This window comes from Monodelphis domestica, chromosome 1 (genome assembly GCF_027887165.1).
Source record: "Monodelphis domestica isolate mMonDom1 chromosome 1, mMonDom1.pri, whole genome shotgun sequence".
NCBI classification, from domain to species: domain Eukaryota; kingdom Metazoa; phylum Chordata; class Mammalia; order Didelphimorphia; family Didelphidae; genus Monodelphis; species Monodelphis domestica.
Genome location: NC_077227.1, coordinates 10625990 through 10754723, shown reverse-complemented (window position 1 = coordinate 10754723; position 128734 = coordinate 10625990). Strand labels below are relative to the sequence as shown.

General features: G+C 40.1%; 3 protein-coding genes across 7 annotated transcripts; 1 reads left to right on the top strand and 2 right to left on the bottom strand.

The window, feature by feature from the left end:
- Positions 1 to 28156: 28156 nt before the first annotated feature.
- LOC103100712 (heat shock cognate 71 kDa protein-like) lies at positions 28157 to 30290 on the bottom strand. Its single transcript, XM_056815060.1, is given in 6 exon segments — positions 28157 to 28356; positions 28359 to 28486; positions 28488 to 29142; positions 29145 to 29330; positions 29333 to 29903; positions 30195 to 30290. Coding segments are annotated over 6 exon segments (1836 nt in total).
- A 997-nt stretch (positions 30291 to 31287) lies between these two features.
- LOC103102788 (lipase member K-like) lies at positions 31288 to 61724 on the bottom strand. The gene is made up of 10 exons (XM_056815053.1): positions 61613 to 61724; positions 52663 to 52780; positions 51910 to 52027; positions 49091 to 49292; positions 45303 to 45412; positions 41550 to 41686; positions 39181 to 39327; positions 37104 to 37175; positions 33560 to 33631; positions 31288 to 31527 (listed from the first exon to the last, which is right to left on the bottom strand). The coding sequence occupies exons 2-10, from the start codon at positions 52771 to 52773 to the stop codon at positions 31288 to 31290; spliced, it is 1209 nt and encodes a 402-aa protein (XP_056671031.1). The 5' UTR covers positions 52774 to 52780; positions 61613 to 61724.
- A 10839-nt stretch (positions 61725 to 72563) lies between these two features.
- Positions 72564 to 109299, top strand: LOC100021431 (lipase member K-like). 5 transcript variants are annotated; one of them, XM_007478305.3, is made up of 11 exons: positions 72564 to 72797; positions 72899 to 72992; positions 82254 to 82369; positions 84054 to 84171; positions 85112 to 85310; positions 86601 to 86710; positions 88205 to 88341; positions 98181 to 98327; positions 105523 to 105594; positions 106111 to 106182; positions 109064 to 109299. In XM_007478305.3, exons 2-11 carry the CDS (start codon positions 72974 to 72976, stop codon positions 109292 to 109294), a joined length of 1221 nt encoding a protein of 406 aa, XP_007478367.2. In that variant the 5' UTR covers positions 72564 to 72797; positions 72899 to 72973; the 3' UTR covers positions 109295 to 109299. The 5 variants fall into 5 exon arrangements, with proteins under 5 accessions (XP_007478367.2, XP_056651520.1, XP_016284124.2 ...); XM_056795542.1 differs by having other exon boundaries at positions 72873 to 72992; XM_056795551.1 differs by lacking the exon at positions 72564 to 72797 and adding an exon at positions 81509 to 81633.
- The last annotated feature ends 19435 nt before the right edge of the window (positions 109300 to 128734 follow it).

Genomic DNA, 128734 nt, shown 5'->3' with positions numbered 1-128734 from the left:
AGGAAGTAAGAAAAGGGATATAAGTAGAGGGATTGACCATGATGAGAAAGTTGAATCAAAATGCCAACAACGGCCTTGAGAGGAAATGATGCATTGCATATGAAAGAAAGTGAGCTCTTCAAAAAATGGGCCTTGGGAGAGGAGTGGGTTCATAAAGGAAGTTTAAGGAGAAAAGAAAAAGGTTGATAAGTTGCTACAGGGAGTGTGATAGAAAGACAATCTGGACAGATCTTGGGAGCTTCACCAGTAGTGTCCATTGCCATGGATTAAGAATGGAAAGGCTTGTTTTGGGGCAAATACAAGTCTGGGAGTTGGAAATACATGTACAGAGACCAAGGAAATTACTCAAAGTTTTCAAGGGTAGATGGTGGTCAAAATTAACCAGAGGATCAATGTTTTGAAAGGAGGAAAGAGATCTCAGATTAGAGGTTTGGGGGCTATAAAAGCAAAGAGATTGGTCTTGCTTTCCTTGTGACTGGAAAGTCACAATGAGAATGAAGTGAAAGGTTCAGGAGGGTTGAGGGAGGGAAACAAAAAAGGTAAGGCACTACAATTTAAAGAAGGGACTTAAGAGTTTGATTTTGTTAAATATAAAGGTATAGCTATCCATCCTTTATGAAAAGAAGAGACCTGAACAAAAAATTTGATGTTCAAATTCAAGACTCAAGAGAAGTATAAAAAGGTAAACAGGAAAGAAAAAGCTTAAGAGATTCAATAAGATCATGATATTTTCATTCCTATATGTGAAGATGATTTTATAACTCATAAGAATTTTATCATTATTAGGGTATGTGGAATATAAATAGACAAAGGATGCATGAATAAGTAGAGTATGATGATATGACATCCAAAAAAATGAAAGAGTAAAAAGAGGATTGCACTGAAAGAAGAGGAAAGGGAAAGCTAAAATGAAGTAAATTATCTCACCTGAATAGGTATAAAAAAGATATTACAGTGGAGGGTGATGATAGACAACACTAAAACTGTAATCTCATCTGAATTGACTCAGAGAGGAAATAACATGCATACTCAGTTGGGTACAGAAATGTATCTTATCCTGTAGGGAAGTTGGGGAGGAAGAATTAAAGGGGGTGGTCCTAATAGACGGGTGATTTGGGAGAAATTGTTCATAAGCAAAACACTTGGAAGAAGGAATAGAGTGAAAGGAGAGAGAAAGAATAGGTATAAAGGGGGGAAACAGAGAGGAGAAGAATACACATTTAGTAATTGTAACTGTGAATGTGAATGGGCTAAATCACCCATAAAATAGAAGCGGAAAGAAAAGTGGATTGAAAACAAGAATTCTAAAATATGTTGCTTACAAGAAATACATTTGAAGCAGGGTGACCCATACAAAATAAAAGTAAGGAACAGAATCTATTATGCTTTAGCTGATGAAAAAAGAACAGGGGTAGAAGTCCTCATTTCAAACTAAAGAAAATTACATCCTGATAAAAGGTCCCATAAACAATGAAGTAATATCAATACCAAAGACATGTGCACCAAAAGGTATAGTATCCAGATTTTTAAAGAAAAAATTAAGAGAGAAAAGGAAAGAAATAGAAAACAAAATTATGCTAGATGGAGATCTCAACTTTTCCTTCTCCAACTATGTAAATCTAACTAAAAAATATACAAGAAATTCAGAATGTGAATGGAATTTTAACATTATTAGATTTAATTAATCTCTGGAGAAAATAGAATGGGATTAGAAAAGAATATACCTTCTCGGTAGTAAATGGTATCTACAGAAAAATTGATCATTCAGTCATACCGCTGCTGAGTTTGTACCACAGAGAGATAATAAGGAAAAATATTTACAGCCACACTTTGTGGTGGCAAAAAATTGGAAAATAGGGGGAGGGGTCTATTGATTGGGGAATGGCTAAACAAATTAGGGTAGGTGATGGTGATGGAATACTATTGTGCTGTAAGGAATAATGAACTGGAGGAATTCCATGTGTACTGGAACAACTTCCAGGAATGGATGCAGAGTGCAAGGAGCAGAACCAGGAGAACACTGTACACAGAGACTGATACACTGTGGTACAATCGAATGTAACTGACTTCTCTAGTAGCAGCAATGCAACAATCCAGGACAATTGTGAGGGACTTAGGAGAAAGAATGCTGTCCACAGCCAGAGAAAGAACTGGGGGAGTGGAAATGCAGAAGAAAAACATATGATTAATCACATGGTTCGATAGGGATATGGTTGGGATTTTGGCATTAATAAGATCACTCCATTGCAAATATGAATGTGTAAATGACTTTTGAACAATGATACATGTATAACCCTGTGCAATTGCTTGTCATCTCCAGGAAGGGGGAGGGAAGAGGGGTGAGAAGAATCATGAATCATGTAACCATGGAAAAATACTCTAAATAAACAAATAAATTATTTTTAAGAAAAGAGAAAACTTGATCATGTGTTAGGGCATAAATACCTCACAAATGAATTCAAAAAAGCAGAAATAATAAAAACGTCTTTTCCAAATCATAATTAAATGAAAATTACAATCAATAATGGGCCATGAAAAGACAAATTAACAATTAACTGGAAACGAAATAATTTAATTTTTAAGAATGGATTTATCAATGAACAAATCATTGAAATAATCAGTGTTTTAATTATTTTCTTTAAAACAAATTCTACAAAACTCTTTAAGATATTTTTTGTCAGTTCTACAAACTTTGATTATATGACTTTTGTTTCTATAATTGGAATCCAGTAATGACAGAAAAAAAGTACCTTGCAGGTTTTTTCCTCTTTTCCTATAAGCAAATATCCCACGGAAAACCTAAATGGGGAATAAATCATACTTATTGGGAAAACTACTTCAGTTATGAAATTTCATTCATCTTTCCCATAAAACTAAATCTTTAACTGTAGCATGTTAGCAGTCTTTTTGGCAGGCTGCATTTTTCTTCTTAAAAATCTTTCAAAGTAACAAAATCAACAAAAAATTCACAAAAGGTTTTTCCTACATTTTAAAAAAAGACACAAAAATGCAGGAAAAATAATTAAACAAAAACAAAGAAAAGAAAGATAGAAGAATTCTCTTTCAGATGTTGGGGTGGACAGAAACCATCACTTAAAGGATGGACAATATAACTAAAAAGCTAAAAGTTGTTTTCAATGACTAGTCTTAATTTCTTTTTTTAATTTGCAATAATGATAATCAGATTAACCAAAAGGAATAATCACATACGTACTATCCTTAACTTTTAAAATTTGCAATAATGAGGGGGCAGCTGGGTGGCTCAGTAGATTGAGTCAGGCCTAGAGATAGGATGTCCTGGATTCCAATCTGGCCTCAGACACTTCCTAGCTGTGTGACCCTGGGCAAGTCATTTGACCCCCATTGCTTAGCCCTTACCACTCTTCTGCCTTGGAGCCAATACACAGTATTGACTCCAAGACAGAAGGTAAGGGCTTTTTAAAAAATTGTAATAATTTGAAAGAGATGAATTATCCAAAACAAATTATCAGCTGAATTAATTACAGATTTATGATAGATATCACATAATTCAATAGCATGTTATTTAGTCATCTTCATAACCATTGGGAGCATCCCTTGGTCCCATGTTACTAAAAATCAATCCAAGAGAGAAGCTGAAGTGATCTTACTCGTGTAGGAACCCATATTTTTGTCATAACCTTGAAAATAACCCTTCAAATTAACCTAAACCTAAAATCCCCCAAATCTGCTTCTTAAATATGAAACATCCCAAATCCAGGCATCACCTCTCCAAAGGCAAACCTAAATCCAGGAGCAGTCTTCCCAGGGGCACTTTTCAATCCTGAATGGGAAGAAAGGGGGTACAAAGCTAAACCTTATCTTAACTCAGAAGAAAAGGCATCCAGAGAAGATGTCCAACTCCCCGGAGCAGTCTGCCTTGAAAAACACCTCTCCGATGAACGACGAGCTCTAAGGAGCTTTTCTAGAAGGCTGTTCGTCAAGTGCGGTTTCTGTCTTTGTGTATGAAGATCAGTAGGACCTCAGTCTATTTAAGGGATCAATCAAAGACAAAAGTCTTTGAGAGGATTCACAGAAGGATCGAGATATTTATTTATAGCTTCTTAGAAAGTTCTGACTTGAACCACGTTGCTTAACCAGAAACAGATGAAATGACTGAGGAAACAAAGGCTTGATTTCTCTGACGTCGATATCGACCCATTAAATAGTGCACGTCACTGGACTAAAGTACTGAGACCAAGTTTCTTTCTGAGTTAAGGGCTGGACCCCCAAAATAAGGGGAAACAGACTCTTACATGGTAAAAAAACAATCAAATAAGGTCAATTAATTTAAAGGAAGTAACACAACATTAGGTAATGTGATTTCTAAAGATTAGGAACTTTCCAAGGTGGAAGGGAAAAGAATAATTAACCTAGTGAAGAAGGGTCACCTCACCTCTCTGTGTGAGACTAGGGGAAGCGGGAAAGAGTGGGTGCAGTGACATGAACAGGAGAAGAGAAGCTGGGAGTCCTAGTCAATGACTCCAAGGAGATGGGAGGCCAGTTGAAAAGAGCCACCACAGCAACACGTTTGTTTCAGGTCCTAGAAGTAAGCAGAGAAGTGAAGTAAATCATTCCCAAACTAAGGCAGTCTGGAGACCATGCCAAGGGGGTTGAGAAGCTCTGCCCTGCCTGAAGTCAGAAAAGTCTGCCTCTAATTGGCTAGAAAAATGCTAAAAGAATATATTACAATTGCTTCAGGCTAAGCTCACAAATAAGAACTCAGACAGGTTGGCAAATAAAGGGATTGGAAGCAGACATTGGCCAAAACTTGCTTCCTGGAGCCTTCTGTATTCCGCTCTCGTCTTCCTCATCCAATGCTTCAAGAGTACCTAGAATTCTTTTCAGAAGACACAAATCGGTTCCTTCAACAATTAAGAAGCAGATTTAAAATATAAATGTTTCTGGTAAAGAACCTGTGAGATGCTGCACCGACAAACTCATTCCCACCATCTTACTAAGATAACATCATTCATTCTAACTACAGTACCAAAAGATGGATTCACTCTAATGTACAAGGGACAGATTCATACACACTTTCCTGCGGTCAGGTTTCCATAGCAAGACTAGGAAGACAACGTAAGGGGACTGAGGAGTTTTTAGGGGGAATGGGGAGTCAGGGCAGAGCTGAACTGTCAAATTCAGAGACAAATGTCTCCTCCTTGGCAATTTTATCTTGGGAGAGAACTTGAGATGGCTGAAAGTTTGAGGTGATGACGGTCTCTGTGGGCAGTTCATAATTCCAGGGATGATCCTCCAATTTAAAAATTGATCTTCCACTACTCCTTGTCCTCTTTCAATTCTCTATTTTTTCTCATATTTTAATAGGATAATCTAAACTTACCACAAAAAATTAAGCAACTGCAAATAAATCTCCACATTCTCCTTTCTCATTTCAAAGACTTGCATACTAAAATAATAGGCAAAGGCTACTTTCTAGTCTTCTGTATCCTGTGATGATGTTGCTTGTGCCTTCTCTACTGAGTAAATCTTCCTCAATTATTGCAATCTATTTAATCACACAGTAGGACTTCATGTGACTCACAACTTGAATTTAGCACACACACACACACACACACACACACACACACACACAATCTCTACAGAAAAAATCAACAAAATACAAGAACTTTCAAGTGCGTTTTTGAACAGAAAATGAATTTACTCAAAGAAATTGGTCAACCTATTTTTTCATGATTGTCTTTGGCATGAACTGTAGGAGAGACTCTTTACTTCATTTGATCCATCTGGTCCCTGACTACATCTGTATAAATCAGCAAGAGAGCTATCCGATATTTATTTGACATTGCATATCTTCTAGCCAATCATTAAACATCACCAATGAAAGAATGTTATTCTGAACATGCCAGCTGTTGACCAAAGCTCCAGGGTTCATTGAGGTACTTCTCCTGGCAGCTTCTTACCAAACCATCTCATTAACCAAACAGGAGACCAAGTTGTCTTGGCAACAACGCAGTTATCAGAACCACAGTAAGCATTTAATAGAAATTTGCTGTTTCAGTGACTGATGGATGCCTTGATCTAAGATGCTTCAATGAAAAATATACTCTCTTTAGATTTTCAGGCATACTTTTTATTAATTTATTTAGTCAATTTAGAACATTATTCCTTGGTTACAAGAATCACATTATTTCCCTCCCCCGACCCCCTCCCCTTCCCATAGCCAACATGCAATTTCAATGGGTATTACATGTGTCCTTGATCAGAACCTATTTCCATGTTGTTGGTGTTTGCATCAGCATGTTCATTTAGAGTCTCCATCCCCAACCACATCCCTTCCATCCATGTATTCAAGCAGTTGTTTTTCTTTGGTGTTTTTACTCCCACAGTTTTTCCTCTGAATGCAGATAGTGTTCTTTCTCATAGATCCCTCCAGGTTGTTCAGGATCACTGCATTGCTACTAATGGAGAAGTCCATTATGTTCAATTGTACCATAGTTTGTTGATCTCTGCGTACAATGTTCTCCTGGTTCTGCTCCTCTCACTCTGCATCACTTCCTGGAGGTCGTTCCAGTCTCCATGGAATTCCTCCACTTTATTATTCCTTTAAGCACAATAGTATTCCATCACCAACATATACCACAATTTGTTCAGCCATTCCCCAATTGATGGGCATCCCCTCATTTTCCAATTTTTGGCCACCACAAAGAGCACAGCTATGAATATTTTTGTACATGTCTCTTTCCTTATTATCTCTTTGGGGTACAAGCCCAGCAGTGCTATGGCTGGATCAAAGGACAGACAGTCTTTTATCGCCCTTTGGGCATAGTTCCAAATTCAGGCAAACTGTTTTTTTTTTCCCAATCTTGTCATGAATCAGGAAATTGGTCAAACTGATAGAGTTGAACTAACTCCACTCTTTCCCATCAGTAACCTGGGCTATTGCAATCTAAGGCTGTAGAATGATTATGAGGCAGTTTGGGTTAACTTTGCCCCTTAGTATATTGACTTGGGGCCCTATTGAGCAACAATATTAAATAAAATCAGTTCTAGAAACCTAAGAACCTGAGAACTCTTGAGATACTGGGAGATTTCTTTGTGGGCTGCTTCCATTGGCTTTTCTTTTTCAGGGAACTAATTTTATATGGTGATTATTGAATATATTTTTCTTTTTCTTTATGTTTGACTTCCTTTTATCTTAGAATCAACACTGTATTGAATTCAAGGCAGAAGAGCAGTAAGGACTAGGCAATGGGAAATTAAATGATTTGCCTATGGCCACATAGCTAGGAAGTGTTTGAGGAGAAATTTGAACCCAGGACCCCCCATTTTTGAGCCTGGCTCTCAATCCACCAAGTCAACTAGCTACCCTCTGAATTCATTTTTATTATTATTCATTTTTATTTTATTTATTATTATTATTAAAGAGATTGTTTATCATTTCTGTTGTTCAGGCTTGGAGGGCTATCTCATGCTCCAGTATAACCATGGCCTGACAATTCTGAACATTAATTTTACTTGTAAAGCAAATTCTCTGGTAGATGCCTTCTCTAATAAGGCAGCTCAACACTGATGCACCAGGTACAGTCTTGAAGAGTTGTCTGGGTGGCCAAGGGTTAAGTGACACGCAAAGGCATATAGCTCCTGGCTTTCCTGACTCCCGGACCAGCTCTGTAGTCACTCTTGTTTACTCTCTCAAATATTCAATATTCAGTAAAAGATTCACACGAGAATTGCAATCTGAGGATTATAATCAGCTGTTACACCGAAGGATGAGAGGGAAATGCTGGGGAAAGTGCAAGAGTAGAACCATTTCCATTAATAGCCAGTTAGAAAAAAATTGATGTTGATCTCTGTACCCAACATGTAGGATCAGTAGATACTGCAGCAAAGATAAAAAAAAAGATGAGAATAATCCACATCTTTCTTTGTCTTGCTTTTTTTTCTTCTTGCGAAATGGCTACTATGGAAACAGACTTCACATAATTTCACACGGAAGGTTGAGATCACATTTCTTGCTTTGCCAGTGGGTAAGGTATTTGAAGGAGAAAAGGACAGAATTTAGAACTCAAATCTTTTCAAAAGAAGAACATTAAAAAGAAATAATTTAGAGAAAAGCAGATTGTGTGGAAGAAAACGATGTGCAATAAGCCTGAGAAAGTAGACTGGCGCCATGTTGTGCATGACTTTGAATGCTGAACAGAGGAGTTTGTTTTTCATCCTATGGACAACATAGAGATACTAGAGCTTTAAAAGTCCATATAGTCTGAGGCTAAAATCTCCCATTGGAATACATGAATAGTTTATTTCTCTGTTGTAACAACAGGTAAGATTTTCTCATACACTAAATTGTAACCACTTTCGAAGAAAAAGAGATTTACTCAAGTAGGAATAGGTGGAATTCTGCAAAAATGGGAATGTGGTAAAACCAATGATTGTGGGAGGAGGACAATGAAAGGAACATGCAATCTGGTTCATTCTGCAGTTTACATTTTCTTCTACTATTTCTGAGCAGTAAAAGTCAGTCCTAATGTCCCCTCTGCCTTCCCCTGTTGTCTTATCTTTCTTCTTCCTTCTTTTTTCTCCTTTTTCCTACTCATCAGGTCCCAAAGATAAACACAGCCACCAAATGGATGGCTTTAATACAAGACACACTCTAAGTTTGTTTTCAAATGAAATAAAAATGTAATGGCAATCCCTTCCTCTACCTTCTCTTGATTTTCAGGCATATTTACTTGATCAATAAAAAGAGAGTTTTTCAGAATAAGGTTTTCTAAGTGCTTGTTCTTTATTAACCCTTCCAAGAGCTTGATTTCCATAGCTTTGATCCTTTATTTAAAGAAAGAAAATATTTCTTTCCATTTAAAAATCTAAAAGAAAAAGACAAATTAATTTGTGCATGAACTTGAAATCTCAGAATTCTTTGGCATTCAGTGGCAAGAATGCAAGCTTCCTCAATCAAATTGTCCCTGCTCTGTTCCCATCTATATGTAACAGCCTGTCTTGGCCAGAAGGAAGTCCAATCTGTTGTTGGGAAGTTTGAAAAATCCTGTACATGGCAGATAATAGCACTCCATGCTCTAAGCATGTCATAGGCTTATGAACCAAAAGTAAAATGGGAGGGAAGATGAGCTCTGGAATTCCTTCCAACTTGACTATTTTAAATGTGTTTGGGGGGGAAGAATCTGTTTCCAAAGATTTGAATAATTTCATGTTGTTCCAATCAATTCAAAGCATTCTGATTTTTTAAGTTCTGAGGGCTGCTTCCACATGGCGCTTTCTGAAAAATTAAAATGATGGGTTGCCCACGGACATTGGAGATAAGTATAGAGTGGATGAATAGGTGGCAGATAACTAGTGGAGACGGGTTTCCTAAGAGAGGCAGCAGGGATATAATTGTAGTAGATATACCAATGTAAAGGGAGGTGGGTCAGACATGTAACAAAAATGACAAAGAAGGCATCATGTGCTTTTCTGGTATCCAAGCAACGTAGAGGAAGGTTTCCAGCAGAGCCTTTTGTTCCATTTTATATCCCTTCTTAATGTCTCAGGAAAACTCCCAGAGAAAGTCGGACACTATCATTTTCTACACTGTTTCTCTTTTCACTCAATCCTCAACCCATTGACTTCACTCAGTAGAAATTGTTTTCTCCAGAGTAATCAGCAATTTCTCCTTTGTCACATCTGATGGTCTTTCCTTCATGCTCATTTTTCTCAATCTCCCTGCAGCATTGAACACAGCCCATCACCTCCTCCTGAATATTTTCTCCATTTGGGGTGGTCACCAGGCTATTTTCTCTTGCTTCTACTAACACCTGATGGATGACTCCTCAGGGTCCTTTGCCAGACCATCATCCAAGCCCTGTTTCACAACTCTAGGTGTACCCCAAGGCTCTATCCTGGGCTCTTTTGGTTTCTCCCTCTCCACACTCCCTCTCAGTAAGCTCATCTGCTCCCATGGCTTTAATTCTTTTAGTGATTACTCTCTTGTCTATGTATCTGTCAAACATATTTCTGACCAACGCCCATATCACCACCAGGATATTGGACCTTTTAAACTGGGTATCCTGGTGTCACCATAAACTCTTCATGTCCAAAAAGAACATATTATCTATCTATCTATCTCCATCAAGATGATCTATATACGTAACGAAGAAAAGGTGGTGAAGAAAAGGTGGTCTGGAGACTCGGCACCAGAGTTATATGCATTTACTAGTAAAGAGAGAGAGAGAGAGAGTTTGATAGAGGTAGAGAGAGGTCTCGGTCTTTCTAACTTAAGTCAGAGGAGCCCCAGATTTCAGCCCAGCAATGCCCCCTCCATGTTTCACTGCCACTTGCCAAGTGCCAGGGAGTCAGGCTGCTCAAGAGTAGAAGTAAAAGGAAGTAAAAGTTCTTCTGGAACTTGCTTTTTAAACTTCACTAGCTCCTTCCTCCATGGAGCTATTGTGCACTGATATGGCTCTCGCCGACACCAAGGGATGCTAAGACTAGACTGTCCTGGTGATCGATGTCCCCTAAACAATTTACTTCACACATATGTACCTAATTTTTTAAACTATTGGCAGAAATCTATAACCTTCTTTATGTGACATATCTAGACCATATGCATATATATCATACACAAATATAATCTATATATTTAGATATAATATAATTATCCATCATATAAATAAAAGTAGATGTAAAAATATAATAAAAAATTAAGTTAAAAGGAAAGGCAAAAACACAGCCCACAAATATCCTGTATCTACCAAGTGGAAGCTACTAAAAGAGAAGCTTTCATGGATGAAGTACTGCAGCTGTTGTTCATCCATCATTTTGTGAGGACCCCTGACAGCACAGAATGATGTCTTGACTTGTTTGTGAATTGGATTTAAGTGAGGTGGAGTTGCTCAAAGCCTTCAGTCTCACTTTCTTTTCCAGAGGCTTTGAGGTCCAGGATGCCTAGTGATGGCTCAGGATGCAATAGATGACCTCAGCATTAAGCTCTAAGCACTCCATTGCTCAGGCTGCAGCCATGATTGTTCTCATTCATCTCTTCCACTGGGGTAGTCTTCACCTGCTTGGGGTAGACATACCCCTAAGTCACTGACAGATTGGAGGATTGTCAAGGGCTCAGATATTTAGATCAAACTAGTTTAGCCCATCTGCCAAGACAGTTTTACCAAGGCATGGCTGCTAAGCATGCTTTACCTTCTTGGAGTCACAGATGAGAGAGAGTTGAGTGAAAGCTGAACAACAAAGGTGGGATAAGCAGCGCTGAAAAGGACTGGTCCATCCCTCATAGGAGAGGAGCTAGTCCTGCTAGAATACCTCATATTCCCCAACAGCCAACAGGTACAGCTTACTAACTGTGCAGCCTTTGGTGAATCACTTAAGCTTTTTTTGCCTCAGTTGCCTCTTCTGTAAAATGATCTAGGGAAGGAAATGGGAAATTACTCAGTAATTTTGCCAGGAAAACCCCAAAAGGCATCATGAAGAATCTAGCAAAACAAATCGATTTAACACAAATTGCCCTCACTTTGTCTGATAACCAAGGGATAAAGAAGAGTCATCATTTAGTTTAATGGAGACATATTTAAAAGGGGAGACAATGGCTTCAGATTGAATATCCCCAAATTCAAAAGGAAGATTGATTAATATGCTGAACCAGAGCTCTTAAATGGCAAAAGTAAATCTGAACCTGGAGCAATGATGGAGCCTTGGTGGGAGCATGCCCAAGTCTTCAATAAGACCAAAAGGAAAGACTGTATTCCAAGAAAGTATCATAGATCATGATCAAGAGATGGAGGCACAGTGTTGGTTTAGTCTTTGTGCCCAGGCCTTGGGCACTAAGGAGAGGCAGAAGCTACAAGGTGTTAATGATTTAAAGCACATCTAGCCCCCAGCAGCTCTGAGACCTTAGAGAGATCACTTAACCAATCCTAGCTTCAGCATTCTGCTGTCCCGTGCAAAATGAATTGAGGGTTTGAAGTCCCCAAGAACTGTAGGATAAGGTCACTGCCTGATGCCTTTGGGAAAATCTTATGTCAACTGGAGTTAAAGGAGAATGTAGCCTGTTAGGGTTCCTGGCCTGATTTGGGCTCAATGGGTTGGAGGCCTGGAGAGGCCCAGAGACCTGTAACTGAATGTCTATGCAGAAAGTTCACTTGTATTTTATGTCTTTACTAAGTGTTTGTCAGTATTCAGTAAAAATGTCTTGTATTCTTCTTAGCCTCACTCATCCAGTCTCTTTTCTATGGTACTATTAAGGTAATACGACTTATTCTCACTAGGGGAAGGGAAGAAAAAGGCCATAGTAAGATAATGAATGTGTAGGTAGGTGGTACAGTGGACAGAGTGCTGGACTTGGAATCAGGAAGGCTCATCTTCATAAATCAAATCTGATCTCAAATATATTCTAACCGTGTCACCCTGGACAAGTCACTGAACCTTGTTTACTTCCATTCCTCATCTATAAAATGAGCTTCAATGAGCAGGAAATGCCGAAGCACTCCAGTATCTGGGCCAAGAAAACCTCAAAATGGAGTCCCAAGGAGTAGGACACAATTGAAAGGGCTCAACAACAACAAAGAGGAGGTATGCTTGGTTTAGGCCAGGTAGAGGCTGCCCCCAAGTGACAGTTCCAGATCTGAAGCGATTCAATGTATGAGCTTAATCAGAACAATGTGGAAATCAATGCATATGAACCCGAAACAGCTAATCAAGCTACTTTTCTTGAGTTCCCATTCGGTTCAGGGCTTGATAGGGAGGAATGAACAAAGACATGCTGCCCTCTTGCTCCTATTTACCGGCTGAGAAGAAATCTCTAATCACTTCTCCTGCTTGGACATTCTACCCTCCTTCACAAACTGATTGAGAGCCTGCCATCGCCTTCCTGCTGATTATCTGAAATGTTAAAAAGCCCTGCTGACAGCATCCTCTGTAAGTGGTTTCCCTGCTAGTGGAAGAGCACGGCCCCAATCTGCATGTCCAACCTTTCTCTCGCAAAAAATTCCTTTGATTTTTAGACCGATTTTTCTTCTCAGTTAACCATTTGGTGTCCGGAGTGGGATCAGAGAGCTGAGGATGGAAGAGCATGATTCCCTCCAAGGACCTGTGGTACCCAACAGGCATTTGGCCCCATACTCATTTTGGCCATCTAGTGGTTGAGTGCTGTTTTCCCCTTCCAATTCTTGAACTCTGAATGATGGGTATTTTTTCATGTTTCTCTCCCAGGGCTTGGAGAATCCCTCAATTCCTCTGTCCATGCTTTTTTGGATGGCATAGCCCCAGGCTTCAATCTGGCCCCTGCTCTCTCTTGATCCTTCAGCAGGAGCTACTTTTTTAGCCTCTGTGATGCTCCAAAAAGGCCAAGTTCTGGATGCTCTCATGGAAGCTCAGGGAGGCGCATGTGCCTATACCAGAGAACTGTGGTATTTTTATGTTAATGGATGCAGCCTTGTTGAACAATCTGTTAAAGGTCCACAGTACACAGTAGCGTTTTTGGATACACTGGGGGCTTGGAACCTTGACCTTCTCAATTGACTGCCTGCAGGCTGCCCTGAGTTTTTGTAGTTACTTTGTGTTTCTATTCCCCCTTCTCTTTGTTCCCTTATGTTGCTTTCTCCAGTGCTGCTGCGTGTCTCTGTTAGACCAATGCTCAACTTCCACTATGGACTAGAGAGTCACTCAGGCTCTTCTTTGTCCTTGATCATTGGAGGGGGAGGGCTTGAAAACAGCCTTGCCAAAAGGGGAGAACATGGAAATGTGCATGATCCTGATCATAGCAAGTGATCGTTCTTGAGTTACCAAACTCTTCAGAGACCGTAATGGAGAAATGAACAAGGACATGCTTCCCTCTTCTTCCTGTTCACCAGCTAATAATATCTTCTCTTGTTTGGGCATCCCTCCCTCTTCACAAACTAATCACAAGCCCATCATCCCCTTCCTGGTTGTGATTTATTTTATTTTTTAAACCCTCACCTTCCATCTTGGAGTCAATACTGTGTATTGGCTCCAAAGCAGAAGAATGGTAAGGGCTAGGCAATGGGGGTCAAGTGACTTGCCCAGGGTCACACAGCTAGGAAGTGGCTGAGGCCAGATTTGAACCTAGGACCTCCTGTCTCTAGGCCTGGCCCTCAATCCACTGAGCTACCCAGCTGCCCCTCTCCCCCCCGTTGTGGTTTTAACCTTTAAAAAGTCCTGCTTTCGGGTTGATTTCAGAAAAACCTGGAAATGCTTACATGAATTGATGCAAAGTGAGGTAATCAAAACCAGAAAGACACTGTACACAGTAATAGCAATATTTCTGATGAACAGCTATGAATGGCCTAATTATTCTCAGAAATACGGTGATCTAAGACAATCTCAGAGACTCATGAGGAAAAATGACGTCTGCCGCCAGAGAAAGAACGGGTGGAGTCTGATTGCATACCAAAACATACTTCATTTCACTTTCTTTCTTCTTGTGATCATTTTATTATTTTTAAAACCCTCCTACAATATGACCAACATGGAAAAATGTTTTACATCTTTGCACATGTATATATCAGACTGTTTACCTTTTGAGGAAGGGGGAGAGGTTAGAGCAATTGAGGGAGAGAAGAGGAGAGACTTAGCAATGAAATTTTTTAAATGTTGAAAATTGTTTTTACATGTAATAGGAAAAATGAAATAATTTTAAATGAAATCTTAAATCCTAAAAAAATGAAATGAAATAAAAACAAAAATCTCTGCTCACAGCCTATTCACCATGCAGTTCCCTTGCTGCTAAGAGGACTTATCACCAACAGGCATGTCTAATTTTTGACTCCTAATAAATCTCTCTGATTTTAAGACAGATTTGTCTTCAAAATTACTTTCCAAGTTAATAATAATAAAATATCTTGTTTACTAAATATAAAGAAAGACGCCTCTCTTCTTTCCTGCTCCCTCCATCATGTCAAAATGCAGATCCAGGTCCTGACCACTGAGAGCACTGAAATTCCATGGGAGAATATATGGGAGCTCTTCAGTGTGTATCCAGATCACCAGCTACTCTTTTACTGTGACAAGCAGTTGGAATATGGACAGACTTTATTTGACTATAGTGTTGGAGAAACTGTTATAATTTGGCAGCTGATACATTTAGAAGATGCCAGGCATCTTTGTTTTGGTTTGTAGAAGCCAAGAATATGAAGAAGAAAAGAATCTTAGCACAGAAAACACGGAGAATGGAAAAGGAGATAAGCGTCCAGAAAGTACCCACTGTGTGCAAAAACCCTTGTGAAGCACTTTGCAATTATTATCTCATTTGATCCTCACAAGCAGCCTGTAAATATGTGCAATTATTACTCCCATTTTACTGATACATTGAATAGATCGAGATTAAGTGACTTCTGAACAGTCACATGGCTGTTATGTGTCTTAGTCTGGTTTGGAAATGAGGTCTTTCCGAGAATCCTTCGGACAGCAAGGAGAGCAAATCAGTCAATATTTAAAGAAATTAACTTGGACTCTTCATCAGAAGATCAAATACTAAAGCCGAAGTTTAAATACTTTCATCACCTAATGAGGTGACAGGACTCATTGGAAAGGGCCCTGATGTTGGGAAAGAAAGAAAGAAAGAAAGAAAGAAAGAAAGAAAGAAAGAAAGAAAGAAAGAAAGAAAGAAAGAAAGAAAGAAAGAAAGAAAGAAAGAAAGAAAGAAAGAAAGAAAGAAAGAAAGAAAGAAAGAAAGAAAGAAAGAAAGAAAGAAAGAAAGAAAGAAAGAAAGAAAGAAAGAAAGAAAGAAAGAAAGAAAGAAAGAAAGAAAGGAAGGAAGGAAGGAAGGAAGGAAGGAAGGAAGGAAGGAAGGAAGGAAGGAAGGAAGGAAGGAAGGAAGGAAGAAAGAAAGAAAGAAAGAAAGAAAGAAAGAAAGAAAGAAAGAAAGAAAGAAAGAAAGAAAGAAAGAAAGAAAGAAAGAAAGAAAGAAAGAAAGGAAGGAAGGAAGGAAGGAAGGAAGGAAGGAAGGAAGGAAGGAAGGAAGGAAGGAAGGAAGGAAGGAAGGAAGGAAGGAAGGAAGGAAGGAAGGAAGGAAGGAAGGAAGGAAGGAAGGAAGAAAGAAAGGAAGAAAGGAAGAAGAATGTAAGAGGATGGTGATAGAGGTTGTCATCGGCATAACAAATATGAACTTGAAAACATTTTGAGACATAGAGGATGATTGGTATTCTGTGGTCCATGAGTCATGAAGAGTTGAATACACCGGAATCACTGAACAACAAGCATTCTCCAATTCTAGGGCCAGCTCTCTAACCACTGTACCACCCAGTTGCCACCTGGAAGGAAGCTGAGTAAATGCACAAACAATAATCATACTGGAGAAGAGATGATAAAGTATCCCTCCTTCCTCTCACCAGAAAGGTTGGAGACAAGCAAGAGTAGAGGGTTATATACATGTATCAGGAATAGACACTGTTACTAATAGTTCTGCTAAGAGGGGAACAATATTCTGGAACTGGGCTGTAGGATAGAAAATATCAATTAAATTTATTTTTCAAGAATTATTTTACAAAGAAATCGGAGAGACTTCTTGCTGTGTAACATAGGAATATTGAGGAATTTGAGTTCCCAGGGAATATGAACACCACATCATTGATATAAAACAGAATAAAACAAATGATGTGGGTGAAGATGAAGATTATTTATTTTTTGTCAGTGCAGTTAAATCAAGTAGACAGTTCCATTATCCAGCCAAGAACCACATCAAAGACGAGAAAACAATCCAAACCCCCTAGAAAAGAGTGGTTTCACTGGCAATACCATCTGCATGAGGTTTCCTTATTTATCTTGATTACTTCATAGTACATTTCTTGAGGTGGATAAAGGCCAAAAATAAAATCCAAATGATTATATGTAGGCACAGACTTGTGGCAAATCATGTTGCAGATTTGGGGGACTAAAGTTGGAGATATCTTTGGGTCAGCCAATAAGATCCTTTGACCACTCCACAGTGCATGGCCAAAAGGTTGTACCTTGGAGGAGTAGATTGTATGGACAAAAAAGAGAGCAAGAGTCTTCACAGAGAGCCAAAATTCAGTCAGATCACACCTATGGGTAAGTCAGTTCTTTCTATGATTCATTAAAAGTGCTTTATGTACTTCTTCCTTTCTGCTAAATGAGATTATTAGATTCCTGAAACTCTGCTAGATGGTTTGATTTTGCTATTGTTTAAGGAAGAGTAGTCCGGTTATGATGGGGGCAGAGAAACACATTATTTCTTAATAATTAATCAATAATTCAAATAAAACATAGAAATAGATTTGAAATACATGCATTCATACTTCATATAGTCACATATGGGATATACTTTTATATAGGTGCCATTCATATATATTCATTCATTTCTATGTATGAATTCCCTCTATCTACATAGCTCTATAAAATCCATTCTCTCACATATTTTCATTCAAGTAAGACTAGGATTTGGCCCACTTTCCTGAAGAATGACTCATCTTTTTCTTCTTCTTCTTCTTCTTTTTTTTTTTTAATGGTCACTATATTGGTAGGAAGAGGGAAACTCTAGGCTCAGGGTATTTGGATTTTTGGCCAAGTTTTCATGCATCAAGATGATGAACTCTTAAAGAATACTAATAACTAGGTGGTTGAGTAGGTATTTTAATGATCCTCACCAAAGAATTCTTTAGTCCACTGTGATGAGTTAAGAAGTAGGCTGAATTTGGAGTCATAAGACTTGGATTTGAATCCTTGTTTGCTGTTGACTATTCGTATGCCCGAAAGAAAATCACTTATCCTCTCCCGGGCTCAGTTTCACCATCTACAAAATGAAGCAATAGGCATAGATGAACTCTAAGTTTTCCTAAGGCTCTCCGTCCAGGATCTGTCCTTGAATGTGGCCCAGAAACCATCTTTATTCATGACTTGAATAGAGACTAAGTGTTTGCTAAGTGTCTACTGAGTCTAAATATTTACTAAGTAGCAATCAAGTTCACGTTAATATATTAGGTTTACAATATGCCAGGTACTGTAACGCCTTTCCTGAGTATCTCTCCTTAAAATACCAAATCATAGAACTTTATGGCCAGAAGAACCTTTGGAGGCTACATTCAGGGATTCTTAAACTGGCTTTCGGTGAATATTTTAACAAAAATATTTTGATGACCATATTTTAATATAATTAGTCTCCTTTGTAAACGGATGTGTCTTATTTTCTGCATTTGTCAGTCAATAGTGAAAAAGGATATACTAAGTACCAAATGCTATGCTACATTCTGGGATTTAAAGAAAGGTAAAAATCCAGCCTTCAAGGTACTCAATCCCAATGGGAGAGACATAGAAGAAAGGACTGTGTGCAGACAAGATATAGACAAGCTATATAGAGATAATGGGATTGAGAGGGAGGGATTCAGATTTAGGCAGACAACATTTCTGGGAGAAAGAAGAACTTTTGAGAAGGAGCCTATCAGCTTCCCTGAACTGCTGAAGGAGTCCAGGAAACAAAACATGCCTAAGAAGCCTTGATCGGAACTCATTCTATCATAGATAAGAAAACTGAGGCTGTGAGATGCCAAATGACTTGTTCCCCATCATAGTGCTCAGAGGCAGAGTGTCTCCTGATTGTCTTCATTGGTTTACTCTATTAAAAAACAAACAAGCAAACAAACAAACCTCACCATTTGTTTCAAAAAACTTACCTGATTGTAATGGGCCATGTTGTCCTTGGGACTCCCCTAGTCACAAGTTCATGCTATTCCTGGAATTTCATGAATAACCTGAAATGGAAACAACAAAAAGAACAAAGAGGAATTGGAAACAAAGAGGCAGCTATGTGGTCCAGTGAATAGAGAGCTGGCTCTGAAATCAGGAGAATCTAAGTTCAACTGGGCCTCAGACACTTATTTGCTGTGTGACCCTGGGCAAGTCATTTAACTCTGTTTATTTCAATTTCCCCACACATAACATGAGCTGTAGAAGGAAATGATGAACCAGTCTAGTATTTTTTCTTAGAAAACCCCCTATTGAGTCATGAAGAGTTGGACTCTTATGATTTTTTGTAAATCATGTCTTAATTTATATTTATTATTATTTATATTATATATTTTTATTGTTTTTTATTTTTATTTTATTCATTTATTTTTTAATTTTTATAATAGATTGATTTATTTACTATAAATTTAATAAAATGTAATAAATTATATTTATTTATTAAATTTAAAATAAATTTTATTAATTTATTAAATAGCAAAAAGTGGACCAGAGAAAGAGAGAAAAGCACAAGACACATGTGGCTGGCTAGTTCCCTTCCTGATGAGTAGATACTGTCAGTCTGACTCAGACTTAAGTTCATGGTTCCAAGGGAAGAGAGAGGGAGATGGACTTCCTTGCCCCTCCACAAATAATTTCTCTTCATGACATCACTGTTCCAAGCCTTTCTGATCATCAAACTCACATCTCAATCTGGATGAGGGATAGGTCTCAAGATGCCAGGAGAAAACATAAGTTTTCTAGCATGGTAGATAAAAGGAGAAAGGATTTCACCCTTGACCTCTGGGAGATATAGTTCAGGGCTTCAAACTTAATTTTTTTTTGCTTTAAAATTTTCTTTCCTGCAATTTGGAACTATGCACAAAGGGTGATAAAAGACTGTCTGCCCTTTGATCCAGCCTTAGCACTGCTGGGTCTGTACCCCAAAGAGATAATGGACAAAAAGACTTGTACAAAAATATTCATAGCTGTACTCTTTGTGGTGGCCCAAAACTGGAAAACGAGGGGATGCCCATCAATTGGGGAATGGCTGAACAAACTGTGGTATATGTTGGTGATGGAATACTATTGTGCTGAAAGGAATAATAAAGTGGAGGAATTCCATGTGAACTGGGATGACCTCCAGGAAGTGATGCAGAGCGAGAGGAGCAGAACCAGCAGAACATTGTACACAGAGACGGATACACTGTGGTATAATCGAACGTAATGGACTTCTCCATTAGTGGCAGTGTAATGTCCCTGAACAATCTGCAGGGATCCAGCAGAAAAAACACCATTCATAAGCAGAGGATAAACTGTGGCAGTAGAAACACCGAGGAAAAGCAACTGCCTGACTACAGCAGTTGAGGGGACATGACAGAGGAGAGACTCTAAACGAACACTCTAATGCAAATATTAACAACATGGCAATGTGTTCGAATCAAGGACACATGTGATACCCAGTGGAATCATGCATCAGCTACGGGGGGTGGGGGGGAGGAAAAGAAAAAGAAATTTCTTTCCTGAAATTTAGATTCTTGGAAAGACATTTAAAACATGGATAAAGTGACTTGTGCAGAGTCACACAGATCATAAATATCAGCAGAAATAGTCCATTCTAAGACAAGATATATTAACTAAGTTGTTATTTAGAAAAACATAGTCCATTGGCCATTTGTAAGAAATGGGAGGGGAGAAGGGGAGCAAATAGAAAGGGAAAGAAGGGAGAAGCATGGAAGATTCCCCTAAGTCCAGAGTTCATTAGCTTCTTTCTCTTGAAGAGGTAGTGCACAGTAGGAGAAAACTCATTGGATTTGTCATTGTAGACCTGAAATCAGAATTTCATCTGGCTAACTTTCAAATATTGGGGAGATATGAATCATTCTTCCTTCAGAATTTTTCTCCATTTAGAGAAACACCTACCTTCTCCTCTACATTTGCAATAAATATTGGAGTGGAAGGTCAGCTCTTAGCAAAAACATCCACTATAGGTCATTTGTATTTTCAAGATTTCTTCCAAAGTGTAGGGAAGTTTGTTTATTTGTCAAAAGACAGCATCAAAACTAGGTTTGGGTTTAGGTTTATGCTACTGCTTCATACACATAACGCTTGGAGTCAGACCAGTGGGACCAAAGACATTGCCTTTGCCTTGGTTTTACTTTGCTTCGCTCCTCACTCAGATTCGCTTGCATCTCGTGGCAGAAGGGATACTAGATATTCGGTGTCCCTTGGAGCCTATCCTTCACAATGATCTGTGGAGTTTTTCCATAGAGATCTATGAAATGGGTTTGGGGAGTTGAGGATGCCCATAAGGGAGCTAAGATTAACGACCCACAACAGCAGACTTCAATTCAGACGCAGACATTGGGGGGTTAAAAATCCCAACTTGAGGTCTCAGTGCATGGCTTTCCCAGTTTGAATGTGGTTGCTTACAGTTTTGAAAATGGCTATTGCACCATAGAAGATGATGAAGAGAGAAGAGAGACATCAGAAAAGACAGTGATTAGCCAAGAGCCCATAAAGGCCAAAGGACGGGTAAAGAGAAAAACTCATTGACTTAGACGTGAAACTTGAAAAACAGCTCAGAAGAGAACATAATCTTCTACAACGAGTTGACATGGCCAGCCTAGCCGGAAAGAAATACAAACAGAAGGATGGCAACAAGCTGGGGGGGGAAAACTTTATAGTAAGTCTTTCTGATAAAAATTGTATTCCTCAAAAGAGAGAACTGAATCAAATGTATAAGAATACAACACATTCCTCAACTGACAAATGATCAAAGGATATGAGCAGATAAAGATGAAGAAAATAAAACTATCTTTAGTTATTTGAAGAAAATCCTCAGAATCGCTATTAATTAAAGAATTGCAAATTCAAATAATTATGAAGTACCCCCTCACACCCACCAGGCTGATTAAAAAGATAAAAAAGGATAATGACACATTTGGGAACGGATGTGGGAAAATGGAAACATAAATACACTATTGGTTGAGCTGTGAACGGATACAATGATTCTGAAGAACAATCTGGAACCATGCCCAAATTGTGCGTGCCCAATGACCCGGAAGTGCCACTACTATATCTCAATCCCAAAGAGATCCAGAGATGGCGGAAAGATCATACTTATCCAAAAAACATTTGTAGCAGCCCTTGTTGTGGTCACAAAGAATTGGAAACTGAAGGAATGTCTATCAACTGGATAATGGCTGAAGATGTTCTGGTGTATGATTCTAATTGAATACTCCTGAGCCATAAGAAAAAATTCCTGACCCCAAACCTGGAAAGACTTCTATGAAATGATACAAAGTGAGGTGAACAGAACAAAAACATTGTACACAGTAACAACAATGATGTATGCTGATCAACTGTGAATGACAGCTAATGTCAACAGTGCAAGGATCCAGATCACCTCCAAGGGACTCATGATGAAAAAGGATACCTACCCCCATAGAAGGAACAGAGGGGGACTGAACGCAGATCGAAACATATGATTCTTCATTTTATTTCCTCCATAAATTTTTCTCTACAGAAAGTATTGTGATTTGTTGACAACATAACAAACATGGAAATATATAGTATGTTTTATATATGTGTGTGTATATTTGTATAACCTATATCAAATTATCTACCTTTTGGGGAGGAAGTAGAGATGGGAGAGAACATGCATTGAAAAATGCTAGAAAATGAATATTAAAAATTGTATCCTCATGTAATCTGGAAAAAAATTAAAAATAGAATGGAAAAATGGCTATGGTAGAAAACATCAGTGATCTTATAGTTTCAGAGATATGAGTTCTTCTCAACTTATGTTTCCTAGCCACATAAGCTCTCTAAATGTGTTCTCTAAGCCCCTTTCCTTTGGCATATGAATATGTATTCATGGCATATACTTTTTCACATGTAATCATTACCTGGTCATGCTTTCCATGTATGTGTATTTTCTATGTGGCTCACAGGTTACATATTTTCTCTGACAATGTGCCCTTCTTTCTGGTGGTATGATAAATTATAAAAGAATACATCAGGAGAATCTTATCTGGTCATTATATTTACTGTATTATTTAATTAAATGCCTTTTTTAAACAAATAGATCCTATGGAGGGCTAATATCAGTACATCTTTTTTTGGTTTTGATTTAATTTAATTAAGAAAATACTTTTCCATGTTTCCATGAATCATTTTCTTTCCTTCCTCTCTTCCTTCCCCCCTCCCCAAAGCAACAAGCAATTCCATTGGGTTGTATAAATGTTATCATTTGATACTATGTACACATTATTCATTTTTAGCATAGAACAAACCCCAGATCATATATCCACATAAACAAGTGATAAGTGATGTCATAAGTTTTCATTTGTGTTTCTACTCCCATAGTTCTTTCTCTGGATGGGGATAGCATATTTTCTCAGAAGTCCCTCAGGAACATTCTGCATTATTGTGTTGGTACTAGGAGTAAAGTCCATTACACTGGATAGTTCCACAATGTTTCACTTTCAGTGTACACTGTTCTCTTGGTTCTGCTCATTTCACTCTGCATCAGTTCTTGGAAGTCTTTCTAGTTCATGTAGAAAACCTCCAGCTTAATATACTTAATAAACTCCTTACAGCATAATAGTATTCCATCACCATCATATACCACGATTTGTTCAGCTGTTCCTCGATTGGTGGACACTCCCTCATTTTCTCATTTTTTGCCCTCACAAAAGTGCAGCTATAAATATTTTTGTATGGACACTTTTCGTTATTATCTCTTTGGGATACAAACCCAGTAGTGGTATTGCTGGATCAAAGGGTATGCATTCTTTTAAAGCCCTTTTTTGCATAATTTCAAAATGCCTTCCAGAATGGTTGGATTAATTCACAAATCCACCCCTTCCAGCCTTCAGAGATCTGGGATTCAATCAATGGGACTGCTCTCCCCACCCAAAGGGACTTCAAGGGGGTTCACATAAAGACAGAGAAAAGTTTTGAAAAACCAAAGTACCCAACTCTCCTCAATCAATGTGTAATAGAATTGTGTGAAGTATTACCCATAGGGAAGGAGAGTTCAGGCCAGTGGCCAGGGGTTAGACAGAAATTTGGAAGAATGCCTGAGTTTGAATCCTTTGGAATGGGCTACCCATTGGATCCTGGGCAAGTCTGTAGGATTCAATATCCACCTGGGTAAAATACTCACTTTACAATGTTGGTTTAAGGTTCAAAAAAGGCATTGCCTATAAAAGAACAGGCCAAACAAAGTGATCAGCACCAACGCCAGTACATAGCAGGCACTTACTAAATATTTATTGACTCACTCACTACATAAACATCAGTCACTATTATCCACTGTTTGCAGACATGAATGATGGGGATAATTAATTCTCCTGGCAGTTATTTGTTTTCTAGAAGCTCATGTGCCAAACAACAGTTAGAGCAAGGGTTCTTAACTTGAAGTTCATGAGTTTTCTTCCTTTTATTTAATTGTCTTGATCATTGTTATTTCAATGTATTTGATTTTCTTGGTCATCCAACATATTTTATTTTATGTGCTTAAAGGCATGATTCTGAGGAGTGAGTCGATTTCATCAACCTTTCTGGGAGGTCTAGAACCCAAAGTAAAGAACCCTGCAAGACATCCCCATTTCCCTTCCTCGGGGAAGTAGATTTCCCAATTACTTCAGATAGTTGGAAGCTGGAAAGACAGTACAAAAGATTTAGATTTCAGTTTTCCAATTAATTTGGTTATTGTTCATTCCTGAATGGAATTGAGAATTTCGGCACTGAAGACTGGTTTTAGGTAGGAGTGGCATAGCTAGAGACTTGAATTATCTGTTTCTTTTATAGAGGAATAACAAAAATATGCTTTGACATATTTAAGTGAATTAATATGATTTTTTGAAAATGCCATAAAATAGTTTTAGATGCTCTCATATGGAGTATGACTCTGAATCCATAATAAAGGCCCACTGAAAGATGGGATGGGATTATTATTTCTATGGATTGCCTACAGCACTAGCATATTGCTTTGCTCGTGACTGATAGTAAACATTTCTTGGCTTGATCTGATATAATGAACAAAAGCAAAAATGACTATCTATTACCATGGCTTCATTGATCAGATATACATATACCTATGTACATATATAATATAGTTAAATATTTCCCAGTTACATGTAAAACCTTTTTAACATTCATTTAAAACATTTTGAGTTTCAAATTCTCTTATTCTCTCCGCCCTCTTGAGAAGGCAAGCAATAGGAAATTGATCATATATGTGAAATTATGCAACACATATTTCCATATTAGCCTTGTTGAAAAAGAAAACACATACATACAAACAAGAAAAATCAAGAAAAAAAATAATATTCAGTCTGCACTCAGAGTTCATCAGGTCTCTCTGAAGGCAGATAGCATTTTTCATCATGGGTCCTTTGTAATTGTCTTGGTTCATTATCTTGAGCAGGGTCACTAAGCCTTTTATCACTGATCATCATTGTAATATGCTTCTACAATTCTATTTCTCCTCATTTCCCTTTTTATTAATTCCTGCAAGTCTTCCCATTTTTTTTAAACCATCCTGTTCATCATTTCTCAGAGCCCAATAATATGCCACACTTTTATCACCTTTTGTTGATGTTGATATCTCCTCAGCTTTTATCTACATCTTTGATCTCTAACCTGACCTCTAGGATTCTAGTTTTGGAGATCGCCAAAGTGGCATCCTTTGTATTTTATGCCTTCACCTGTCGGTCCTAAACTGAAATTATTGTCCTACCTCCCAAAACATCTCTCTTCTTATCCTTAACTCCCCAGCATCTATCAAGGGCTTAGAAAAGTTGACAACTTTACCTGAACTTCCTCTATTCACCTATCAACAAATCCTTTTGGTTCTTCATTTAAAATGCTTCTTGAAAGAATCACTACCCTTTGACCTAGCCATACCACTGTTGGGTTTGTACCCCAAAGAAATAATAAGGAAAAAGACTTGTACAAAAATATTCATATCCTCACTCTTTGTAGTGGCAAAAATTTGGAAAATGAGGGGTGCCCTTCAGGGGAATGGCACACATTATGGTATCTAATGGGGATGGTATATTATTGTGCTGAAAGGAATGATGAACTGTAGGAATTCCATATGAACTGAAAAAACCTTCAGGAACTGATGCAGAGTGAGAGGAGCAGACCCAGGAGAACACTGTACACAGAGACTGATACATTGTGGCACAATCGAATGTAACTGACTTTGCTACTAGCAGCAATGCAATGACCCAGGACAATCTTGAGGAACTTAGGAGAAAGAATGTATCCACATCCAGAGAAAGAACTGTGGGAGCAGAAATACAGAAGAAAAATATAGGATTGATCATGTAATTCAATAGGGATATCATTAGGGTTTTGATGTTAGAAAGATCACTCTACTGCAAATATGAATATCATGGAAATGGGTTTTGAACAATGATACTTGTAAAACCCAGTGGAACTGCTTGTCAGCTTTGGGAGTGGGGAGGAAAGGATTGGGGGGGGGGGATCATGTAATCATAGGAAAATATTCTTTAAGAAAACAAAGAATAAGAATGTTAGCATAAACTGTAACCACCAAAACATGGTTGCCAAAACTGTGAATGTTAAAAACTGAAAATGCCAAACTCTGTAAAGGTTTTGGCCAAATTGATAAAGATAATTTTTAGTGTTTTGACATAAAATCTAAACATAAGTGGTCACCATAGGAAATTCCCAAATATTCAAAAATACCCAAGTCAGCTGGAATTTATGGAGTTTTTAATTAATATAAATGAAGAAATTAAGGGAAGGAGAGAGAGAGAGAGAGAGAGAGAGAGAGAGAGAGAGAGAGAGAGAGAGAGAGAGAGAGAGAGAGAGAGAGAGAGAGAGATAATAGCCAAGCAGTAGAAAGGGACTAGGCCAAAATGGCCTAGGCCTGAGCCTAAGGGAGAGCAAGTCAGTCTTTATCACTCACCACAAGATCGTCTCCAATCTGGCTCCAGTCCTCACTTCAACTCCGAACTCCAACCAACTCCAACTCCAACTGACTTCCAATCCAAAACCCCCATTACCTGAACTGACTTCTTTTAAAGAAATTTTCTCTTATGTCACCTCCCCTAAATTTTCACATCTACCAATCACAGTAGACTTTTTTTTTTCCCCAGGACTGCCCATTCTTAGTTCTCATCTTCTTTTGTTCTCACCTTCTCTGGTTAGATTAAATCCTCTGAGAACTTCATACCTCTTTTGTTAAGCTTGCCTTTTGTAAATTGCTTGACCTTTTAGGTACTAATTTAACCTTTATAGATACTTAGCCTCCTTTTGTATTAGATCTAAAAATAGAACTAGCTTAAGGTTCTAGCTTTACTATAAGATATGAGGTAGGGACTTTTCATTGTTCAGTCAGGAGTTTGCAACTTTATCTTCCCCTAAGGCACTGTCTGAGTAGGGTGGAGTAATTTTAAAAGTTCTCAATACATTCCTGATCAAGTACCTCCATTGTTACAATAAGGGAATTTGCTTATCCAAATCGTCTAAGGTACAGTCTGAGTAGTTTTAAGATTCACAATACCACAGACAGTTATTGTGAGGATCAAATAAATTAATGTATATAAAATAAAATAAAATGCTTATTGAACTCATTCCCAACTCTTCAATATCATGGACTCCCTGCCCAGCCTTACCCTCTTCTACTTGGATTATTATAGTAGCCATCTACTTCAGTCTCTCTCCTCTCTCCTACTCTTTAAGTTTCCACAAGATGAAATTGAAAATACTTATCAGGTTACTTCTCTGATTTAAAAACCTAAAGACTCTCTAACACAATGATGGCATCTTTTTTATGACAAAAGAGACTGAGGGCCCAAAGTGCAACCCTTATGCCACATGTAAGTCCCCAACATTACCCCAGACAGGGTAGGGAGGAAGTGCTCCCATTGGGCCCCCTCCAGCAGGCTCTGGCACAAGTGCCATATGTTTACCAATATGGCCCTAACACCTTTTGGATCAAGGTTGCTGGTGAAGATTTCCCTTAATCCAGCACAACTATACCTGGGAGAATAATAACAGACAGACATGTAGTATCTAAAGGATATCATTCAGTATATACAGACCCAGTCAAGTGAAGACTTCTTTCCTTTCTCAGCTCAGTGAGTGCTTTGCCCAAGAGGTCTAAGAAGATTATAAAGCTATCTCCTTGAGTAATGCCCTTAGCTAAAAAGAGATCTTCTATTTCCAGGGAGAAGGTCCTTCTGCTAACAAATTTGGGGGGGGGGCAAATTTATGAGCCCTCTCTTCCCAGTAACAATGGAGTTCACATGAAAGTTTCCCTCCTGTCAGTAGCCCATCTTCGATGCTCAGGAAGTGCTTTGTCTATGAACAACTCCTAACTGATGAGAGCCTTTCCTCCCTGTATGCATAGGTCTTGCTGTTCTGAAATCTCTTCCCACTTTGTCCTGTGCCACCCAGTCCCCCAGACAGTTCTCTCTATCATGTGAAGCTATGTAGAGATGATCAACCCTTTTTGTTTTAAGTAGAAAAATACATAGTTACACATCTTAATGCAAGAGGTGCTATAGAGACAAAGAAGATGAAACTTGGAAATCTGCTTCTTATCCAACCAGTAGATTATTTCATTGCATTTGTCAAGGATTTTCTGTTTGTCTTCATCACCAACTTGCAGTTTCTCATCCTCAACAGTTTCATGTTGAAAGCATAAGACTCGAGAGGATTCTTGGAAGACCTCTTGTCTCTCTGCTTCTCCTCTTCGGTCTTGTACTTCTCCGCCCCCTGGAGGATGTGCTCAATGTCTTCTTTGCTCAGATGACCAGTCTTTGGTGATGATGATCTTGTTCTCCTTGCTTGTGCTCTTATCCACAGCAGAGACATTGAGGATGCCATTAGCATCGATGACACCCGGGGGCATAGAGGGCATTCCTGTGAGCTCAAACTTGCCAAGCAGGTGTCTATCCTTTGTCACTGCTCTCTTACCTTCATAAATATGAATAAGCATACCAGGCTGATTGTCAAAGTAGGCCGTAAATGTCCAAGTCTGCTTGGTGTGAATGGTGGTATTGCGTTTGATCATGACTCCACCAGCAGTTCCAATTCCAAGGGAAAGAGGAGTAACATCCAGCAGCAGCAAGTCCTGCACATTCTCAGATTTATCTACAGGCAAGATGGCAGCCTGGACAGCTGCACCATAGGCAGCAGCCTCATCAGGATTGATACTCTTGTTGAGCTCCTTGCCATTGATGAAGTCCTGAAGAAGCTTCTGGATTTGGGGAATTTGAGTGACACCATCCACCAAGACAATGTCATGAATCTGTGATGTATCTAGCTTGGCATCTCTGAGGGCCTTTTCCATGGGTTCCAAAATGCTACAGAAGAGGTCAGTGTTCAGCTCTTCAAAATGAGCCCAGGTGATAGAGGTATAGAAGTCGATACCCTCATAGAGGAAATCAATCTCAATGCTGGCCTGTGTCTGGAAGAGAGGATGGACTTTGCATGTTCACAAGTAGTGTACAGATGGTGGACAGCCCTCTTGTTCTCATTGATGTCCTTCTTGTGCTTTTTCTTGAACTCTGCAATGAAATGGTCAACCATGCAGTTGTCACAGTCCTCACCACCCAAGTGGATGTCCCCAGCTGTGGACCTGACTTCAAAGATGCCTCCTCAATGATAAGGATGGAGACACCTCCAAGGTCAAAGATCACATTTCTCTGGGCACCAACTTTTTTGTCCAAACCATAAGCAATAGCAGCAGCTTTTGGCTTGATGATTCGGAGCACATTGAGACCAGTAATGGCTCTGGCATCTTTGGTGGCCTGATGCTGGGAATCATTGAAGTAGGCTGGTACTGTAACAACAGCATTTGTGACAGTCTTCCCAAGGTAAGCTTCGGCAATTTCTTTCATCTTGGTCAAGACCATAGATGATAGTTCTAGATAGAAACTTTTGGTCTCCTCTTTGTACTCCACTTGGACCTTAGATCTGCCTGCATCATTCACTACCATGAAAGGCCAATGATTCATGTCTGACTGTACGACTAGGTCTTCAAATCTGTGACCAATCAGATGTTTGGCATCAAAGACTGCATTGGTAGGGTTCATTGCAACTTGATTCTTTGCAGTCTCACAAATTAAACATTTTATGGGGGCAAAGGCAACATAGCTGGGGGTGGTGCTGTTGCCTTGGTTATTAGCAATGATCTCCACTTTCCCATTGAATAATTGAAAATCTGTTACCTAAAAAAGAACTACATTTCCCAGGAGCCCACTGGCTTCCTGTCATTACATACTTCCTATAGACAGGGGATAAATATTGAGTCAGCAGTTCTGCCCCAACTCTCTTTGGCATGATGACAGTGAGCTTGGTGGTGGTGGTAAGCTAAGCACAGGGAGTTCAAATGGGTTGATCAGCCATGGGCACGTGGTCTTTATTTTGTATCCCCTTTATTCCTTGATTTCTGATGATCATTAATAAATCTCCTAAAATAAATATATATTTTTATTTTTGAGACTAATTTTAATTTTTACACCATGTTGAAAGACTCTTGCACAGGAGTAAGTGGTCCCAAGATCAGTGTTAACTGTGGGTTCCTTCAACATGTTTGCTGGGGCATCAGAGGCCATAGATGACCATTGTGGAGAGGAAGGGCTACTGCTGTGCTAAGTAGCTAAAGGGATTCTTAAGGCAATACAAATGAGGGGCAGTTTAATTTAGTTTCCTTCTTCCAGTTCTTAAGTAGACTGCCTTTCATCCACGCTGCGATCCATGCACACAGGTGTAGACTTATCCATCTCTCTCTATGTGTGAGTATGTGTGTGTGCATGCACACATGTGCACATGTATCTCTACCTATATAGATCAGTCCTCTGGCTACTAGAGGAGCCTACTGGGCACCATCTCTTTGTTTCTGTTTCTAAATATTAATTCCATAGTATTAATTTCGTCAGCCCTTGGGAGAAGTCCTTGGTCCCCAAAACTCAACCACATTTGATCAAAATCTCAATGCCGCAACGGTCTAACTTTCTAACCTCTAGTTAGTCTCAAGGCTGATCTTTCCTTCTTTTCAGAAGAGCTTGCGATCCTCTCTTCCTAATGAGAGGTAGAGAGAGAGTTCCCTGGGGAGACCTTCCGACACTACTATGATTATTGGTCCGTGAATGAGCCTGAAACTCTACCCAGGACTTTGAATCTTTGACTTAACTTGGCAACTTTTCTTTTCTTTTCTTCTGGATTTCTATAAATATGTGGGAAGACCTACACAGGGAAAGGAGGATTCAATTAGCTAAGGAAAGTGCTCTGTGAATATTCCTCTAAGCAGCAGTGTTTGTAATATGCATATATGTACATGTATGTATATTGATGCATGGTAGAGACATATGAACCCAGAGACATGTCATTTTGGTAACAGATGGCACCAACAAGGGCAGAATCCCAAGCTTTTCTCCCACACTAATTAGCAATGTTGCTCAATAACATATTGAAAGCAGTCATTGCCTTTTCCCTGTGGCCCTCTCAAAGCAGAAGGACTGGAGAGTAAGGCTTCCCATCTCTCCCCACATCTTCCGGCCCAGCGATGGCCCAGTCTCCTAGAGAGAGAGGAAAAAGAACTCTACAAAGTATTTAAGTTTCCATGTTTTTCTTTATCATGTCAAGTATTTCATAGAAAATAAGCAGATGTGAGTCCACTCCAAAGCAAAAGTCCAAGTGAGTGTAGTGGGGAATCCTCTTGTGGTAAACGAGGTTTGGTAAGATGGAGAGCAAACTGTCCACATCTGTAGGGTCGGCCACCACATCGGTTCCCCCACTCCACAAGGCAGTCGGTGTCCTCATCAGTGTCACGTTGTACAGAGGAGGAGTCACCTGAATGCAATATAAGGGAGGTGAGTGTTTTCTCAGAAGAAACCTCTCCTGAAATGGTAAATCAATTTAGGGTAAAGCAAATGAGTGCAATGGTCCAAGATGGCGCAGTCTCTTCAGGAAAGCCCATGGCCTTGGGAGAGCACGTTACTGCATAGATCACACATATAGAAAGTGCTGGCCAAAGCTGAAGAGCAGCAGCTGCCTCTGGTTAGCACCAAAGGGCTATCAGAAATGAGAGTCAGCTCAAGTTTGTAAACTGACCCACTTGTGGTAGTCAGTTGCTGAGATGGAGACTGGTTTACCATCAGAGTTTCAGAAGTGGAGCTGAACCGTGTCTTGGTGTCAGAAAACAGCAGTCCAGAATTTCTAGAAATGCAAGTTCCCAATTTCTGGCATGTGGCCCTCCAGGGATGGCTGGACTTTCTAGTTACTTGAGGATGCCATGCCTCTGTCCTACGTCGGGCAGGGAAACAACCTCCCTTTCACAGATTTCCCCCAGAGCTGTTTCCTAGCTAGGGGTAAGAAGCAGGCTCCCAGGGGAGGATGGGTCCCCAGGAGCCTTTTCATCCAACTCTCCTGGAACATGAAGCTCCAGGGCCATATCCCCAGTATGGAATTACCCAGCCTCTGCTTGAAGGCCTCCAGGGAGAGAGACCTCACCATCGACTGAGGTGGACCACTGGATTTAGCATCTTCTTCATTGGTAGGAAGTTTTCCCTTACATGAAACAGAGATTCCCCCTCCCCACCCCAGGCCTTCTATCCACTTTTCCAACCCAATTTTCTGGTGCCAAACAAAGAACCAAATCTCTCTTTCAAGTAACGGCTCCATGAGTACATCATATCATCATGTCTCCGCTCTCCCTCTCCCTCTTTTCTCCAATCTAAACACCCCAAATTCCTTCAACGGATCATCGTATGACCTAGTTCTAAGGTGCCCTACTTGCTGGCTTGTTCCCTAGCTTCTATTTGTTGTGGCTCCCCCCTCACATGGGGTCTGGTTTTAGGCCTCAAATCAAAGGGGATCCCTGAAGGGCAAGTCTTCCTTGGACCGGAAATGCTGCACAACTCAGAGTTGTTCATGAAGTGCTTTAAGGTCCACCAAATACTCTTAGAAATAAATCAAAAAAAGGCAGGATGTGCCAGAAACATTAGATCCCTTTTTGAGAGGAGAAAACTGTGGGGGCAGCTGGGTAGCTCAGTGGATTGAGAGCCAGGCCTAGATCTGGAGGTCCTAAGTTCAAATCTGGCCTTAGACACTTCCCAGCTGTGTGATCCTGGGCAAGTCACTTGACCCCCATTGCCTCACCCTTACCACTCTTCTGACTTGGAACCACACCGTATTGATTCCAAGATAGAAGGTGAGCATTTAAAAATAATAAAAAATAAATAAAGAGGAGAAAATGGAGCTTCAGAGAGAGTCATTTTCTCACATGGTCCCTTAGGAAGTGGAGGAGCTGAAACCTGACCTTGGATCTGCTGATTTCTAGAGATCATGGCTCCACCCACCATTTGACTGTACTCTCCTCATGTGGATCTGGGAGAGAAATATCTGAGGACTAGAGGAAGTCTGGCTGACTTTAATGGGGCTTTAAATGAGTTCATCTAGCTAATGTGCGTGACTGGTTCAATCCACTGTATCCCAGGGAGACCTCATGGCTTATGGGAAATAACATGACCTTTGGATTCTCAAGATGTGCTCTCCTTTCAGTTTAGTGGCTATAGGGATGGTGTGCAAATCACGTTCATTCTCCGACCCTCTTCCATGAAAGCAGGGAATTCAATTGGCTCAGCTCCAGGGTCCCTTTCAGTTCTAAATCCTTTGATTACACACACACACACACACACACACACACACACACACACACACACACACACACACACACACACATATGGGGGACCACAATCAAATTGCAAATGGTTTCTTTCTGCTGAATGGCATTCGTCTGAAATGGATTCTGTGCTTCAGAAAAGCCTGCGGTTTGATATAGAATCGGCTGTCACGCCGACTGTGCGTGTCTGACGGTACATACCTGATTATAGTGCGCCATGTTCAGGGCTGGCTTTTTCCAATCAAATGCTTGCAAGTGCCCAGAAGTGACAATCTAGAATTAAGAGAAAAAGAATCACCTGCCTGATACAGGAAGACGAGAAAGAACGCGCTATCTATGGCGGGGAGAGCGGCGGCGGCGGCTTACAGCCGTGCCTCTCAGACACTCTGTCCAAAGCTCTGGAGGACTCTACAGTAGTTGGCCGGACGGTGCTAAACGGGGATCAAGAGAAGGTGTTTCTTTGCTAAGCTCCTTTACCAGGAAGATCACAGGCTCCTGTTGCTACGCAAGCGCGAAAAGTCTTTCTTTACAATCCATAAAGAAGCCTAGACCAGGACATCCAACCTGAGAGAATCTGAGCATCAAGAAAAGTGTGTGAGGTGACCAGTCCCGGAGCCTTGTTCATAGGTGAGAGACCACTAGACCGAGGAGAGCAAAGGGAGCTCCCAGTGCAAACAGTCCAACTGTTTACCCAGAATCAGAACCTGTGGCTAATGTATGGATGGAGGCTTGTACATCGACACGTATAGATGTATGTTTGCATGTGTTTGTATGAGTGTGTGAGTGTGTGAATGTGAGTGCGTGTGAGTGCGTGTGAGTGTGAGTGTATGAGTGTCTGTGAGTATGAGTGTATGTGAGTGAGTGTATGAGTGTGTATGTAGATGAGTATATGAGTGTGTGTGTAGGTGAGTATATGAGTGTGTGTGTGAGTGTGTGTGAGTGTGAGTGTATGAGTGTCTGTGAGTATGAGTGTGTGAGTGAGTGTATGAGTGTGTGTGTAGATGAGTATATGAGTGTGTATGTATATGAGTGTGTGTGAGTGTGAGTGTATGAGTATGTGTGAGTGTGAGTGTATGAGTATGTGTGAGTGTGAAAGTGAGTGTGAGTGTGTATGTGTGAGTGTGAGTGTGTGTGTGTGTGTGTGTGCTCTTACTCTCTCATTCCATTCTCTGCCTCTGTGTCTTTGTACAAATGGTCCTCTTGCCCTCTCGAAGGCCTCTTTGTCAGATCTAGCGTCCTTTTCTCAAACTTGCCCTTCCTTTACCCTCACGGACGACATCTGTCCAGCGCATCCCTTCTCTCCACGGACACAGTCACCACGCTGGTTTGTTCAGGCTGTCCTCACCTCTTGCCTGCCCCACTGCATTAGCTTTCTGACTTGTCCCTCTAACTCAAGTCTTCCCCAGTCTCAGTCCTTCTGCTTCCGATAAACAAGGAGCTCGGATTCTGGCGCTCGTGTGCCCCATGGGGTTCAGTGGCTCACTGATCACGTATGAAATGCAGCATTTAGCATTCCGATTCCTTTATTAACTTGGTCCCCACCTACCATGCCAGGCTCCTTACACCTTCATCCTTTCTAAAAGCTCCAGCTGCCTGGCCCCCGGCTCTTCCTCACACATGACCCACCATCTCCTCTCTCCCTGCCTTTCTGCTGGCTGCCCCCATCCCGTCTCTGAAGCACTCCCCCTCTTTACCTTCACCTCTGGGCTTCTCTGAGATTCAAAGCAAAAACGCCCTTCTGTAGGAGGCCTTTCCTGGTCTGCCCAAAGGCTAATTGACTTCCTCTGTCAGCTCCATGGCATCTACTCTGTCTCTCTTGTATAGACTTAAACATTGGCAGGTTGTCTCCTCCACTAGGCTGTGGGCTCTTTTGAGAGAAGGAATGGCTTGTTTCCTTTATCTGTATCCCCTGGTGCTTAGCACAGTGCTTGGCACATTTTAGGTGCAGCTGAATAAATAGTTGTTGCTAGGCTGACTATGTCTTCTGGCCTGCCTTCCATTCTTGCTCTGCCACTGCCTTGAAGGAACTCTTGTCCCCATGGAAACGCAGCTCTGGTGCCTCCTCAAACGTGAAACGTTTTCTGATTGCCCAATTGTTCATGCTCATTTTCTCTTGAAATTCCTTTCTATTGATATATACTTTCTAGTTGCTCATTTATGTGTAAAGTGGACTGCAAACTACCTGAGAGCAGCATCTATTGAACTTCTGCCTTGGTGTCCCTAATACCTAGCACCTGCCTGATGATTACTACTAAATACTTTGTATCCCTAATGCCTAGTACCTGCCTGATGATTGCTAATAAATATTTTGTGTCCCTAATACCTAGCACAGTGATGGCAAACCTTTTAGAGACCACATGTTGTGCCCCACCCCCATCAACCATAAACTGTGCCCTGCCCCCCACCCAGTGCTGGGTGCACCCCATCCCTCACCTTACCCCACACAGGGGAGGGAAGAATCTCTCCATTGGGATATTGGGCAGGGGAGTGGGTGAAGTGAGGAATGTCCTCAGCTAGTGTAGAGAAAGGAAGGGGTGTGACCTGAGTACTCCTCTCCCCTCCAGTTCTGCTGCCAAGAGCTGACCACCTTACCTACTGTGAATTCCCTTTGAGCTACTGGACAGAGGAGTGAGTGGTGTGAAAAAATGTTGTCAGGAACAACAGAGAGAGGGAGGGGAGCAGTTCTGTCTGAGTCCCTCTGCCTTTCTAGTAATGAATTCTAGGGGGGAGGGGATGAGGAGGGAGGGCAGCATGTATGCCCATACTCTGGGTGCCATCTTTAGCACATGTGCCATAGGTTTGCCATCACTGACCTAGCACCTGTCTAATGATTACTTTTAAGTACTTTGTATCCTTAATGCCTAGCATCTGCCTAAAGATTACTACTAAATACTTTGTATTCCTAATGCTTTTCACAGTGCTTGGGACACTTAAGAAATGTCTTTTGAATTGAATTAAATCAAGTAGAACTACCTCACTTTGAAAAAAAGTTCTGATATCATCTGACATCTGACATCATATTTCTTAACATAGCCTCTGATATTCCATCCCCTATAGCCAAAAGAAAAACGGGTCAGCAGGACCATATGGTCAAATGTTCCCCAGGCTGTCACACTAGGCAATAACTGGCACTATTGTCTCCTTGAAAAGAGAGAAGTGTTTTCATATGTTGTCTGAAACCTAAACTCCCCCAAACCTTCCTTTGTACAGAGGAAACCTCTATATAACCCATTGTCCAGAGGAGAAAATTGAGGCATAGAGAGAGAACAATCACATGGCTATTAAAGTAAAAAAAAAATGAGATTGGATGATAATAATAGGTCACAATTAGATGGCATTTTCTTTTGCTTTTTAAAGCTTTCTGTGAGGTAGGTAATGTAATTATAAACCCCCTTCATAGAGCTGAAGAAACAGTCTCAGAGAGGTTTGCTAAAATGTTCCCAGACACATACTCATTAAAGGCAATTCTGAGTTAGCCAGAATATTCTGATTATCCCATTTTATGGATGAATAAACTGAGCTTAAATCATTATTCAGGGTCACTTTCATTAATAGCAAGAATGGGAGCTGAGGTTTCAACTCAGATCTCAGTAAAGTCTCCCCAAGTTCAGGCCCCTCTCAAGGATCGTGGGTGGAGCTGGGAACCTTCCTACAGAAATATCAACTCTTCTTCATAAAGGCTCTTTGAATACTCTAGGGCAGGAGAAGGGGCTTAAGGTGGGAATAAGGGCTTCAGGATCAGTACCTGTCCCCAGTGGACAATGTTCTGGATAGATGTTCCTCCAGGTAAATTGGAAAGGAAGACATCCAAGCGACTCTGGAAGAGAAAGATGCATCTTTAGCTCATTTGATTACAAGTTTCCAATATGCTTCATTTATTTGAAGAATAAGCCGTAATATCTGGGTCCAAGCAGTCATCTTAGCCAGCCTCCTCATTCTACAAAGAGGTAAAGAGAAGCACAGCAGTGGGAGATGATTTTTTCAAGAACATACAGTGACTAAGTGACAGCTGAGATTCATAGGATTGTGATTTGGACGTGATTTGGGCTTCAGAGATCATCAAAATCAGGGATTCCCAAGCCTTTCTTATGTCATGGACTCTGGGCAATCTGGTGAATTCTATAGATTTTTCAGAATAATGTCTTTAAATTTCCAAAATAAAATATAAAAGATTACAAAGGAAATCAATCAAATTCCATTTCAGTTATTTTTTTTTATCTCAGGTCAAAAACCTTAGATATAATCCAATGTCTTCATCTTACAGATGAGGAAATTGAGTCTTCCTGAGACAAAATGACTCGTGTCACACCACAGAGATAATAAATATGACAGAGCTGGGATCCATAAAGTCATAGATTTTGAGTTGAGAATGAAAAGTGGTAGCGTTAAGAGGCCAGTAGGGGGTACCATTAAACCAAACTCTAAGAAGAGAGAAAAGGAGAAAAATATGGAGTGACATTGAATCGAACTGGTGCTACATCTATTCCATTCCCCATGGGTCCTGAGCACCCTAGGTCTTACTCTCCATCTTCCTCCCCCCGCCCACAGAGTTTAGTCTGCTAATCTTAGAAGGCGTGTGGTACCCATTAATATCCAGGTGACTGTGAACTCCCAGAAGTACTCCTTCCAAAAGAATAAAGTAGAATTTCACTGGAAAAGGAGGGGATTTGTGATGGGACTTTCTGAATACAGCAGAGGATTGGACTTTCTCTCAAATCATCTCTCCATTATTTATCCAACTTAACAGTAGCAAAACTTCTCTGAAATCATTTCCAAGAATTCATCCTAGTTTCTTAGAGACACTGGGCTCTTGAGGCCCATGCCAGGAGCACTGGACAACTGGTAGCTTATACTAGAAATTGCAGAGAAACAAGCTGGAGTTGTATGGGGGCAAATAGACCAGAAGAACAGCCATTTCTAAGTGAGCTGGACCATCAGAGTGGTCCTCCCCTTGCTAGAGGTCTCTGAGTAGTGGCCAGATGGCCATTCCTTGGGCAAAGTCTAGGGCAGTGGTGGTGAGCCTTTTAGAGGCTGAGGGCCCAAACTGCAACCCTCAGGCCATCCTATCCCAGAAAGGGAAGGAAGGAAGCACTCCCACTGGGATGCTGGGCAGAGAGGCTAGTGAAATGAGAAATGTCCTCAGGAGCATGTGGAGAGGGGAGAAGAACAGTTCCCTCCAGCATGTGTGCCATAGGTTTGCCAACAGAGGTCTAGGGAATACTTATTTAAGTAAGCACTAATCCCAAAGGCTCTGAGGTCACTTCCAAACTGGGCTGGGGGTTCTGTGAGTCCATGATCATGGGTGGGGAAGGTGCAAAGGCTATGGCAATCTGGGGAGAGATAGAATGTCAATTGAGGATCATCTCTATTCAGTGGGCAGGGTCTCATCACCAAGAACTTGGCCGCCAAGTTTATGAAGGGCTTGGCCACCTGAGGACAGATACACAAGTGAGTTAATCTCTCTGGGCCTCAGCTTTCTCATCTGTAAAATGAGCACAGTAGACGAGACGACCTCACGGGTTCCTTTCGCCTCTAAATCAATGATCCTATGTGTGATGTTAGACAAGTCACTTCAATGAAGGGGTTGCACTAAATTACCTGCAAGGGTCCTTCTACCTTTAAATGAGCCAATAATCTAGCAAAGCCTGTTGGATAGGTTGGGAGCTGCCCCTACACCTATGAAAATGGGCTTTGTCATTGTTACTATGTTCAGAAATATTGAATTAAGAAGCCCTGACTAGTGTTTCCAGATAATTCTGGCATCGGTCAGGAGAAGAGCTTGTTCCTCACCCCACCCCCAAGGGGAAGGTGATTCCATGTACCATATTTAAGTTGCGATAGTCATCGCTAATGAAGTCCAGGAATATTTTTTCACATAGCCAGCGAAAAATTTGGAGGCTGCATATTTTGGTTCCCAGGAATCGATTGAACTTGGTATGTGGCAAAATTCTTTTTTCACATAACACAGCCTGAAAAAGAAAGGATAAACATAAGCAAGGTGCAATTCAGATCAAGAAGCATTTCCTATGTACCTAAGAATGTCAGGCTTTCAGAGAGAGCATCACAGATTCTGAGCTAGAAGCAATCTCAGGGGGTAGCTGGGTAGCTCAATGGATTGAAAGCTAGTCACAGAGATGGGAGGTCCTGGGTTCAAATCTGGCCTTTGACACTTCCAAGCTGTGTGACCCTGGGCAAGTCACTTGACCCCCATTGCCTAGCCCTTACCTCTCTTCTGCCTTGGAGCCAATACACAGTATTGATTCTAAGACAGAAGGTAAGGGTTTAAAAAAATTAAATTAAAATTAAAAGAAGCAATCTTAGTGGCTATTCAGTCCAGTCCTCTTCATTTACAGATGAAGAAACTGAGGCCCAAAGAAATTGACTAGCCCTACCACAATCTACACCCTCAAGGAATTTACATTCCAGTGGAAGTGGGGTAGGAAAATATGTATGCAGAAGTTAATGCAAAATATATGCTAAATGATTTGGGATGGGGGAAGTGCTAATAACTGGGGCATCAGGCAAGCTGATCTTGGAAGGGCAGAGGCAGAACCACCCTGGAGTGCCAACTGTTAGTTTGATTTTAGTATGATCATTTGCTCCCAGGAAATCAGCCGACTCTCCAAACCGGGGCCCCATTTATTGTTTTGTTGATTGTGAGCCTGGAAAAAGTGGTGGAGAAAATGATCATTGAGAGTAAACTTAAAAAGGTGTCATGAGTTATACCACCACCCTACCCTACCCTCCCCCACAATGGTTGTGAAACATTTCTCAGCACACCTCTGGGTGGAGGTGAGGAGGAAGTGCATTCCAACCATGGGGACAGACCGTGTAAAGTCACACAGGTAGAAGACAAAAGTTGTCTACAAGGAACAGCAAGTAGACCAACTTGTCAGAAAAATACAGTCTATAAAACGTAAGAGAAGAAAGAAGGAAGGAGCACTTAAGTGCATGCTGTGTTCTAGGCACTCTGGAAAGTGCTTTATAGATATTATTGTTGCCCATCTTCATGACTCTGCAAGATAGGGGCTCTTCTTCTCATTTAACGTTGAGGAAACTGAGGCAGACAAAGGTTAAGTGTCTTTTAAGACTAGCTAGTAAGTGCCTGGGGCTGGTTTTGAATTTGGGTCTTCCTGATTCCAAGGACAGTGCTCTTTCCACTGCACCTTCTAGCTACTGAGGAAGAGATCTGGGGAAATAGGCAGGAGTCAGATTGTGAAAGCCTTTACATACTAAATAGAGAAGTTTTCATTGGATCTTAGAGCCAATGAAGTTTCTGGAGGAGAGACGGAGCATGCTTATCTCTCTGTACTAGGAATCTCAATTTAGGGATGAAACTGGCATCACAGTTTGGTCTTTCAGGTTCCTTGGGAAGGGGCTGATTGGATGTTAATAACAGTTAGGTGGGGATGGGAGAGATGAACTCAGCAAAATGATGAAGTAAAGTGAAGATTGCCTCAGTCAGCCCACTCCCCCTTTCATTGTCCATCCCTCCCTGCTTGGCAACTTCTCCCCTTCTTTATTAGTGAATAGCAAGGATTTAGAAGTTCATCCCTTCTTGATTATGTGTGTCTTAACAAAATATTCTCACTGGTTCTCGATCCAAATGCCTTTTGAGATTATTTAGTCCGACTCATTTTACAAAAGAGACAACTGAGGCTAAGGGTGGGAAAATGGCTTGTCTTGGGGCACCTAGAGAACAAGCATCACTGTCACCTCAGACCACATACTCATCTCTGAGCCAGAACCAGCAGGGCAGATGCTGGGGAGTTTGGGATGTGATGCCAAAGGATGAAACACCCTGAGTTTGGGCAACACAAGCCAACGGTCAGGTTGTATGATGGAATCCATAGTGTCTGTGTTCTAGAAGAACTTTGGGGGTTCCTGGGTCCAACCCCTTGCCTCAGAGATAAAAAACAAATCCTTGAGGTTCAGAAAGAGAAAGTGACTTGTCTAAGGTCCCACAGAAAGTCAAAGACCACAGCGAAGGTGGCCTTAGTGAGCAGCTGGTCCACATGACTCGTTTTTTCAGGGGAGAAAATGGAAACTCCACAGAAAAGAGTGCTGTTTGTCAGCGACAGAAGAGACAGGACTTGGGTCCCAAAGAGTCAACAGTTCCTTATATACTACTTTATCTCCAAGCTACCTCACTTCTTGAGCCCTCCTGATTTCACCCTCAGGGATCACATACCTTCACTACTGCCTCCAAGAAGGGGTAGATTTTGGTGGGAGGGTTTTTACTCCCCTTCAGGAACACGACTGGAGCCAAGCCAAAAAACATCTTGATTCTTTGAGCCAGCTTTGGATCGATGGAGAATAATATGAAACCTGGAAGAGAAGCAGAGATTCACTGTTGGGCTGCTCTTGGTTAAGGTCAAAGTCCTCCTTTACCACTCGAAGGCAAACTCAAACATGGCAAGGATGGGAATCCCAAAGAGAGGAGGAGAGCCTAGTTGGGGGGGAGGGTGTCAGGGGCCTCTTTGGCCACCCAGTGAGGTCTCCCCATTTTTGAATTTAAAAAATTGAATACATAGGATGGCAAAGGAAAGCAGAAACACTGAAATAAAGCTGTCGTTTTTCCAGCCAAGTTCACAGACCTCTTGCGTTAAACACACAGTGCGCCCCAAGTTAAAAATCCACTGCCTGGAGGAAAATGAGGCTCAGAAAAGGCAACAACCTGCCCAATGGCACACAACTTTTGGTCATCTGATTTGGAACTCCTGATGACAGAAAAGCGGAAAGGAAAGTTGAGCTCAACTTTCTAGTCTGGAGAACTCTCCGTAGGGGAAAGCGGGTTCAAGAAGAGATGGAAGATTTGTCTAGGAGGCTATGGGATAACCTGAACATTTTTTTATAATTCCAAGGGAATGAAAAGGTTTAATCAACTGTCCTTGGAGGCTCTGTAAATGACTGCATGATCTACAGTCAAGGACCATTTCCCAGCCTGCTTTGGGGAAGCTATCTGACTCTTGTCGGCCAGACCATGCTCTAGATTTGCGCACCCATCACTGCTATCTGTGACTTTGGGGCCAACACTTTAGGACCCCACTCTCATCAAGTTAGAGCTTGGTTTTCTGGTTTTCATTAGCTCCATCTCTTAGAATCCAGGTTTAAATTCTATAAGGGAAGTAACCCAAATTCAGCTTAAGGAAAGGGATGAGCCAGGAAAACTGTTAGGTTTGAGGCAAATCAAGAGGCTCTGGGCCTAAAAGAGATGAGGAGGGAGGGCATCATCATGATAAGGAATCGTTAGCCTATATGGCCCTGAAGACACCTCAGAGGATGACAGGACCTCGGAGGTGGAAGGTGTCTCAGGGGCCTCCTTGTCCAATGGGCATGGGAATAAGAATTACTTCAACTTTGTAGCTGACAAGTGGTCCTCGAGCGTTTGTTTGAAGAGCTCCAGTGAGAGGGAAGTCCCTGCAGCCTGATAGGGACCAGTGGATAGTTGATCTTTTTAGGAGTGGCAAGACATGGAAGTGAACTCCTTCTCCAGCTTCTACAATGTCCCTCCTTTGTCACTAGAATGAGGATCCACCCTCAAGGGTGACTCACTCTTTCCATACCCCAATTCCATCTGGCTTATTTCACTCTTGGTCCAACCAAGCTAGTGCCTATGTGATTGACACAAAAAAGGAATATCTTTGAGGCTCTGTGGAATATTCAGGAAAATGTCGCTCATGGCAGAAATGATGTACACCCGATTGCAATAAGCAGCACCACATGCTTTAAAACCAATGAAGGGTTGAAAAGTGACAATTCCTGGCAGCAGAGCACTCAGCCACTCATTGTGAGAGGATGCCTTCCTCTTCTCACTGGGCTTGCAATAGACATTTCTTTGCATCTCAAAAAGAAAAAAAAAGGTTGCCTTATGTCAAATCTGAACGTGTCCTTCGGAAAGTTCCTTCCTTGGCCCTTGGTTATGCTCTAAAGCAAAGCAGAGCAAACCCATTTCCCTTCAAATACTATTTTCTTTGAATCTGCAGCACTTAACACAATGCCCAGCACATCATATGCACTCAGTAAGTGCCAGTTGACTGAATGGCTGACAGACGTATTTGCTAAGTCTGTTCTTCAAACTCAGGACTCCAAATGTCTTCAACAAATCCTCTTTCCCAAGGGGACATTCTGTTTGCAGAAAGGGGAGGAAAAAGGACATTGGTGTGAGAATCCTGGCTTGACGCATTTCTGAGGATGTGAGAGAAAAAAGCTCAGATAAATCTAATGAAGAGACTCTGATGACAGCAGCTCAGAAACAGCAGCTCAGTCCTTGAGGTCAACAATACATTGTTTTGAATCACTTATTTACATATCTGTTTCTGTTCCTCCGGGGTTAAAAGACGTAACTTAGAAACTATAAATCATAAAAATTTTTGAGGCATATCAGGAACTTGTAGACTCTCCGTTTGTATTGTAGTGGGTAGAACTATGGACTTTGAATTTCTCAATCTGATTTAGGGATAAATTTCAACTCAAGAGGAAATTCCAATTCAAGATGTTAGAAGCCAAATGAGATGATGGGATCTGAAAAATGAAAAGCCACAGCAGTCACTAGAAAAGAGAAGCCAATGGAGACCTACACAAGTGGATACTGGTCCCTGCTGCTGGAAAGAAGGCCAGAAGAGGATCAGAAGACAAGAACACTTGTCTCTGGCAGGTACCTGACAAAAGCTAGATAGTCTCTGAAATACTGCTGGAATCTGATTGGAGGAAGCAGAATCCTTGCTGAATAAAGAGCTGGCTGGGTTGTCTGAGCTGCAATTTTTTTTTTTTTTAGCACATATACAGTTTAAGAGCACCAACAAATCCTACAGTGTATCTGGAACTGTCTTGATTGGAGGAGAGCCTTGTGGTTGCTGGGAGCTTATTGGAAAAACTGATCTTCTTGCTGTAGGAAAATTTGACTGTGCTTGACTGGATTTCTATTTAGTGCCATCTATAACCTGAGATGCCAAGCATTTTTGCTGGCTATCCCCCATATCTAGAATGAAGTCCCTCTCCTCATCTAGGCTTCTTGGCTTCATTTAAGTCTCACCCAAAGGCTCACATTCTGCAAGCAGACTTCCCTAATCCCACCTCATTCCAGCACCTTCCTTTTATGAATATTTCCAATTTATCCTGTTGATAGCTTCTCTCAATATAATATTTTGCATGTTGGCTCCTCCATTAGGCTGTGACTTCCTTGAGAGCCAAGACCTTTTAAGCTTTTTTTACATAGCTTAGGCTCAGTAATGCTTGTTTACCAACTGAGAGAGGAGGGTGCCTTCAGAGGCTAGAGACAATCCTCGAGAAGCTTCCCAAGTCTCGGGTTTAAGGGAACTTCTTGTCATTGAAGTTCCTGCTTCAGTGCCCAGGCTTAGGGCTCCTGGTTCACTGAAAGAGTAAACTGTTGTGCTTCATGCAAAAGCTGAACCTGCACAGTCTGAAGCGAACTGAACAGAGACTTCATCCAGCAAGAGATCAGAGAACTCTTCCTAAGAGGAGCAGGTAACAGGAGGAGCTTCGCTCCCTAAACAAGACCGCCATAGCCCTGTTTACCTTCAGTTGCATCGATGCCATGTTACCTAATGTCTAGCTTTCACTTTCTCGGGAAGTGACCATTTCATGTTTGAGAGCTCATGCTATTAACATGATTAATCCATATAGTGTGGAAGCGTGATGTTTCAAGGCACCACGTGAGGATGAGTGGGTGGGTAATTGTCCCACCCACTAGCCTTGATACATTTAGAATGTGGTGCCAGGAAGTGAGAGACCTTGTTTGTTTATTCTACAATCTCCACAGCAAATGCTGGAGCCCATTCCAGCTGGGCCTCTTCAAACAAAGATGGAGTCCAGCATTAGTAAGCCTCCCTTGCCATCCCTCGCCTCCTACAGGAGATTGCCCAGAGAGGAGAGAGGCCGAAGACCCCCCAATGCCCTAGCCCAGCCATCAGCCTCCACATACCAATGGTGGTACCCTGGGAATGGCCCACGTAATACAGTTGCTCCTGCCCAGTTTTCTTCACAATGAAATCAATGGTGGCAGGGAGGTCATACTTAGCCATTTCATCGAAACTGCCAAAGAAAGAGAGACAAGAAGCTGGAGGCAAATCTTGACTGCAACATCTGCTCTTCCACAAATGGATATTGGTAGGTAGACTCCCTTTAAGATCTCTGGGGTGCTTGCTTATGGGTCCTCTCCACTGAGGCAGATCTCATTTTCCCTTCAGTCTCAGGAGCTGGTGCATATAGCTAGTGCCAAACGCCTTTTGGGAACCAAATGTCTAGTGAGGAGCCCTGAAGCCCAGCTAGGCTAGTCCCCAAAGCACATCCTCTCCTGGTCCTGCCTTGGGGAGCTTACGTCGCTTCTGCACAATGAAGAGGCATCCGAGGAGGGAAGTTGGTAACCTTTAGCTTTGGTGAGCCATTGAGATTTTTAAGAACTTGGCCTGGGGGTTCCCTGGTGTCAGGAGCTCCCAGTGAGTAAATCCCCTCTGCCCAGGCAGATCGGACACTGCCCTGTTATCAGGGTCCCCAGAATTTTTACACAGGGCCAGTTCACTGTCCCTCAGACCATGGGAGGGACGGACTATGAAAACCTAACCCTACCAGGCAGCAGTATACACAGTGCGGAACCCCTTCCCCCACATCGCCACTCACCAGGCTGACATCTTCCATTGTGCAGCCACACAATGCTTTGCGGGGCACCTCATTGTAAGGCGCCCCACAAAGGATTATGTCACTGGAAAGAGTGTGGGGCATGCCTCACTTTGTGGTGCCGCCACATACAATGCTCCTCTCACTGACCACCAATGAAAGAGGTGCCCCTTCCAGAAGTGCAGAACGGGCCTGATACATGGCCTCAGGGGACCTCATGTGGCCCGCGGGCCTTAGCTTGGGGACCCCTGATTTATAGGCTTAGGCAAATCTACCTATTTTTAAAAAAAATAATGTTTCACAAAGTAAAAATGTAGCTTCTTCACTCAACTGACAGATTAATGACTTGCCCAAGGTCACCCAGGCAGTTTGCAATTAAGGCAAGACTTGAACACAGGTCTCTCTAACCCTGAGACAAGCTCTCTATCTGCTATGCCAAGTTTCCTCTCATTACCACTAAAGTGTTTTCAAAATGGGCTCTGGCAACTAGTATTTGGAATATTTTGATAACTGGATTTCCATATAATCAGTTGCCTTAGTAACCCTACCTACTTCAGGCATTTTAAAAACATTATTCTGAGGACTCTGTAGGTTTAAAAAAAAAGGAGGGAGCGTCCATGACACCAAAGGCATTAACTTTGGGTTTGCTTTTCTAGATGTCCAGGCTTAAAGACCTCTTAGAGATTCATAAAGCTAAAATTGTCCAATTCTGACTCTCCAGTACTCCCAAATACCCAAGATCCCCAAATGGGACGTTAAGGTCATCTTCCTGATCTGTCTGCCTCCTTAGCCTTGCTCAGAGCTGCGTCCTGAGTAGGCCCTTAATGTTGAGGGAAGTCGATGGAGTGAAACTCAAGAGGCCGTCTTTCTAAACAACAAGAATGGGCCCAACCACAAATTGAGTGGAATCGGGTCGTTTTCAGAGACAGAATCTCCCTGTCTGTGTCATTGAAGTCTTCTGGCAAAGTTGACCCTCGGGTTTGGTGCTTTCCCTTTGGAGATTATTAGTTTGAGAATTGTTCATATTTAAAGCTCAGGTCCAGGGACCTACTACAAAAACTCCATCTCCTACTGGTGCTAAGCCCTCATGGGATATGGGATATGGCCCTCTGGGCTGTGGAAGGAAGCCTTGCTCTCAAATTCCAGTCACATTTACATATGAGAGAGTATTTGGCTGTGTGTCCTCATAGACCAAGCCCAAGCCCAAACTATGTCTTAGAAGATTATTTAAGAATATATATCTAAGGCAGCTAGGTAGCTCAGTGGATAGAGCTCCAGGTCTGTGGTCAGAAGGACCTAGGTTCACATTTGACCTCAGATATTTCATAGCTGTGTGACCCTGGACAAGTCACTTAACCCCAATTGCTTACTCCTTAATGCTCTTTTGCCTTAGAACTGATGCTTGTATTAATTCTAAGGCAGAAGGTAAATGTGACTGGTTCAGGGAATCCCCTGTCTTCTTCCAGGGACCTCTTTAAATAGCTCCCTCTGATGAGCTGAATGAACAGAGCTTTTGAAATCAGATGATTTGAATTTAAATCTGGCCACTATCATACTACCTGTATAGCTGTGGACACGTCACTTTCCCTCACTGAGCCTCACTCTCCTCATCTATTACAAGAGTTTAGAGCAGATGATCTCTAAGTCCCCTTCTCACTCCAGGTCCTATCAAATCTCCTTGTCTGTCCTCTCTCTCTCTCTCTCTCTCTCTCTCTCTCTCTCCAAACCAACAGCCACCTGGATGCCCCATGGACATCGCAAATTCAAAATGGCTAAAGCATGACTTGTTGTATTCATTTCCTTTCCTAAGATGGCTCTCCAGGGTCCCAGAAAGCCTATGCTCACATTCCATGCTAGGCTATTCATCTGTCCTAAATGGGACCTGCCATCTCGTGATAGGCCAGGCCCATCTCATAATGATGTTGTGATGGATGTCAGTCAGCAGGTGGAACCAGGTAAAGGTGGCTCTTCCCTCCTCTGATGATGAGGTACTCCTAATCTGTTTCCAGTGCCTGCAGTATTCAATAGGCCTTCACCATAGAGTCAGAGGATTTCGATTTGGAAGAGAGTCATTATGGTCCTTTGGGTCCCTCCCGTCCAACTTGGTTGTGAAAAGAGAAGCCATCTGCTGTCCCTCTTCTCCCCCATCCCACACTCAGTATCCCATTCTGTCACCACCACCCCCAGCCTCCATTCTCTCCTCCTTCGCTTCAGCTTTTCAGGCTGGCCTTTCTCCTGGCCAAGGCTGCTTCTTGTACGTCTAGTCTGGCTTTTCGCTTCCTGGTATTCTTTCTCTCTCATCTTCAATTTCCCTTTATCCACTGCTTCCTTGTCACTTAAATCCATGCCCTACCACTGGTCTTTCTCTTCCTTACAAATACATTCATTCGCCTGAGCCTACCACATCTTCAAGCTATTGTCTGAAATCTTTTCTCCCTTCTGCAGCCAAACTGCTAGCCAAGGTTGTTTGTACGCCTCGCTGCCATCTCCTTACCCCACCCCACCACTTAATTCTCAGTCCAGGAATCTTGAATTTGTCCTGGAGAAGAGAAGATGTGTGTGTGTGTGTGTGCATGTGTGTGTGTGTACATGTGTGTGTGTGTGTGCGCGCACATGACAGGAAGACAGACAGACAAAGAGAAAGAGAGAGAATCATGGAAGCGGCATTAGGCAACTCCTTAACCAATAAAGCCAACAACATTTGCTAAGTCCTTTTTTGTGACTCCCAGATACTAGTGGGGAGAACCTGGAAGGCAAAAGGAAGAGCAACAATTTGATTTTTTTCTGATTTCAGGCAGGGTGTAGAGCTGACCTAAAGAAAAACTGAAAAGAACTTTAAAAACCGTATCATTCCCTTCTATGTTTTTACAGCAAAGGAAACCAAGGCTCAGAAAAGGAAGTGACTGACCTAAGATCCTCCATGACTAGCAGAGCCCAGGCTCAGACAGGGGTCAGGCCCGAGCTTCAGAACCAGCACTGCTCATCCACGAGGGCCTCGGGTATCTGAAGCATACTCTTTCATGGAGAAGGAATAGGTTTCCATTCGAACCATACTTAGAGGAAACTAAGGGGAAATCCCATTCGACGTCTTTCTACCTGAAAGCCCAGAACTCTTTGGAGTTTGGAGACAAGGTCACGTGTTTCTGAGACCAGGTGTTTCCCCGGCTGTTCCCCAACCACACGTCAAAACCAGCATCTGCCAGGATATAGGCCAGACTGTTGTGGGGCATGTTGGCAATCCAGTTAAAAGCAGTTGCAAGCAAACCATGTTGCAAATACACGACAGGACGACCGGGAGCTGTACAAAGGAAGAGGAGCAAAATCACTTGAAGAAGGTCCAGATCATGTCCAAAGACTCCCCCCAAACTGATTCCCAAGGAGGCAGGAGGGAGAAGGAAGAAAGGAAGGGAGACAGGAACAGAGAGGGAGAGAGGGAGAGAGACAGAGAGGGGAAGGAAGAGAGGGAGAGACAAAGACAGAAAGACGGAGGGCAAATGTACACACAGAGAGGGAGAGTCAGAAAGAGAGAGTGATGGAGGGAGAAAGGCAGAGATACACACAAAAAGAAAGGGTGAGAGGGAAAGGTTCATAGAGAAAGAGACACACAGACAGAGAGAAGGGAAGAGAGAGAGAAAGAGACAGACACAGAGAGAAAGGGGGAGAGACAGACAGACAGACAGACAGAGACAGAGAGGTCATTTCATTTTGTGGAAGATGACATAGAGACCCAGAGACAGAAAGGGATTTGTCCAGGTCTCTCCAGGCAATGAGCAGGAAGAGCAGGATGTATAGCCATGCCCTCTGACTTCAAAGCCAAAATCCTTTTCACTACGTCTACCTATCTCCTACCAGAAGGTGTAGCCCCACATTGTCAGGGGCTTTGGGATTCTTGATTTTCTCTAACATCATTCCTCTTTGTGGTGGTTACTCCCTAGGATGGCAGAGGGAATTTCCTCATCCAGAGCCCACTGTACCGTTTCATAAATGAGGAAGCTGAAGTTCAAGGTTAAAGAGACTTGGCCAAGCTTGACTTTGAACCCTGGTCTCTTGACTCAAGGCCTAATACCTTTCACCCTAACTCTGCACTACTTAAGTCATTTCAGGGCATCTGGTCACTGTAGTGTCAGATCCCATTTTATTTTAAATTTCAAAATAAATTTTAAAACAATTTTGGTAGTAGAAGAGAACTCGGAAGCATTTGACTCCACTTAGCCCTGACCTTCAGAAATACCTGGATCTTCACCTGGCCTAGGAAAATAATTCCTTCATCTTATAACTCTGGCTGTGGGCCTGAGCTATGCTGATTAGTGAGGAAATGACAGCAAATACCCGGCTTCCCCTCCAATGTTTCCACATACCCACCCACCCATCATTCTGTCCATCCACCCACTCCCCATCCATCTCTCCACCTGCCCATCCATCTATCCATCTACCTACCCATCATCCATCCAGTTTCTACATTGGGTATCTTACCATCCATCCTTGTCTCCTTATTCCTTTTTCCAACTCACTCCCCATCTTCTGCTTCTTACTCTTGAAACAGTAATTCAACTAACTCTCTACCATTGCTCCTGGGAAGGGTGTGACAATCAACTGACTATCTCAAGGATCCATTTGCCATCCCTGTGACTCCCCAGCCTCAGACTCCTTACTTTGCCTCCACTGCCATATAGGTTGATCTTCTCAAATGAAATACAAGCTCTTCATGAGTACAGATCAGATTTTTCTTATATCTGGAAGGCAGCCTACTGTCTCCTCAGAGTATATCCTTAATACTTTTGCATTCATTCATTCATTCATTCATTCATTCACTCCAAGGGCTCCATTGGCTTTTGCTTAGAGACCTCCAATGAGAAAGGACTCATTCTCTTCGAAGTCCATTCTACTTTGACAGCTCCTCCAGTTGGGAAATGTATTCTCCTGATCTGACACCCAGTTTTGTCCCTACACATTGCTCTAGTTCTGCCCTTGAGGACCAAGAAGCACAAATCAAATCTCTCCTTCACGTGGCTTCTCTTTCCATATTTGAAAGCAACTCTCATGTCTTGCTGGAGCCTTCTCTTCTCTCAGCCAATCACCCCTAATGCCTTCAATCAATCTGCATTTGAATTAGAGGATTCTTGCTCATTGTGGTTTCCCTTTTCCTGGTTTTCTCCAGCTCCTTAATGTTCTTCCTAAAATAGGGCAGCACCCAGAACTGGAACCAGCAATATAGTGTTACTGGGGCTAAGGACAGCAGATGTAGCTCCTCCCTCTCATGCTCCAGTCAGAGACCAAAATATGCCTGTCTGTCTTGGATGCAGCTGGACATCCTGGAATTTTTTCAGCTGTCATATCCGAGTTGTCATATCAGGTTGTCGTTCAATCTGGTCTACCCACATCTTTCACATCTTAACCTTTGAAATGTATTTTGAAGCCAAACATAGGGCTTCATATTTTATTGTTCAATCATTTCAGTCATGTCTGACTCTGCATGATCCCATTTGGGGTTTTGGGGGCAAAGACACTGCAGTGATTTGTCATTTTCTTCTTTAGCTCATTTCACACACACACACACACACAAAAGACAACTGAGGCAAACAGGATTAAGTAACTTGCCCAGGGTCACACAGCTAGTAACTGAGTCTGGATTTGAACTCTGGTCTTCCTGACTCTAGGTCCAGCACTTGTTATACTCTCTTCTATTAACTATGTTTTATTAGAGTTAGCATCATCTAGAACTTAAAGAACTTTGGGGATCTCTCTTCTTCCTTAACCAACATGTTGGTCCTCTCTCCCCCAGCGTAGTGTTATTTGAAAATATGAAAACACACCATCTATGCCTTCATCCGAGTCATACAGAGCAGCAGGCCTAGCATAGATCCCTAAGGGACTCCGGAAGACCCCTCCTTCCAAATATCTCCTTCCACTCTTACCTGTTCCCTCTGAACCTCCTTTCCCATGAGGAATCCTGTAAAGGTCCAGAATATAACCATCTTTGGTCACGATGTCATATTGTTCATTGGGGTAATTCCAGTAAGAAATCATCTGGCTCTGTAGGAAAGAAGACACGTTTTTATTGGTCTCGTGGCCTGTCAATGGGGCCATCGCCATTCTCTGTCCATCTCTATGGAACATGGGTGCACTCCTATGAACTCTAGATGGCTTTTGTTACTGGAGGTTCAGGAAGCCGGTGGGGGACAGAGGGAGCAACAGCACTGAGAAGGAGAGGGAAAAGCCTAGTCCAGGGTGGCAATGGAAGAGACTCAAAGGGCCTGGGAGAGGAATAAGAGAAGATACAAAGGAGAATGATCTTGGACCTATAGGCAAGAGAATAAGATATACTACCTAAGATAATAAGAATACCTGCCATGGGGGGGTGGGGGGGGCGGGGGCTAGGCAGAATGAATACTATCCCCTCTTTAGAGATGAGGAATCTGCAGTTTGAGAGGTGGCTTGTCTGTGGTCACAAAGTGGCTTAGGAATGTCAGATCTGGGGTGAACCGATGCTATGAGCTCTCATCGTGCCCCTCCCCTGGCTGAGGCTCAACCCATTGAGAGTGAGGTGGTACCAAGGACCTCACTTAGTGATTAGCAAATGGTGGCCCCCACTCTGGGAACAGCTATTGTCTTCCCAGAGGCCCACGTGCTGTGCAGGTGGATGGAAATTCCCCAATAACGTGGCTTACGATATTCATGTAAGCTTCTGGATTCTTGGGAATTTTGCTTTTCAAACTCGAACCATTTGTCACTCCAATAATGAGCATCCAACAGGCAATGACTGGAAGTCTCCGCAGCATTTGGAATCTGCCTGAAACAAAAGCAGAGGATGACCTGCCCTGTGGGGGAAACCAAGAGGAACCTTTGCCACTATGGAGCCTTCTCCAGTTCTCCTTATGGCCACAGCAGCCCCAGTGATGTGGCTCTTAAGGGTCTACACTGCCTCTGGGGCTCAGAGTTTGTTGGATCTGGATTCACAGCTATGTTGTGAATTAAAATGGTATAAACAGAAGCAAGTTTAAAATGTCCATGTTACAAAGTGGAGGCATCTTTCACATATTGGGGGGGGGGGGAATTGGTCTGACTTCCTCATTTAACCCATGGGATATGCATCACACACACACACACACACACACACACACACACACACACACACACCAGAATATTCTGCCTGAAGCAACATCATTAGATTGAAAAGCTCATGGTAGAGCACTGGAGTAGGAATCCGTAAAACTTGGGTTCAAATCCTGCCTCAGATACTGGCTCGCCTAATGGCTCTGGACAATCCACTTAACTTCTTTGCTAGTCTATAAAACAATTTTGGTCCACGTGGCCTCTCAGGTCTTTTGAGGCTCTGGACCAACCAGAATGCCTGAGGGAAGTCTCCATGCTGGCAAGACCCTTTCTGCTGCTTAGTGAGCTCATTGGCTAGAAAGCCTCAGGGGCAAACTCTGGAAAGGGACAGATACATACCTGTGGATCACTGATGAGGTGCACTTATACGGATCAATGACTCCACTGAGGCTCCCAATGGCAATTCGACCAAGTCCAATTTTGTCCCTTATCTATCGAGCAAAGTTCTGATAAGGAAACTCCAGGGAATTCGCCTGCATGAAGCAGGATCCTCCCCTCGAAGCTCCTGGCAATCCCTTGCATGGATGATGCGTGTCCATAGATTTACATGTGGTCTCCTTGTTAGAATGCTTAGCCCTGGGGCCCGGCACATAGTAGATGCTTAGCAAATGTGACTTGACTCACTGACTGACCGACCTCACCTCTGGATCGGTGAAGAGATTTAACTGGCTTATGTCCCGGCCCTTTCTGCTTCCTCTGGTCCTGGACAGATATCCCTGGGAAATCCCTGGGGAGACTTTTGGAATGCAGTCCTACATGTAAAACCCAGTGGAATGGCTCACTGGCTACAGGAGGACGGTGGGAGGAGGGGAGGGAAGGAACATGAATCATGGAACCATGGAAAAATACTCTCAATTAATTAATTAAAGAAATAAACTTAAAAAAAATAGAATGCTGTCCACACCCCAGATTTCTGCCAATTGCCTATGTTGGTGTCTGCACTAACCATCTTTGAAAGACTGACTCCTAGAGGAAGGACTAAACTTGTTCTGCTTGGCCCAGGGCAGTGGGTATTGGGGGGGGGGGTGGCAGCAAGAGGACAACTTAAGCTTAAAGTAAGGGAACACTCACAAGTCATTTGAACTTGGCCCAAGGTGAGAACTTTAAAAATCCTCTTAATTCATTCCCAAGTGGAGCAAACTGCTTGGGAGCAGAGTAGGGTCCCCTCTAGGGCGAGCTCCCAAGGGAGGTTAGATACCCACATATTAATGATGGTGGGCTGGGTCAGGTGTGAGTGGGACTCAGTGACCCCAGAAGGGCTCTGGTTCTGTAGATGTCTCAGGGCAGATCTGCATAATTCAAAGTGAGGGGAGAGGAGAAATCTGTGTCAACATGGAAGGCTGGGTCATGGCAAGAGCCCAAGCCAAGAACTCAGTGTCCAAAGACTTAGTCCAGAACGTTCTTACTAAAATACTTCAGAGAACACTTTCCCAACCAAGACCAGAGATCCATTCATGGATTGAATTTGAGTTAAGAATAGCCTTTATAGAGCATTTAACCTGAATTCTTTACTTCCCAGAAGACTGACTCTATCCTGTGGTGCCTAGAGTCTTGAACTTGGAATACTATTAGTACTAATTATGATAATAATAATAATAACTAATTCCTACATGGGGATAGTATGTTCTGAAGACACTTTACATCTTCTATTTGTTCTCACCACAACTCTGGAATAGATGCTCTTATTATCTCCATTTTACATATGTGGAAACTGAGGCCAAGAACTGTTAAATTACTTGTTCATGGTAATGTAGCTTTTAAGTATCTGGGGTAGGATTTGAATTCAGGTCTTCCTGAGTCAGAGTCTAATATTCTATCCACTGCACCAGGCTGTCTCCTAGAAGACATGTGATCTAGTTTTGCCTTTGCCAATTGGAGGCTTTGTGACCCTGGGTCACTTCTTAAACGAGGATAATAGCTTTCACTCCATCCATCTCATGGGGCTTTGACACTGTTTGGAGTTATTCCTGAATGAAATAATAATACTGAGGCTCAGAGAAGACCACAGTCTTGGCCAAATTCATGGACATGGTGAACGAGTGATACCTGAATAAAACTGTAAAGTTGGTCTACAGGTTTCCAAGGATACGGGTGATCCAGGGAAAAGAGAAGTGCATTTGAAGTTGGAAGACCTGGAATTGATCTCATCTCTGATGTTAAGGATCTAGTTGACTTTGGGCAAGTCTCTATTGTCAAGTTCTGCAGATTCTACCTTCCTAATATTTTTTGCAGTCACCCACTTTTCTTCTCTGACTTTGAACTAGCTAAGGGAGTGAATGGAAGACAACAGGGAGATCTGTCCAAGTCCTTTCACACTCAGTGGAAATAGAACACTTGCCTTGGAGTAAGGAAGACTTGAGTTTAATTCTGGTCTCAAATGCTTGTTAACTGTGTGACCCTGGGTAAGTCCCCTTCATCCCCATTGCCTAGCCCTTACCATTCTTCTGCCTTAGAATCAGTACACAGTATTGATCCAAAGATGGAAGGTAAGGATTTAACAAAACAAATGCTTGATGCTGACTGATTGAATGAGGAAGGAGGTCTAATGAGAATAATAGAATTCAATTAAGAGGGAATTCGTTATTGACCCAGCTATCTTGGCTGGAGAGAGGATAATGTCAGAATGATTTGATTTCCAGTTAGGCATTAAGCACATACACTTGATGTTAGAAAAAGTCCCCTACCTAATTCTACAATGTCTATAAAAGCCCAATGGCCATCTTCACTGGTGGTTGGTTCCCCTCTTTGGGGTCCTAGCCAGAGGCAGAAGATGTTAGAGAAGGGATTCTGCTCCAGCTTTGCCTCACAGCTCCCTTTCTGCTCTTGGTCTTCTAGGCTGTTTGAGCTTTGAGGACCTGCTTAGACATGCCAGGATCAAACAGACCCTTCTGATGACACCCTAAAGAAGAATGAACAGATCAGAGAAATGGAAGATGGAGAGCAGAGAAATCTCATGGCAAAACCAACCTGCACCCTCTGAACACTTAGCTCTCTCTCCGTCCACAACAAGTGGGAATCTGTACTCTGGCTGGAAGCAGCTTCAGAGCATAAAGCCCAGCCCTAAAGTCACAGCAGAGTTCCACTGACTCACTCTGGTCTCTGAAATCCCATGTTCACACTTTGCCTTTCATCTGTATTTCCCCTGTGGAACCCTAAGCAAGATCTCCAATTTGTCTTGGCTTAAGTTTTCCCCATTCTAAAGATACGGCTAGAAGGCAGCATAGCAGGGACATAGAACTCTGGTTTGGAGTCAAAAAACCCAAGTGTAAATCCTAACTCTGCTACGGGTTATATCTGTGAACTGTCCAAGTCTCAGGTCCTCATCTAGAAAAGATGGGGTTGGGCTGGTTGACCTCCGAGGTTCTTTCCAGCTCAAAGTGCATCATCATTAGACCTTTAGGCTCTTTTCCATCTCTAAGTTTAGGGCCTTTGATCTCTATGACCTTGGGAAAATCACTTACCTTACCTCATCCTCAGTTTCCTCATCCATAAAAATAAGAGTTTGGGAGCAAATAGCCTCTGAAGTCTCTTCCAGGTTGAAATGTCTGGTCCAGTGATACGAAAGGGGAGTATCACCCATCTGTCTCTACATTCTTGGCCCATTGTTTAACTCCTACCTGCAATCATCCACTAACAACAGAGAAACCCGTAGGAGAGTAAACAGTAACAGGACCTGAGCAGCTGCATTTCCAAACAACTCCAGCAATCTAAAAGCAAGATTTAACTTGTAGAGGAGGTCTAATTCTGCATGTGGGCCATGGGTGACACCAAGATGGGAGCAGGATAAGGGAGATCCACTTCATATAAAAGAAGAAGAATAGCTCGCATTTCTACAGCATTTCAGGGTCTGCTAAACCCCGTGACAATCCTGTGAGGCAGATGAAATTATTATTCCTATTTTACAGTTGAGGAAACAGGCTGAGAGAGCTTCAGTGATTTGCTCAGGATTAGACAGATACTATTAAGAATCGGTGGCAGGATTTTAAGGCACGCCATCTTGACTCCACTGAGTCACTTATAATTTACCTATCAATTTATCTATGTGTATGTAAGTATATCTAGACATATATAATATGCATGTATATACACATATAATTACATTTAATCTAATATTCTCAAGGGCTAAAGTACATAAGTACATCACACAAACAAAAGAAGTAGCAGGGGGTGGCTCAATGGATGGAAAGCCAGGCCTAGAGATGGAAGGTCTTAGGTTCAAAGCTGACCTCAGACACTTCCTATGATTCTAGGAGAGAAGGTCAGGGTTTAAAAAAATAAAATAAGAGAACTCATTGATTGCCTGGGAGTTGGTCTTGTTCAGTAAGTACATTAAGATCTGCAAATTTTCATAATTCACTGAGGTTGGTAGTGAAAATATTCTTATCCTATTTTGTGGATGAGGAAACTGAGGCTGAAAGGCTAAGAGGCTTGCCCAAGGTTAAAGAGCTAATAAGTCTCAGAGCTTCACCAGATTTCTAGATTCCATGTCCAGTATATCTTCCACTAATAATAACAGTAAAGGGGAGAATAATTGTGGTTGTTTCTATGGCACTTTACAGTCGACAAGCTCATGACCTTCTGAGCCAATCTAATGCTGATTATTCCCATTTTGACATATGAGGAAACTGAGACTCAGCAAAGCAGCATGAGCTGCCTAAGTGTCTGAAGTAGCATTCAAACAATCCTGTACTTCCTGGATCCTTAACCCAAGCTTTGACCAATGTGCCCCATGGCTTCTGGATGGAACCTTTCCTCAGTGATCCGTGTCATCAGAATTCCAACTATTTCCTGAATTCTTCTATATTTCTGCCCCACTCCCATTTGCCATTGGCTCCTTTGCTGCCAGGATGTCAGCATTTACTCATTTGCCCTTCTTTGGCTCCAGAAGGGGTTCTGTTTGTGCCCCACATGCTTAACATTTTAAGCGCTTTAAAACTCTTACTGATGTGACTTTCGGCAGATTTTCTCAACTCTGACTCTTTTCTCATTCAATCCCTTATTTGTAGTATGAAATGGACTTTTAAAAAATCATCAATCCATCTCATTGGAATAACAGGTTAGCCCAGAGTCAAAGCTCTAAAAAGAGCTCTTAGAGTTGCCCCGGAGGTGGAATGTGACTTTTAGCTCACACACTTGGCAAGAACTACTTCTTCTCCCTCCATCCTTTGGTAAGGTTCTGGAGTCTCAATTGGAGGAGCATTATTTGTACTCTCCTTCTGGGAGCCATCGGGCCATGACGTCTTGACAGAGTCACATGTGGTAGCTAAGGGGGCCACAGAGTGGCCCTTGGCAAGATGCGATTGCCCACTCAGTCCCCCTTACATGACATCCCCTTACCTATGAAATTGACATGATTATTATTCCCCCTAGTCTCAAAAGGAATAATGCATGAGCAAAATACCCGTACCCTAATTCTCTAAAACACCCCCAAAAGATCAGACCCTCAAACCTTATCCCAAAAGACTATCATGGGTTAACTTTTACTTAGGTACACAAGCCCCAGTGAAACCTCAGCTACAGGCCAAGTCCAAAACTTTCCCACTCACAGAAACCTATTCTCATGGAGCAAGCCAACACACAAGTCAATCATAAAGGCCCATACAAAACATACAGGTATATCAAGCTTCAATATGCCTCAGTGACTCAATTTCACAAACCAGTAACTCAGAAATTCCCTAGTAAACCCTGAAAAATGATCAGTCTAATTTGAATTGTGTTCCCAGTACCCCTCAACCTCAATGGTACAATTGTTGAATTGTCTTTTAAAAACTGTTGATTAATTATTCCATTTTATTAAAAGCAATAAGTAATTTTCCTTGATTGTTTGTAAGCTTAAAACTCCTCACAGGGTAATGAGAAAATTAAGCCACCTGTGATGAAATCATTTATCTTGTGTGCAACCTTTATTCTGTCTATAATCACAATACAAGAATATAGAACATTAATCAAGTGATTTGTTAAAAGTTAATGTATCACTTTTTCAATTATCTCTCTTTGAACATGTGTGTTGGGTAATGTATCTGTGTGCCAAGAAAATGGGTATAAAAATAAACATCAGACCTGGGGATGGAGGAGGAGCTATCAGATGCAAAGCAGTCCCATGGCTGTAATGATAAAGCTGTCTTCTGTTTATTATTTTTTTGACTGATCGTTTGCCACCTGCCGGGAACCCCTAGAGTCACGAGTGGACCTTGCCCACGGCATTCTCCCTCTTTCCCTTTACGGTGTCATCCTAAAACCAAGGGAAGGATGACTCCCTCCTCCTACAAGGGTTGAAGGTACAATGGGAAACCGTCAGTGCTGTGCCTCAAGCCCAGGAGAGAAAGAGAAGAGAAAATGACAATCAGGGTAGGAGAAAGAGACAAGAATTGAAAAGGGAGGGTTAACCAGCTCTTCTCAGCACCAAAGACGAGACTCTGGGTGGACCTTTATTTCACCTTCTTGCTGCCATGACAACAGCTCCTACTCTTCTCAATTAAAAAAAAAAAGTTATTTCACATCAGATTTTTTTCAAGTATGAAAGAAGAAATGTTAGTCATTTTTTGTGACTCATGTCTGCTCCAAATATGGAAGAAAGACTAGAGGATCCTAAGAATTTAAAGCTGCAAGGACCTTTAGGGACTATCTAATCCAGGGGGTGCTTCCATTTGTTGTGATCTGAACCCATCTGGCAATCTGATGAAGCTCATAGACCCTAACTAATACCTTTAAATGCCTAAAATAAGATACATATGATTCCTGTGATGAATGAAATTCTGAAAGACACAGTTCTACATAGGACAATCTATTTATTGAGTTAAGCAAGCAGTAATCCATAAAATAAAATTAATGGTCAGTGATTATCTTGGCAACCAAGACAATCATGCCGTAAATGCAAAGACATTTCTGGGGGCAACTGGGTGGATCAGTGGATTGAGAGCCAGGTCCAGAGTTGGGAGGTCTTGGGTTCAAATCTGGCCTCAGACACTTCCCAGCTGTGTGACCCTGGGCAAGTCACTTAACCCCCATTGCCCAGCCCTGACCACTCTTCTGCCTTGGAACCAATACACAGGATTGATTCCAAGATAGAAAGTAAGGATTCTTCTATAAAGAAAAAAAAAAGACATTTCTAAGACTGTCAGTGGAGCATCTTTTGAGAGCATTTAGGGAATAGGGAGAGATTTAGGCACAAGAAGCAATGCTACAGATTCATCTTAAAAATAAAATAATACAGCATTCAAATTAGTTTTCCTCATTTCAAAGGAAACCAAAAGTCAGTTTGAAAAAGATGTCGTTTTTGCCCACATGTAAGACTTCACAGACTTGCTAAAATCTGTTGAGAGACCTTGGAAGTCTGTAGACTCCCAGGTAAGAATTCCCTGATTTTGTAGGGTTGGAAACTAAGAGCTCTCCAAGGAAGTGTCTTGTCCAGTAGAAGAACTGGATTTCAAACCAAACTCAGTGCTCGTGTCACAAAAGAGGCCGAATGCTCTAGAGGACACGGGATTCTTCAAAGTTCTCTGTAGTGCAAGGAAGAAAACTCAAGTGAAAAATAGCATTCAAAGAATGGCATCTATTGCATTTCGGAAATTTGTTCTTCCATTGGAAAAACTCAATTTCCTCAAACCACTCTTTCCTTCAAAGAGGTATTTGTGGTTCTTTATGAAGCAAGTATCTTTACCACCGACCCCCTCTTCCTTTCCTTCCTGTCCTTTCCTCCTGCCGCTCCTGCACCCCACATTTTGCATTTCTCTTAAGGAATCTATGAAATTCTAGAATCATGGAACCAAATGTTTCCTTCTAGATCATCTCCTCCATCCTGATCATTTAATTAGGAGTCCTAGAAATGGTAAGGGTCTTCCCCAAGGAAATCAGCCTGGATTTAGGGTTGGAAGCCAGGGATCCTCCCTTGAGATGAAGTTCCCATTCCACTGTGCCATGCTGACCTGTCTGTGAGCACTCCCGTAGACCCTCACACACACATATGTAGAAGAGATGAATAGAATATTGCCAAGTCAGATGGAGGCCTCTTGAGACAAAGCATAAGCAACCCTGCCCTGAGGCAAAGGCTTTATTTCGCCTGTTATTGCTCACTCTGCCACACACTTGCTCTTGTCACACACCATTATTTCTCAACAAGATGGTGAATTTCTAGTGGAAACGGAGTCGTGATCCTTGCACCTGCCCCCCACTTCTAGCAACCGTCCCATTGCATTGCAGAGAATCAGAAGAGAGTAGCATAGAGTGGTCCCTGAGAAGCCACCTCATTGGGTGCCCACGTCACCCCCAGCTCAGCTACTCCCAGGGGATGGGCAGAGGAAGCCGTGGGCTCAACAGGACCCCACCTTCCTCCCTACACACAAGTCAAGTGTTGACTTTGCCTCTAGGTAATCACAAAGGGGATATTTGTGGACCTTTAAAGCTGGGAATCTGCCTTTCTGAAAATGTTAACATCGGCCCAATCTTCCTTAGCATCCCGTTCCCAAATACCCTTCTAAACTTCGACGCAGAAGAATGGCTTCTTACAACTGTGTCCGGGGCAGGTACCACCAATCAGTCTCGCTGAGATTCAGACACTGGGTCCACTCCGCTGGCTCAGAGGCAGCTTTCTGCCAGAGGAGAGGGACTGGATCACATAGGCAATTAGGGGAAGCCCACACTCCATTTCCTCCTACTGGGAGTGGCCAGCTGGATGGTGACTCTCATTCTATTCTGCCCAGCAGGTTGGAATTAAGACATGAATTGCGCAACCACACATATCTGTGGAAGCCTCAGAGCAATGGATCGATAAATGCCCTGTAGTAGCAGCCAACAATTACTTAATGCTCCAAGAGGTGGATAAGTGGGCCCTTGGATGGAGCCCAATGACATCTTGGAAGCAGCCAGCTGTAAGGAGGCAGGTGTCATGGCAGAACCTTCGGCCCATCCCGTCCAAGGTGTAGTCCGCGATGTTTCCCAATCAGCTTTTACTGACTCATGGTTTCAGCAACCCTGAGGATCCTTCACTCTTGGCTTCATCCATTTTAGACCCAAATGAGAAGGGAAGTGGAGCCATGCCCAGTCTCTCCCTGCACCCTTTGGTGGTATCACGGAGATGATGGAGGGGCCAGGGGCTCCCTAGGCTACCAGGGAATCTGTTGTTTCAAAAGAAACCTTTTATTCCTTCTTCTATGGCAAGTTCCAACTTGTTGTGTGTTGTCGGATGCAAGAATTTCTTTTCTGCTCTAGAGAACGCTGCTTTCAGTTTGCTCTGCTTCTTGGCTAGAGAGAGTCTCTTGAGGGTTTCCATTTGGAATGGATTTCTGTGTGGCCAACGGCTAGTAGAAGGAGTAAACTGGTCAGAGAGCGAGCTATCGGCCAGAAAAGGAGCTCTTGTCCCAAACGCCACGGGCCCCCAGCCCAGCAATATTCCGGGGCCAGAGTGAGAGATTTGAGGCCAGGATCCCTGTCAGAGTCTGGAGGAAAGGACAGCGAGGCTGGTGACCCTTTGCCTGCTGCCTTTGAGACAGGGATTGCAATCTCTCCTGGAGAATGGTAGGCAAGATTCCAGAGGTCCTACCAAAGCCTCCTGCAAGCTACCTTTAGACAATCTGCGGGCAAAAGGCATTCCTGATGAATAAACTCCCATGACCAGTGTGTGATGGCATGACCTCTACAAATTACAGTCTCAGTCCTAGAGCAGTAAACAGCAAAATGAATGGCCCAGGGTCACACAATATATGTTCTAGTCAGAACTTGAACCCAGTTCTGACAACTCTGTTGGTCATTCTCTTTTTAAAAAAGAATGAATGATTACTTGAGTGATCTACCCTTAATGAGAGCAGTGGGAAGAAAAAATGAAATCTCTACTGTATCCATTGGGTCAGCATCAGTCAATGAGTAAATATTTCTTAACAATCATTGCCTATTTGCTTCAATCATGTCTGATGCTTGGTGACCATATTTGGGGTTTTCTTGGCAAAGATATTTGAGTGGTTTGCCATTTCCTTCTCCAGCTCATTTTACAAATGAAGAAACTGAGGCCAGAAAAGATTAAGTGACTTGCCCATAGTCACACAATTAGAAAGTATCTAAAGATGGATTTGAATTCAGGTCTTTATGCCTCCAAGCCCAGTCTATCCACTGTGTCAACTAGCTGCCTTTTCTTTTTTCCCCCCTTTTTCCTTTGTTTTAAACCCTTACCTTCCATCTTAGAATCAATACTATGTATTGGTTCCAAGGCAGAAGCGTGGTAAGGTCTAGGCATTGGGGGTAAAGTGACTTGCCCAGGGTCACACAGCTGGGAAGTGTTTGAGGCCAGATTCAATAGCTGCCCTTCCTTAAGAAATGACTGTGCATATGATGTATCACTTGTTTATTTTAGTATATGTTTTGGTGTTGGGGGAGTTAAGATTATTCACTTACAAAAATGAGTAATATGGAAATATGTTTGGCATGGTAATACACCTGGATTGAATTGGTTGTCACCTCCAGGAGGGAGGAGGGAAGAAGGCAGGGAGACAACATTAATCATATATCTTCAGAATACTCATGTGGAAATTTGTTAATAAATATTAAAATAAATAAATAAATTCTTTAAAACTGCCTCTATCGTCCATGGTACTCAGATGTGGGAAAACAATGAAAGGTAAATGGCAGACCCTCCTCTCCCAGGCCTGTTGGGGGAATCAAAGGAGATGTGGTATGTAGAATGCTATTCAAATTTTAGCTATTATCTTTATTTTTACTGCATACAAAAGACTCTCCAGCCACCTTCCCTTATTCTCCACCACAATCCATGAGGCTTAAATTGATGTTGGATTGATGAAAATGGCATCTATGAGCCTTTGAAAAGAAAGAGCTCTATTTATGTATAAGCCATGCTAGGTATTCAGCATAAAGTAAATATGATAATTCATATGGATTCAACATTCTATCTCATAATCAATAAATAAGCATTTATTAAGCACCCACTATATTCCAAGCATAGATTTATGCACTAGGGATATAAAAAGAGTACAAAAGGCAGTTCCTTCTCTCAAGGATCATACAGTTTAATACAGCATTAAAGCAACTGTATACAAACAAGCTATATCTAGATTAAATTGGAAATTATCAACAGAAGGAAGGCTTCTGTTCTACACTTAATGAGGGGGCAGGGCAGGGAAGGAGAGAATTTGGAACTCAATTTTTAATGACTGAATGTTAAAAATATTTTTACATATAATTGGAAAGTATATTTTTTAAAAGGGACTAGGGGAAGCTTTTTACAGAAGGTAGGATTTTATTGGACGTTGAAGAAAGCCAGAGAAGCCAAGAGGCAAAGATACAAAAAGAGCATTACAGAAATGGGGAATATGAACAGTGGAAATACTCAATCAGGAGTGTGCTGTGTGAGGAAGAGTAAAGAAGATGGAGTCTTTGGGTCCCCAAGAACATGGTGATGATGGGAGGAAAGGGAGAGATTAAGCATAACAAGACTGGAAAAATAATTGGGGATCAGGTTAGGAAGGGCTTTGAATGCCAAGCAGATAATTTTGTCTTTGATCCTGGAGATGATAGGAAGCCATAGCAGTTAATTGGTGTGTGCGTGCATGTACGTATGTGTGTATGTGACATCGTTTTGTGTTTTAGGAAAGTTGCTTTGGCCACTGAATGGAGAATGGATTGGACTGGAGAGAGGCTGGAAGCAGACAGGTATCCCCTCCACCCCCCAGCAAGTTATTGCAACAATCCAGAGGTGAGGTGATGAAGGTCTGCCCCAGCATAGGTACGGGCACTGTCAGAGAAGGAAGGAGACGTGTTCTAGAAATACTGCAGGTGTGAAATTGGCAGCTCTTGGGAACAGATTGGAATATGGGGGTGTATGGTAGGACTGTTGAGTGCAGGGTGCCACCTGGCTTGTGAGCCTGGAGGACAAGGAAGATGGTGCCCTCTAGAGTTATAGAGAAGATAGGAGTGGGTGGGTTTAGCAGAGAGATGATGAGTTAGTTCAGTTTGGGACTGGAGATGTTAAATCAGTATCTATAGGAAATCTAGTTCCACGTGCCTGAGAAGTAGCTGGAGGTATGAGCCTGGAAGTCTAGAGAGAAGTTAGGCTGGATTCTTACCATCGTCTGGCATGTATAAGCTGGTTCCTGCACAGAGAAAGAGGAAACAAAGGCAAGGCAGGTGACCTGACCAGAGACAGCTGCAATTCTCCAAAGCAGCCCCTGTGCAGAGAGCTATTTCTCGGCTTCCAGGACGGGGCCAATGTCACATTAAGAACATTATTGCACACTTTCTATCAGAACAACATGCCGTAGAGACAAATCACCTTGTACATCCAATGATCGTCATGGATTCCAGAAGACGATGATGAAACCTGCTCCCCACCCCCTGCCAGTGGTGATGGATTTGGGTTCTGGATGAAACAGAAATACCTTTGTGTACAGCTAATGGGGACGTTTGTTTGGCCTGAGTAGACATATTTGTCCTAAAGAAATATTTTTCTTTTCTTGCCTGTTCAGTGCAGTGCAGTGTGGGAGGGAAAGCCAGGCCATTTCTATCCATTTGTTTAAAACTTGAAAAATACAGAGCTGGGGCAGGGAGCCAGTGGCGTGTGGGGAATGGCGCAGGGGCTTTCCGATGACATCCCCATTGTTAGTTTGGCTGAATTGTGTGATTTTACTACAAGAAAGCTCTCGTGGAATGGGACAATCTGGAAAGTCTGCCATACAAAGGCCAAACAACGATTAAATTTGCCCCATTGGCTCATATTATTCTTGTTCTAGCTGTTGTCTTTGTATTCCCTAAACTGACCCAACAGTGACCCAAAGTCAGCTTTGGGACTTGATACAGCATGGCTCAGGGTCCAGTTGTTCACTTGCATAAAAGCCCAATTTGTGCCAAACAAAGAAGATCCAAAGAAGGCAGGATTTCCAGCCTCTTCAGGAAAACAGATGGCTTCCAGCAGCTGTTATAATGCCCTCAAGTCATAGTCACTCTGGAAAACTTCTGTCTCCAAACTCTTGGCTAGTTAACTTTAGCCAGAAATTCATATTCAACCATTTGACCATTGTTTCCCCATGAGGGACCATGGCTTTATTGCAAAAGTAAAGGTTGAGGGCAGTGGGGTGGCTCAGCAGATCGAGAGCCAGACCTAGAGATGGGAGGTCCTGGGTTCAAGTCTGGCCTCAGACACTTCCCAGCTGTGTGACCCTGGGCAAGTCACTTAACCCCCATTGCCTAGCCCTTGCTGCTCTTCTGCCTTGGAGCCAATACACAGTACTTATTCTAAGACAGAAGGTAAGGGGTTAAAAAAAAAAGTAAAGGTTGAAGCAAGAATAGTTGATGTTTTTTTAACCTCAATAAGATAATAGGGATGTTTGTCAGCTAATATAACTGATAATGTGGTGAGAATAAAAATACTATTCTCTTAAAAAATAACTTATCAAGTTAACATAAGCGATTCCACTTTGGTTTTAAGATTTTGTGGTTGAGTTGTTTTGAGGAAGTTTTTTTTTTTTAATAATTTGTTTCTCACAAATAGGATAAAGCCATTTCTGCTACAACATATTAAGCATCACTTGTATATTCTTGAACAATGGATAAGGATGTATAGGCCCTCCTATAAAACAAATTACCAATGGGAAATACTATTAACTCTGTGCTAACTACCTTTAATTAGATGTACAAACACCTGCCTGAGACCTGATCTATCATCGTGTTCCTACCTCACGATAGGGCATGGCTCCTGCATTCCTTACCCTTTACATTTGAGAAACAAGTTCCTATCGACTGGGAGGTAGTGCTGGGTGGTTGACAAAGATCTTGGAGCAGTGCCAACCACACTGGCTGCACCTGTATAGTCTCCAGCCAGGAGGAGGGGGAAATGGTTAGAAAGAAGCCTACTGGGACATCTAAAACCTGGGTTGTTTTGGAGGGAGATGTTTCCACATTTTGATGAATAAAATGTGATTGTGGGCATCAAAGAGTATAAATCGAATTTGTTTCTATTATGGTAGTTAGCCTCTGTAAGAGTGAATAAGCTTTACATGGATCCTACATTATTGGAGTTGAGGTGGGAGGAAGAGGCAGCTAGAAATCCAATCCGCTAAGGTTTCCTTAAAAATACATGTACAAGAATATTTATAGCCACACTCTGTGGTGGCAAAATATTGGAAAATGAGGGGGTGTCCATCAATTGGGGAATAGCTGAACACATTATAGTATCTGTTGGTGATGGAATACTATTGTGCTCAAAGGAATGATGAACTGGAGGGATTCCATGTGAACTGGAAGAACCTCCAGGAAGTGATGCAGAGTGAAAGGAGCAGAACTAGGAGGTTGTACACAGAGACTGATACACTGTGGCACAATCGACTGTAACTGACTTCCCTACTAGCAGCAATGCAATGATCCAGGACAATCCAGAGGAACTTATGAGAAAGAATGTATCCATGTTCAGAGGAAGAACTGTGGGAGTAGAAGCACAGAAGAAAAACAACTGCTTGATCACATGGGTCCATGGGGATGTGATGGGGAAGGTGGACTCTAATCGATCACTCTAGTGCAAATATCAATAATATGGAAATAGGTCTTGATCAATGACATGTGTAAAACCCAGGGGAATTGCACACCAGCTACAGACGGAGTTGGGGGGAGAGGAGGGAAAGAACATGAATCTTGTAACCATGAAACAATATTCTAAAATCAACTAATTAAATAAAATCTTCAAAAAAAAAAGGTTTCCTTAAAGCTTAATTTTTGATAGACACTGTGATAGGCATTTGGGATATCAAGACAAGAGGGAGCTAATATTTTGTTAGGGGAGATAGATAAGATGTACAGAGAATCCTCAGATCTCAGAGCTAAAAGTGGAAGAGACATCAAAAGTTGCCTAGCAGAACTCCCTCATTTTATAGATGAGGAAATGAGGCAAAAGGAGATTAAATGATTCCATCAAGGTCTCAGTAAAGTCCAAGCAAGAGTCAGAGGCAACATGTGGACCCATTTGTCCTGTGACTTTAGAGCTAGTATTCCTGCTGACACATCTGTCCAGAGGTGTTAGAGGTGTATTTTCAAAGAAGGTGGGCATTTGGTGTGGCAGAGATGAGGAAGGGGTGCACTCTAGGTGTGAGGAGGGAGGGTCAATGCCAAGGCACAAAGGTGTCCCAGCCCTTCCACTTTCTTGCACTCCCTGAGACCTGGCTCCTTGCTAAGGACAGCTCCTGCGGGCCTCTCTTTCCAGCACTGGCTGCCCCATCGTTGAGTCCCTTCCAATGCCGGGTTGTGGCGGGGGAGTTGAGACACACCTTGCTCCCTGGCCTCATCCAGGTTCTGCCTCTAGCTCCACCACTCAGTGACTTACTTCTCTTCCTTTGAGCTTTGGACAACTCGTACCTACCAACCAACCATTCGAGATTCCCGTCTGGTGTCTACAGAAGTCTGGGACAGCCTCCCTTCCTCCTTCCCTCCCTCCCTCCTCCTTCCTTCCTCAAGGCAATGCCTGCCTCACTCCTCCCCAGAGCCTCCCCTAATACAAAGGGATGGGATTAGCATCCATCCGGAAACTTCCTCAAACACCCTCCTGTACTCATTTTCCGTGACCTATTTCTGCACCGACCCCACCTTAACCCCAGAGGGATGGTTAGAGCCTTGACCTTGCCCTCGCCCACCGCCCTGGCGGTCGTGAACACATCTCTTCATAGGAGCACACGCTAGCATCCTTCTCCTTTCCCCTCTGCCCTGGAAGCCCAAAGCACCTTCTCCACTGGCCCCAGGACTTCCGATCTCTCCACCTCTCCATCCTTGAAAGCCAGCCAGCCCATCACCCTCTCACTGGGTGCACTCTCCTCCCTTCCTCTGGGTGAGCCAGTTCCACCCAGCTCCGTCCTCTTCTCTTTAATCCCCTCCCCTCTTGGAAACACTGACCTCGTCCTTCAAAGCCTCCATCCCCGGATTGCCTCCACCACCGGCCGCCTGGACTCCTTCACACCTGCTGCTGAAGGAAGCTGGAGAAAACTCAGAAAACCCCGCTGACAGACAGACACACTGCGGATCTGCGTTGTGTAATCTCTGTGCCAAGGGCAGTCCTCATATGCCTTTGTATTTGACTCATTATCCCATTTATCATATGATTCTTCTCAATCTTTTCTTCATTCCTCAAGCCTGCCATGGCTCCCCAGCCCTCACCCTCCCAGGGAGAGCCTGCCTCAAGGAACTCCCTCTCCTCCCTCGCTCCTCATCTCGCCTCAGGGATGCCCCCCCCTTTAACCTCTATTCCAATGAAGAAGCAGCCCTTCTCTTCTCCTTGCCAACGTAAGCCTCTGCACAGGTCACTTTACCTCGGTATGCCTCAATTTCCCCAACTGTAGTTCGGGAAAAAGAATTGCACCCACCTCAGAGGGTTGTTGAGAGGATCAAAAGAGAGAATCTTGGCAAAAGTGCTTCGTATAATGGCTGGACGTAACAGCTGCTATATAGATTCCCCTCCTCAGATCCTCCGGCAGGCTCATAGAGCCCCCCATAGCGTGGCCCCCTCCCAGCTTTCTCGTTCTTATTCCTCCTCCCCGCTGCCGCTCCTCCGCGTCCCCTGAGGTGACTCTGGCCTCCTTGCTGCTCCCCAGCTCTAGGCATGCGCCGGGCTCTCCCCACACCTAGAAAGCTGCCCTCCCTCATTCTTCCACCTTCTTGGGCTTCCTTCTACCCCGCGGGCTGAAAGAAGCCTTGGACAATGCACCTTCCCTCTGAGACCCCTTCAGGTTAGCCTGTCTGGATGCTGTTGACGTGCTGTGCTGCCTCCCAGGTTACATTTGCAGCTTCTGGAAGGCAGGGACTGTCGTTGGACTCTCTGTATCCCCAGGGCTCAGGGCCACGCTGGCATGTGGCAGGTGCTTAATAAAACCTTTACCTTTTGTCCAGAATAGATGCTAGGTAGTGGCTCCAAGGCAGAAGAGCGGTAAGGGCCAGGCAATGGGGGTCAAGTGACTTGCCCAGGGTCACCCAGCTGGGAAGTGTTGGAGGCCAGACTTGAACCCAGAACCTCCCCCTCCAGGCCTTGCTCTCTATCCACTGAGTCACCCAGCTTCCTCAGAAAAGGTGCTAGTTGACTGACTGTGAAATGGACTGTTGACTCTGTAATAAATAATCAAATCTTCACACCACATAGCTGTCATGGCTCACACAGAATTCTCTTTTCGAAAGCCTTGATGCCGTCCTGACTAATGCGATACAGTCGAGCAGTGTGGATTGTGCTGGAGAGTGACGTTGGCTTTAGAGCCTTTTTTTGGTATTGACGTGTAGTACAAATACAAATGAGTGCTAACATCTACCTCACTTGATCCTCACAGGAAGTCAGGGAGGTAGGTGCTCTCATCCACATGTTACAGATGAGGAAACTGACTCCATAGAGGTTGTTAGGTCCAGACATTGGGCTAGGAAGTATCTGAGGAAGGATTTGAACTCAGGTCTTTTGCCACCCACGGAATCATCTAGCCACCTTCTACCTGTTTCATACCAGTCTCTAGTCATTGGGTCTGGGTTCAGGAAGATAGGAGTTAAAATCTGACGCTTCCTCCCTGTGTGACCCTGGACAAGTCACTTCATCTCTGTTTTCCTCATCAGGAAAATGGAGATAAGATGGTGTGAGGACCAAATGAGGCACATAGTATGGGCTCTCTAAACATTCGCTTTTAGCCAGTAACAGTAGCATCTCTCCCCAGAAAGCCATTCCCCACCCTCGTGACCCCTTCCAGCGCTTCATCAGGTCTCCGTTGGGACCTCATTTTGGGGGTGGAGAGCCCCAGCCTGATTTTCCAGGTCTCGGCCCTCGTGAGCCTCCAACACTGGGTTGTTTCGTGGGACCTCAGGGGTAAAAGGCGCATCAGCTTCGTGTTCCCGACTCCTTGGGTGCCAGAAGCTCCCGCTGCAAGATCTGCCAAGCAATGTACATGTGGTATGTGAGAGCTTGCCAGAAGGACTATGAGCGTATGATGGGGCTCCTCCCTGAGCGCCGAAATCAGTCCAGTCTAGTCTGGAGTCTGCACAAAGGGCTGGATCAAACGTTCCTGAAGGTATCGTCACTTTTCCAGATTTCCTACCAGTATTCCAATTTGACCAGAGAGATGATTATCTCTGTGTGTGGATATATGTAATCATACGTGTGGATTTACATATACATACATGCACATACAAATAGACATGTATGGATATGTGTGACTATGCATGTATGTGCGTGACTATCGCTGCCCCTCTAAATACACACAGCTCTCTATTTTATATATAAATGCGTATGTGTGTGCGCGTGTGTGTGTGCGTGTATTTGGCTGTGCTTCAGTCTGGAATGCTGTCCTCGGGGGACGTCTTGACATGCACGTGAATTGCATTTGAATGAGGTAGAGTTGCAGCAAGTCCTCGGAGCCCAAAGATGAGACACAAATCAGGATGACCAGCCATGGCATGGGATGCGGTGGATGGCCTTGGCTTCTTCAACACCTAGGCAAGCTCCAAGAGCTCCACAGCACCTTCTTGTGTCTCCTTCATGACTTACGTGTCTCCATTCTGCTGGAGGAAGTCTTCCCATGGCTGGTGTAGACATCCCCTAATTCGCCGATGCGTTTGAGACCTCGCAGTTCCCCTCAGCCTTGTTTGGTCCATCTGCCCCGATGGGTTTACCACGATGTAGCTGCTGTACTTGCTAGAGCTTCTCGGAGCTCCATGTGAGAACTAGTCCCCGGCCAAATAAGAGTTAAAGCAACTCACAGAGAAAGAAGTCAAAGGGTCAACTTGGAATAAAATTACACTGGTTTTGCACAAGCCAAAATAATGCAGCAAAAATTAGCCTCTCTGGGCTTCAGGGTTATTATCTATGATCAAACAATCATCAGGCACTTGTTAGGCACCCACTAACGCAGCCATGGGATAGACAAAGAAAGAAGAGAATTACTCCGACATTCCAAAGAAAGACGTGATAGCCACGCACACTTTTTCGTGCCCACATCCCAGCTCATTTCCCAGTGGAGGCCAGAAGGTACTCGTAGTCAGGGGCTGGGAGGGAGCAGGACGTGATAGCCCTTGAGCTGAGTCTTAATGGAAACCAGGGATTCTATGAAGTGTAGATGAGGAGGGAAGACCTCCAAAGGATGGAGAACAGCCAGTTTAAAGACACGAGATGAGAGATGGAGAGTCATGGGGATGCTTGAGCTTCTAAGGCCTCCCTTTGGAGGAACGTCAACATGGCTGGACAATAGTGTGTTGAGGAGAGTAAGGGGGAGTGTGGAAGCACAACAGCAGATCTCAAATGTTTAGATAATTAAAGTTAAGCAACGCTCTGGACCTAGCGAAAGTGTGCTGAGCTCAATATGGACAAGCTGCCAGTTGATAATGAAAACAAAATGGCCTACGTGCCAACTTGAGCGCACGCTCTGAGATATTAACGTTCTCTTCCTGTGATAAGATAGAGGTTAGCTCATTGTTTCTCATAAAACTACTTTCATTTGAATCCTATGATTTACAATGTTATTTTTCATTCTGGACACTGTAGGATCCAGACTGTTCTGATCACACATCCCCCGTTGTCCCTTTGACTCGTTTTCCCTTCCCAGGGATAAGTCCCATGTTCCCAAGTTGTAACTTAACATAGAGCCTGAGAGTGAGGTCATTTCTGTGAGAGTTTGAGACCCCGACATCTTGGTCCAGGGGCTGGTTGACGGAGAAGGATCTCTGCTCGACGACGGTCCTCCTAATAGAGGTTTGAATTTTTTAAATTGGCCTTTTAATAAAATGTTGTTGCCAATAGATCAGATCACTAAAGACAATGCTGAAGGATGCTTTACGTATTTGCTTTGACAGTGTGGTGCCTCGGACTGCCATCAGTTTCCAGTAAAGGTTGGCATTGACACAAGAGCCTTTTCTCCACTGAGCGTCATGGACCCAGTTATCAAAGGTAAGAGAATGTCATCTAAAAGGCCAGCAAGAAATTATCTGCAGCTGTCAGACTGTGCTCAGATCCCTTCCAGACCATGTTGTGCCTATACTTCAATTGCTGGGTACAATGCTTGAAAGGGGAAAGGGGGAATATTTTTTATTTAACTTTTATTTCACCTTGTTTTGTTTCGTAGGATACCAAGTTACCACTTGTGGTTGAAAAAGAAATTTTCACCATATTGGATATTAGTTTAACTTGGTTTTAATATACGTGGAGTCAACAAAAATCCCACTCGGTGATTTCAGTTTTCATTAACTAGCAAGAATGAAATGGAATAAGCATTTAACTGCCTGTTGTCAGGCCCTGTGCTAAACCCTTTAGAAAAATGGTCTTATTTAGTCCTCATAATAACCGAGTTACCCTCTTTTACAGATTGGAAAATAGAAATAGACAGGCTAACTGACTTATTTGGAGTCACAGAGCTTGGCAGTTTCTGAGGTTGGATTTGAACTGGGATCTCATTGACTCAAGGCCAGCACTCTATTTACTACATCCCCTATCCATGTGTCTTGTTTTCAGGATGAAAGGTATCTTCCCATCCCAATTGCCTTATTCATAAGCAATCTTTAATGAATTGAGTTTAGAAATAGGACTTTCTGGGTGTTAAATCCCCCTAGTGAGGTTCATGCTTTCTCTGTGCTAAAAGAGATTATGAATTTTACAGAATTGTGATCAATTCACTCCAGTATGAAAATTAATTTATCCTTGAAAGCTATGTATGATATAGTTTTCTTTATTATATAATAAATCTGTCCACCAGATCGAAGATATCTTTTTTATCAACTCATTTGTTCGTTACATTAAAATTCCCAGACATCTCCCTTGGCCCCTGTCCTCCCTGCACTAAAGTAAAGTAAGCATCACTTGACAAAAAGATACGTGTATATTTAAAACTACATCTTGATTTTTTTCTGTTTATCAAATTCTTTCTCTGGAGGTAGACATCAAGAAGTCATTCTTCAGACGCTGTGTATAATGCTCCCTTTATTCTGCTCATTTTGCTCTTCAAAATTTCATGTAGGTCTCTTTATATTTTTATATCAATTTGCTCCTCATTTCTTACGGTGTGGTAGCATTCCATCGCAATCATATACACATTGTTTCCATCCATTCCTCAATGGAGGGGCATCCCATGAATTTCCAGTTCATAGACATTTTAAAACATAGAAGTTCTCTTCCTTTTTCCCTAATCATCTTGGGATGGTTAGGCACATTATTCTATGTGTATACACACAAGAGGTGTTTTATTATTATAACTCTTTGGGCATAATTCTAGATTACTCTCTAAAGTGACTGGATCAGGTCATGGTTCCAACAATAGTGTATTAGTATCCCTGCTTTTCCACATTATCTCCAACATTTGCCATTTTGCCCTCTTATAATTTTAGCCAATCTGATATGTTTGAGATGATATCTCAGAGTTTCTTTGATTTGCATTTCTTTAATCAATAATGATTTAGAGCATTATTTCATATCCTTCTATATAACTGATTTCTTCATCCAAAAACAGTTTGTTCATATATTTTGACCATTTATCAAATAGGGAAGGTGTCATCTTATTATAAATTTGACAAAATTCTCGATACATTTTAATTATAAGAACTCTAATGAGGAAAATGTTCAATTTCCCCCCCAATTTTCTACTTTCTTTTTTGTTTTAAACACTCATTATCTCTTTTAGGATTAATACTATGCCTTCAAAGCAGATGAGTGGAAATGACTAGGAAATGGAGTTAAGGTGACTAGCCCAGAATCACAAAGCTGAGTAATGTCTGAGGTCAAATTTGAATCCAGGACCTCCTGCTTGAAGACTGGCTCTCAATCCACAAAGCCACCTATCTGCTCTCTCTGCCTTTCTTCAGATCTTGGCTACATTAGTTATATTTCTTTAAAACCTTTTTAATTTAATATATTCAAAATTATTCATTTTGCTTTTCCCAGTGCTTTTTATCCTTTGTTTATTCTTAAATTATTTTCTCATCCTTAAGCCTGACAGGTAATATCTTCCCTGTTCTTCTAATTTCTCTCTGATACCTCTCTTTATGCTTAGCTCACATAACCATTTTGATTTTACCTTGGCAAATGGTGAAAGACACTGGTCTATATACAGTTCCTGCAAGATTGCTTTCTAGCTTGACCAACAATTTTTACCAAATATGGAATTCTGATTATCTATTTATTTCTTTTAACGAGATCTCTTTTTGCTTTTGTTTTGTCTTAAATCATGATTGCTACCTCAGCAGAAGTATAATAGATTCTGCGGTAGCCCCTTATTTTTTCTCTGTTTGTTTCTCTTTCAAGTGTAATTTTTGTAAATGACATAATGTTGGATTCTGTTTTCTGATCCATTCTGGTATCCATTTCCTTCTATGTATGAGTTTAACCCATTCACATTCACAATTATGATTATGAACTGTGTTAATCCCCTTCTCTTACTCCCTTTCCCTTGTACTTCTCTACTGACTATTCCTCTTAGTGTGTATGTTATTCCCTTTGAAATAACTGAAGAATGTGAGGCTCAAACATTGTCTTCCACCAATACTCACTTTTCCTTCCTTTTATGTCTATTTTATGAAACAATTTCTACCATTCTTCCTCTCCCCCTTCTTCCAGTGCATCCTTCTTTCTCTCTTCTTAGTTTTTTGGAGGATCTTTCCATCATAGCCAACTTACACATGTTCCCTCTGTCTAGATACACTCTTTTTAATTGCCCAAATAATGGGAGCTTAGGAGTTATAGATATCAAATCCCCATATTGGAATCTAAACAGTTTAACATTATTCAGTCCCTTATCATTTTTATTTTTTGTTTCCATTTCTATGCATCACTTGAGTATTATATTTTAAACTCATATTTTCTACTCAACTCTGGTCTTTTCATTAGGAATGCTTGAAAATCCTCCATTTTATTAAATATTCATCATTCTCTCAAAAGATTTACACACAATTTGCTTTTCTGTTTATTTTTTTATTTACAAAATATGTTCTTTCCTTCCTATCACCTTAAATTAAAAGGAAAGATGCTTGTGATGTATGCATAGTCAAGCAAAACAAATCTCCACATTATCTCTATGACAAGATAATATTTATCCATAAAATGGAATTCAGCCTTAAAGGTTCTCCAGTAAGAAGCTTCCCATGAATGTATTAAGATTACCCATGATTCTTTTTGTTGTTGTTAATAGAAATTTTTGCTGTTCATTTTTACATTTTGTTCCCATGGTTACATGATTCTTGTTGTCTCCCTTCCCTTTTTTTCCTACTTGCTCCTGGAGTTTACAAGCAATTTCACTGCATTATACATATATTATCACTCAGATCCTATTTCCATATTATTCATTTTTGTAACTGAGTAATCTTTTAAAACCAAAACCTCAAATAATATGCCCATACAAACAAGTGATAAGTCATATGTTTTCTTCTGGATTTCTACTCCCACAGTTTTTTCTCTGGATGTGGATAAGATTTTTTCTCATAAGTTCTTTCAGAGATGTCCTGGATTCTTGCATTGCTTTTAGGCACAAGGTCAATTACATTTGGTCATCCCACAATGTTTCAATTATTGTGTATCATGTTCTCCTGGTTCTGCTTATTTCCCTCTGCATCATTTCATGTAGGTCTCACCAGTTATTATAGAAATCATGCAAGGGTCAGCTGGGTGGCTCAGTGGATTGAAAGCCAGGCCAAGAGACAGGAGGTCCTAGATTCAAATCTGGCCTCAGACACTTCCTGGCTGTGTGGTCCTGGGCAAGTAAGTCACCTAATCTCCATTGTCTAGCCCTTACCATTCTTCTGCTTTGGAACCAATACACAGTATTGATTCTCAAGCAGAAGGTAAGAGTTAAAAAAAAAAATCAAGCAGTTGATCATTCCTTATAGCACAATAGTATTCCATCACCATCAGATGTCAAATTTGTTCAGTCATTCCCCAATCAAGGGACATCCCCTCATTTTCCAATTTATTGACACCACAAAGAATACAACTATAAATATTTTTGTACAAACAGAACCTTTCCAATTTTTTTATCTCTTTGGTACACAAGCCCAGTAGTGGTATTGCTGGATCAAAGGACATGCATTCTTTCAATGCCCTTTGGGCATAATTCCAAATTGCCTTCCAGATGGTAGGATCAATTAACAACTCCACCAGCAAGGGCATTAGTGTCCCAATTTTGTCACATACCCTCCAATATTTATTACTTTCCTTTACTGTCATATTTGTCACTCCACTAGGTACAAGATGGCACCTCAAAGATGTTTTGATTTGCATTTCTTTAATCAGGAGGAATTTAGAACATTTTTCATATGATTATTGATAGTTTTGATTTTTTCATCTGAAAATTGCTTATTCATATCCCTTGACCATTCATTAATTGGGGAATTATATGATTTTTTATAAATGACTAAGTTCTCTGTACAGTTGAGAAATTAGACCTTTGTCAGAGAATTTTGTTATAAAATTTTTCCCAGCTAGTTGCTTCCCTTCTCATTTTTGTTGCATTGGTTTTATTTGTACACAAACTTTTAATCAAAATTATTCATTGTATATCTGGTAACATTCTCTGTTTCTTGCTTGGTCTTAAATTCTTTCCTTCTCCATAGATCTGACAGGTATACTATTACATGTTCACCTAATTAACTTATCATATCACTATGCTTAAATCATGTACCTATTTTGACTTTATCTTGGTTTGGGTTGTGAGATATTGATCTAAACCTAATTTTTACCATATTGTTTTCTAATTTTCCCAGGAGTTTTTGTCAAATAGTGGGTTCTTATCCCAAAAGCTAGGATCTGTGGGTTTATCAAACACAAGATTGCTAGGGTTATTTACCTGTAATTTAGCACATTGATCTACCCTTGTATCTCTTATCCAGTAACAGACTATTTTGATGAATACTGCTTTATACTACAGTTTAAGATCTGGCACTGCTAGATCACCCTACTTCACTTTTTTTCCCCATTAATTCCCTTGATATTCTTGATCTTTTGTTCTTCCAGATGAATTTTATTATTATTTTTCTAATTCTAAAAAAAAGTTTTCTGGTAGTTTCATAGGTATGGCAATGAATAAGTACATTAATTTGGGTAGGATTGTCATTTTTATTATATTAGCTCATCCTACCCAGAAGAAATTAATGTTTTTGCAGTTGTTTAGATCTAGTTTTAATTGTATGAAAAGTGTTTTGTAGTTGTGTTCATATAGTTTTGTAAAAATTAAATTATATCTCTAATAGTAAAAATATTATATTTTTGGAGCTTTATTAAGGATCATTAGAAATCAAGGAATAAAGAGGATACAAAATAAAAACCATGTGCCCATGGCTGATTAGCCCATTTAAAATCCCCGCACTTAGCTTACCACTATCTTTGCTGCATCATTTGCAAAGGAAGAGGGTGGGAGGCATTACTGCTAGTTAAATACCAATAATCATGATCTTGACAACATGGAGACGCAGGAGAGATTATTGGGGATTCTAGGAAATACCAAGGACTTCTGGGAATTGAAGTCTAGGGTTCAAAATCTCCATTTATACAGTTTGTCTTGGCAGATAGATTTACAAATATTTTATATTGTCCAGAGTGGTTTTAAATGGAGTTTCTCTTTCTAATTCTTGCTGCTGATTTTTGTTGGAAATATATAAAAATACTGATGATTTATGTGGGTTTATTTTGTACCCTGCAACATTGCAAAAGTTATTGATTATTTCCATTAGTTTTTTAGTTATTTTCTAGGATTCTCTAAGTATATCGTCATATCATCTACAAAGAGTGATAGTTTAGTTTCCTCATTACCTACTTTAATCCCTTCAATTTCTCTTTATTCTCTAATTTCTAAAGCTAGATTTCTGGTACAATATTATATAATAGTAGTGATAATGGGCATCCTTGATTCACTCCTGATCTTATTGGGAAGGCTTTTAACTTATCTCAGTTGCAAATGATAATTGTTGATGATTTGTAAAAAATACTACTTATTTTGAGGAAAGGCCCTTTTATTCCTATACTTTCTAGTGTTTTCAATAGGAATGGGTGCTGTATTTTGTCAGTTGCATCTATTGAGCTAATCATGTGATTTCTGTTGGTCTGATTATTGATAGGGTCAATTATGTGGATGGTTTTCCTACTATTAAACCGTCCTTGCATTGATGGTATAAATCACACTTGGTCAAAGTGATTAAGTTTTAGGATAACTTGCCATCATCTCGTTGCTAGGGTTTTATTTAAGATTTTTGGTCTGTAGTTTTATTTCTCTGTTTTTCGTCTGCCTGGCTTAGGTATCAGTACCATATTTGTGTCATAAAAAGAATTTGGTAAGACACTTTGCATATTTTAATCAAATAATTTGTGTGGTATTGGAATTAGTTGTTCTTTAAATGTTTGATAGAATTTACTTGTGAATCTATCTGGCCCTGGGGATTTTTTTTTTCCTGGGCAGTTCATTGATGGTTTGTTCAATCTCTTTTTCTGAGAAGGGATTATTTAAGCATTCTATTTCCTCTTTTGTTAATCTAGGCAATTTATATTTTTGTAACTATTCATCCATTTCACCTAGACTGTCATATTAATTGTCATATAATTAGAGAAAATAGCATTGCCCATCACCACCCTCATCCTTCCTCCATAATAATTTTTCACACCTCTTTATGTTATATAATTTACACCATTCCATCTCTCCCTTCCCTTTTCTCTCAATGCAATCCTTTTTTTACCCCTTGATTTTTTTTGTATATTGTATCATCATAATCTGTTTACTTCCCCAATCTCTAACTATATTCTTTCTATATGCTCTACTACTAAGAATAATGTTGAAGAATTGCATATATCAGGGGCAGCTGGGTAGCTCAGTGGATTGAGAGCCAGTCCTAGAGACAGGAGGTCCTAGGTTCAAATCTGGCCTCAGCCACTTCCTAGCTGTGTGACCCTGGGCAAGTCACCTGACCCCCATTGCCTAGCCCTTACCACTCTTCTGCCTTGGAGTCAATACACAGTATTGATTCCAAGATGAAAGGTGAGGGTTTAAAAAAAAATTAGAATTGCATATATCCTCTTTCTATGTTGGAATACATGCAGTTTGACCTTATTAGGCCTTTAATTTTCTCTTTCTTAGTTATGTTTCTAGACTTCTCTTGGATCTCATGTTTAGACTTCAAATTTTTTTGTTTAGATCTGTTTTTTTCCTCAGGAACACTTGGAAACCTTCTATCATATTGAATAACCATATTTTCCCTTGAAAGAATATATTCAGTTTTTCTGGATAGGTGACTCTGGCTTGTAAACCTGAAACTTTTGCCTTCCTGAATATCATATTATATGCCTTCTGATTCTTTAATGTGGAAGCTGCTAAGTCCCGTGTGATCCTAACTATAGATCCATGGTATTTGAGTTGTTTCTTTCTGGTTGGTTGAAGTATTTTCTCCTTGGTTTAGGTGCTCTTGAATTTAGTTATTATATTCCTGGAAGCTGTCATTCAAGGATTTCTTTCTGAAGGTGATCTACAGATTCTTTCAATTTCTCTTTTATTTTCTTGTTCAAGAATATCTGGGCAGTTTTCTTTGATAATTTCCTGTATTATGATGTCCAGGTTTTTTGTTTAATCATGTCTTTCCAGTAGACCAATAATTCTTAAGTTGTCTCTCCTGTATCTAGTTGCTTTGCAGTCTGAAATATCATATCCCAAGCCTTCTGCTCCTTTAAAATGGAAACCTCCAAGTCATGTGTGATTGTAACTGTGACTTCATGGAGTCTAACTGGTTTCTTTCTGTAAGCTTGAAATATTTTCTCTTTAATTGTGGAACTCTAAAATTTGGCCTTAATAGTTCTTGGAGTTTTCATCTGGGGGTCTTTTCTTGGGAGGTGATCAGTAGGTTGTTTTCAGTTTCTATTTTACCTTCCGCTTCTAGGATATCAAGGTATATTTCCTTGATAGTTTCTTAAAATATGATATCTAGCATCCTTTTTTTATTATGACTTTCAGGTACTCCAATAATTTTTAAGTGATCTCTTCCCAATCACTTTTTCTGTTGCAATAGTTCACATTTTCTTTTATTTTCATTCTTTTTATCATTTTATTATTTATCAATGTCTCATGATGTTATTATCTTCTACTTATCCAATACTAATTTTTAAGAAATTATATTTTTCAGTGAGCTTCTGTACCTCCTTTTCTATTTGTCCAATTATACTTTTTAAGAACTTCTCTTTAGTTAAGTAATTTGTCTAAGGTGACATAACTGATAAATATTATAGCCAGGTAATCAGAACCCACTCCTGCAGGAATCTATTCCAGTGTTCTATCATATATCTTTCTACCACCTCATACAGCTGCATTGTCGATGAAAAGTATGGACTCAATTGACTGGAAGGTGCCTTCCTACTCAAAGACTCCATGGATTATTGTACCTATGATTGGTCATATGCTGAAGGGAATCAAGATTCTAGTAATCTTTGTAGTTGTCATTGTTCTCTTACAGAGTGATGTTACATCAAAGGGCCAGATTTGGCATTACTACTCTGAAGGATTATGGGAAACAGTCCTTCCCATGGCAAACTTTCCTTTCTCTGAACAGAACAACAGCCTAACTTTCTATAACCAAATGTTAGTATCTATTTGTTCCCAGATATGTTCCAACTGGATATAAGTGACTCTTCCTGCTAAATCAACTATGAATTATGCTAATGTTTTCACTGTTTTCTCAAAGGAATGTGAAAGTTTATTAAAATAACCAGTAAAGAACTGGTCTATCACACCCTGTAGGGTGTCTATGGTCTGGTTCTTACACTATAGCTGCAATAATAATTATATAAGAAATGCCAAGTACCTCATTCATTCCTGAATATTTGTGGGAGCTTTTCATCAAGTATTTGATTTGGATTAAAATGTAACTTATAAATGTTGGCTATTATTTCTATTAGGGAATATTTCAATTAAATTCAGCTAGATGGTGCTGTGAATAGAATCCAGGGTCTATTCAGTTCAAATTTAGCCATGACAACTGATTAGGTATGTGTCTCTGAGCAAGACACTTAACCTCTGTTGGCCTCAGTCCTCAACTGCAAAATGGGGATAACAGCACCTGCCTCCAAGGGTTGTTGTAAGGATCAAAAGCTCTTAGCGGAGTTCCTGGAACATAATATGCATATTATATATATATATTCTCTTCTCTCCCCTGTCCCTCTAGTGTCATTGATCACAAATCAACCTTTCTTTCTCTTTAGGAAGATGTGAAATCCAGTGGCTTTTAGCAGATGCTTGTTGGATACTTCTTTTGGGAACTGCTTTTGGCAGCACTAACATTACACGTGTGCAAAATCCAGAAGCTGACATGAATATCGTAAGTCCTGTTAATGAAAATGGGAAATGAGTTCAGTGCCTGGCTCATAGTATTTCTCTTCTCCCCAGTTCCTGCCCCCATACTAGGGGACTTTTTTGAGTGTCTGAATGTCTTTTATTATTTTTTTCCATATTTATCCTATTTGTGATTAAACACAACTTCATCTGACAATTTAAAGGCAATTCTCATAAACAAGAAAAAAGAGCAACTCTGGCCAAAATAAAAGGGGCAAGTTATAGAAGAGTAAAAAAAAAAAAAGAATTTAAAATGTCATCCTCAGAAAAGCACATTTTAAACAAGCAAACAGAAGATGGCCCCATTGGAATGATTACAAATTCAATAGGTCAAAAAAAAAAAGGATAAAGCTTCATGATTGGATCCCAGATAAGATAGAAACAGAAACAAAAATACAAAGTGCAGATGTGCCTAGTTGTGCTTCATCCACACAAGCCATTTGGGAAATTGATGTGACCAACAAGTCTTTAAATAAAGTGACACCATCTCTTTGGAAACAAACATCCAGTAATGGGATCTTGCAGGTATTTTATTCTGTTTCAGGTTACACTCTATCTGCTTTACAATGACTTTACCTGGAACAAAATATGTAGGGAAGGGAAGGGAAGGGAAGGGAAGGGAAGGGAAGGGAAGGGAAGGGAAGGGAAGGGAAGGGAAGGGAAGGGAAGGGAAGGGAAGGGAAGGGAAGGGAAGGGAAGGGAAGGGAAGGGAAGGGAAGGGAAGGGAAGGGAAGGGAAGGGAAGGGAAGGGAAGGGAAGGGAAGGGAAGGGAAGGGAAGGGAAGGGAAGGGAAGGGAAGGGAAGGGAAGGGAAGGGAAGGGAAGGGAAGGGAAGGGAAGGGAAGGGAAGGGAAGGGAAGGGAAGGGAAGGGAAGGGAAGGGAAGGGAAGGGAAGGGAAGGGTCATCCACATCTTCTCAGCCTTTGTCACCTCCACAACATTCAATCTAATTCCTAGGTCTATTGATTTGATCTGTTGGTATCTCTTGAATATGCTCCTCCCTCTCCTATAAAACTTGTTGTTTATTAGTTTAGGTATCCAACACCAACAAAATTGTAAGTGATCCAAACCTCTAGAAATGTGGGAATGTGACTTATTCCTACATGTGTGAATTCAAATCTATCCAGCCACTTATTACCTCTGTGACCTTGAGGTAGTTGATTCATTTCTTTAAACTTCACTGCTAAAGTATATAAAGTGGAAATGTTTTCCCTTCTTGTTCATGGTGTTGCTCTGAAGAAAGTACTTTGGAAGTCACAGAAAATCCCTTAAACGTGTTGGTAAACCTATGGCACATGTGCCAGAGGGGGCTGCTCCCTTCTCCCTCTCCACAAGTGCCTGAAGACATTTCTCACATGGTCTACCCCTCTGCCCAGGAACCCAAAGGGAGTTGGGGGTTATGTGGGGCGCTCACATGTGGTATGAGGGTTGCTGTTTGGGCACTGTCTCTAAAATGTTTGCTACCACTGCTCTAGAAAGCCCTCCTTAATATTATCTTTTGATGTTCCTCCCTTAACCCTTACATGATGCCTTCTGTAAGGGTCTCCCTCCTTTCTAAGACTGTCCCAAGATCTTTACCTTTCTCTATATGGCCCAGGAACATCTGAGGCTTTTACCTCAGATGTGTACTATCCAATGGCACCAATTTGAAGACTTTTTCTTTCCATACAGAGCCAGATTATTTCCTACTGGGGGTATCCCAGTGAAAAATATGATGTCAAAACAGAAGATGGCTTCATTCTTGGTGTATTCAGGATCCCTTATGGGAAAAGAAACTCCAACCAAACAGGTAGGAGTCACCATGTTATACATAGTTCAACACAATGAGACCTAAAGCTCATGTGAGTCAATGCCTAGAATTCACTTGGATAGGAGGTAGTTGAGGCATGATGGAAGAAAGAGTTCTGGGCTTGGAGGCAGGAACAGGTGGTTTAAATCCCCGCTTAGATATTTACTAGCTGTGAAAGTATCAATATAGGTTTAGAGGGTTTAGATATCAATAATTCAGTAAAAGCTAAAATAGAGCACACAATACAGTAGAACACATCAGCTTTATTGAGGAGACATTTTTATAGCATGAAAGGACAACTGAGGAGAATGGTAGAAATAGGGTTGGTTCACTTAGCCCTGAGGAGAGGTAGGCATATAAACACAACTAAATCCAGTAGGATTTTATAGGGTTCTTCTTTGGGTCAAGAAAGCCCATGAGGGGAGAATGAGTGAAGAATCCACATCTGGGGACCAGTGCTAATTCACGATAGTTCGGCCTGGCAGTGGGGGGAGGGTAAGATTCTTGGAGAACTGATGGGCTATTTGATATGATTCAAGCTATCCACAGTCAGGAAAGAGGTTTTTCACCCTTACTGGTGGTTTTACCCTAAAAGGGTAACTCAAAGCAGGATTTCTTCAGTGAGTGAAGGGGGAAGGTCTACTGGGGTCATTACAGTGATTTAGAGACAACAAGACCTCTCATTGATAGGGCACAGGATTTGGAGTTATAAGGACCTGGGATCAGATCCTGCCTTAGACTCTAGTTATGTGACTCTGTGACTCAGTTTCCATCTAGATGATGTGGGATGGGAATATAAGACCACTAAAATCTCTTCCAGTGATGTACCTATGATACATAGGGGAGTATTTAGGCATTTAGGCTTGCTTAGGAAGCAGATTCAGGGGGAAATACTTTTGAACTTGGTTATAAGATCTCTCTCTCCTCCTACATTCTGCAGCTCAGCGGCCCGTTGTCTATTTGCAGCATGGTATGTTTGTGTCTGCTAGTATCTGGATCGCAAATCCTCCCGAGAGCAGCCTGGCCTTCGCTTTGGCAGATGCAGGTTGTGATGTGTGGATGGGCAACAGCCGAGGAACTGTCTGGTCCCGGAAACATACGCACTATTCCCCAGAGTCACCCAAATTCTGGGCTTTCAGGTAGAAAAGTGATGATGTGTGAGAATGATATTCCATTGGGTTTCCTAAGGCTCTGTAAAACTCTTATAAAGTTCTTATAATGAGTGGTTGTGGATGATCAGGGAGACTTTCTGAAATAGGGCTCAAAAATGGATAGGAATTCAATAGGAGCAGAGGGGGAAGATGGTAATGGCAGAAATGTAGCATCGGCAATAATCCCTGGCATCTTCTATTTGGGGTTCCTGACTTGTTTTTCCCTATAGGCAGACCGTGTCCCACATAGAGGGGACTTGACATGTATGTTGTAGAAAGGAGCAAAGGGATAGACACATGTGATAGACTCCTCGCCGTCCATTCCTCCATTACTAAGAGGCCCTATCCAGTCTAGGGCTCCCCTCACCAGATGACAGAACCATTATTATGGGTCTACGACCTGAATTCCAAGAGCAAAGACTCCATTGTTGAGAATCTCTGGTGAAGGAATGCCCCAAATAGGGCCATCATTTCTCCAGATATGTCAATGATGAATGGGAAAATCCTTCCTCTGAATGTTCCGTGACTTAGGCAGAATTATGTCCTGCATTCCTGCCCCTCACAAGCACGAGCTCTAATTTGCTTCCATTAATCTCACCCACCTTTCATTAAGATCCATTTGGGCAGGCCTATGCTAGGCACTACAGTGAACTAGACAGATAACCAAGATGAGTGAGGAGACCCTGCCCTCATGGAGTTTGCAGGCTAATGGGGCACAGGAAGACTTCCTGGTGTTCTCATGGTCTGTGAAGGGGTCTACAGACATGGACATTGAGATAATTAAAGTGAGGCTTCTTCCCTGTTATCTAACCTTAATGTCTCTCCACGGTGTGGAAGCCACCTTAGGCTCTTAAAGGCTCTGGGAATATTCTCCAGTCTCTGATGGGCCCCACCAACCACAAAAGGACTTCAGTTGAAGTCTCTTTTTGTCCAAGGAACAGCACCGCCAAGTTCAGCAAGATTCATCCTCAGAAGACGGTTATAAGCAATGATTTGTTTTTATTTTTGGACATGAAACCCATTCAGTAAGACATGAGATGAAGAGAGTGGAGGATTAGGATGTGCCTCAGTTCATGGGGTATCCAACCTGCTAGATTCATGAGCCCATGAGACACTGAAGAGGAGTGTGTCTATCTATAAGTGTCTATTTCTTTAAAAATAGAGGCTACATTGAGTGTCTGACTCTCCCTCTCTCTCTCTCTCTCTCTCTCTCTCTTTCTCTCCCTCCCCCCCCCTCTCTCTCTCTCGCTCTCTCTCGCTCTCTCTCCCCCGCCCCAGTTTTGATGAAATGGCTAAATATGACCTTCCTGCCACTTTGAACTTCATTCTGAATAAAACCAGTCAAGAGCAACTGTATTACCTGGGCCACTCCCAGGGCACCACCACTGGTATGTATAGATCAAGGGGCATCAAAATCAAGTCAGCAAGTATGAATTAACACCTGCTTAATTGTCCAGGCATTGTCCTAGCTGCTGGAGAAGTAGATACCAAAGATATAAGTGAAGGAGATTGAAAAGTCTCTAATGCTAAGTCATAAACTTGGGGATTGCCTGGAAGGATGGTGATGGTGGAGACTTTAATGGAAACTGGAAGGGTTGGTAAAGGGTTTGCCTGGAAAGATCTGAATACACCGTAGACACATGAAGTTGGATATGATACAGAACTGCTGTGTAAAAAGGTACACTAGAGAGCTAGGGATAGGGGGCTAAAGCTCAGGGGGTCACCAGGGCTTTGTTGCAAGTCACCAAAACTTATAAATCATCTATATGGAGGTGGTCATTATATCTGATGAAGTCACACCCACAGAAGATTGAAAGAGAAGAGAAGGGGGCCCAGGACAGTCTTGGAGGTGCTAACTAAGGTAAGACAGGGAAGGTGGCTCAGGAAAGAACATGGAAAAGGAATGGTCAGATGGATCGGAGAACTACAAAGACAGCATCCAGGAACAAAGTGTAGTCAACAGCGTGATGTGGAGCAGGGGTCAAGAAGGATAAGGCTACAGAAAAGGCTCAGACTTGCCAAATAAGAGTCAGTAGCACTTGGGAGAGGAGTTTCATTTGATTTGTAAGGAGATAAGACAGATGGCAAAGGGCAGAAGAGCTATCCATGGTGTCATATAACATGACATTCCTTACCATGAAGACTCCCTACTAATTTTGCATGACAATAGTGCCTCTAAGAATCTTCAGTATAATTCATGGTGTTGTAGGCAATCTAGAACTAGATTTGGCCCATTTTCTCAATATAATTTAGATCTTAATTCTAATAGATGTGGCCAATTAAAAACTGAAGCAGAGAGAAAAGATTCCTCAACATCCCTCTCAGAACTACATTTTACCTTCATATCCACATAGGTAGAGAGGGCTTGTGCCCTCAGCCTGGTCAAACTCTGCAAGGTTCAACAGCTGCCCCAAAACAGGAGAGGTAAAGGTCTACCATTCTAGGTGACTCCGTAGTCAGCAAGAGCTCTGACCACAACTGATTAATCTTCATCACTCCTTTGGAATCCTGTAAAAAGTTTGAATCACCCCACAGGCCTCTAGACAGACACTTCTTCCATCTTCCTTCTCTCCATGGAAATAGCCTAGAAGTAAAATGGCTGATCTTAGCATTCTTTTCCATTCATTCACATCAATTACTATGGATTTTCCATTTGGCAGTTGTGACCCTGGACTAATCATTTGCCCTCTTTGGGCATCAGTTTCCTTACGTGAGTTCCAAAATCACTTCCAGCTCAAAATCTTGTTTTCTTTTTGCCACTTGAGATTCTCATCCTCACTGCCTTTAGTCTCATCCTCTGTGTGTGCAAGATAATTTGTAAAAAATTGTAAAAACAAAACAAAAACAAAAACCTACCATTAATGAATTTCTCTCTCATTCAGCTTTTGCAGCGTTCTCCACTAATCCAACACTGTCTAGCAGAATCAAACTTTTTTTTGCCTTGGCTCCAGTGGTTTCAGTGCAATACAGTAAGGGGCCCCTGAAGGCCCTGATATCCATCCCTACACCCATATTAAAGGTAGGTGATTCCTGAAGATTACCAACAATAAACCACATAATAATAACCTTCATTGACATATAGATTAAGAGTCTCAGGAAGATCTCATACATCCATCAATGTCAGATTTCATTTTTCATAGCATCAGCTGTTTCTTATAAAGGTCCATCAGTTCAGTTTCCCTCACCAGCATCACAGGAACATTCATTTGAAGCTGAATTTAAAATCTTTGAATTCATTTAGTCCAACTAACCTCTGTCTCTTTCTCTCTTTCTGTGCTTCTGTCTCTGTCTCTTTCTGCCTCTCTCTCTGTCTCTCTGTCTCTATCTCTTTCTGCCTCTCTCTCTGTCTCTCTGTCTCTATCTCTTTCTGCCTCTCTCTGTCTCTCTGTCTCTATCTCTTTCTGCCTCTCTCGCTGTCTGTCTCTATCTCTTTCTGCCTCTCTCTGTCTCTCTGTCTCTATCTCTTTCTGCCTCTCTGTCTCTCTGTCTCTATCTCTTTCTGCCTCTCTCTTTGTCTCTCTGTCTCTATCTCTTTCTGCCTCTCTCCCTGTCTGTCTCTATCTCTTTCTGCCTCTCTCTTTGTCTCTCTGTCTCTATCTCTTTCTGCTTCTCTCGCTGTCTGTCTCTATCTCTTTCTGCCTCTCTCTGTCTCTCTGTCTCTATCTCTTTCTGCCTCTCTCTGTCTCTCTGTCTCTATCTCTTTCTGCCTCTCTCTTTGTCTCTCTGTCTCTATCTCTTTCTGCCTCTCTCCCTGTCTGTCTCTATCTCTTTCTGCCTCTCTCTTTGTCTCTCTGTCTCTATCTCTTTCTGCCTCTCTCCCTGTCTGTCTCTATCTCTTTCTGCCTCTCTCTGTCTCTCTGTCTCTATCTCTTTCTGCCTCTCTCTTTGTCTCTCTGTCTCTATCTCTTTCTGCCTCTCTCCCTGTCTGTCTCTATCTCTTTCTGCCTCTCTCTTTGTCTCTCTGTCTCTATCTCTTTCTGCCTCTCTCCCTGTCTGTCTCTATCTCTTTCTGCCTCTCTCTGTCTCTCTGTCTCTATCTCTTTCTGCCTCTCTCTGTCTCTCTGTCTCTATCTCTTTCTGCCTCTCTCTGTCTCTCTGTCTCTATCTCTTTCTGCCTCTCTCTGTCTCTCTGTCTCTATCTCTTTCTGCCTCTCTCTTTGTCTCTCTGTCTCTATCTCTTTCTGCCTCTCTCCCTGTCTGTCTCTATCTCTTTCTGCCTCTCTCTGTCTCTCTGTCTCTATCTCTTTCTGCCTCTCTCTGTCTCTCTGTCTCTATCTCTTTCTGCCTCTCTCTGTCTCTCTGTCTCTATCTCTTTCTGCCTCTCTCCCTGTCTGTCTCTATCTCTTTCTGCCTCTCTCTGTCTCTCTGTCTCTATCTCTTTCTGCCTCTCTCTGTCTCTCTGTCTCTATCTCTTTCTGCCTCTCTCTGTCTCTCTGTCTCTATCTCTCCATCTTCCTACTTCTGATGTCCTCCTTTCTGTCAGTCATAAATATGCATATGCACATACATACAAATATATGTGTGTATATATATACATACGTTTTTATATCAGCTTCATTTCTGAACCTTTCTATCCCTTACTCAAAAGAGAAGTAAACACATTTTCTTATTTCTTCTCCAGGTTTGAACTTGGTGTTTGTAATGATACAATGTTAAGTTTTCCACCATTGATTCCATGCACACTATTGCAATTGTTATGTAAATTGCTTTCCCGGTTCTCTTGGACTCACTTTGTATCAGTTCATACTGATCTTCCCATGCTTATCTGAATTCACCACATTCATCATTTCTCATACTCTAGTTATAATCTATTTATTCTATTCCATTAATATACTCCAGTTTGTTAAGCTATTATAGACATTTTGATCTAATTGAAGAAATTGAAGCCTAAAGAGATTGAGATGGTCAGCCTAGAATCACATATATAGTAAGGAAGACTGCTAGGCCTTGAACCCAGATCCTCCAGCTTCATTCCAATTCTTTCCAAGGTTCCAGGGTTATTGCTGGATCAGAGGGTATGCACACTTTTAGAGCTAATTGTTCTCCAGAAGAGTTGGATTAGATCACAACTCCACCAGCAGTGCACACGTGACCCAATTTTTGCACATGCCTTCCAACATTTAGCATTTTCTTTTTCGGTCATATTGGCCAATCAGATAGATGTGAGGTTGTACGTCAGAGTTCCTTAATTTGTATTTTTCTAGTTAGTAGTTATTTAGAACGTTTTCTCATATGACTATAGATGACGTTCACTTCTTCATCTGAAAACAGTCTGTTCATACCTTTGACCATTTATCAATTGGAGAATGACTTATTTTTTTATCATGAATTTGAATCATTTCTCTATGTATTTGAGAAGTGAAACCTTTAGATGATGTGCACTGTATTAGTGGGGGACTTTGAAGAAGGAACCAAAGTTTGCCAGACACTTGGGGATTGAATATAATGTAACACCTCCTTCCTTCCTCCCCTTCCCCCAAGTTGGCTGTTAACAAATGGAGTCAGTTCTGACTGGACTAAAAGGCTAAGTGAAATTTCCCCTCAGCCTCCTTCTTGAAATGATGTCCTTTGAAGGTCCCCTCCTAACACACTGAGTCTGACTGAAGTCTCTATTAAAAATCAAGATGTCTATTTTATTTAGGTCAGAAGGGTTGAAGAGTAATGAGGGCAGAGGGAAAAGGGAATCCCTAGCTATTTCCTATACAGATCTTGGGGTTTTGAAACAGTGAGTCTTTCTTCAGGATAAGCTCTGAGGTTCCCCTGAGGGACAAAAGTCTTTTTTCTAAAAAGTGTCACCAGTTGACAGATAAGATTTCTGTGGCTCGGGCAAAAGGATTGAGAAATTGGGTGTCTTCACAGCAGAGGTTTAGTTCCTTCTCCTCTTCAGCTCCAGGAGCAAAGAACCCCTTCCCAGCTTCCCAACTGCCCTTTTGAGCTTGGCTGAAAAATTCCATACTATCCCCTGAAATCAGCTGGGGTTCCATTTCCTCTTCTCCTGAGATAGATTTGTCAAATTCAAATTTTCCATTGCTTCTGGGTTTTCCCTCTTATACAGTACCTAATTATCCGTCACTTTATTTCTTATCCAGTAACAGATGCAATACAGTTTGAAATCTGTTATTACTAGGATAACTTCCTTCACATTTTTTTTCATTAATTTCCTTGACTTTCTTGACCTTTGGTTCTTCTGGATTAATTTTGTTATTATTTTTCCAGTTTTATAAAATAATTTTTGGCCAGTTTGATTGGCTAAATACTACTAAATAAATAGATTAACAAGCAAAATTGTCATTTTTATTATGTTTACTTGGCCTACCTATGAGCAATTAATATTTTTTTTCCAATTGTTTAGATCTGACTTTGTGTGAAAAGTGTTTTGTAACTGAGTTCATAAAAGTTCTGAGTTTATTTTGACAAGTAGACTCAAATATTTTATATGATCTATCATTAATTTAAATGGATTGTCTTTTTCTTCTACTTGACCTTATTGGTAATATATAGAAATACCAATGACTTCTGTGGATTTGTTTTATATTATGCAACTTTGCTGAAGTTTTTGATTATTTCATCTATTTTAGTTGATTCTCTAGGATTTTCTAAGTATGTTATCATATCATCTGCGTAGAGTGATAACTTTGTTTCTTCATTGCTTATTCTAATTCTTTCCATTTCTTTTTCTTCTCTTATTACTACAGCTTGCATTTCTAGTACAATTTTGAATAATGTGGTAATAGGCAAACTCGTTTCACCTCTGATCTTATTGGGAAGGCTTTTAGCTGGTTTCCATTACAAATAATGTTTTTGGTTTTAGATAGATACTAAGCTTATTCCTATGCTCTCTGGTTTTTTAATAGGCCTGGATGTTTTATTTTGTCAAAAGCATTTTCTATATTTATTGAGGTAATGTTATGATTTCTATTAATTTTGTTATTGATACCGTCATAATCCTGGAATCTGCTAGCTACTATTTTATTTAAAGTTTTTGTGTCAATATTTATTAGGGAGATTTAGTTTTATCTCTGTTTTGGCTCTTCCTTTTTTAGTAGTCAGAAAAGGAATTTGGTAGAACTCCTTCTTGGAAATCAATCTGGTCCTGCCAATTTTTTTCTTGGGGAATTCATTGGTGATTTCTTCAATTTCCTTTTATAAGATGGGATTGTGTAAGTAGTCTACTTCCTCATCTGTTGACTTGGATAGTTTCTATTTTTGTAAATATTCAATCATTTCACTTAGATTATAAAATTTATTGACATATAATTGAGTAAAATAACTAAATAATTGTTTTAAATTCCTCTTAATTGATGGTGAATTCATCCTTTTCATTTTTGAATTTGGTAATTTGATTTTCTTCTTTCTTTTTTAATTAAATTAACCAATTAGCTTTATTTATTAGTTCAATGATGTTCTTATTGTCAATTTTATTTATCTAACTTTTGATTTTCAAGCTTCCTAATTTGGTGTTGAATTGGGAATTTTTAATTTGCTCTTTTTTTTAGTGCCTAATTATTTGATCTATTCTTTTTTAGTGCCCAATTAATGGATCTATTCTTTCTCTAAATTATTGATCTTTGTATTTAAATGTATAAATTTTACCTTAAGTATTGCTTTAATTGTATCCCAAAAATTCTGGTATATTACCTCACTGTTGTTCTCTTTAATGAAATTATTGTTTCCATAATTTGTACTTTGTCTCACTTATTCCTTAGAATTATATTACTTAGTTTTCAATTACTTTTTTATTTTGGTTATTTTCTCACTATTTATTTATTACTCAATTATATGTAAAAACTATTTAAATTTTTTTCTAAAACATTTTGAGTCTCAAATTCTCTCCCTTTCTCCCCCCCCCCTCCCCAAACCACTGAGATGGTAAGCAATCTAATATAGATTTTGAATGTTCAGTTAAGTAATCTATTGTCCATATTAATCTTTTTGGGTAAGGAAATGTGAACAAAAAATTAAGAAAGTGGAAGAGATATGCTTTGGTCTTGATTCAAACTCCAACAGTTCTTTCTCTGGAAGTAGATGGCATTTCTTAACATGAGTCCTTTGGGATTGTTTTAGATTAATGTATTGCTGAGAATAGCTAAATTGATCACAATTATTCATCACACAATCTTGCTGTTCCTATGTGCAGTGTTCTCTTGGTTCTGCTTGCTTCACTCTGCAGCAGTTTGTGTAAATATTTACAGGTGGAAGAGGGGAAAGGGTGTACCTACTAGGTGTAAGGTGGTGAACATTTTTCACATGACTACAGATAGCTTTAATTACTTTGTCTGAGAATTGCCTGTTCATATCCCTTGACCATTTATCAATGCGGGAATGTATTGTGTCCTTATAAATTTAACTCAGTTCTCTATAGATTTGAGAGATGAGGCCATTGTCAGAAATACTTGGGAGTCTGCACTGCATTTCAACCCTGGTTCAACCCATTTTTTGAGGAGGTGTTCCAAGTTGTTTGGGACTGAAAAAGTGTTTCACCTCTTTCTTTTATGGGTTCTGCTGCTCCAGAATTTATTTTGAGATCGTATATCAGTGTTGTTTGGAGGGTAATTTCATAGAAATCAGGGAGGTCCGTATGTCTTCTCTGACACATTGGCTCCACTCATTACTTTTTAATCTGTCTTTCCATGACTCTTTACTGATTGTAATTTTTATTGCACTGTGATCTGAAAAGGGTGCACTTAATGTTTTTGTCTTTTTGTCTTTGTTTGTGAGGTTTTTATCCCCACTATGGTCAATTTTTGTTTAGGAGCCTGCTGAGAAAAAGGTATATATTTTCTACTCTCACTCAGTTTTCTCCAAAGTTCTATCATATCCAACTTAATTCTATATATAATTCTATTCACCTCTTTAACTTCTTTCTTGGTTTTGTTGTTGTTGTTAGATTTATCCAGTTCTGGGAAATTGAGTTCTTTTACTAGTATAATTTCACTATAAGTCATTTAACAACTCTTTTGAAAATTTGGATGCTATCCCATTTGGTGCATATATGTTTAGTATTGATATTACTTCATGGTCTATGATACCTTTTGGCAAAATATAATTCCCTTCCATATCCTGTTTAATGAGATCTGTTTTTGCTTTATCTTTGTCTAAAATTATGGTTGTTATTCCTGCTTTTTTAAAAAATTCAATTGAACCACAATAGATTTTGCTCCAAACCCTTACCTTTACCCCATGTGTGTCTCCCTGCTTCAGATGTGTTTCTTGTAGGCAGGATATTGTAGAGTTCTGGTTTTTAATATATTCTTCTCTTCACTTCTCTTTTATGAGTGAGTTCACCCTATTTCCTTTTACAATTACAATAATTAACTGTGTATCTCTTTCCATCTTACTTTTACCCTATTTATTTTTCTTTTTTCTCTCCTTTCAATCTGTCTCTGCTAATAATCCCATCTTCCCTTCTCTTGTCCCCCCATCCTCTGCCTTCTCTTATCCCTATTCCTTTATTAGGTAAGATAGATAGCCACATCCATCTGACTGTGTATTTGCTCTTTGAGCCAAATCCAATGAATATAAGGTTCAAGCATTGCCCACCCAGCCCCATGATCCCCTCCATTTTAATAGCTCCTTTGCTCTTCTTTTATTTGAGATAGTTCAATCCACTGTTTCTCCCTTCTTTGTTTTCCCAGTGCATCCCTCTTTCTCATCTTGTAATTATGGGTTTTTTTTGGTAGTTCTCATTGTAGTTAATTCATACCCCCATCTTTTGTCTATGACTATTCCTTTAATTATATTAAATATGAATAAAGTTCCTAAGAGTTACAAGTATTGTCTTCCCATGTAAGAAAATAAACAATTCAACCTTATTGAATCCCTTATGATTTCTCTTTTCTATATACCTTCTTATGTTTCTCCTGAGTCTTCTGTTTGAATGTAAAATTTTTTACACAGTTCTGGTTCTTTCCTTAGGAATGTTTGAAAGTTCTCAGTTTCATTAAATATCCATTTTTCTCCCTGAAGGATTATACTCATTTTTAGGGGATAGTTAATTCTTCATTGTAATCCTATCTCCTTTATTCTCTGGAATACTAGATTCAAAGGCCCTTATATTCTTTAAGGTAGAAGTGGTTAACTTTTATGTTATCCTGACTGTGGCTCTGTGATCTTTGAATAGTTTCATTCTGGTTGATTATAGTAGTTTATGCTTAACCTTGGAGTTCTGAAATTTGGCTACAATATTCCTGCAATTGCTCATTTAGAGGTCTCTTTCTGAAGGTGATTGGTGGAGTGTTTCATTTTCAATTTAATCTTCTAATTCTAGAATATCAGGTTAGTTTTCCTTGAAAAGTTCTTGATATATGACTTCCAGATTCTTTTTTGATGGCTTTCAGCTAGTCCAATAATTTTTTCTTTAAAGTTTTTTTCCAGATTACATATTAGTAGAATTTTTAATAATTTTTTTCTGAAATCTGGAAAAGCATACATGAACTGATGCAAAGTGAAATGAGCAGAACCAGAAGAACATTATACACAATGACAGCAATATTCCTTGATAGACAACTCTGAATGGCTTAGTTATTCATGACAATGCAGTGATCTAAGACAATCCCAGAGACTTGTGATAAAAATGCCATTTGCTGCTTGAAAAAGAACTGATAGAATCTGAATGCAGATTGAAATATATTTCATTTTCTTTCTTCTTTCTTTTCACTTAAAATCTCTACCACAAAATTACTAATATGAAAAAAATGTTTCACACAATTATATATATATAAAATTGAAATCAGATTGTTTTACACCTCAGGGAGGGAAAAGAGGAGGGAAGAATTGAGGGAGTGAGGGTCAGAAGAAGAGAGAATTTTAAAAGAATATTAAAAATTGTTTTAACATGAAATTGGAGGAAATTTAAAAAAACTTTAAAAATTTTTAAATGTTGTGTAATGAAAAAATAAATGAATGCTTGATGAATTGGGGGAAAATTATCATTTTCTGACACTTTGAGATCCGTATTCCCTCCTTTTTCCCACCCCTCCCCCTTCCCCAAGAGAGCAGGTAATAAGATATAGATTGGTCATATATCATTATGTGATATGTATTTCCATGTTCATCATGTTGTGGAAGAAGATACATATTACTCACACTAGAGAAAAGTTCATGGAGGAAATAAAGTGAAGGATGACTACACCCATACCTAAGGATTAAGTATTTAGGAAGATGGCCTATGACAGACATGCTAGCAAATGACAAATCAGAAACAACTGACAGACCCCTGGGCTGTCCTAAGTCAAGCTTAAGCTACCATTGGTACATGTGAGACACAGGAAAGTAATGTAAATCGCGTCACTTCCTTTCTCCAACCTCTTTCGGCAGAGAGGTGGCTCTGGCTGGCAGTGTTTTGGCCTCTTGGCATGGCGGCAGCTATTGTCTGGTTTGGCGGAGAGTTTTCCTTGATACTATTCTGGGAAAAGCTGAGTAGCCTAGTTCAGGTGAAGCATCTTAACTGAGCTCTCTTGGAGTTTAAGCTGATTCTTTCTCCTTTACCTTCCAAACATTTTCCTCTTAGAAAGCCTCTAATCTTCTTCAGAGACCTCATGGCAGAGGTCTTTGAACTTCCCCTGGCACAGATCAGGCGGGATAAATCCTATACCCTCCTTCTCTCTCTTCTCCTTAATTCCTTTCCTCTATATTAATTAAAAATCACCATAAATTTCCAACTGACGGGTATTTTATTTGAGATTTTCTCTGGCAACCAAATTAGTTTAGATTAGTTCACAACCCTAGAATTATCCCTACAGGAGGCAACATAGCCCTTATGCCTTACCTGGAATTATTGACTTATATGATAATTCTTCTTTTCTATGACCTAATATCAAGGGTCCATGCCTGCCAAATGGATGGATTCTTGTAGATTAGACAATATTTATTTCAAGGTCAGATGAGGGAGTCATGATTGACCCTTGGGTCAAAGCATAGAGCTAATTCTATGTAGTTTCTATGCTATGGGAATGGACTGGTGTGGGTGAGGTAGAATGAGGTACCCTCTTCATTCAATCTCTTTAGAGAATGGTAAGGTATTGGAGGGATCCCAGTTTAATTCTTTCCTCCTTAACCCAATGCATTCATGGTCACTGAGCATTGATAACTTTTAGTGGATAGAGCACTAGATAATTGACATAAGAATATGGACAGAGTCAGTTTCCACATATGTAAAATGAAAAGGTTGGACTAGATGATATCTAAGATAATTATTGCCTTAGAAAAGGCATTTTACTTGTCTGAGATTCAGTTCCTTCATCCTCATGTAACCCATTCTTTTAGCCTGATTCTGGGCTGTGACTTTCATCCTTGAGATATTACCTTCAGGATTACCTGCAATCCAATTCTCTAGGTACTAGTGGTCCTGGGATTAATATGTTTCTCATGGCACACAGAAGCAGATGACATTGCTATGTGTTATGTGTGATATGGGACAAAGTGTTTATTCTTTATGGGTCTCAATTTTCTCCTTAGTCAAATAAAGAGCTTGGATCATTAAGGCTCTTTCCAGCTTTAGAACCGTGATCACATGATTCTGTGAGTTTCTACCAGCTCTACGACTAACTACCTCTAGGATGCTTATCTTAACGAGTTTTCAGATTCTTTAGATGTAAAAAGAGGAGGTTGGCCTCAAGTGTCCTCCAGCTCAAAATCTATGTACCTGAGTTGCTGTAATTACTATCCAAAGTGATCAACAGAAGAGAGGACTCTGGGAAATAGGTGCCAAGAAGGAAGAGACAGAGAATGAAAAAGTGAGAGAAGAGGAGGACAAACATGTCCTAGTTAAGCATTTTGCATCCCATCTCATCAGTATGTTTGTAGTAAACTACAATCATAATGAATCTCATTTTGTTGTATTTCATCTTGTTTCTCCAGGTTATCTTTGGTAGAAAGGAGCTGATCCCAATGTCCTCCTTGAATCAGTTCTTGGGAAGCCAAGTGTGTAACCAGAAAATATTCAGTCATCTCTGTGCAGGCTTATTCTTCCATGTATCTGGATATAATCAGAAAAACTTTAACATGGTAGGTGTCCACTCCTCTTGTAAATAGAGGAGAGCTCCCCTGCTTTCCTGCTCATTTTCCTTAATATAGTTGTGTAAGAATTTATATTTATATTTTTATGCTAATATGAAAGTTCTAAAGTAATATTGTGGTTGCCGATTTAAAAATATTACAGCTTAAGTCAAATTACTATTAGCAGCTTTATTTATAAAGAGGTTGAAAGTGGGAAAGTAGAAAAAAGTAGATAAAGAAACAGAAAGTACTGCCTAGCTACAAATACCCTAAGTTTAATCCTAATGTCTCCAGGCTGCAAATGCAAATCTGAAGTGAATCTCACCAGAATCCAAAGTCCTAATTAGGAAGTTGAAATCTGAAGAGCCAGGAGATGCTAGATCTGTCTAGAACCTTCAGTACCAATGGGGCTTATTTAGGCAAGAATCTCACCAGAACTCAAGCTGAAGGGAGTGTTCCACCAAAGCACCAACCAACAGAGAGGGTCTCCTCACTGAAGAACTAAGGAAGGAATCACTCCACTCATCACTTCAAACAGAAGCAGGATCCAGGGAAAGAGTCTCCTCCTCCAATCCAGTTCACCAATGCAGAGAGCATCCCTGAATCCTCGAGCTGGCCTTTTTAAAGTAGTTTTCTCAATGTCACTTCCTGTCACTCCCCCACTTTACGAGAATCAATGGCTCTTGATTTGTTTAGCTAAAAATAGACAAGATACTTTAAGTTATTGTTTTGTTTTACTAAAATAATCTTCACAGTTGTTATTTTTACTTGTTTTTATTTTATTTATAGAACTCTACTAAGATGTAATGCAGTATAATGGAAAGAGTAATCAGAGTCAGGAGATTCTAACTTCAAATCTCATTCCTGATATTTGCTAGCTATGTGAACCTGAGAAAATAATTTAACCATTTAGGTGCTTCCAGAACTATTTAGATCTTAGAAATGGACATTTTCAGGGTAGAGAGAGTTTCTGGCCTGGAAGTACTCCACACTGACAAAATCAGAAATCTTTCTTAGAATTACTGTTTGTTTGTTTTTCACTTTGGTTGTTTGTTTGTTTGTTTTTTTCCTAATTACATCTAGAAACAATTTTCAACAATTGTTTTCTCACATTTTAGGAGGCAGATTCTTTCCTGCCATCCCTCACCCCAGGCAGTAAATAGTCTGATATAGGTTATACCATTGTGTTTATGCAATACATATTTACATATTTCTCATGCCATGACAGGAGACACAGATCTCCCATATAATAAAAAGGAAACGTGTGAAGGAAATAAAGTGAAAGATGGCATGCAATCATACTTAAACAGTTTCTTCTTTGGCTGTGGATTGCATTTTTCATCATCAATCACATGGATATCTTGAAGTTTGTTTTGCTGATAATAGTTTAGTCCTTCACAGTTGATCATCATATAATATTTCTGTTTCAATATACAGTGTTCTCCTGGTTCTGTTCACTTTGCATCAGTTCCTATGTCTTTCCCAGTTTTCCTGAACTCATCCTGTTTGTCATTTCTTATGACACAATAATATACAAACATATCATAATTTGTTCAGCCATTGTCCAATTGATGGACATCCATCAGTTTCTAATTCTTTACCACTAGAAAAAAAAAAGCTAAAATATTTTTGTGCAGGTAGGTCTCTGATCTCTTTGGGATATAGACTCACTAGTCGTATTGCTGGGTCAAATGGTATGTATCATTTGATATCCCTTTGGGTATGGTTCTATATTGCTCTCCAAAAGTGATTGTATCAGTTCATAGTTCAACCAACATTATATTACTATGACATCCCTCATCCCTCAAACATTTTTCACTTTTCTTTTTTGATCATAATGGCCAATCTGATAGGTGTGAGGTGATATCTCAGAATTGTTTTAATTTGTATTTCTCTAAACAATAGATTTGGAACATTTTTTAATATGACTATAGATAGTTTTAATTTCTTTCTCTGAGAACTGCATGTTAATATCTTTTGACCAACTGGGTAATGCTTTGTATTTGTACAAATTTGACTCAGTTCTCTATGTATTTCAAGATTAGCCTTTGTCAGAGATACTTGCTAGAGATTTTCCCCCAATTTGTTGTTTCCTTTATAATATTGTTTGCATTGGTTTTGTTTGAACAGAAAGTTTTTAATTTAACATAATCAAAATTATCCATTTCATTTTTTTGGTAATGTTCTTTATTCTTGTTTGGTAATAAATTCTTCCTTTATCCATAAATCTGACATGTGAACTTTTAATGTTCTCTTAATTTGTTTAAGGTGTCACCTTTCATTTCTAAATCAAGTATCCATTTCGATTTTATCTTTGTGTATGGTGTGAGATGTTGGTATATGCTTAGTTTCTGCCATACTGCTTCCCAGTTTTCCCAGCAGTTTTTGTCAAATAGTGAGTTCTTTCCCCAAAAGGTTGGATCTTTGGAATTATTGGATACCAGTCTACAATGGTTATTAACTCCTATGTGTTGATTAACTAACCTATTTCATTGATTCACGATTCTATTTCTTAGCCACAACTAGATTGTTTTGATGATTACTGCTTAATAGTATAGTTTGAGATCGGGTACAGCTAGGATCCCTTCCTTTATTTTTTTTTTTAATAACGCTCCTTAATGTTCTTGGCCTTTTGGTCTTCTAGATGAATTTTTTATATTATTTTTTCTAGTTCAATGAAATAATTTTTGGATAGTTTAATTGGTATGACACTGAATAGTTAAAATAATTTAGGTAGAATTCTCATTTTATTATATTGGCTCAACCTATATATGAACAATTAATGCTTTTCCAATTGTTTAGGTCTGACTTTATTTGTGTGAAAAGTATTTTGTAATTATGTTCACATAGTTTCTGGGTTGGTTTTGGGAGGAATAGCTCCAGGTATCTTATATTGTCTACAGTTATTTTTCCCATTTCTTATTTTATTAGTAGAATTTATTTCTAGGTATCTAAGTCCCCCCTTCCCTCTATTTCAAGTTATTTTTAATAGGATCTTTCTATCATTTTTTGTTTTTTATTCTAATTTAAATTTTCTATCTCTTCCTATTGGTCTTTGATGGTAGTAAATAAAAGTGCTGATGATTTATGTGGGTTTATTTTGTATTTGGAAGCTTTGCTAAAATTGTTAATTATTTCTATTAGTTTTTTGGTACATTCTGTAGAGTTCTCTATGTATACCAACATATCTTCAGAAAAAAAAAAAGATATCTTTGTTTCCTTATTTCCTACTCTAATTCCTTCAATATCTTTTTCTTCTCTTATTGTTATAGTTAGAATTTCTAGCATAATATTATATAGTAGTGGTGATAATGGACATCCTTGATTCACTCCTTATCTTATTGGAAAGACTTCTAGTCTATCCCATTATAGATAATGCTTACTGTTGGTTCTAGATAGATGCCATTTATTACTTTAAGAAAAACTCCATTTATTCCATTTTTCTAATATTTTTATGAAGAATGATGTTATATTTTTCCAAAAGCTTTTTCTGTATCTACTGACATAGTTATATGATTTTTGATGTTTTTTCACTTACATTGTCAATTATGCTGATAATTTTCCTAACATTGAACCATTCTTGAATTCCTGGTATAAAACCCACCAGATCATATTGTATGATATTTGTGTTATATTGTTGTAATCTCCTTGCTAGTGTTTTATTTAAACATTTTGCATCAAATTTTATTAGGGAGATTGGTCCATAGTTTTTCTCTGTTTTAACTCTTTCTAGTTTAGGTATCAATCCCACATTTGTATCATAAAAGGAATTTTGAAGGATTCCATCTTCACTTATTCTTCTAAATAGTTTATGTAGTATTGGAGTTAATTGTTCTTTGAATGTTTCGTAGAGGTCACTTCAGAATCTATTTGGCCTGGTTCCTTTTTCTTAGGGAATTTTTTAATGGCTTGTTCAATTTCTTTTTATGTGATAGGGTTAAGTGTTCTATTTCCTCTGTTGTTATTCTAGGTATTTTATATTTTTCCACATTCATCTATTTCTCTTAGATTGCCTGATTTAATGGCATACAGTTGGGTCAAGTAACTTCTAATAATTGCTTTAATTTCTTCTTCATTGACTATAATTCTACATTTTTCATTTTTGATACTGGTAATTTGTCTTTCTTCTTTCTTTTTTTAAAAATCATGTTAATCAATGCTTTATCTATTTTACTTATTTTTCCCATAAAACCAGCTCCTCTTAATTATTCGTTCAATATTTTCTTTCAATTTTATTAATCTCTCTGATTTTCAGGATTTCTGATTTACTTTTTAATTAAGGATTTTCAATTAGTTCTTTTTTTTACTTTTTTAGTTGCAGATACAATTCATTGGTCTGCTCTCTCTCTCTCTCTTTTAAATTGTAAGCATATAGATTTGTCCCTATGTACTGCTTTGGCTGAATTCCATAAATTATAGTATGTTGTCTCCTCATTGTCATTTTTTTATTGAAATTATTGATTGTGTCCACGATTGTTTTCCCTTGACCCATTTATTCTTTAGGATAGGATTATTTATTTTCCAATTAATTTTGAATCTTTTCTGCTGCCCTTTATTATATGTCATTTTTATTTCTCTGTGTTTTGGAAAAGGATACTTTTTGTATTTCTCCTTTTCTATATTTGTTTGTGAGATTTCTATGCCATATTATATGGTCAGTTTAATTAAGATGCCATATACTGCTGAGAAAGGGGCATATTCTTTTCTATTCTTATTCATTTTTTCCAGAAGTCTATGATATCAATTTTTTTTCTAAAGTTCTATCCACTTTCCTAACATTTTTTCTTGTAAACTTTTTAGTTGTCTCAGAAGTATGGTTAAGAATGACTAAGAAATCTACAAAGGGTCAAAATAACACAGAGAAGAGAAAATTTACATGACTAAAATTCTGAACAGTGACACATGGATTTCAGAGTTAGCAGGGACTTTGAAGATTAACCAATATGACTTATCTATTCCATAGACAAAGAAATTGAAGCACAGGGAGTCTAAGATTCAATTAGATTGCCATGAAAAGAGAATAAATTAAAAACTTGAAGAGTTGGATTCAAATCCTACTCTGTCATTCACTCAGTTTGTGGCACTGATCATGTTTATACATAGTTTCTATGTTGTCTCACCTGTTCGACTTAGCTTCTTGAGAGCAGGGATGTTTTTTTCCCCTTTATTGGTATTGCCAGAATTAAGTAAAGCATCTGGTACATAATAGATTCTTAGTAAAAGCGGCTTGACTGTTTCAGTTGTGCTGAGCTCTTGGACTACAAATATAAACAAAAAGGACAAAACCAGACCTCAAGAAGCTTACATCCTACTTGAAGAAGGCAAGAGATAATAGGAAGCTGAAAAAGGGGAAAGGGAAGGGAGAAAGTGTGGTTACCCAGAGAATACGGATTATAACCTCAAAGGAATGAAGACTCAAAATGAAGGTTCTGGGATGAAACAGCCAATCATAGGAAAAGGCTTCAGAGACAGAGTATTTCCAGTGTGAGAAGTCTTGGGGTGGAGTCAGTTTCCAGTGTGAAGTGGTTTCTGAGGTATCTCACAGAATGTCTGGAGAGTCAGGTATATAGTCTGGAAAGGAAAGAGCACTTTACCTCCTCTGGTAAAGCAAGTTCAGCCACAATTCCTTCACAAGGGTTTTCTAAGGCTCCTGAGAATTGACTGATGCAGCACTTAAAGAGGACCCACAGAAGACATTTAAGGTGGAAAACACTGCAAATCTAAGATGCTTGTGTGTTTCCAGGAGGTGCTGTCAAACTAGGAATTGGCAGTGCAAGCCTGGAGATCCGAAAAGAGATGGGAAAACTCTTTTTAAACATGAATGGATTTGAGAGTTGACTGAATCCTAGGAATCTGATTAATTCAACCTGAAAGATTATTGAGGAAGAAGCCCAAGACAGAGTCTTAGGAACACACTTGCCTATGGGCCAAAATATGAATGAATGAGGAGAGATGATTAAGAAATAAGGACAAGCTGTGACAGAGTAGAGAGGTTCTCAAGGATAGGGTGTCACCAGAGTCAAGCACTGGGGAGAGACCAAAGAGGATGAAGACCATGAAAAGACCACTGGATTTAGCTATGAGAGATATTTGATGAACATGGAGAGTCATTTCAGTTGAGTGCAAGAATCAGAAGCCACATCACAAGGGCTTGAGAAGTGGAGGTGAGCAAATGGATTCAATGAGAGCAGAAAACTTTTTTCTATAACTATGTTTGTGAATAAGGAAGAGACACAAAATACTCAGCTTGTGGAGATGTTAAAGTCAAGTTAAAGATGGGTTTGTTTGTTTTTAAAGAATGATGAAATTTTAGTCTTTTTTCATATGTAAAATGAAGGGGCTAGACTTGTTATAAGACTCTTACAGCTCTAAAGCTATGATTGTACAGTCATTCCTTCCTTTTTTTAGATAAAACTCTTACCTTTCCTCTTAGAATTGATACTGTGTATTGGTTCCAAGGCAGAAGAGTGGTAAGGGCTAGGCAATGGGGGTGAAGTGACTTGCCCAGGGTCACACAGCTTGGAAGTGTCTGAGGCCAGATTTGAACCAGGACCTCCTGTCTCTAGGTCTGGCTCTCATTCCACTGAACTATGCAGCTGCCCCTATTCCTTCCTTTTGTGAAAGAAATGAACTCTAAATGCTCTCCTTGCTTCTTCTCAGTACCAAGATCATTCTTGAATCTAGGTGTACCCACAGAGATCTATTTGATCTCTTTACACCTGGCAGTGTTGAGTTACATATATGAGGCAAAGTTGAAGAAGGAAGTATATTCCAGGTCTTGGGGACAGCGTGTACAAAAGTGAGAGATTAGAGCTAGGAATGTTGTGTGTGAATAACAGAGGAGTGGTCAGTATCTCAGAAGGACTGGCTGACTTTCAGGTTACCAGCCAACCTACAGGGAGCTGTTTCATATGTGAAAGCTATTTCACATCACTTCCCAACATTGGTTTTACAGGATCAATATTTTTATCCTTACTTGATTGCTTTGGCCATATCAGAAAGGGAGGTAAATATATACAAATATCATGGCTTTGGGCTTCTGGATCTTTCTCTGTCAAGTGAAGAAGTGGGTGAGGTGGTCAGAGAGGCTAAAAGACTCTCTCACCTCTAAGTCCTAGAACTAGAGGTAATAGAAAAGAAAAGAATGAAAATACTATCCATCCTGATTAGAGATATTTGAGACACAACCTTCTTTCTTCTCCAGAGTCGTCTAGATGTTTATCTATCCCAGAATCCAGCTGGAACCTCCGTCCAGAACATAGTCCACTGGAGACAGGTAAAAATCCAAAAAGCTTGCGTAACCCCACGGTCAGCTATTTGGCCCTTAAGGATCCTTTGGAAAAGGGAGACACCATTACTGGGGGAAATATTCATTACCTTCATATTTGGCACTATAGTAAACCAAAACCATATCACCACTGCCTTCTGGCCCAGCAGCCTAGAAAGTCTAGCACCCACTCTATGGATACAGACTAGGTTCATGTCTCACTTTAGATTTTTTCCCCTTATTATTGGATTCTCCTGGTTGCAGAGGTAGAATTGAATGTGCTTTGACTCTAAATCAGAGGACCTGGATTCTGATCTCCCCTGGTGCTAGTTACTACTGGGGTATATGGCAACGAATCACTTGACTCTCTTTGAGCATGGTTTCCCCATCAATAGAATGATAATGTTAAACTAGGAACTTTACTGCTCTAGATTTCTAAAGCCATAGTTGGTCTATATTTCTTGATGTTGACATAAAGGAATTCCGCACCTATGAATAAATTGATTCCATTTCTTTTCCTTCTAGATTCTGTATTCTGCAAAGTTCCAAGCTTATGACTGGGGAAATCCCGCTAAGAATATGGCACATTATAACCAGGTACATTCATTGAAACATGGTTACAATTTGTGAACGAGCCAATCCCTGGGAAGATCATTAATGAGATGACCAAATGGCATGCTGTGCTGGCAGCTGATTCCTTCCTGAGATCCATTTCAAACAAATCTCAATGCCGGGAAGTGCAGTTAAGCTCTCTCCGGTATTCTTTGCTGTTTCTCACATCATGACTGTTAAAGTTGAAAGGAATCTTTGAGGTCCACTAATCCCAACCTCTCACTTATACATGTAAGGAAAAATAAAGCCTAGAGAAAAAAGGGAGTCACCCAAGGTCACCCAGGCAATGAATTTGATCCCAGAATTATTGATTTAGAACAGGAAGGGACCTGGGAGTTCAGCAAATTCCAACCCCTTATTTGACAGATAAGAAAATTGAAACCTAGAGAGAAACTCATTGGTTCACAATCACCTGGTGGTGAATAATAAACTAATATTGAAATTCTGCTTTTTAGATTCCATTATTTTCCTTATATTAGGACACATTTTGATAATAATGACAAAGTTGTAGCCTATATTTCTAGAGTACATTAAAGTTTACTAAATCCTTTACATTTCATTTGATTCTTATAGCTCTCTTTCCAAGTAAGTGCTATAATCATTCCCATTTACAGATGAAGAAACTGAGGGAGGCCAAGCTAAGTGTCTAAGGCAGGATTTGTTCTCCTGTTTCTGAATCCAGGGCTCTATCCACTGTGCCACCTAATGGGCCAAATAGACGATATCACCTCAATCAAAGGTTTTACCAGCCCTATTAGACTTCTGCAGTCTTCAGGTATTTTTAGCAACCAGTCAACAGAGTTTATCATCAAATTACAAGGATAGGCAGAACCTTCAGATAATAAAGAGGAAACTAGACCTCAAGTCAAAAATACCCAAACTCATGTACTAGCTTCTGTAATTCATCATTCATCCATCCACTCATTCATTTCTTCATTCATGTAACTGAAGAGGAAAGGAAGTGGTTCTATGGGTAACTCATTTGGATCTTGGGGCCTCACATGGGGGAAGGGAACAAAAATTAAGCACTTACTTTGTGCTGGGCTCTGTGCCTAGTACTCAACTAGATAGGTACTGTTATTTTCCTCATTTTAAAGTAAAGAAAACCAAGGCAGAGAGAAGTTAAAAGACTTACCTATGTTACAAAGCTAGGGACCATCTCAAGGTAGATTTGAACTCAAAGCTCAATGCATAGTGTCACTTAATTCGCATTTCACCCATAATATGAGGGCAGCAATATTTTAATCATTTACCTTTTAGGCTTGTTTTCAAGACAGCCCTTTGAATATCTTAAAGTATCATGTATGGGTATACTATTATTATCATTAAATGGGAAAAACTTTTCCCACTGGGAATGGCATTTATCCCTAGACACCATGTTTTAGGATGGATATTGACAAGCTGGAGCTCACTTTGAAGAAGATGATGAAGATGGCAAAGATCCATGACTCCATCTCATATTATACTTAGTTACGGGAAATCAATTACTCAGTTAAAAAATATTTATCAAGCACCCACGAGGGACACTAGGCTACATGCAAGGAATACAGAAACAAAGAATGAAACCATCCTGAGAAGTTTACATAGGAATGAAACTAGGACTGTTTAGCCTGGAGAAACACAGACTGGGGATGGGGTGAGAAATGATCCACCCAAACCCAGGGGGAACTGATCGACATACTATTGAAACTTCTGCCCTAAAGCCAAAGTGCAGACATACCTAGCTGACTAGATATAGCTGGGCCCAGAGAGACCAAACTTACTATCCCATCTTTATGCCCAAATAGTCCATCTGGCTATCTGCTATGCCTTCTGGATCCCACTCCTTTCTGTTTCTGTTCTGGGCCCTGTAATCCAATTGATACTACCAGAGCTTCTGAGAAGTCATGCCAATGATCTCCCCTGGACACTACTCCCTTACCTATGGGTGCCTGATTGTATTCCCAGAGTCTAGGACAGTGCCTGTCACCTGGTAAACATTTGATAAATGCATCATTCACCCATACAACCACCCCTTGATTCATTCATTCATTCATTTCTTCCTTCATACAACTGAAGGACCGTCACATAGAAGATCCCAAGAGCAGAAACTATGGTGACAAAGATTTCAGCTCATTATCAAGAAAAATCCTCCAAATAATGAGAGCTCCGCTGAGCTGGATTAGAAAGAGGAGGTTCCCCTTTACTCAATATGTCTGGGCAGAACCTGGATGAGCATATTCTTTGGTTAGATTAGACCTGGGGGGTAAATAGTGCTTAGTGCAGTGCCTTGCACACAACAAGGCTTTAATAAATGATTGTTGATTTGGACTAGATGGCATTTCTAGTCTCTTCCAACTCTCTGACACTGATTCTTAACTCATGCTAGAAAATAGGGAACAAAGGAGATCCAGGAAAGGGGAATAATCTTCTTGGCCAAATGAGGATGCTAGCGAGAAGCCCTCAAGGTCCATATGGAAATCTTTGGTCACTCGCAGATACATTTCAACTAGCACATAGATTGGAGCATCATTTGGTACCCAAGAAAGAGTACAGTAACTTTTCTGCGTCCCGTCAGGAGACCAGCCTCTAACTGATTGCCTGGCTATCAGAAAAGTGCCATTTTAAGAGTCTGATCTAAGATAGAGACTTAAAGACAATTTTCTGGGATGTCTAAAGGGACAATCATAGCACAAGGGCTATTCATTGAATCCTTTTTTATGCACTCAATTCTCAGAATAATCTCTGCTGTAAGCAGTCATTTATAAAGAAGGCTATCTTGCATCTGGCAACAGAGCCCCCACTCCTTTAGCCCTTCCAATGGAATTGCTGTTTTGCTTTGTCATACTCCAAGGTGGTCATTTTTTACCCTTTTAATTGCATTCAGGTGACCCCTCCCTTATATGACTTGGGAGCCATCAAAGTACAAACAGTCATATGGAACGGGGGACAAGACCTGTTTGCTGCCCCTAAAGAAGTGGAGAAATTACTCCCCAAGCTCCCCAAGCTTCTCTATTACAGGAAGATTCCATACTACAACCATATTGACTTTCTTCTGGGAATAGATGCACCTAATGAATTCTTCCCTGAAATTCTTTACCTAATAAATGAATGGTAATACTACAGACCTTGTCCTTTTCTTGTGTCTGGTGGGGAAGGTAGGTCACAGGGTTGGTAGGGAGAGATACATGGGTACTTCTTCTGGGCAGGGACTCTTCCATTCCTTCTCTCACTCTTGTTGGGGCAGTGAGAAGGGGAATAAGCATTTTCAAGAACCCAATATGCGCCAGGGGCTATGTTAAGCACATTCACAAATATTATCTCAGGAAGGGAACCCTGTGTGAGGTTTGTCCTTTAAGGGTCATTATGTTGTGTTGCCTAGGTAATATTGTCTACACACACACACACACACACACACACACAGAGGGAGAAGGAGAAAGAAAGATACAAAGGGGGATGGGGATAAAGAGAGGGAGGAGAAAGAAAGAAATATAACAATTACATTTAGGTTTTATTCAATGTGAGTGTTAAAAAATAATATTATGGTCATCTTTTATAAAACATTAGCCTCAAAGTCAGAATGATTTAGCAGCTTTTATTTACAACAAGGTAGAGATAGTGAAAGTGGGAAATGTAGGAAGGAGACAAAGCCTGCTCTAACCTACCAGCCCTAGGTGCTGCTCTGGTGAAGTCTGGCTCAGCCCCCAGCAGGAGCTTCCCCAAGTCCCAATCTCCACATGGAAATCCAGGTAGTCCTCAGCAAGGGTTCCCCCAATACAGGTCTCTTCCTTCTTCAGCTCCAGTCACTCACCCAGCAAGCCTCTCCAGTACAGAATGCTCCAGCCAAGGATGAGTCTAGGACAATGTGATTGCTTCCAATAGTCTTCCTCCAGTCTGGCTCACCAATGCAGAGAGAGTGAAAATCCTTGGGCTGGCCTTTTTAAAGCAGTTCACTCAAGGTCCCTTCCCATCACTCCCCCACTTCACTGGAACCAATCACAGCCTTTCAATTTGTCTAGCACTACCCAGGGGGGCAATGTCTATGAGATCCACCCCTCATCCTTTGAGGGTGTAAACTCTTATCAGTGGGATTTACAATTTTCTGACTGATTGAATTAAAAGGGTAGAATTCTTTAAGTACTTGATTGAGTTAAGATCAAGAAATTTCCTTTCAGAAGGAGAGGTCAGATGAAGGGAATAGACAGAAAAAAAGAGTACAAGACAGAGATATAGCAAGACAAAGAAAGCATAAAACCAGCACAAAAATGAATAATGCGATGAGTTGTAAGAAAAGCTTTTGGCAAAGATACTGAGGTGTTTTGCCATTTCATTCTCCAGTTCATTTTACAGATAAAGAAACTAAGAAAACAAGGTTAAGTGACTTGCCAAGGGCCACACAGTTAGAAACTGTCTGAGACCAGATTCGAAAGCAGGAAGAAAAGACTTCCTGGCTCTAGACCTGCTGTTCTACCTGCAGCACCCCCAACCTCTATATTAGGGTAGGAGACAATGGTTGCACCAAGGCTAGAGACAAGAAGACTCATCTTCCTGAATTTAAATCTGATGTTAGCACAGCGCCTGGCACAGGGCACCCTCTTAACAAATGCTTGTTGACTGTCTGAGCTAACTTCTTTTCAATGTTTCTTTTTTTATTATTGTGAACTTAGTAATCATAACCAAACACAGGACTTTCAAATACAAAGAACAGAATGAGTTGGAAAATTGCCATTTCCCATTATGTACAAATTTTTTAGAAAGAAATAGATTTACATATATATAATATATTAAATTTCACAAGGCCATTTAAAATATGCTCTGGCCCTGCCTCTGTACTTCCATTGTTTTCTTCTGTGAATTTGCCTAACACTCACCACTAATTCCCCCTGACCCATCCAAGCACAAGCCCTCTATAATAATAGGTAGAGTCAAGTGTTAGAAATCGCTGAACAGCCATAGCTGAGGCTTTGGGACTCATTCTATGGCTCTATTCCATTACCTCTCTAGCAAGAAACTGGAGTTGTGTCTCTACACCAAGCTTTCTCCATCATGATTGGTTGGCTGCTATGTCAGAGGGTATGCTAAGGTCCTTCAGAATGGTTCACCCTCATGTTACTAGCATCTTGGAACAAATTGTGCTTAGTATCCTCGCAGAAAGAGAGTTTTTCCTCCAAATCCATCATATCCATCATTTCTTCTGGTCCATTGATATTCCATTCATCCATAGGCCACGTTGTGGAGGAAAGTTTCAAGATGAAGTGGCAATCGGGGAAATGTAGGCAGGAGATGAATGATAAGCCTTGGGTGTAGCTCTGTGAGAGGAATAGATTGACACTTGAAACTCCTAACCTTTCTATCATTTCTGAGAGAGGGAGAGCATTCCCCTTAAGTGGCCCTCACATTCACGGGATGAAGGTTGTCAGAAGATGAGCATCACTTGAGTCTTGGGCCAAAACAGCAACGATTGGCTGCTTGTTGAAGTGACATCACACTGGCCACCTCCCAGTCTTTTTAATCTCTTGGAATGCATTTTAAAGCAGATAATCATTTCTGAAGAACTGGAATTGCTTCTTGAAGGGAGAAGTGTCAGGTTCAAGGTCGGTGGTTACTACAATTCCTTTTTGATTTCCTGAAGAAATAGTAGTGATGAGACTAAAAAAAATGCTCCTCTGCTGGTTAAGAAGAGGAAACACACTTGAAAGGACAAGAGAAAAAGAAAAGTTGGGTCAAAAGCAGGAAGGAACAGGACAGTGGAATTTAGATAGTGGCAAGCCTGGTGAAAAGGCATAAAGGCAAAACCTTTTTATGCATCCCCATGTATACAACCAGGACACTATACTTAGGAATCAGAAAGTCCCGAGTTCAAATCCTGTAATCAATTGGGGAATGACTGAACAAGTGGCATATGATTGGAATGGAATACTATTGTGCCATAAAACATAACAAAAAATTACCAAAAAACCCAAAAAAAATCATATGATATAAGACAAGGTAAAGAAAGCAGAACTAGAAAAACGTTATACACGGCAACAACTGTAAACTCTAATGATCAACCATGCCTGACTTCATTATCATCAACAAGGCAAAGATCATGATGAAAAAGGACACGTACCACCATCGAAGGACCAGATGGCCTCTGAATGCAGAGCAAAATATATCATTCTTCACTTTATTTCCTCCATGGATTTTTCTCGCAAGTAAGTAATATGTATCTTCTTTGACACCCGATGAACAGAGTAATGTGTATTATTTGATAATATGCATACAAGCCACGTCATGTTACCTGCTTTCTTGGGAAGGCGGGAGAAGTGGGAAAGCAGAGAAGGTGAAAAAAGAATGACATAAACCTCTGGACATAGCTAATGGGTGAATTTGTTTCTCTTAGATAAGCATGTTTGCTGTAATTTATTGGATGTTTACAACAAATCACGTATTATATTATTGTTATATTACATATAATTTTTTTGTTCATGGTGTCACCTTTTATTTCTAGATCAAGTATCCATTTTTTATTTTTTAAATTTTATTTAATTAGATTATTTCCCTCCCCTTCCCCCACCTATTATATATAATCTTATGTGTTTATATATATATAATTAAAATAAAAATAACTCCCCCAAAGTCCTATGGTTTCTGATACTCATATGCAAGTGTGATTGTGGACAAGTCATTTTATCGTTCAGGGTCTCAATTTATTTACTTATAATGTTGAGAGAGATGTTTGTACTCTCTGACAGGCCCATAGAAAACACATAAAGTGCTATAGAAATGAGAGCGGCATGAAGATAGGCTTGAAATAACTATTAAAGTTCAAGTTTTATGAGCAGATGGTGATATGTATTGTGTGTAAATATATGTGTATATATATATATATATATGTATATATATATATATGGAGGTGGCTTGGTATTAAGATGCCAAAAGCTTTATTAAGAGACTTCTAAAAAGTTATTCATGTTTCTCCCTTGCCTTTATTTGCCAATCTATTCCTCTTGTGCCCTCCCAGAAAGCCATTCCTTAAAATAAAGAAGGAAATGAGACGGACAAGCATACCAGGAACAACAACATATCCATCCTCAGCAAAGCTCCCAGCCCGACTGAGGCCTCCGCTTGGCAAAGGGGGGAAGGAGGGATGTCCTTAGATCTCTGCTTCAGGGCCAAGCTTGGTCATTCCAGTTGGAGAGTATTCTATATCTGTCGCTTTGTGGTTGTTTCCTTCTTTTTCCGTCATTGCAATCACAGGTTCATCGTCCTTGGTCCTGATTGCCTCACTTTGCCTCAGCTTATCTAAGCCTTACAGGCTACCAAGATCATTTCTGTTGGCCAAGAAGGAGCCATTGGTGAGCCCGGGTCCCCCTGGGTCCTTAGTCCTAAAGGGAGAGCATTGATTTTTCCCCTGACTAGAGGGAGAAGATCTAGAATGTCAATGTGAGGAAAGAGCAGGGATTGGTGAGTGGTCTGAGAATTGGAACTCTAGAGCCAAGGGCCAGTGGGAGTTATTTACAGAGGCAGAGGTCAGAGATAGTCACATCTCCACCATCCCTGGAGCCATCGCCACCTACCAAGGTCAGGTGCTACAGGCTGAACTGGGACAAAAGGTGCAAGTCTGTTTGTTACTGAATTTTCCCTGAGAGAGAGAGCAGATTTGAGTAAAGGCTAGGGAAGTCATCTGTAATCTTTATGTCCCTCTTTTATTTTCTCCCACTGGGGAAAAAAAAGTATATTAACATCAGAATTTTCCTATTATTTAAAATAAACTTTTATTTTCTGCTTTAAGTAGAATTTGAAAGCTCATTTACTTAAACAAAGGTATGATCTATCCAAAGTGATCAGTTGGGGAGCCATTAGGTGGCTCCATGAATTGAGAGCCAGACCTAGAGAGGGGAAGTCCTGGGTTCAAATATAACCTCAGATATGTTCTAGCTGTGTGACCCTGGGCAAGTCACTTAACCCCCATTGCCTAGCCCTTACCATTCTTCTGTCTTAGAACAATACACAGTATGGATTCTAAGACAAAAGGTGAGGGTTTAAAAAAAGATAGAATAAAACAGATCTGATGTTCATGCTTCTTTATTGTAAATGAGGAGAGCAGCAAAAGAAGGAGGAATAATGGCTAGCATGTTATGCAGGAAAAAAGAAGGGGACCAGTAATACAAATCCTCTCTGAATTTGCTGGAGGCTCTTTAGTTATATGATAGTGAATCCTATTTAGTGTTAGATCCTTTGTTTCCCAGAGTAGAGTAAAGAATATGTGGCTCCAATTGTGTTTCTGACAGGCTAAACATAAGCTTAAAGTGAGAGTATGGCTATAGAAGGCAGGCTGGGTTTTACTGTGGTCATGTGGCCATTTACTCCATTTTGTTCAGCATTGAGAAATTTCTTTAGAAGAGTTAAGTTGAGGTCCGTAAGTAGGAAGTAGATCACACCTGGATGAAGACAAAATTAAGCTGGTGATGCCCACATTGTGAGGGAAAAGGCATAAGAATCCCTCCCCTCTTCTTATAGTTCTCCAGAATCTTTTACATCTAACAAAAACAATCTTCTGACCATAGAAGCCTTTTCCTTCTTCTCCTTGTTCCTCATATTTACCATGTTTTACAGGGTAATAATATTCCCTGACATTCAGGTACCACAATTTATTCATTCACTCCCCAATGAATGAACCTCGACTTTGTTTCCAGTTCTTTGCTACTCTAAAAAATGTCATTCTAAAAAAAAGATTCTATTGTATATTATATATATATATATATTATACATATTCTATGTATATGTATATGGGACCTCGTTTTAAATTGGGCATTTTATAATACACCCCAAGCATTGAGTTCTCTGAATCAAAGAGTAAAGATATTTGAGCCACTCCCGGCATAATTGCTTTCTGAGTTGGTGGGAAAGATTCATAGATCCAACAACAATGTATTGGTGTGCCTGTCTTTCCACAGTCCCTCCAACATGGACTCTGACATCATGTCAGATTTGCTAATTTGCCAGGTGGAAAGTGAAATCTCTCAGTTGTTAATAGGAGATTTTCAAAGCAAATTTAATGTAGAGAAGTGAGGCCATCCCTATCTACACAGGGAAATGTAGAGCTAACAACTCTTCAGTTCATTTTATCATGATGAACAGGCAATGTTTGATTTGAGCCTCAAAGTGAGTTTTTATATATATTATCTGATTTTGCTGTCTACACAGCTGAAGTTAAACAAAGATACTTCCATTTCTTCTTTTCTAGTTGCTACCTTTCACCTAGGCAATGACCTAAATACCACCAATCAAATGGTGGTTGTGATCCCTGCCCCACAGGGAAGGGAAGTTGTGAAGATTGGATGAGATAATATGTCAAGTATTTTGCAAACCTTAATGCATCCTGTAAGTGGCAGCTATGATTACTGGAAAATAATGAAGAAAGAAGGCTATGAACACACAGAAGGCATGGGAAAACTTATGGAGGGTTTTGAAAGTCAAGCAGAGCAGTTAAGGTTTTATAGGTGAGCTATTTGAGTCCCTTGAATGGAGCCCTACATTGTTTGTGTAACCTGATTAAAGTAGGTAATTTATACCCAAACAGAGTGAAGGATGGAAGACAAGAGAGTCATTGGAAGCAGGGCTTTCCTTTTAATGGGGGAAGACAGAAGAGCTTCCTGATCTTCTCTGGCTAAGGAACAGACACCCCTAAAACTACTCTCTAGATTGGCTATCTTGTCTCAAAGTGATCAGCCCTTCAGAGCTAAGCACACTGCTCTGGAAGTGGCCAGGATTGGGGATCAGTCTATCATGGGAAGTACTTTAACTACAGTAAACCAAGATGGAATATGGTAAAATATTGCATATTTTTAAAGCATCTGTTTGATTTCCTAATTCATTCAGATCTACTGCATCAGTTGTAGGGATACACACAGTTTCGATGAGGCACAATCCCTGCCTTTTGTCAAATATGTCATTAATGAGATGAACTTTGGACTCTTCAATATTAGGGATGAGTTTTCCAAGGTCATTTTAGAGAAGGCCAAGCCAAACTGAAACTGCTCCAAGAATAATTGCAGTGATGGCCTCGATGTTTGGTTGAACTGGGAAAGGAATAATTAAAATAAACAGTATAAATGAAAACATGTTAAATTTATGTTTGGACTTAATATGTTATTGACAGTTGCCAGGGATTTCATTCCTAAATCCCCAAATGAATTACTAAAATAAAAATGTAATTCATGGTAGTTTATTTTTACAATAGAGCAGTGGTACCAAATCTCTCAATTTGTAGCAATGAGAATACACAATGCATATCAGGTATTTACATTCTGAATCATAACTGTAGCAAAATGACAGTTTTGAAATATTCACCAAAATAATTTTTTGGTTTGGGGTCACCGCAACATGAGGAACTGTATTGGGGGGTCACGGCATTAGAAAGGTTGAGAACCACTGCAATAGAGGAAGAGAGTAAAGGAGAGAGGGGGAGAGAGAAAGCTCCAGCTTCCTCTGGACCAGTTAGAAATACTGAGGCCCCAGCCAGGGGAAAGGAGTGGACAATGGGGCTTTCTCAGAGGTTCACACCTCCAGAAAGGGCAAGGAACTAAGTCAGCCTTTACACTGTCTAAAAGGAAAGTAGCCTGAGGTCTCCTGCATGAGCTCCTCCAGGGGTCCAGTTCCACAACCGAGTGTCTTCACTCCAAGTCTAAGTGTCTGTCTTCCAGTCTCTCCTCAAGTGTCTCTCTTCACTCCAACTCCGAGTGTCTCTCTTCACTCCATCCAACTCTGAGTGATCTGTCTTCCAGTCCATCTCCAAGTGACTACTCATCCAGTCCAACTCTGAGTGACTGACTGATCCTTGTGTGTCTCTGTTTCCACTATTTAAAGACATTTTTCTCTAGTATCACCTCCTCTAAATTTTACATCTACCAATCACAGCAGACACGCTTCTCCCGGACTGTTCTTTCTTTCACAGACCTCCCACTCAATATATAAAATGGATGTTTACACCTTTTTGTGGTTAATTCTCACCTTTTGTGATTAAAATGGGTAGATCTACTTTAAATACTGGGTTTACACTTTTGGGAATTAAAATCTAAAAATAGACAGGGGATTACAATTTAGTCTTCACAATAAAGGAAGAGCTAAGTACCTTCATTGTTACAATCAGGGGAGAGCTACATCCAATCTTCAAAAACACAAATCCTCTTTAGTCAAAAATCAGTTATAATACAAAGTATAGATTAAAGAAACAGATAGTCTCAACACAGATTAATGCCTTTTCCCCTCTAATCTCAACTATTTTCAATTACAGTTTAACTCAATCTGAAAATGGCTTTCTGTTATGCCAAGAGAACTTCTGCCTCAAACCTCTAGCTGACATTATAAGAGAAAGCCTATGATGGTTACGAATCTATAGCTTCAAATGTGTAAGAAATAAGTTAGAACTCTGGTCCTTATTTTTCATAAAGTTTATTAGTCACTTGGCTAGAAATAGAGAGAAAAAAGTCTATTCTATCTAGCCACATGGATGATCTCAGCCTGGCCACCATAGCAGTTCCCCCAGTGCTATCACCTGAGATGGAGAGCTCATACTTTCTTCTCTCAAATCTTTTAATCTACCCCTTCCTCCCAGGCCATCTCCAGATTAAGCACATAGGTCACAATCCCATGACCTTTACTAGGTGGCACAGACTCACATAGACTCAAGTGACCTCTTGACCCAGAAAGGGGAGAGGGATAGAACTTTCCTCACACATCTTCCCCCCTTGATTCTTTGGGAGACCAGAAAGTTAAAATCTCCTCACTTGGGGTTTTCTAGGAGATTAACATATCAGATCTCCCCAATGAATCATTCCACATTTGTAGTCTATATTTCTAAAGATTCTCTTACTAGAGATGTATAAAATATTGCACTTTACAAAGTGAAAATTGCAACAATTTGGGGATAAGATGGAAAGAAAGAAAAAGGAGAGAAAAAAACAACAACAACAAAAAAAGATTGATAGATGCATTGACAAAAAGACAATTGGGGGCCCTACCCTTTGGCATAAGAATTTACATCCAATATAAGTGATATATTCAACCCCCTTCAGTTCAATTCATCATATCTCAAAGTTCATTCTGGATCTTTTGATGTAGTGTGTGATATCTATAGGTATCTTAATGGTACCTTCTCCAAAAGATCCATTTCCTTGGTTTATAATGTTGGTGATTTTTTCTTCCTAAAATTGCTTTAAAATATCATAAACTGTGGATTTTGTAATAATTATACAATCCCCCTTTGGAGGGTGTTGGCCAACACTAAAATAACCCAAGGATACATGACTAAGTTATGGTATATGAATCAATTCTTAAAAAAACATTCTTGCTATTATGCCAATTGTGTAATCCTGACTGAGAAACAAACAAGAGGTCTTGCTCTCACTTTCCTCATAAAAGAATCTTTATTGTCTCACCTTCTGATGTGAAAATCCTAATCATCTCCTCCTCCTTTCTGTAAAATGGTCTTGTACCTCTCTATCCCATGTGTTCACATGAAATGCTGCTGAAGCTGATACTGTAGGCATTCTGACTTTTCATGCAGGTGAGGCTACATCCTAAGGATAAATAAAATCTACAGGTAGCTATCTCTCCATCACTGATTTGGTTATGATAGCAGTACCTAATCAATGGATCCCTTGGATAGTCACAATTATTGGCACTTCAGGTGGGACAAAATAGGTCAGACAGACTGCAAATTCTGGCCCAATAAGTCTCCAGTGTTCAGAAGGTAGATTTTACCCACAGTGATATGAGATTTTTCAACAGAAAAAAAATGACTGACCAGCAAAGTTGTAGCCAAATTTATAAAGTGCAGAGAGAGGTTAGAGTTTCCTATATTTTTCAGATTGTCTCTAGTTGTAATTGCTCTCCTTGTCTTGACTATTCTTTCTGTCTATTTCTACTCTGACTTAATTCTTGATCATTCTAAAAAATTATCTGTCACTAATGAGATAAATCTGTTATAAATCTTAATTCATAGTCAGTGATCATGATAGAATCCCTCAGGTTTGAGTAACTGATTAAATTCTGATCATTCTATAATTTGTGGCAATTGCCTATCAGTTCAGCAGTAAAATGATTCCTGGGTGAATCTTCTCCCAATATGGGAACTCTGGTTTTGTTAAACTTTGAGAAGAAATATTTATGGACTGTAGTAATGGTCAAACTATAACACCCTTACTTATGAGAAAAATGCTATCCACATACAAAGAACTGTGGGAGTAGAAACACAGAAGAAAAACAACTGCTTGATCCCATGGGTTGATGGGGATAGAATTGGGGATGTAGACTCTAAACAATCACCCTAGTGCAGACATCAATAACATGGAAATGGGTCTTGATCAATGACACATGTAAAACCCAGTGGAATTGCTCATCACCTCCAGGAAGAAAAGGGAAGGGTAGAAGGAGGGGAGGGAAAGAACATGAATCATGTAACCTTGGGAAAATATTCTTAAATAATTAGCTAATTAAAAATAAAAAATAACAAAATGAAAATAATATATATAACACCCTTGACCCCAGGGAGGGTCTTTCAAAATTGAAATGTAGTAAATTAATTGTTGAAACTTTATATCTAAACAAGGTCTCCCCCATGTCAGTACTTCAATTCTGACTCTAAACTCACCTTCTCAATGAACAAGGACTTTCATTTACCTATTGATTAAACTTTCAGTTAGAGATAAGTTTTAAGAACTACTAGATCTATTTGTTCCTAATTCTTCTTTCCACCTTGGAAAGACAGAAGCTTATTTAAATCAAAAAGCTAATTGAAAATAAGAAAATTTTAATTTTGTGAGAATGTTGTCAGAGTATTGTATTTTCTTCTGTGAATGATTTAACAGAACTTTATTGTTCTGGTATATTAGAGGAAAAATCACCTGAAAGAATTGGAATAAGCTATGTATTTATAAGATTTTAAGAATCCAAATAGTAGAAGTTTTGTGATTAATTCGTTTTGTATAAGTTAACCACCTAATTTGCAAGGCAGACTTTCAATTGAGTGAAGAAGAAAGTTAGTTTTATAGATAGTTTGGAATGTAATTGGGAAATAAAAGAGAGGGATTGAGAAAGTAGTAAGGTAACAAGAGGCGAATTAGAATATGAAAAGAGAATTGCAGCTTTGAAGTTTGAAGGGTTTTAAACAAAGTAGAGGTGACTGCTAGGGGGAAAGTCAGTTTAAGGAAGATGATAGAAGAGTCAAATCAGAGGAAAGTTGGAGATTGTTTCTTCAGTTGGTTAAGAGGGTAATACGTGGATTTCCCTAAGAGCAGGAATGGGGAATTGGTGATGTTTTTGAATGGCAAGATGGATAGATGAACAAAATTACTTGTGATGTAACATAATTCAGAATGTCATTTGATTAGCAATAATTGCTATTGTGATTAGTAATAAACCGCTGCCTCACATTTCATGTTTTAAGCTCATGATTTAAGCTCAAAATTTTATGTGATTATTATGCTTCTAATTTCTTCTTCTTTGTAATTTTTGGAAAATCTTATAACAAATGAAATTAATTTGAAAAATTATATCTAGATGGTGATACATTTGAACCATTAGAAAACAGACTCCTCTTAATCTGAATGCTGTGAATTTATGAATTTAAACTAAAACTTATTAGAGATTATTTTTATAATGGTCAAAATATTGTCAAGAATTTAGCTGGATATAGTTTGCTTCAAAATGAGTAATAATCACTCTTTGGGACAAGTCCAAAAGGCCTTGGAAATTCTCATTATCTGTAAAGTTCTTTGTTACCTTTCTGGGTCTTCACTCCCCTGGATCATCCTGGCCTTGGTAAGCTTATAAAATCTTATCAGTTCTATGAAACGAGTTGCTGAAAGATTGATGTAAAATGCTAAAAGGGTAACTTAGTTTATTGAAACCTGAAATCCCTTCCTTTATTGCAAACATTCACAGCCAAAATGGAGAGAGTTGCACATTGCTAATGGCACAGAAGTATTTTATATGATAATTTGTCTGACTACTGACATTGTACCTGGAATAGTATATATTAAAGTTAGATCTTTCAGCAAACTTAGTATTAACAGATTTTAAAGATTTTATTTTTTTGCCATAAAGGTTAATATGCAACCCCTGTTGTGATTAAAACTCCCTGGAAACTCTATATTAATTCAAAATTATTTATTAGTAAAAGTTGGAGTAAGAGAGTCATATAATCACCTGGCCACACCTAACTAATCTGAGTTGCCAAACTTGTCTCCATTTGCCAGCCAGATGCCACTGAGCCAGGAAGAGTCTCCACCCCAAGAGCCTGCCTTGAGCTGATAAGCCAAAAAGCCCTTTCACTTCCTCAGTCTCCTCTCTTATAATGACGTCACCACTTTGAGGTCTCTCTGGTGGGACAAACTTGACCTTAGTCTGGGTGAGAGGGACAAGAGGCAAAGCTTTTCTGGGAAACCAGGGAGCCTCCCATAGTATGCCTGTGTGCCCAAAGGGTGGGATGGATACCGACCAAAATAGATTTTCAAAAGGAAATGGTCTAATTTCTATTAAATTCACACATATCTTAAAATCTTAAGATATGGATTTCTGGGAACCTAGAGCTTATAGTGGCCAATCTTTGTCCAAGTTTCTTTCATGAACACATTGTATTTTGAAGCTCCTGGATATGATTATTTTCTTGATTTTTAATGATTGATTTTTATTTTTACACCAGGATGTATTTAAATTACCAAAATAAAGTGATGACTGAAGGCTTTGGGGGAAAAATGTATATAACATGTATCTAAATTAGATGTTTTTATTTGTTACTTATTGTTAACTATTCTTGCAATTACATGAACAAACAAGTGTATCCTGATCTAAAGTATCAGCAGTAGAACTTACTATAGGAGGTAGATCTCCAATTCATTTTCATCAGGGTTTGTATTAGGGCATAATTGAATTATTGCTAAACCAGTAATCCACAATTTGAAGTCAATGACATGAACTGCTCAGGAGTGCAATCTGTCAACTATCCCTAGTGAATTAAGTGATTAGGAAAGTTGAGAAAAAGGCCTTAGGAAGGACAGGAAGTTGAGAAGATTCTCAATTCCAGTTTCCTCCTCTATTTCCTTTCTGAACTGAATTATTTCCCACATGGACAAGTCTGGTTGTGATGACCTGTGAATACTACAGAACTCTGTTATTTGATTGGCTGTTCCAAAAGTATCCATGACATCTACCTGAAATCAAACAGAGGTGAGGAGACTTTCTTCTTATATACCTATTGTAGGCCATTCTGTGGGTTTTGCCTTATTCCTAAGGAAGCATGACTGATTCGGTTGCATCTGTGATCTTCCTTTCATTGCAAATTTCTCTGACTGTGGCAGAAGCATAAATGGCAAATAATTGATCTTGTTGTTAGAATCATCAAGCACTTCTGAACTAGCATAATGGGGTGCAAGAAAAAAGGATTCTATTGGTTTGGTTTGATTAATCTGAATTTGTAACTGTCAACTTCCTAATTGACGAGGGACAATTAATCCTTAGACTTTGGTCCCTTCTTGCTCTTTTGGGTAATAGTTTATATATATATATATACATATGTGCATATATATTGATATGATTAGTATACTTCAGTATCATATCTTTCTTGCTGATATGAGTATAATATAGATCCTCACATGAAGGATAAGATGAAAATGTAAAGAGAAATTTTTTTTCAATTTTAATGAAATAGTAAACTTCACTTTGGGAAAAGCAATAATATTAGATTTTTCCACTTGAAACAGTATATATGTTTTCTACTGGGTATATTTAAACTGAGTTACAGGGGGGAAGGAGGGGCAACTGGGTAGCTCAATGGGATCAAGAGCCAGGCCTAGAGATGGGAGGTCCTGAGTTCAAATCTGGCCTCAGACACTTCCCAGCTGGGTGACCCTGGGTAAGTCACAACCCCCATTGCCTAGCCCTTACCACTCTTCTGCCTTGGAGCCAATACACAGTATTGACTCCAAGACAGAAGGTAAGGGTTTTAATTTTTTTTTAAATGCTTTTACATAGTATTGATTCCAAGATGGAAGGTAAGTGTTTAAAAAAATTTTTTTAACACTTACCTTTAAAAATAATAAATAAGGGGGCAGCTGGGTGGCTCAGTGGATTGAGAGTCAGGCCTAGAAATGGGAGGTCCTAGGTTCAAATCTGGCCTCAGACACTTCCCAGCTGTGTGACCCTGGGCAAGTCCCTTGACCCCCATTGCCTAGCCCTTACCACTCTTCTGCTTTGGAACCAATACACAGTATTGACTCCAAGACAGAAGGTAAGGGTTTAAAAAAAAAAAAGAAAAAATAATAACAATAAATAAAACAAGTAAAACAATAATCCTTTAAATCAAAACCCCAAATCACATACCCATATAAATAAGTGATAAATCATATGTTTTCTTCTGGATATCTACTTCCACTGTTCTTTCTCATAAGTCCCACAGAATTGTCCTGGATCATTGCATTACTATTTGAGTTTCTGTGTACATTGATCTCCTGGTTCAAATGCAATATTTTAAATAATAAAAGAAGGAGTTGCAGCAAGAAAGAATTAAGTTTGACAAGAGTTGCAAATCCTGTTTGCCATTTGATCCAAACAATATGGTGGCCCTACAAGTCTTCAAGTGACTGCATAGAAATCTGCTTAAAGGAAATTACCCATATAGGTTGTCAAATATGTTTACCTTCTTATAGAAAGTTCAAACCATGGCAAGGGTTGGATGGGAATAGGTGCATTATCAGACTAAGAGAGATTGAGTTGGATTCAGTGTGAAAGAGGAATTTTACAAGAGTATCATCAAAACCCTTCCATCTTTATTATTATCATTTCCCCTTATTCTTTTTCAATGGAATTTAGATAGAAGTGGCCCAAGGATAAATAATCCTGCTATTATTCTTTCATATTTAATTTTCTAAAGTCTCTTCTAAAGATAGATAGAATCAATTTTTTTGCTATTGAATACAGATTTTGAGGTATAAGGTGTTTCTCTCTGGACTCACTGAAAGTATCCTCCATATATCTCCAATAGCACAGCAGGATGACAGAGGTGATGTTTACCTTATCTTGTTCTAAAATGCTTTTGACCTTCTACCAGGTCTCTGTATCCAGAAAACACGTTTTCACATAACCTAGAAATTTGGGGTATTTGATTTGGCATTATTTATGAAAAATGTTGCCTTAAGAAGTTTTTAGAATCACTTTTATACTGAGATAATTGTGGGCAATATGGGGAATGGCTAAGCAAATTGTGGTATCTGTTGGTGATGGAGTACTATTGTGCTAAAAGGAATAATAAAGTGGAGGAGTTCCATGGAGACTGGAACAACCTCCAGGAAGTGATGCAGAGCGAGAGGAGCAGAACCAGGAGAACATTGTACACAGAGACTGATACACTGTGGTACAGTCCAACGTGATGGACTTCTCCATTAGTGGCAATGCAGTGATCATGAATAATCTGCAGGGATCTAGGAGAAAAACACTATCCACAAGCAGAGGATAAACTGTGGGAGTAAAAACACTGAGGAAAAGCAACTGCCTGACTACAGGGGTTGAGGGGATAAGACTGAGGAGAGACTCTAAATGAACACTCTGGTGCAAACACCAACAACATGGAAATGGGTTCAAATCAAGAACACTTGTGATATCCAGTGGAATCGCGCGTCAGCTATGGGATAGGTGGGGGGTGGGAGGGAGAAAATGATCTTTGTCTCCAATGAATAATGCTCGGAAATGACCAAATAAAATGATGTTTAAAAAAATTGTGGGCAATATTTGGGTCTATGATAGTGGTTTGACTCCCATATAATTTATTGAGTGACTTCTCTGGGATATTTTGAGACCTTAACTTGTAGCATGGGAATTTCTCATCTATAAATCCATGAAAGATAGTTTCTTAAAGATAATTCTAAACAATCAGCCAGGTACTTTTAGGTATTTAGTTGGCAATAACATTTTTATACCCCTTAGTGATGGGTCCCATACTATCTGCAACATATTTTTAAACTATTTTCATTTTTCAATTTCAATTACATGTAAAACAATTTTTAATAATTGTTATCTGATAGCATACAATTGAGATTCTTTATCTTCCTTATCTTTCCTTCCTCCTCAAACCTTTTCTTCAGACAGGAAATAGCCTGACATAAAGTATACCAGTGCTGTCAAAAAAGACATATTTCCATACTTCTCATTCCATAAAGAAAGACTTACTGAAAATCACACATACAAGAACTCATGAATGAAATAAAATGAAAAATGGAATTCTTTGATCTGCAATTGGATCAGTTCCTTCTTTGTCATGGATGGCATTTTTCATCATTAGTCAGAGGTTATCTTGGAACCTTGTATTACTGATCATAAATTAGTCCCTCACCATTGATTTATTGTGCATTATTTCCATTACTGTATATAGTGTTTTCCAGGTCTTGCTCACTTCACTTTGCATCAGTTCATACATGTCTTTCCAGGTTTTTTAAAAACTCGTCCTGTTCATCATTTCTCTTGGCACAATAGTATTCCATCATGACCACATACTACAACTTAGTCAGTCATTTCCCACTCATGGATATCTGTTCAGTTTCCAATTCTTTGACATTACAAATAAAGGTGCTATAAATATCTTTACACACGTGGGTCATTTTTGCCTATCTTTGATCTCTTTTGGATGCAGACCAGGTAGTGGTATTGCTGGGTTAGAGAGACATCCATAGTTTTATGGTCCTTTGAGCATGGTTCTAGATTGCTCTCCAGAATACTTTTATCTACTCACAGCTCCACCAACAGTGTATTCATGTCACAATTTTCCCACATGCCCTACTGAAGTGGTGACATGTCATAAAGCGAGTCCAGACACCCAGAAGTTCAAATTAATGGAACCAATATTTATTTACTACTGGCCAGGGCAAACCTTCATAATGAAAGGTGCACTGGACTGAAATTACAATGCAGTTTTTATAGGGTGCAAGATACAAAGCAAACAATGAATGGGACATAACCTTGATGGAGCAAGCAACCCTTATCGTCTAGAAGCTATTCATCAGTAGCATGCGGTACAGGACGTTCCACTGAATATCTTACCCGAGGAATTACTTTCTCATGGATCCTGACTATATGTTGTTTTGGCTCTGAGCTGGCTGACTTTCACAGGAAAGCTCAGTTCTGATTTCTACATTCCCCAGGGAAAAGCAGGTTTTCTGGTCAATGACTTAGTTTACCTCACTTCATTCCAATATTTATCATTTTCAATTTTGGTCATATTAGTCAATCTGACATGACACGTATGAGATGGTATATCATAGTTGTTTGGGTTTTAATTTTGCTAATCAGGAGTAATTTGGAGCATTTTTTCACATGATGGGATAGTTTTAATTTCATCTGACAACTGCCTGTTCATATCCTTTAAATATTTATCAGTTGGGGGATACTTTGTATTCATATAAATTTGACTCTCTTCTCTATAAATTTGAGAAAAAGGCCTTTATCAGAGACATTTGCTATAAAAGTTTCCCCCAGTTTTTTGTTTTCCTTCTTTGGTTTCATTGGTCTTGTTTGTACAAAGCCTTTTTAATTTAATGTAATCAAAAGTCTCCATTTTCCTTCTTGTAATTATCTCTGTGTCTTATTTGATCATAAACTCTTCCCTTATCCATACATCTGACAAGTATGCTATGCTGGGTTCCCCCAATTTGTTTATGGTATCACTATTTATTTCTAAATTAAATATCCATTTTAACTTTATGTTGGCATGGTATGAGATGTTGGTCTATACTGTAATAGATGGTATTGGAGGGTATATTTCTTAACATTTTTGTCAAATAATGAGTTCTTCCCCCAAAAATCTTGACTCTTTAGGTTTATCAAACACTACGTTACTATGGTTGTTAACTGCCATATGTTGATCACTTAATCAATTCCATTGATCTACTACTTTATTTCTTAGCTAGTACCAAATTGTTTTAATGGTTACTGATCTATATTACAATTTGAGATCTAGTATGGATAGGTCCCCTTTCTTCATATTTTTCATTTATTCCCTTGATATTCTTTACCAGATGAATTTTGTTCTTCCAGATGAATTTTGTGGTTATTTTTCTAGTTCCATTAAATAATTTTTAGGTAGTTTGATGGGTATGGTACTAAATGCACAAATTAATTTAGGTTTAATTGACATGTTTTACTATATTGGCTTGACCTGTCCATGAACAATTAATGTTTTTACAGTCGTTTAAGTCTAATTTTATTAATGTGAAAAGTATTTTATAACTGTGTTTGTATAATTTCTGGCCTATTTTGGTAGGAAGACTCCCAAGTATTTTATAATGTCTACAGTTATTTTAAATGGAATTTCTCTTTCTATTTATTGCTATTGAACTTTGTAAAAGTAAATAGAAATGCTGGTGACTTATGTGGATTATTTGATATCCCATCACTTTTCTCAACTTGTTACATTTTTAGAACATTTTTGGTTGATTATACATACTATTAAATCATCTGCAAAATACCTTTGTCTCCTCAATACCTATTCTAATTCCTTCAATTTCTTTTTCTGTTCTTATTGCTATAGGTAGCATTTTAGGTACAATGTTAAATAGTAGTGGCGATCATGGCCATCTTTGCTTTACCTCTGATCTTATTGAGAAACTTTCTAATTCTAATAATCCCCTCTACGTAGATCACCATTTACCAATTTAAGGAAAACTCTATTTATGCCAAGGTTTTCTCATTTTTTATAAGGAACGGGTATTGCATCGTATCAAAACTGTCTCTTTATCTGTTGAGATAATCATATGGTTTGTGTTGGTTTTGTTATTTTTTATTGTCAATTATGTTGATAGTTTTCCTAATATTGAACCAGAGAATTTTGCCTTTGACTCTGGAGGTGATAGGGAGTCAGAGGAGTTTATTGTGTATGTAGAGTTGCATATATGTACTTGTGTGTGTGTGCACGTGTGTATGGTGTGTGTATAAGAAAGAGAGATGGGTGTGGAGGCAGAGAGGAGAGGAAGGGAGGAGGAAGGACGAGAGAGAGAGGGCAAAGTTATTCTGGCAGCTAAATGAAGAATAGATTGGAGTAGGGAGAGACTGGAAGGAGGTACGTCTCCCCTCAAAAACAAACTATTGTAATAGTCCAGTGGAGAGGTGATGAAAGTCTGCCCCAGTGTGGGGACAGTTTCAGGGGAGAGAAGGAAGGAGACACGTTCTAGAGATAGTGCAGATGTGAAACTGGCAGGCCTTGGGAACAGATTGGACCATGGGAGCGTCTGGTAAGAGTAAGGCATCCAGGATGACTCCAGGTTGTGAGCCTGAGACACTGGGAGATGGTGCCCTCTAGAGTGATAGAGAAGGTAGGAGAGGTTGGGGAAAGAGTTTCGGGAGAGAGAGAACAAGTTCAGTTTGAGACCCAAGATGTTGAATTCAGGGCATCCATCTATAGGACATCTAGTTCTACTTGCTCAATAGGCAGCTGGAGAGATGAGGCTGGAAGTCCAGAGAGAAGTTGGGGCTGGGTCCTTAGAGACCATCTCCTGAAGTCTATAAGCTGGTACATGTGCTGAGGAAGAGG

Excerpts from the sequence above, each read along its gene's own strand:
- LOC103102788 (XM_056815053.1), bottom strand. The coding sequence starts at position 52,773 with ATGCTGCGGAGACTTCCAGTCATTGCCTGTTGGATGCTCATTATTGGA. Across the intron at positions 41,687-45,302 it reads TTCCCAGGGTACCACCATTG|GTTTCATATTATTCTCCATC; the intron begins GTATGTGGAGGC and ends CTTCTCTTCCAG. Across the intron at positions 37,176-39,180 it reads ACTATCGCAACTTAAATATG|AGTCGCTTGGATGTCTTCCT; the intron begins GTACATGGAATC and ends TTTCTCTTCCAG.
- LOC100021431 (XM_007478305.3), top strand. Across the intron at positions 82,370-84,053 it reads CAGAAGCTGACATGAATATC|AGCCAGATTATTTCCTACTG; the intron begins GTAAGTCCTGTT and ends CTTTCCATACAG. Across the intron at positions 98,328-105,522 it reads ATCAGAAAAACTTTAACATG|AGTCGTCTAGATGTTTATCT; the intron begins GTAGGTGTCCAC and ends TTTCTTCTCCAG.